We start from the raw sequence: 115,552 nt of genomic DNA on the forward strand, positions 1-115,552 counted from the left end.
TTTATTTGCCAGGTGTGCACAAACACACAAGGAATTTGTTGTGGTTTTAAGGTGCTCCTGTTACATACATGCATACATACATATCTGACATGAGAACAGAAAAAACATTTTAAATAAAAACTTAAAATAAGTAATAATGTGTATGAATCTGGAACATAGATTTCTATACAGATTTGTGCATTATTCTATGTACAGCTGTATAAATAAAGAGATGTGCATATGTATTTACATAATAATACTAGAGAAAGAGGCAATAATTAGAGATTGCAGAACACAGGCAATGATTCATGTTTTAGCTGTCTGAGTTGGAGATGGCATGGGGGAATTGCATTTAAATGCAAGTAATGTTTATACAGAGCTTAATTTACACATTTTGAGTTTTGGTACTTTGCACTTTAGAATAAACTGTAAATGTCAGTTCTGTAGTCCCTAAAAGACAACACAATTTAATTGTGGTGCTTCTAAGAAGGTGATAAAAAGTAGTTGCAAATGTTTATTAGCATACACATTTCCATCTCTGCACCAATAAAATGTGCAACACTTTACATTTTACAGCTGAATTTTATGTAAAAATGTACAGTAATACATTAAAATGATTATATGATCTCTACTGGCTTTTTTAGGGCGAGACATTGCAGGAAAATAGGGTAGAAGTTTAATTAATATATGTCACAGTGCTTTCTCAGTTGATAAATCACAGTACAGTCTTAAGTAGCACAGGTACATTTGTAGCAATAGCCAAAAATACATTGTATGGGTCAAAATAAGTTTTTCTTCTATGCCAAAAATCATTAGATATTAAGTAAAGATCATGTTCCATGAAGATATTTTGTACATTTTCTACCGTAAATATGTCAAATCTTAATTTTTGATTAGTAATATGCATTTCTAAGAACTTCATTTGAACAACTTTAAAGGCGATTTTCTTAACATTTTGCACCCTCAGATTTCAAATTTTCAAATAGTTGTATCTTGGCCAAATATTGTCCTATCCTAACAAACCATACATGATGATGATTTATTCAGCTTTCAGATGATGTATAAATCTCAATTTCGAAACATTCACTCTTAAGACTGGTTTCATGGTCCAGGTTTACAAATGTTGTTTAAAATTGTTTAAATGAGGCATTATCCAGTTAAAACTGCATGCAAATTTTGAAAAAGTCTGAACATTGGACAGTGTAAAGTTTAAAATTGTTGTTGTTGTTGTTGTTTTTGTTTCTGACATATTAGAATAACCAAAATAACCAAGCAAATATTATTTAAATAAACCCCCTCTTTCTTGTCTAAAACTTTCGGAATATAGACAGGAACCAAACCGCAAAGTCTGGTGATGATTTCTGATTTCATGAGAAAAAACACATTTTGAGAAATTAAGTATATGTTTGTATTTGAACAGGCACAAATAGATAAAGTGCAATAAAATAAACATTTTCTTTCTGGTCTGAAAGAGATTTTGAAAGCCAAATAGCCCAAAATTTCACATTTGAACAGCGCTTGAAAAACAATGGTTTTATCTGTAGTGTCTTGCCTAAAATGTTTTTTTTTGTCTTTTAGTCTGTCCAAACTGTTGTGTAGGTGGTTTATCTCATTCTCTCATCAGTTGACAGGGGCCCAGGGTTTGAATTATGGGGTTTGACCCACTTCATTAAGGCCTGAACCTTCACAAACTGTCAAAACGGTATGTGGGTAGTATACGCTTTTACATTTTTAATGTTTACATTTCAACAGTGTTTTCAAACGATGGACCACAAAGGTTAGATTGCAAGTTGATAAACATTAGCCTACATAGTATCTTGCAACTTGGTGCTAAGTAATGCTAACAAAAATGAATTTATGAAATAATAAAATGTAAAAAATTCTGCCTTCTGCCTATCCGGTGGTCACTTTTTGGATATATGGCTTGTTAGCCATCAAACACCTACTCGCAGCAGCTGTTGAGTTTTTGTTGAATTTGTGTTTTTACCTTGTTGGAGTTTATTGGTTTAAAGTTTTAAATCCAACAGCTAATTTTAAACAATTTGAACAACACTGTCACATCCTTCCTTATTATATATTTATATATATATATATATATATACACACACACACACACACACACATATATATATATAATGCCCTCTGTCCATTTAAGTACATCCTTCCCGTGTGGTCACTACAAATTGACACTTTTTTTCTAACACCCACAGTATCATTCTTGTTTTACATCACTAACTAAACAAGAAGTTCATGATTGTTCTCCTGAGGGCACAACATAGTAAAGAATAAAACCTCTCATAGGGTGAGTGACATTTGCAAAGGTTTTTGGTCATTTACCAGAACTCATGTTTACCAAAAATGTTGTCTGTAGTCATAGAAATCACAGTAGATATGTTGCCTATATTGGCTTTTTGCACATTTCAAGTGTATACTGTGTGTGTCCTAATTTATCTCCACTTCATTCTCACAATTAATGTATGTTTCACTTCAACATTTTGCTTTAACCTGACTCAAATGTACCTGAAACCCTGCAAAGGCTGCAACGTTTTAGTTCCTCCTTTTAGTTAATAGTGGGTCGAATAATGGCATTAATAGCAAGCTTGTAAATAATAAAAAAAAAGGTTACAGTGGTTTTGCTTTGTTTCTGTGTTTGCCCAAAGCAGCATACTCCCACTGTCATTTTAGGGCTCTAAATCATTTAGTGGAATAATAATATAACCTACACTTAAAAACGTAAAAAAAACAGCTGCGGCTGTCAAAACTTTAGCAACATTTCAGTGTTTACAGATTGTACTTACATTTATGGTAATAAAATATATATTTTATTAACTGAAATAATTTTAATATACCTAAATGCTAAAATCGTTTTATATCTTTAACATATGCTTATAAACACCATACCTACACAGGCGGTAAAGAGAAAGTCTTTATTACAAATAGCTTTTCCGCAGCTGAGGTAGATACAAATATATATAGAAGGTGCAAGGTATTATACACACAAATACAAAACACCATCATTGTAACACACAAAATAATAAATTAAACATTAATTAAACATTAATTAAACAATATAAGCTGTAACACAAAACCTGAATGTACATAACTGATAAGAAAAGTCTAAGACTTAATTATTTAAATGAAAAACCATTAAATGTAAAATTGCTTCCAAAAACTGTACATTTAACAGTATTTTACTGCAAACTTGAAATGACCCACAGTTTTTCACCGTATAGAGTAAGGAAACTTACTGTTATATAATAATATAGGAGTATATAATTTCAGACAGAAAAAGAAAAACCGCATTGAAATATTATGAATATTATGAATCATGAGAATGAATCAACTGGCAACTCTTTAAAGATGTGTAGAGTAGTTGCTATGCTGTGCACAACATTTGTAAATAGTCTGAGCTGTTTTACATATGCTGCATTATAATTTCACTTAACTTCTGTTTTATCTTGTCTGGGAAATTTTCTTTCTGTTTTACACAGTCACAGCAGCCTACAGCAGCTCTGTCTGTGTGAGTTAAGGCAGTTGCAGTGTATTTTAGGAAGTGACGCTACCACCCACCATCAGGAAATGGACTGTTTCTTTTAGTAGATGTAAGTCATGAGCAGAAGGCAAATCGGTTTTATACCACAGTCATATGCGCAACGTATTTTGATCAGAAGCTGTAGACTGAGAACGGAGGTAAACGGAAAGCCACTGTGGGAAGGTGCAGCCACTATACACCACCTGAAACAAGGTTTATTACAACCTGAGAGTCTTAGCACAAGAAACAAGGTGAGTCATTTTTAAAATAAAGATTATTGCTGTTAAAATGTAGTACAGTCTTCTTGATTTGATCTTTAGCTTGAGAACTGTAGTTTTGAATTCATTTTAGAATTTAAATAGATTACTTAGCATTCTTTATTTTTTGTTGCAAATGATGGAGATGACATGATGCAAAATAAAAATTTGGGGTGAAAGTGATAAGGAAGTTGAAAAAAAAACATCTTCCTGTATTTTTGCTTTAACATTCATCAGAATTACTACTAATAAAAGATAATTCTGCATATGATATAAAGTTGCTTAATCGTATCTCCTATCAGAGAATGAGTTTTTGTATACAGAATATCTACTTGAAGTGGCACTCAAACTCAATACAATCGATTGTGTTCAGGGGGGTACAGCTGACATACTGTGGAAACCTAACGTAGTTTCATGAAAAGTGAATTCTCCTCTGACAGGTTACATCACATACAGGGCAGTCACACAAATGTATAGATATCATAAAATTGTGAAATTTTTTGAGTGACATACTAAACAGGCTTTCCACTGAAATATAAAGTTTACCATATTTCATCACTTCGATTGTGTTGATGTGGGTCACAGTAGATGTTTCATGGTTAGCAAGCCTGATTCATAAAATTCCATTGGTAAATTCTTCATTCATATCATGTTTAACATTTTATTTGTCCACAGACAGACACTATGTCAGAGTGCCAATTTTAGAGCGTTTAAGGAGACATAACATGACTAATTACATTGTTGATGTATTTTTGGTTGACGAAACCACTACCAGTCAAAAGTTTTTGAACTGTACGATTTTTAATGCTTTTTAAAGAAGTCTCTTCTGCTGACCAGGCGTGCATTTATTTGATCCAGAATACAGAAAAACAGTACAATTTTGAAATATTTGTACTATTTAAAATAACTGTTTTCTATTTGAATGTATTTTAAAATGTAATTTAGGATCTTGTGACTAGATTAATTTTTAGAAATTAATAATTTTATTTAGTAAGGTTGCTTTTAATCAAAAGTGATGTGACGTTGATAATGTTACAAAAGATTTCTATTTTCAGAAAAAGTTATTTTAAATGGTAAAAATATTTCAATGTTTTACTGTTTTTGCTGTAGTTTGGATCAAATAAATGCAGGCTTGGTGAGCAGAAGAGAATTCTTTAAATAACGTTTAAAATCTTACTGTTCAAAAGCTTTCGACTGCTAGTTTATTTCTCAATCATCGAGTGTCTCACTTAATAACGTAGCCCCTGCAACATGGCTGGCATTCAGTTTTTCACTAATTCATTAATAAGCAAATAAACAAGATTTTCGGACTGTACTATTGGTTAGATTTGAATGCAAACATAGTTAATTTAAATTACACAGCTTTGCAGAAGAAAATTAATTCAAGTTTCCGTCACATTTACATAAACTATTAAAAAATGTGAAATGTGAATAAAGATTATTGGAGTAGATTTTCAAATTTCATGTTTAATTCAAGGTGTTTCTTGACTTTTCTTTGCAAATATTAGTTACATCTTTGAGTTTTGCGAAAATTTCTGAGTGAAAATGTTTTCAAAGTCATTTTTTTACAGTGTATTTTTTTAATTGTGGTAGTTGATAAACCAAGAAATGATTTTAAACTCTTAATGTTTTTCTCTTTGCATTTGTTGCAGAACAACCTGGATACTCCACAATGTGTGAGGTGTTAATTGTTTATGCCAGCGAGGCCATCGAATGGGCCGAGTATCTACTGCAAATCTTGGCGGCATCGGGTAACTTTCTGGAGGGCTCTGTCATTCTGTGTGATGTAAATGAACAGATTTGGATGAAAAACCATGAGCTGGTTGGCTCCAGCAAGTGCATCATGCTTTTGCTGTCTGCTGCGTTGCTGGACATGCAGCATGACCCAGAAGTGCAGGACACTTTCCGGGATCTTCTTCAGCCTCCATGCAAAATTGTTGCCTTTTTGTGTGGTATATCAGAATGGCAAGTGTCAACGGACTATTTTGAACACTGGGAGCATTGGAGAAAGCTCAATTCAGAAGACGAACCATCAGTATATGTGTCTACAGTCCTTGAGTGCATTAGAAGTGGTATGTACTCCTTATACTGTATGTACAGGCCTAAAAAGATGAACATAACTCCACTGCAGACAGACACACTGTTGTGTTAAATGTGTTGTATTTTTTTTTTAAATCTAAGATTTATATTTGTATAGTTGTATTATTATTTTCATTATTTATATTTTATATTTTTAATTTTTTTTTTTTACTTTGTTTTTAGTTCGGCGTGGTGAATCATAATAATTTTTACTAAATACCGAATGCATTATTTAATTTAATTTTATTTTATTTGGCATAAATAGTGTTGCATGGTGGATCATTCTTAATTTTACTAACCTAACTATAAGAAGTAATATAGTCTGTGCCATATTTTATTTTATTTTGTTTTATTTTATTTTGCCTAAATAATTTTTCATTGTGGATCATAATCAGTCTTACTAAACATGAAGAGGCTGGCCTGAGGTAAAGTTTATTATATATTTTTTCATTCTAGGATCTGTTAATGAAAACCATTGTGAGAATCCGTATGAAATTGAACTAGAGGAAGAAATGAATGAGTTTACATTATCAGAAATTCCCGAAACTTTACCCGATGAGACGGAACAGACTCAGGTGAATGGAGATAATGTTTGTCAAACTGAGCAAACTTCTTCAAATGTCATGGAACCACAAAACGACCAAATTTGCCTCACCGTCCAACCAGATAGAATACTTTGTGGGGTAAGTGCGTTGCACACAAAGCATGCAGAGCCTAAATAGAATCTTTTCTAAGAATATATAGTTGTTAATGTCAGCATGAAGCTCACATGGTTTTAGATCACACTTCTTCTTGCTTGCCAAATTAGACAGGAAGTCAGTGCAGGGCCCCCGTCTAACCAGCTAGATTTAGAAAATTTAGGCCATTCTTAATTCGGTGATGTGTTGCAAGAGCGATGATGTAGCAGCGATGGGTGATAACATGACTAAAATAATATCACAGCTGCCCATGCTGTTATTTTAAGTAATTTACTAGCGAATGAAGTTGCCTTGATAGACTGCTTTTGTTTAAAATAAATCAAGTTGTTTGTTTGAGAATATAGTAAAATGAATTGCCTATTTTACACCACAGTATGGGTCATGGTGTGGACATTTCAATATTTTAGCTTATATATGGCTTAAATAGTTTCAGTGTTGTTCATATTTTTTCAAATATGTCTGGACTCTTTATAAACATTTGTTACTTTTGAATTTTGGGAAATCATAGAAGTTTACACTTTAATAAACTAGCATTTCAGCACTTCGTTCAGTAGCATTTGCTGACATTTGCGGAATCAGCATGAATGGTCTTGCGTTACTCTATGTCGTTTACTGTATTAGACATTGTCTTATGGCCTTTTCACCATTTGTTTGTTCCCATAAAGACTCATGTGAATATTTATATAATCATGGCAAAGAAAATTGTGGATGAGGGCAGACTGGAGGTGGAGTTTCACTCTCAGTACTCGATACCTCAGCGGGTGCCTGGGACTCTTGTGAACGAGTACATTGTTACTGTACAGTCACCTGGTAAGACAAAAACACAGAAAGAGGAACTTTTCATATCAGTTCCTCCATGCTTTTTCAGTTTCAACTGAATTTACATATTGTTTCCTGTTAATGTGCTCATTTATTATAAGAGAAGCTTTGTCAAATTTGCATTTGGCTTTATTAGTGTTGTATTATTTCTCATAGATATGCCAGCTGGGAAAGTTTCATTGACTCTTTATAAAAATGAATCTGTGGTATATTCAGCAACTCTAACATATTACACAGAAATGGAGGAAATTTGCAGGTATCTAAAGAAAGCAATGGATCCAATGCAGTTCATGTGTCAGGTAATGATTAAACTATAAAACAGTCCATTGAAACAGAAAAACTGTATCACATAAACTCACTTGTCGTGTTTATTTGCATAGTGCTTTGCATAATATTTCTTGTTTCAAAGTAGCTTTACTGAAATGTATGTTTTGCATACATACACTACCAGTCAAAAATTTTTGAACAGTAAGATATTTAATGGCTCTCCAAGCCTGCATTTATTTGATCCAAAGTACAGCAAAAACAGTACAATTCTGAAATATTTTGACTATTTAAAATAACAGTTTTCTATTTGAATGTATTTTAAAATGCAATTTATTGCTGTGATTTCAAAGCTGAATTTTTAGCATCATTACTCCAGGCACATGATCCTTCAGAAATCATTCTAATATTCTGATTTGCTCCTCAAAACAAATTATTAGGATTAGTTTTTTTTTTTTTTTTTTTTGAAAACCGCTAAGTAGATTTTTTTTCAGGTTTCTTTGATGAATAAAACAGCATTTATCTGAAATTGAAGTCTTTTGTGACATTATAAATGTCTTTATCATCACTTTTGATCAATGTAAAGCATCTTTACTTAATAAAAGTATTAATTTCTATCATTTTTTTAATCTTTCTGTTCATCAAAGAATTCTGAAAAAATGTTTCAAACTGTTTTAAATACTGATAATAATAATAATAATAATAATAATAATAATAATAATAATAATAATAAAATAAAAATGTTTCTTGAACAGCAAATCAGCATATTAAAATGATTTCTGAAGGATCATGTGACAGTGAAGACTGGAGTAATGATGCTGAAAATTTAGCTTTGATCACAGGAATAAATTACATTTTAAAATATATTCAAATAGAAAACGATTATTTTAAATAGTAAAAATATTTTTAAAAATATTACTGTTTTTCCTGTACTTTGGATCAAATAAATGCAGGCTTGGTGAGCAGAAGAGACTTCTTTAAAAAACATTAAACATCTTACTGTTCAAAACCTTTTGACTGGTAGTGTACCTACGTAAAAAAAAAAAAAAAAAGATGCATATTGGTGGAACGTTATGGTGTTGTAAAAAATGTAATGTCTCCTAATTAACTAATATTTATTAGTACAATAAAATTATTAAATTAAATTATTTAATGTTATAACATTTTATGTCAAATATCTGACAGTGTGTCGGCCCCACAGGTGGTTTGATCTCGTACAGATGCCAGAATAGCAACACACGATCCTGAAATCAGTAATGCAGGATGCTTTATGTAATTTAGTCAGTAACAATAAAAAACTAAAGGTCATTATAGACCAAACAATTTTGTGAGGCAACAGGAGCAGAAGTAAACATTTCATTATCATTAATGAAATGTTGACATGGAGACCATAATGTCTGCCCCTTTTTAAAGTGGTTACAAAATGACCTTTAAAGACTAACAGTGGAAATTAATATTCATTTTTCAGGCATTTGATATCACATCAAAGGTGACAGAGTCATTGGATAATTTACTTGCCAATTCTCTGGAGGAACGGATGCCTCTAAATGGATTACAAGTATTTGGGATCAGTCAAATTGCAGATAACACCCCAGCCAGTAAGTGATTTCATTCATACGCACTTGCTTGGGTTATATATAAAAGTCTAGCTTATGATGAATATCATTTATGGTGGTAGATAACATAACACCAAGTTAAGGAACTGATGTGGATGGTTACTTTTTTTGAAGACAGGAAACTATTGAACAACAGTGAAAAGAGATCTCTTTGTTTTCAGATCACCGTAATGTGGAACTTCCAACGCTGCTTCACTTCTCAGCCAAGTATGGCTTAAAAAAGTTAACATCTTTATTAATGCGGTGCCCTGGAGCCATGCAGGCCTACAGCGTGATGAACAAAGATGGGGATTACCCGAACAATCTGGCCGAGAAGAGTGGCTTCTCTAACTTAAGACAGTTTATGGATGAATATGTGGTGAGAGAATTGCGTAAATGCTCTTGATGACTTCTGTAACTGTTGACAGATTATAGTAAACCAATTCCTGAAATACCGTGGGAACGCATACGTTTATGAATGCATGTGAACTAAATTTTAAAGCATTGTGCAGTTGTATTGCACAGAGCATTGGTAATGAAAATGCAATGAAGTTATTATGTTATAGGTCTGTTAATAATCAGTATACATTTATACAGCAGTATTTCTGTTTATCCCCATTAGTGATAATGCCAGTTATTTATGCAAGCTCTTTTTTCATAAAACAAAACAGGAGACGGTAGATTTAGGGAATATTGAAGAATCTCAGAACACCTCTGGCACCGAGGAAATCTATGAGGATATGTTTAAGGCTTCCCAAGATTTCATCACAAATTTCGAGAATGAGGACATTTACGAGTCTATGAGGCAACTAAATCCTGAGATAGGTTTGTGTATGACATTTTCTTTTAAAACTGCATACTGCATAAAATTAAAGGGATTATTTTTTCAAGGCATATATTGTCACTACTGCTAACCTATGAATATATGCTAATGAAAAGACATAGGTTATAGCCTATTGTAAGATGTTTAAGAAATGTACTCTAAACTATGTATACAAAATTCGTGTTTTTTTACAGATGATGACTTAGAAAATGCTCTGGAGGACTCTAACTCTGAGACAATACTGAGAAAGTTTTTTGAAGGTACATCGGCTACTAATGATGATTTTCACACAGCAGTTCTTTGTGTGACTTTTGTCACATTACCCGTGTGATAACGCCCTTTATTTTGCCTCTCTTTATACATATATACATCTCTTTTTACTTATTAAAAAGGCTAAAAACATATTACTTACAGTTATCAACATTTTTGCAAAGGCTTACAATATTTTCCTTGTGTTTGTAGCGTAACACACCAATAAACAGTTCAGTTAGCTTTGCCAACTTGGTTTTTGTCTGCTAGTTTGTATGTTTGAACCCTTTTGGCACAGGATGTAGCTTGTTTGCGTTGTGTGAAACGAGGGCAACTTGCTAATAAATGACATTTATAAAAATGTGAACTGGTATACAAATGGGTATAAACCATTCATGGATGCTGTATAATTGTTTTCATTTAGCACAACCCGACAAGAGTTTACAGTCCTTGGAACATACTTCAACCAATGGTCAATTACCTGAAATGGATGATGAAGACTACCATGACCTCCATGCAGATATCTATGGAGATATAGAAGAGGACCCATATAACCCATGCTCCCCTGATGAAATTTATGACACAGTGGAGCCACAATCCACCCCCGAAATAATCAACCGCCCACCTGCGCCGATTCCACGACCAGCCAACCTACCAGAGGCTGAAGAGAACACAACCTACATATCCAAAGGTGCAAACCAAAAGTTCATTACGCAAACACACCTAAACCACAGTGCAAACACAGATGCTCTAACATTAGCTTCTAAAATCAGAAACTGACGTATTTAAACTATCTTACATCATTCAAAGCCTGCATTACTTGATTTTTTTCTGTGGAACCCAAGAGAAGACATTTTGAAGAATGTTGGTAGATAAACAGTCCCTGTAAAAGTCAATGGGAATTAACATGGTTATCAACATTATTCAGAATATCTTCTTTTGTGTTTCACGGAAGAAAGAAAGTCAGTTTTGGAACGACATGAGTTATTATGAGAGAATTTTTATATTTGGGGCGAACTATCTGTCTGAAAATGTACTTTTTTGTTCTGTTTTACCTGTTTTACAGTGTTTTGTGTCAAGGAACCTGTATATTCACTCAGTCATCGGCCAGAAAGAGTTTCCTCTTTAGGTAGTGTATAAAAGTTTCTTAAGCCTATTTGTGAACCATATGAACAGAATATTGCTTTTTAAATTTAAAGTAAATCGAAATATTCATGCTTAAATGATCCATTCTTGCAGAACCTGTACGGCTGGTGAGGGACAGAGACATGAGCAGTAACCACGACCCCTTTGCAGGCATGAAGACCCCAGGTCAGAGGCAGCTCATCTCTCTACAGGAGAGGGTGAAGGTGGGTGAGCTGACTGTGGAAGAGGCGGTGCAGGAGTTCAAGGCTTGGCAGTTTGATCAAGATAAAAGATGGCGCTCTCTCCGCTTCCAGCAGGTAAGTAACTCCACATTACATTTTGAATATTTCTTTTTTGTTGAGTGTCATATTTGATACTTCAGGCTTGTGATGATATCTCAAGGAAAGAAAGCACCACCTCAATTCAGAAGCCCAAACTGAGTGAAAATATACAATTTGATGTAGATGTTGTTATTTAAATTCTGATAGCTTGTAATGTAAATCAGTGAGATCTTTATAACAGTATAGTGGACTACTTACATAAAACGCATATAAATATCAGTTGTCACTTTGTATTTTTTAGTAATATATCTTATTAAGGTTATACTTAAAGGAGTAGTTCACTTCCAGAACAAACATTTACAGATAATTTACTCACCTCCTTGTCATCCAAGATGTTCATGTCTTTCTTTCTTCAGCTGTAAAGAAATTATGTTTTTTGAGGAAAACATTTCAGGTTTTCTCTCCATATAGTGGACTTCTATGGTGCCTGTGAGTTTGAACTTCCAAAATGCAGATTAAAGGCAGCTTCAAAGGGTAACCAATCATTTGGCTAGATAGGACCCTTCTACCTCAGCTGGGATCATTTAGAGCCCTTTGAAGCTGCATTTAAACTGCATTTTGGAAGATCAAACTACATAGAAGTCCATTATATGGAGAAAAATCCTGAATGTTTTCCTCAAAAATCGTAATTTCTTTACGACTGAAGAGAGAAAGACATGAACATCTTGGATGATAAGCAGGTGAGTACTTTATCTGTACATTTTTGTTTGGAAAGTGAGAGATTAAAAAAAATGTTCCTCAAAAACCTGATGTATCATTTATTTAATATTTACATTTTAACAGTATTTTTCTGAAAAAAGTGCTGTATGGATAGTTAAATAAATTTTCTTCAGAGCAGTAGGTGTTCATCTTGAAACATGACTAACAATATAAAACGTATTCTTAAATTTAATTTATGAAAATCATTAATTTCATAGCTGAAGGACTACTGTACTACAACCTGTCTGAGGACATCTTTAAAATTATATTTAAAGACCTTTTACTTCCTTTAAAAATGTGAACTATTGTTTAATATTGTTTAAGTTATGTAATAGATTACATGCAACGGTTTTTTCAACAAAGATCAGATTATGTGGATAATTTCGAGGCCTTGCTTGTCAAATCTGATGTTAGCTTTCATTGGGGTTAACAACTAAAATAAGTGTCTCTGATGTTTCTGTGACTACCTCTCTATTTTAGGAAAATTTACAACGATTAAGAGACAGCATTACTCGACGCTGTAAAGGCAAAGGGACAAATGGTAAGGAAACGCAGGACACCTTTCGTTATACAATATACTCATATATGGTTAACATGGCATGCTATTAGAATATACAAGAAAGGGCTCAACAAAAAGTATGAATTATTGGCACATGGAAAGTGTAAAATGCCCCAGTCCATTTAAAATTAAGAATTTAGAAAGGTCATGGAGTTACTTAACTGTATAGTTTCCACCAATTATTGCAAAGAAAAATCCGAAACAAAAAAAATAAATTTATAAATGAAATCTATTTTATAAAATATTTTTGTTTGGCACATAAAAATGATGATAAAAAAAATGCATGTTTTTTGTGGTGGGATCATTGAAAATGATGTACATTTTGTGAAATAACATCAAACACAGAATATTTTATGTGTCTTCATGTGTTTTCAATAGTCTTTCTGTTTTCCATTAGAGCTTATGATTACAGCGCCAATGCAAACAAACGTTCAGTGGGGTTCTCAAATGAACGTGAATTGCTCAGTGTACGAGCCCACGCCTCGTTCGATTGCCCAACCCCCTCCTGTTAGTAGACCGCTGCAGAGAGGAAGCTGGCAGACAGGAAGTACCTCCAGCACTTCTAGTATGTAATAAATAACTTCTTTAATCTCACACAATAACATGTCATATCACTGTGACCAGAACCATGTTTACAATTATGGTGTGTCTACAATGTAATTGTAAAGGTTTGACCTGTGCAGGTAGTAGCAGTCACAGATTAAGCATTCAGAGCACTGTCAGCAACAGCAGTGGGGTGGAAGGTGAATGTGAGGTCAGTTTTTTCCTTCAATCATCATCAAAGATTCTTGAAAATACGTATCTTGGTTTCCACAAAAATGCTGTCTTCAGCATTAAGAAATGTTTCTTGAGCAACAAATCAGCCTATCAGAATGATTTCTGAAAGATCATGTGACATTGAAGACTGAAGTAAAAGAAAAAAGAAAGAAAGAAAATTCAGCTTTGCCATAACAGGAATAAATTACATTTTAAAGTAGATTCAAACAGATAACAGTTATTTTAAATTGTAATATTTCATAATATTATTGTATTTTTGAGCAAATAAATGCAGCCTTAAAGGAGAAGTCCACTTCCAAAACAAAGATTCACATATAATGTACTCACCTTCTTGTCATCCAAGATGTTCATGTCTTTCTTCCGTCAGTCGTAAAGAAATTATTGTTTTTTGAGGAAAACATTTCAGGATTTTTCTCCATATAATGGACTGATATGGTGCCCCGGTTTTGAACCTTCAAAACGCAGTTTAAATGCAGTTGTAAACAATCCACAAAGACTGGGTCGGTATTTCTGCAGCGATGTAGGATGATTTTGAAATGATTTTTGAAGGTTGAGGGAGAAAATACGATTGGATTTTTTTGACATACCCTAACTGTCTTGAGCCAGAATACAGAGTTCAACGAGAGCAAGACATAACGAGCGTTTGAGAATAAAAAGTATTTAAATTGTATCTTTTTAAATGAAAATAGCCGATCATTACACTAGATAAGACCCTTCTTCCTCAGCTGGAATCGTTTACAAATGCATTTGGGATCGTTCGAAGCCGCATTTAAACTGCATTTTGGAAGTTCAAAATTGGGGGGACCATATCAGTCCATTATATGAAGAAAAATGCTGAAATGTTTTCCTCAAAAAACATAATTTCTTTAAGACTGAAGAAAAAAACACATGAACATATTGGATGACAAGGCAGTGAGTACATAATATGTGAATCTTTGTTTTGGAAGTGGACTTCTCCTTTAATGTCCAAAATCTTAATGACTGCAAACTATAATATACTATACACTAATACATTATTGCATTATTGTATATTAAAATACACTGGCATAAAGTATTTAGCTTGCACTGTAAAAAATTACAAAAACAATTTGTTGAGTCAACTTAAAATAATTTGTTACCTGGCTGCCTTAAAATTTTAAGTTAATCAACTTGAAAAGTTAAGTTGTACTAAGTGACAACTTAGATATTTGAATTGATTCAACTTAAAATTTTAAGGCAGCTGGGTAACAAACCTAGCTTTTAAGTTAAACAAAGTTTTTAGTTTAGTCAGCTCAAATATCTAAGTTGTCACTTAGTACAACCTAACATTTCAAGTAAACTAACCTTATTTGAGTTGACTCAACCTAAAATTTTATGGCAGCAGAGTAACAAATTATTTTAAGTTGACTCAACAGATTGTGTTCTTTTGTTTTTTAGTGTAGGTTGTTATAGCTGAAATTTATATTTTGCATCAAAATATTTTCCTTAATGACAAATATTAAAACATCCAAACATCCATAACTTATTATACTCTTTCTTTTTTTGATCATATGTCTTCACTTTAATGGTTTAAGGAGCCTCCGGACATTCCACTTCCTCCACGGCCTCTCCGGCCTGTAGTGGATACTCCACCAGTACTCCCTCCACCCAGGGTCCCACCGCGTGTAATAGAGAGGTACGTGTTTAAAATGGCTTACACAATACCAGGTAAAACCAACAGAGTTGGAATCAAAAGACAAGTGTGTTTTCTGTCATAGCTTTATTGTGAAGTATATTTCAAATTGTAAGTAAAAATAAATGTAACTGAGGAGTTATTTTACACAGCGAGTTTAGATTCTAAGTGAAAATGTACATAGTATACATAAAGAGTTGTGGCTTCGACTAGTTTTATTTTTGAAAAGTTTCACTGCGAGAATGCACCAGATGACTGGATAAAAGTTTGTAGGTGAAGCGAAGGTGGTTCGTGTATGAAACTCTACACCTCCCCATGTGACAAACCACAGCATCAATCGCTGAACTCTTTTAACCACAACGTCGGGGTTTGTGAAGCTTAACTTTCCATCAGTAACTTGATGGTATGTAGAAGTATCAACCTTTAAATCTCACGAAGATGGAGTGTGGGTTCAGAACGTGCTACTTCTTTACAAGCTAATATACACAAACACAACATCAGAGGATTGGTGTTGTGTCAGAGAGGAGGTGAAAAACATCTGCACTCTAATGTGGGTGCCTCATATCCTCTGCTAATTTTTGCCTAGCTGATGGGAGCTATGATAATGATGAGAAGTTTTAAAAAACTTCAATGCAATCTGTGCACATCCAACCCAAGTTTAGAACTGTACCTTTTAAAGAGGCTGTAAATAGTTACACATTTGCAAAAATAACAAAACCAACCACAATTAAGTATGTGAATGTTAGGATGATGCAACATTGTGAATGCTGAACATTCTATCAGTGCAAGTCGAAGGGAGATTTTCAAATTGTAATTTTAAATTGCTTCAAAAAAACAAAGCTGAAATAGGTTTGAAATAAATAAAGAAAAAATTATACATTAATAGATAAATAAACAAATAATATAAAGGAAACTAAAATACATTTCTGAAGGAAGAAGACTGGAGTAATGTCTGCTGAATATTAGCTTTGCCACCACAGCAATAAATTGTGTTTACAAATATTTTCAAACAGAAAACTTTATTATAATTGTAATAACATTCAATATAACTGTTTAAAGGAGAAGTTCCCTTTCAGAACAAAAATTTGAAGATAATTTACTCACCTCCTTGTCATCCAAGATGTTAATGTGTTTCAGTCGTAAAGAAATTATGTTTTTTGAGGCAAACATTTTAGGATTTTTCTCCATATAGTAGACTTCAATGGTGCCGGTGAGTTTCAACTTCCAAAATGCAGTTTAAATGCAACTTCAAAAGGGCTCTAAACGATCCCAGCCAAGAAAGAAGGGTCTTATCTAGTGAAAGATTGGTTATTTTCTAAAAACAATTGACAATTTATATACTTTTTAACCTTAAACGTTCGTCTTGTCTAGCTCTGCGTGAACTCTGTGTATTCCGGTTCATGACAGTTAGGGTAGGTCAAAAAACTTTCATTCCTCCTACAATTTCAAAATCATCCTACATCGCTGCAGAAGTACCAACCCAGTGTTTACAAGGTGAATGTGCAAGGAGGGTCAAACACCCTTTACCAAAAAAGGTAAAACAGCGATGTAGGACAATTTTGAAGTTGGAGGAGAAAATGAGATGGGAGTTTTTCAACATACCCTAACTGTAATAAACCGGAATACACAGAGTTCACGCAAAGCTAGAGAAGACGAGCATTTGAGGTTAAAAAGTGTATAAATTGTCAAATTTTTTAGAAAATAACTGATCGTTTCGATAGATAAGACCCTTCTTCCTTGGCTATGGAGCTCTTTGAAGCTGCGTTTAAACTGCATTTTGGAAGTTCAAATTCGCAGGCACCGTTGAAATCCACTATATGGAGAAAAACATTCCAGGATTTTTCACGATATAGTGGACTTGAATGGTGGCCAATGGGTTGAGGGTCCAAACTGCAGCTTCGGTGCAGATTCAAAGGGCTCTACACGATCCCAGCTGAGGAATAAGTGTCTTTTCTACCAAAATGATTGGTCATTTTCTAAAAAAAAAAAAAAAACATATACTTTTTAACAACAAATGCTTGTCTTACACTAGCTCAACCTTATGCATTACATAGTCACTTTGGAAAGGTCACGCATGACATGGGCGGAAGTACTGACCCAGTGTTTACAAAACGAATGTGCAAAGAAAGTCAAACGCCCTTTACAAATAAAAAGTAAAGCATCGATGTTGGACGATTTTGAAGTTGGAGGGGGAAATGAGATGGAGTTATTTGCCCTACTCTACCTTTTTGAACCACAGTACACAGACCGCACATGACCTTTCCAACATGATTACGCAATGTGTGAAGTTGCAGCTGCACATCACAGAGCTAGTGCAAGATGACCATTTGTAGTAAAAAAATATATAAATTTGAACATTTTGCTAGATAGGAACCTTATTCCTCAGCTGGGATTGTGTAGAGCCCTTTGAAGATGCACTGAAACTGCAATTTGGACCTTCAACCCATTGTCCACCATTGAAGTCCACTATGCGGTGAAAAATCCTGGAATGTTATCAGGATTTTTCTCCATATAGTGGATTTCAGTGGTGCCCGCGAGTTTGAACTTCCAAAATGCAGTTTAAACGCAGCTTCAAAGAGCTCGATTAGGCAAGGAAGAAGGGTCTTATTTATCGAAACAATTGGTTATTTTCTAAAAAAAATGACAGTTTATACACTTTGTAACCTCAAATGGAAAATCCTGGAATGTTTTCCTCAAAAACCTTGACTGAAGAAAGAAAGACATGAACATTTTGGATGACATGGGAGTGAGTAAATCATCAGGAAACAACAGTTGTAACCTGGTTTGTCTGGAGCTTGGTTTGTATAATACTCATTTTAAATTTAACCTGCTGTCTCTTAGGACTCAGGAGATGTCAAATGAGCGATATGTACCGACTCCAGCCCGCCCTGTTCATCAGACGCCTGCGCAAAGGCCCATACCACCTCCACCTATACCGAGACGCACGTGGTGATGGCCTTCAACATGGCTTTCGTTCTGTTTGACTCTGCACTTTTAAGCCTTTGAGATCTGTAATTCTCTTCAAGGTGAAACAAAAGCTACTCTCTGTGTCTGACTTTGAAGACCCTGTCAGTCAATGACCTAACAGAGGTTTTGTGTGAAGGCGCCTTTTAAGGAAATTTGTTTGCCATTTATGTTTTTTACCAACTGCCATCTGGGTAGCAAACAGGATATTATGCAAACATCAGTTTCAGAAGCTATCTTATCTTTTCTATAAGACCTGTGGTTTCAGACACAAACATTGGATCACTATCCAGTGTTCGTTAAGTGTTTTGATCTAGACTCAACTTGCAATGCAAACAATCACTTTAGTTCATATGTATTAAATTATAAATCTTCAGCTGAAGATATGCAATATCTTTGAGGGGTTTTTCATATGGTCACTTGTTTGCAATATAGCCATTCGGTTTGTGCTTTCTGAGTGTCGTTAGTGGCAAATAGTAAATTCAAGAACTTGCCTACATATGTTTTAATCTGAACTTTTTTCTGTTTAAAATGTAGTTTGTGTTGGCTGTGTTTGTCATGAGATGATGAGATTTAAAGTTGAACAGTTTTCTGTATTTTACAAATATTTATTGGTGTATTCACTTTTTATTGCTGGCAATAATATACATCACCCAAAGAAAAGCAAAGAAATTATGTATTTAACAGCATAAAAGTGTGAGTGCACAGTGTGAAGAAAGCAGTTTGTGTGTATTTGTTTGAGTGTGTGTTCATGTTTGTTAGACCATGAAGATAAACCTGATTAAAGTTGTGATAAAATGAAAGTTGTCTTTTCTTCCATACTGTGTCGTCTTTTTTTTTTATTATTTATTTATAAAGTCTGCAAGGCTCCATTTGTGACCCCGGACCCTGGATATTTGTAGCAATAGCCAACAATACACTGTATAGGTCAAAATTATTGATTTTTCTTTTAGGGCAAAAATCATTAGAATATCAAGTAAAGATCATGTACCATAAATATAAATTGTGTGTAAATTTTCTACTGTAAATATAACAAAATGTAATTTTTGATTAGTAATATACACTACCGTTCAAAAGTTTGGGGTCAGTACATTTTTATTGTTTCTTTTTTTTAAGAAATTAATACTTTTATTCACCAAGGATGTATTAAGTTCATAATTAAAAGTTTATTAAAAGTTAATAATAAATAATTCACAATGTTATAAAATATTTATATTTTGAATAAACACTGTACTTTTTAAACTTGTTATTCATGAAAGAATCCTGAAAAAAAAAAAATCACAGGTTCCGAAAAATATTTGGCAGCACAACTGTTGATATTATCCAACATTGATCATTCTAATAATAAATCCGCATATTAGAATGATTTCTGAAGGATCACGTGACACTTAAGACTGGAGTAACAGCTGATAAAAATTCAGCTTTTCATCACAGGAATAAATTCTATTTTAAAGTGTGTTAAAATAAAAAACATTATTTTATATTGTAAAAACATTTTGCAATATTACTGTTTTTTTTTCTATATTTTTAATCAAATAAATGCAGCCTTGATGAGCATAAGAGACTTCTTTAAAGACTATTACAAGTCTTACTGACCCCAAACTTTTGAACGGTAGTGTACATTGCTAAGAACTTTGTTTGGACAATTTTAAAGGCAATTTTTTTGCATCTTCAGATTCCAGATTTTCAAATAGTTGTATCTCGGCTAGATATTGTCCTTTTATAACAAACCATACATCAATGGAAAGCTTATTTAATCAAAAACTGACCCTTACGGCTGGTTTTGTGGTCCAGGGTCATGTTTGTGTTTTTTAACATGTACATTATAATTAATTATATTAAAAGTATTTTCTTTGTTCTTTTAATTTAATTTAATGTAGTTACTTTCGTTCTTATTTTGTAGCTTAAATATAGACTAGTCACTAGTGATTCTCGACTAGGGGCCTTGGGACCACTAGAGGGCCTCAGCAGACTTCCAAGAGGGGTGCAAGATGACTTAAAAGGTTTTAAATAACTTGCATTAAACTATTCTAACTTGATTATAACCCAAAAACGCTAGAAATGAATATTTGCGACATCTAAACTAAAATGATTTTTATTGTTGCAGTTTAATATAGCTTAAACTATGAGTTTAAAAACGGAATGTAATGTGTATCACTTAAATGTTATTATTACTGTTAATTAAAATGTGGGCTGAAAATGTACTTTTATTAAAATATAAGTTTGATTAAACGTCTGTGCCTCTACGGAACGCCCCTCCCCTCCCACTCAGTGATATTGTGATGAGAGCGTGAGAGGCTCCATGCACGGGCGAGCGGCGTGCGGTGACCGTCACTGTTCAGCGTGCAGCAGCGTTATCAATACGGAAACCTGGACTGCTTCCTTAGAAAGGTGGGTATTACGCAACGCATGCTTCATTCTCAGTCATATTCCCTGTATTTGAATACCTCAGTGATATTTCACATCCAACTAAAACGGAAAGTTTGCTTGTTTACTTCGTTTGGGCACTATTATTTGGCCCGCGGTTTATTATAATAAACCGCAGCGGCCATCCATTGCAGACAAATGAGCGGTGCATAAGTGCGACAGTGTGGCTTAGTGTTTCAGTTACTTCAGCACCAGTGGTATTACCATTTTGTGATGATTTTATGGCTGTATTGACGGATGTAAAGGGTGAAACTATAAACTGCAGTGCTTAAGTGTCCGGTGAAGGAGATGGGATAGAGATTATTTGTATTCCGCAGGAAAAGAGATCTGACTTCGGCTGCACTTGACATCCAAATAAGGAATAGGATTCACTAAATATGCGAAGGGAGCAGAACAGTGAAACGAGACTTTCGAGTTCAATCCATGTCATTGTAGATAGATTAAAAAAATTAAACGGGACAATTTATTCAGATCCTTAGTGATATAACCGCCTGTATTCACGAAGATGCAGTGCGGTGTATGCGGCAGATGTACAGTAGTATGTTAGATAAACTGTGCAGAAGTGGGACAGTTTTTGGTGGATTCATCATGGAGAACTGATAAAGGTTTTCACTCTCACCCTAAGCTTTTTTTGATGCTATAACCCACCTCATTTAAATATATAAAATATTTGTATTAAATTTCTAAACACTTAGACACAATTAGGTAGTGTTTTAACTTTTTTTTTTTATAAAATGGGTTGTGGAACTTGTATAAGGTCTATCAGCTCCAGTGGTCTACCAGCCAGCTTTATCATGGTCTGCCAGGTCAACCTCAGTCTCACAGGCTGGTAGCTCATCTAATCATCATCTCTAGACCATAAATGAGAAGCACAATCAAGTTAGAAACCAGTTTTTCAAAAATATATATTGTTGGTAAACTAACCTTCCAGTTTACATATAAAAAATAACAGAAAAGTATAATGAGGGTGATTTATAGTCTTTATGCCTGACTTTTGCTGATGTAAACTTCCCCTAATTAACTGTTCACCACACAGTCAATACATTAAAATTCTAAAATTCCTGGAAGAGTTATTAAGAATGTTGATTGATTTAAATTGAAGACCTAAGCATTCTTAATATTCCTAAATTTAGAATTCTTACATTTTTAAAATCGAATGTTCCATGTGTTGTTCTTTTAAGATTAGTCAACCTGGTTGAACTACTTTTTAGAAATTTTTAGAAAAAAATTGCAAATTCTGTTTTTCAAAGGGTGTATAAACTTATTGACATAACTTTTAAATTGTACCTGCTTTTAAAAATAGTTAAGTGGCATTAGAGACTAAAGTGAAATAGGATTCTGTATTGCTTATTGCTTAGTTTTTATAAATGTTAAATAAATTGCATCGTTCACCAGCAGGTTTTTCTACAAAGGCAAAATGTTCTAACTATAAGTAGTACGTTCTGTTAAGTTCCTTATTATTATAATGTAGTTGTAATGCACTTGAGCACACTGACGAGGATTGTACGATGGCAGAGAAAAGAAAGAACACCTCACACCTTAAAACTCACACCCTGTGAAAATGTTCTATCTGTGTTTATAGATGTTTCAGCTCAACACCTGTACCAGATATACGTGATGTTATCATCGTCTTCTGGCACAGGAGATATATAGTATTTCAGCGAGAGGAAGTGAACAACATTAAAATCTTAAGTAGGTGAGAGACTGCAACATTTGTGAGAAGTTCCTGCCAGCGTCTTTGGAAGCCGTCTCCTTACAAAGATAATGAATAATTTGTGTTGGCTGCTTAATATTTGATAAGCTTTGTGTAGAATCATGTTACTGTCTAGTGTGGTGAACAGGCACCCAAAAGATTGGTTGTGAAACGCTGTTTAAATTAGTTGTTTTGCGAATGATTTGACAAACTTGAATACATTTGTTCTTATTGTATCATCAGGTTGTTACATATAGATCTACAGGCTATGATACTTCAGGATTTCTTTCAGTATTTTTACAGCTCTGTAAGCACTGATAATGCCATAGTTTTTACGCAGTTAGTAAAGCCTTTCTGTAGCACTGCAATTATGCCAAGACATGATTTGACTGCTAATAAGATGCTATTATTCTATTTCTCCTAGTGCCATTTGCTGCCACTTCACATTTCACTGCTATTGAGACACTTGTTAACTGAAAATTAAGCTTTTATGTTTGTCGTTGTATGCTCTTAGGCACGTTCTTTGTTTTGCATATCACTCAAATTGGATAAAAACAGCCCAGAATGGGTAAGAGAGCGAGGGCAGGCATATGACAGCAGATGAAGTGAAGCACTGGGCTCTGGTCGTGGACAGAGGAAGTGCTCGGAGTGGGATTAAAACCGCAGGCTTCCCATTCATGGTGGAGTGAGGAGCGCCTGAGTCACTCACATCCACCGGATTGAAGGGATTACCATATTAATAGTATACTCTGTTTTTTTAACAAGAGGTATGTAGTTTGGACTAATTTTGAGGTCATGTGTTATGTTGTCTGTATCAGTGACACAGGTGAATCTTAATGATTTAAAAAATGATTGGTTGCTTTACCTGTCAGTCATATGGCCTCTTGGGCTGTCCCTGGCCATTCAAAGCAGCCAAGGTTCCCAGACCTTCTGACGTCCTTCTGGTCTAACTACAAAGTTATATTGAATGTACTTTGCCTTTGTTTTGTTGTTAGGGGTTCAAGCGTGTAGCGCTGAAACCCTATTGTAATTGTTAGAATAGCAAAGGATCAACAATCTTCACATAAAACTGATTGTGCAGACCAAACCGTAAGTCATAGAGTCTTGAAACTTGGAGGGATGGTAGTACTCCCACCATCTACAGCATCATCAAGGCTTGCCACAATTGGCCTGACGGGGGCCCTGCAGTGGTCAAAAGTAAGAAATCGCTCATAACTCCAAACCCATCCTAAGTTTTTCGCCCAGTCGGAACCAAACCAGTGCATGAAGATTCTCTGAAGAGTGAATATCAGTAGTTATCAAAAAAAGTTGAACTTTCGACTCTCCATCGCAAAGAGACGCCAAAATGTTAGAAAGGGGCAGAGCTGCCTTTACTAAAATGGTTATAATTTTTGAACGGAATGAGATATATTTTGCCAAACTCACAATGCGTATGTAAGAGCTGAATCTGAGGTCACATGAAAAAAGTCACGGAGCTCGGCTACTTGGTGGCCCTAAAGGTCTGTGAGACTTGGAGGTGATATCCGTTTTTGAAGGACGTAAAAATATTGCATGGTTTTTCACACATATGTACAAAATTTGTTTCATACGATAGACCTCCTCATTTCAAACAACTTTGCCTCTAGAACCACTGCTGTCAATCAAACCGTTTGTTAAATGATTGAGAAAATGTAAAAATAACTACTTTTGCGAACTAGTCCTAGGTTTTCCGCTCAATCTGGAAAAAAACAATTTAGTTCAACTCTCTGGATTCTCTAGGTCAATAATTATCAAAAAAAGTGAAAAAAGTAAAAAAAAAGGAGCTATAACGGGGTCATATAGAAATATACCCAGAGCCTATAAAGCCTAAACGAAAACTCAAAATGCCATGAAACCTGCTGAGCACATGCGACAGGTGATTCTAAACAAGCATGCATAGTTTTAGGGAGACTGGATCACAGCTGGCACTGTAACAGTCGTAAACTTTACATTTCTATCGGAAATGTCGGAAACATTATATTTCTATGGTAAATTACCTGGATTTGCCAAAAATGCCTTTTAATCATTGATTTAGGTGGTTAAAGGCTTGCTAAATAGTATGTACTGTCTTTTTCATATGTGCTTAAATGCCTTAAAGCGCTTGAACCCTGGTAATCGCTGCTTGCAGCTATATTTGTTGTGGTACTTTATTGGATTTCCAAAAAAAAAAAAAGGTCAAATCTTTCCAAGGTTTACTTACATAAGTGCAACACCAAAATAAGTTAAACAGTATTTCTGTGTTTCTAAGTTCATCAAAGTACATTCAAAGTACTCCAATAATATAAGTAAAAGCAGACTAATAATTATAGAAATAAATGTAAAGTTCTGCACAAAGACAGTCTTTATGGCTTTTTTTCTGAATAAAGAATTGTCATCTTGATATATATTTTAATCACTTGTTCAAGAATCAAAAACAAGGGTTTGGTTTTACTGTATTTACATTTATGTATATGATAATTAGTAAAAATTAAATATAAGCGAAACAACTGTATCAATTGCATCTAAAAAAAAAACAGTTCAAATCCATATCCTTTCTAATTTTAACAGAAAAATAAAAAAAGGAAATTGCTTTGTTTGCCAGTAAATATTTGTATGCTGAAACTCGGTATTGTCTTCCAACACTGTATTTGCAAATTAACTTTTCTGCCAGTTGCTTCATTCAGTCAGTTATTTCATTTGAACATGCTGATTCATTCAGGAATGAAAAAAGTGAGTCAAAAAAGTCACTGAATTACTCACTTGACTGATTCTTTCCAAAATCACCACTAGTGTGTCGACTGACACGGGACAGTTAATATGCACAACATACACGAAGCAATTGGCATTACTGTGTCTAAAACAACCTGATCTCATGCGAAAATGTACCTGTGGGAACTTTTTCGCAAGATGCGAAGTACATACCACCATGTACGTTTCGTGACATATTCGATGTTGAAATGTCCACTGAGTGGAGCTAAAAGAGTGTTTTTTTTTCCCCCGGAACAGACAGACATACATATGGTATGTTTTATGTAAGTTGTACGGGTCACTGCAGTTCTGACCTGAAATGTCCATTGAGTGGCACTATAACTCTGCTCCGTAATGTTTTAAAATAATGTACCATCTGCACTACACCTAAACCTACCCGATAGTGTGAACAAAAGCGAATGTGATGTAAAAACACAATTGCAAGCATGCTGTTTTAGCTTGCTTTTTTGAGCTGTAATCATAACTGTGTACAAAAATGATTACAAGTGTTCGCTGTTTTACCGCCTCTAGTGTTCATTTCTGTTGGAAACTGCAGTGTTACAGTACAGACTTACTGGTATTTTGTGCCTTGCGAAAAAGTTCCCACAGGTAAGTTTTTGTCATGAGATCAGGTAGGTCTAAAATGTTTAAAATGTACAATGTTATTGTTTATTCAACTGTCGTATATCATGCTCATAATCGTGCTGTTGTTCTGAATATGAACGTGTTTTTGGTTCCCTGCCGCCTCACACAATGATTGAGGCGCCCTTGACAGATCATACATCACATCCACTCCCATCCAAACCATTTCAACGTTATACCATGTTGCTTAGCAACCTTCATCTAACCCCATACTTTCCTTCTGCCCAGTTGACTGCAGCGTAGCTTTGAGTGGCACTTGAAGTGTGCGCGAGTCTGTATGCTTTGTTAGTGCTACAAAATTCAAGGTCTGTGTGCACAAAGCAGCACGCTAATGCAAACAAGAAGTTGAACAGACCGTCTCTGCTTCAGTTTGTGTTGTGCTGACAGATTTTTCTTTTCACCTCTTGCTGCTTTGACAGATTGTGGACCAGCTGGCTTGAGGTCAGTGTTGGGATATTATCTGCCCCGATGAGAGTTCATAGTTTGAGTGCAGATCATATTTAGACAGAACGTGACTATGCTATGTCGGGGCTTAAACGTTATGCATTTAATTTGCTTGCCATGTAACACATAGCTGGGACGCTCAACATGATGGACCTTCAGATAATGTGTTAATATTGTGTTTTTCAGATCGCTGTGAACTATTCACCTCACAAGAGAGTGTGAAGTCCAAGTGTGTGTGTAAATGTGTATGGCTTGGCTTGCTTTATAAAGGCTGTGCCTGGTGGTGTTGCTCAACAATGAGATTTGGGATCCTCCATCATTAGGGAAGCACTTGAAATGTCTGGATTATCATAGAGCCGTTTTTAGGTGTGGTTGAATAGTCTACATCCCCTGACAAAATTATCAGGCACCAGTCACATAACTGAGAGGTCTGAAACAGTTGTCTCTGTCTGCATGGCAAGTGGGATGCCTACAATCTCTGTTGGTTAGAATAATATTGACAACTTGTTGGCTGGTGAGATTTTCAGTGCTAAATATCTTTATTGCAAGAATAAATCTGTAGAAAAACGACCAAAATACCTTTCCTATGATAACACATTTTCAGTAGTGACAGTAATGTTTTGGTAGCGACCACATATTACAGAATTTAAACCCACATACCAAAACACTGTTAAAACATACTAAAATACGAAAAATGTGCATAACTGTACTAAAATTTAGTTTATTTTGCCCCAGATGAAGATTTTGTGTTATGGTAGTGGCAGTTTTATGGGATAACGCCCAAAAAAACAAAGATGTCACTGTAAAACTTCGCCAAATGTTTCGGTTGTGACTGTTTCGGTAGTGGCACTTTTATGGGATAATGCCCAAAAAAACGAATTTGTCACTACCGAAACTTCGCCAGATGCTTTGGTCTTGACTGTTTCGGTAGTGGCAGTTTTATGGGATAACGCCCAAAAAAACAAAGATATATAACACTGTAAAACTTCGCCAAATGTTTCGGTCGTGACTGTTTCGGTAGTGGCAGTTTTATGGGATAATGCCCAAAATAACAAAGATGTCGCAGCTGAAACTTCGCCAAAACTTTTGTTCGTGACTGTTTCGGTAGTGGCAGTTTTATGGGATAACACCCAAAAAAACAAAGATGTCACTGTAAAACTTTGCCAAATGTTTCAGTCGTGACTGTTTCGGTAGTGGCAGTTTTATGGGATAATGCCCAAAATAACAAAGATGTCACTGCCGAAACTTCGCCAAAAGTTTCGTTTGTGACTGTTTCGGTAGTGGCACTTTTATGGGATAACGCCCAAAATAACAAAGATGTCACTACCAAAACTTCGCCAAATGCTTTGGTCGTGACTGTTTCGGTGGTGGCAGTTTTATGGGATAACGCCCCAAAAAACAAAGTTGTCACCACCGAAACTTCGCCAGATGCTTTGGTTATGACTGTTTCGGTAGTGACAGTTTTATGGGATAACGCCCCAAAAAACAAAGTTGTCACTGCCGAAACTTCGCCAAATGCTTCCGTTGTTACTGTTTCGATAGTGGCAGTTTCATGGGATAACACCCAGAAAACAAAGACAAAAAATGTCACTACTGAAATGCTTCAGTTATGCCTTTTTCGGTAGTGGCATACTTTTGAATCTAGCTCAAAGATGCTAATCAGCACATGATTAGCTAGCACAGTTGTTATGTTACTTATTAACTAAATGTTATGGAAAAACTCACAAAAAAGTGTTTTATTATAGAAAAATGTTTGGCAGTGACATTCTTTAAACTTATACAACATTTACAACAATGGAATGAAATGTAAAAATTATTTCAATATAATTTTCATTGTTGAAATTTAGGGGTTAGTATTGAAAGTACCCAATAAATGATGATTTTATATATATTAAGCTTACTGATATTTAAATATTGTTGTGGGTTTCAATAGATAATAAAGAATCTTAGTAAACATCTAAGATTTAAATACTTAACTGGTTTTTAAATGTGTTTTTTTGGTTGTGGGACAGCAGTTTGCACCAATTCTGTAGAATGGCCAATATATACAAAAACTTACACATGTTCTATGATTAACATGTTTCTTAAATTCTGAATTAAATTCATTTTGATACTTTTTAGGGTGTGAAGTCACATGTCAAGGTGAAACAATGGTATAAAACTCCTTAAAACAGAACTTTGTAAGTAAATTATTATAATATTTTGTTTTAAAACTACTTAAACTTCTCAGAACTTGGAACATGATTTTTAACATTTTTATGTTTATTATTATTTTATGTGTCACATCCTGAGCTGTTCGCTTAGGCGCCGAAATTCAGTATCCCCGATCTCAGTCTCAGTCTGGTCCATTTTTATTTTTATTACCTATGAAATAAATCCCTACATGCCTTATGAGCTTTGTCAGTCATTCGAAAAGCCACCCAGTTACACACTGCTTTGTATCCCAAGTGTGAAACTCATTATCATTGCCCCATCTGTCCTTCTAGAACATCCATGCTGCCCACAAAGGCTTTTTTTTCTCGCTTGGGCTGCGGTTGATGCTGTGCATGCCCCGCGTGCCGCACGCCCCTCCCTCTGTGGCTGCCTGTTGTCCAGGTCAGCAAATGCCGAGGCCTGTGAGGGCCAGACCCGGAGACTTTGACTCATCTATACACAGCTGTGCGCTAGAACATCTTCCAGACATAATGGGCTTCTGTATTCCATGATGTAACATCAGTTGTTATTCTAAATGTCACTCTATTATCAAATGGCATGAACACTGACTCTTTTACTGTTTGTAAAAATAGCTCTCAGTAGCCAGGCTAATAGTGTGCTATAAGTGTCCGGTAGTGGTACGGAAATGTTTAATTAGTAAAAAGGCCAGGCAATGGAATCTCTAATGGTTGATAATTTTAGTAATCGGTGGTCTTTGCTTAGGAACAGTTCGTTAATCATGGAAAATGCAAACTGTTCTTGTTTGTTTGTTTTTTTTTTTTGCTGTTTTATTGCTCTTACATAATAACGCTATAGCATTCCATAACAAGGTAGTTGTGTTGCTGTCTATGCAGAGTCAGAAAGGTCTCAAATTTAATAAAAAATATCTTAATTTGTGTTCTGAAGATGAACAAGGTTTGAAATGACATGAATTTTCATTTTTTGGTCAACTATCCCTTTAAACTGTTAAACACTTGTCATGAAAACCATTATATAAACACTCAGGAGACTGTCATGTTAATAGAGGATTCCACTCTTGATGTTGGAAGACAGCAAGTTACTAATCATAGGAACAGAAATGATGTACAGTAAATAAAACTGGCGAATGGTCAAGTAAAGCAACTATAATTATTCATATCCCTGTGCATGCAAATTGGAGTAAACCACTATGTATAGACCAGTTTGAAATGCATTAATTCAGAGTGTTTTATAATAGAAAAGCAGCTTTGATATGCATTTGTGTGTTCCATAGGAGTTCAGAATAGTGAATAAAACAAAATAAGCACACAAATCTTTGACTGTTAGCTTTAATAATCAGCATTACTGTTATCAACATCTGTATTTGTTGGAGTTATTAGCTCGCTTTTTAGTTGTTCATCATCTTTCCTGTTATTCCATAATATAGCTGAGAGGTTTCTCTGACATTAATGTCAGGCTTTGAAAAAAGACATGTGTGGATGAATGGTGGCTGAGGCAAATACCACGGTCGAATACATTTCCTTTTATGATGCCGTTGTTTAAATGTGTTGAGAATAGGACAGTCTAGGCCTCCGTCCAGTGTGTCTGCTGAAGATGTTTACGGTACTGATGGGCTATTCTCAATTAAACACCCGCGGTTGTTCTTCTACAGCGCTACTCTCAAACCATGTTTGGAGCTGTTTGCTGTGATCCTGGTGAGCTTTACTCTTTCTCTCTGCCCCCCCTCTGCCATTTGTTGACAAAGCAGAAGTCAAACTGTGTTATGTAAGAGCCCCCCTCCCCTTCGACCCCTCGTTCTGGCTACAGCAGACCCCTTGTAGATCTCTTTTGTGTATTAAAGCCGGACTCTTTAAAAGCTGTCATGGAAATAAAATGAGGCAATCCCCAGAGATTCTTGGGTGGAATATCATGGTACTTTTTCTTGTGTCGCCCCCTTTATTATTTTAATAGGACTGGCATAATGGAATGGAACGGAACACAGTGAGGGATGTACTGTATATGATGACCTTCAGCTGCGCTTTAGAATCAAATGCTGTGACTTATTAACTTTTCTGGAGATCTTGTTGGTTGGAGAGTTCTCACAGATTTTATTTAAAAAGTCTTTTATTGTGCCATCAAAATCCGGAATATCTGGCTGAATTTCACAGCGTTTTGCCAAGTTCTTAAAAGGCTTTCAGCAACATTATTGATATGCAGGAAATTTTAGATGTTCCCAAGACTGAGGTGTTGCTCACAGAAATGAGCTAGTGGAAAGAAGGGAATTCAGCAAACAATGTTCACCAAAGGAACCTTTTTTTTTCAAGTTGTCTACACTGAAAAACATTACACTGAACAAAACCAGGCTTAAGTAGCATGGGCATATTTGTAGCCAAAAATACATTGTATGGGTTAAAATGATAGATTTTTCTTATATGCCAAAAATCATTAGGATATTATGTAAAGATCATGTTCCATGAAGATATTTTGTAAATTTACTGCTGTAAATATAGGAAATAGTTATTTCCTATATTTATTTCCAAATAGTTATTGCTTTTTACAGTGGGTTATTGATAATATTCTGAATTAAAGACAGACTGGCTGAAAACTGGATGAGTAAATTACTACTTGATAATTGGAATTTAGTGGAAAAGCTCATAAATATGTGTTAGCAGCAAGAGGTATTTTATTTCATCATTATTTCATCTGTGGTTGCCAGATAATAAGATAAAATATTATATTTCACTATACATATTATAAAGGACTTGTTCTTTTTCACTTCTAAAAACTGTACATTTTAAAGGGATAGTTCACTCAAAAATGAAAATTCTGTCATTAATTGCTTATCCTCATGTCTTTCCAAACTTTTAAGACCTTTGTTCATCTTCAGAACACAAATGAAGATACTTTTGATGAATCCAAGAGCTTTCTGTTCCTGAATAGACAGCAACATGACTTGACACATTCAAGGCCCAGAAAGGTAGTAAGGACATCGATAAAATAGTCCATGTGACATCTGTGGTTCAACCGTAATGTTATGAAGCTATTAGAATACTTTTTGTGTGCAAAGAAAACCAAAATATCAACTTTATTCAACATTTTTTTTCTCTTCTGGGTCAGTCCAGGTTCTTGTTTTTTTTTTTCTTTGCACACAAAAATATTCTTGTAGCTTCATAAAATTGACCCACTGATGTCACATGGACTATTTTAACAATGTTTTTACTACCTTTCTGGGCCTTGAACGGGGCAGTTGTGTTGCTGTCTATGCAGGGTCGGAAAGCTTTTGGATTTCATCAAAAATATCTTAATTTGTGTTCTGAAGATGAACGAAGTGTCTTACAGGTTTGGAACGACATCAGGATGAGTAATAATGACAGAACTTTTAATTTTTGGATGAACTATCCCTTTAACAATATTCAGTTTTACTATAAAATTACATGAAATGGTCAGATCTATTACAGTTTTTCACCATAAATAGTGAGGAAGCTGTTAACCAAGTACCAGTTTTTTTGCCATAACATTTTAAAACTTTTTCTGTTTAAAAAGATTTATCTTGATATACAGAGGACACCATTTGAAATTTTGACTTTCATCAAAATTGTCCTAAAACCATAACAATACCTGTTCTTGTCTTAGGACAACTTTGATTAACTTTTTTTGATCCACTTCAAATGCTGACTACTGTGTATACTGTAAAGTTTGTCTTTATAAATAAAACATTAATGTTTTATATTGGATGTTCAGTGAGCTAAAATGTTCCAAAATGTAAGTGACTCCGTGGAGGAATTGATTTATTGAGCGACTAAGTGCCCCTGCAGGACGCCCCTTTTCCCGCCAGTAGCTACATGAGCCAAAACTGTGGACCTGAGAGTTACAGCCTGGCCTTGAGTGAGATTTGAGCCAGTGTTTTGGTTCAGAAACAAAGACTTGGACCCATGTCTGACATGAGCCTTTCCACTGTTGCTCTGTTTTACAGCTTTTCCTTGAGAAGGCCAGCTGGACCGAGTGCAACAGTTACCAGGCACAATGCAACAAGTTTTCAGCAATTTGTCTGTTCACACGATTTGTCTATTTGAACACAAAACTGTCACATGACATGATAAAAAATACAGGCGATTAAAGATACAGCTATGATTTTGTACTAGTGAGAGACCTTTTGTTGCGGCTGTTCGCTGGCTTGCACAAATAATAGGATTTAAGTTTTTATTGATTTTTTGTTTTGTTGTGTCATTCTTGGTTTCTAGAATGCCTTTTAAATCTATCTGAATGACTATATCGGATCTATTTTATTTTTAGCAGACTTGACAGAGACTGTAATCATCATAAGTGTTTTTAATACACTAGAGTGGCCTGAACTGTCAGTCTTCATGCCATCGACCTTGATATGACCACCCATGTCACCGTTTACTGTGCAAAAGATGTGTAGTCCAACTTGGCCCCTGCCCTATTCTGATACTGCTCAAATTAAACAGTCAACAGTCTGTGCTTCATCATATTAGTATGACAGATGTCCAGATTTCTAACATATTTGGTCTATTATCTTACAGTTATCTTAATATAGTTCATAGCCTCATGAGGTGCTTGGCATGCCAGACAGGGATGGAGAGGTGAATGGAAAGCAGGATGCTGTAATTCGTTCATCACATGCTAAGTAGGTGCCACATTCCCAGGTGGCAGGTGCTGACAGGTCCATCTTGGTAGCTGAATGAGGCAAAGCATTGTTAAGGTTCAGTTCTTTGAAGAGAACAGAACATGATAGTCAGGATTTGTATGATTGGCCACAACAAAGGACATTTAAAAGGACGCCCTCAATGTGTGGATGTTTCATAGGTCTATAAACCAAGTTAAGCTCGACTAAAGTTCTCTGAAGGTGAAGGTTCTCTATAGGTAAGATGAAATTAACGATTAATGTGCAGAAATAAATGTGTTTCATATGAGTATTGGCTATTATGGCCTCAAAGCTTAAGTTAAATCAGGATTATTAGCATATCTTCGACAAAGGCAGCATGTGGAGCAATTCAGAGTATTAAGGATCATCAAAACGTCTGACTCTTGAATGATGGATTGATGCATGCAGCTGTTATTGTTGGACCTGTTTTTAAATTTACAATGGAAAATGATTCTAATTCAGTACGGTATATAAACATTTAAAATAAACAGCATATTTGGGTATTATTGAGTTACATAATTGTTCAACAGCTCTTCCAAATTTAGGATGATATCCATTTTCAAGTGGATAAATCCAGTGCTAACAGCCTTTTCTGTAAACATCTATCTATCTATCTATATTTTTTTATATACCACATACTTTTGTTAAAGTAAGGGCTCTATTAAATGATCTATGTTTAATTATTAAAGGATTTTCTATAGACAGTAACTGTAGGCTATGAGACAGAACACATTGCATAGAGACAGATGGTTAATGTTTACATTGGGATCCATTAGAAATGTTACAGGAATATCTGCAATTATCCAGGACCGCTGTCATATTTCGTATGTCTATAGAAAGCTCTCGTTTAGCAAATGGTAATTAGTATCTAAAATACTAATCGTTATCTAATTTGGCAGACACTTGTATCCAAAGCAACTTGCTGATTTGTTACAGTGCTAGAGGGATATCCATTGGCAGCCACTGAAACATATACATTTTCATTGACCCATATTTTCTTACTCAGCCAATGTTCTGTAACAGGTCACTTTGTATCTTGTTTCAGTGTGAACCGCAGCCATAGGTGTGACACATTAGTTAGACGGATAGTCAGTCTCCTCATACATCAGCACCCTCATGCTTACCATATTAGTAGGATTGTTTATTAATGTTATTCCGGTCGAAATTTCACAATCCAGCCAATCAGATTGTTTTCAGAGTTTAAATATTTATATTAAGAGCCATTGAGATCAGGCCTAAATATATGAAGTAAATCAAGCAAGCAATTTCAATAAACTGAGCAGTTGTTTTTTTTTTTTTTTTTTTTGGAGTGATGACTGTTTATTTGATAATGCGTTTGATAATGACAGTAGGACGATATATTGTGATAACACGTGATATAATTTTGATTATATCGCCACCATATTTTTTTTTTTACCAGATTTTGGTCATTTTAAGACTGATTGTAAGCATGCTGAGGAACTAACTTTGAGGTGTTGTTGTTGAGTTGCTGAAATCTTGATTGCCAGCCACTCAATATTCTTTGTTCTCTTTCCTAATGGCCTGCTGAGCAACATTGTTCCCTGTCTCAGCGTCTCCCTTCATCTCTCCTTTCACCCATTTTCATTTGCAGGGCTCTCCAGCAGAGGGCACAGGGAAATTTGATGCAGCCCCTGGTAAGCGTGCCACACTTTCAGTATCTACATTCAGTTTCTTGAGGTTACACAAGCCTGGCTGGCCTTTATTTACAATTATATGGGCATGAATGAAACATGCAAAGCAAAACAATTGAAACACATATACAGTTGAGGTCAAAAGTTTACATACACCTTGGACAATGTGCAAAATGTTAATTATTTTACCAAAATAAGAGGGATCATACAAAATGCATATGATTTTTTTTATTTGGTACTGACCTGAATAAGACATTTCACATAAAAGACGTTTACATATAGTCCACAAGAGAAAATAATAGGTGAATTTATGAAATTGACTCTGTTCAAGTTTACATACACTTGATTCTTAATACTGTGTTGTTACCTGAATGATCCACAGCTGTTTTTTTAGCGACAGTTGTTCATGAGTTCTTTGTTTGTCCTGAACAGTTAAACTGCCCACTATTCTTCAGAAAAATCCTTCAGGTCCCACAAATTCTTTGGTTTTTCAGCATTTTTGTGTATTTGAACCCTTTCCAACAATGACTGTATGATTTTGAGATCCATCTTTTCACACTGAGGACAACTGAGGGAATCATATGCAACTATTACATAAGGTTCAAACGCTCACTGATGCTCTAGAAGAGCTGGGGGGTGAAAACTTTTTGAATTTGAAGATCAAGGTAAATGTAACTTTTTTTTGTTCTCTGGGAAACATGTAAGTGTCTTCTGTAGCTTCTGAAGGGCAGTACTAAATAAAAAGAATATGATATTTAGGCAAAATAAGAAAAATGTACACAACTTTCTGTTCAATTCTGTTCAAAATTTTTCAGCCCTGTCTCTTAATCCATTGTGTTTCCTTCTGAAGCATCAGTGAGTGTTTGAATCTTCTGTAATAGTTGCAGTCCCTCAGTTGTCCTCAGTGTGAAAAGATGGATCTCAGAATCACACAGTCATTGTTGAAAAAGGTTCAAATACACAAAAATGCTAAAAAACCAAAGAATTTGTGGAACCTGAAGGATTTTTCTGAAGAATAGCGAGCAGTTTCACTGTTTAGGACAAACAAGGGACTCATGAACAACTATCACTAAAAAAAAAAATAATAACATGCATTTTGTATGATCCCTCTTATTTTGGCAAAATAATTAATATTTTGCAGATTCTTTGTAAACTTTTGACCTCAACTGTATAAAAAATCAAAACAGAAACACCTGTTTTTTCAGCACACAAGTTTTAAGTCTCTGTGTATAGTCTCATATAGTGCACTATATGATATTGTTCAAGCCTATTTTAAAACACAGTAGTAAGTAATACCTAAAAGACAGTAGCAAGGAGTAATAGCTGTCTAATGTCTTGATGCAGGAGGCTCATGAGTAAGCAATCACAAACAGACTCTCTCTGTCTTTCTCTCTGGCTTGAGTCATTGTTGAATCAGTATTCTCACTGCCAGGCCCCCTATTTCCTTCCGTTCATCCATCTTTCCTTGATATTTGTGCCAGGCTTCAGAGAACACTGTGATTACAATCTTCCTAGAACTTAAAAAGCTCTCGGGTCTCTATACGCCCATTATTAGAGCTGTTGTTCTCAATAAAGTCTAACAATAACTCAGTAAAAGTAAGTTGTTACTCAACGGGTGGGTCACGACCCAAAATGCCACAGAGGAGGTTAAAAATAATGATAAATGCAATTATAATAGCTCTCTTCGGCCTGTCTTTATGTTCCACATCTCACTTATGGTTATATGCGTCTTGCAGCACATCCACCCTGTCGGCGCACTGTATCTGCTGTGCGAGTAACACCGTTGAGGATCATGAAGAGTTCCCCCGATCTCGTGCCTACTGGTAAGAGCAGCATTTGTAGGATTTGGGTATTAAAACTTCATTTAGTGCTCTGAAAATCAGTTTCTTTGCTTATGTTTTTGCAGAGCTGGACCCTACCCGTGTTTGCAAGGGCAAGGGTGCTGTTACTCTGAGGGCCACACTAGTGCACATCGATGATGAGGATGGCACAAGCCAAGAGCCATCCAAGAACTCTGCCAAAAGTGAGTCGGAAGTGCAGGATTTGTCAATAGGAGAGTGCTTTGAATATATTGCACAAAGCAGGACAGTGCCAGACTAATTGTTGTGTGCTAACATAATGTTACTTAGGATATGTTTGTAAATGCAGATAAAGTGCTTTTATTTTTTCTGCACCCCCATTAACTGGAAAGATCTCTTTTTACAGGAACAGTGCTTGCTTGAGCTTCCTCTTTTCCTGTTATGAAAGGATTTATGTTTTGAGAGTCTTTATGTTTTGAGAGTCAGTGGGCATGATGTGGTTAGTTGCTAAATTGCACAGTAAATTATACAGACAAATTTGTATTTTTTGTGGAACATATACAGCATTGTCTGAGAGTCAAATTCATTGCTCAAATAGCTTTCAGTGAATGTTCATATTTGCAGGGGATAATCAAAGACATCGTTTGTTCACACCCACTTTGAGCTGTGGAAACGAAGACCTTGAGCGTGGACGTTTTCACCATCTCCATGTTGGGACAATCCTGGCTAACTGCCAGCACTTGGGAGAGATGCCTTAATTGTTGTTGTGCCTGAATAAAAAGGCCATTGGAACAAACACTTCTTACAGTGGGTTCAATGGTCTCCTTGTTCTTCTGACAAAGTTCAGAGAATCGTTTTTTTCCAGTCATAAATTAGCGTCTCTGTGGATGAAGACTTTCTGTGGGGTTCAGTTCTGACAGATTCTGGGTGGTGATTCGTTTAATGGAGGAATAAGGAATTTGTTGTGGCATAAATTGTGGTTAGTTCTGAAAAACAAACAGGTTTGTTGCCAATTGGAGGCAGCTTTATTTCACATCTATGCCTTTTTGGGTCTTAAAAGGTGCCTTGGAGATTGCCTGATCCTTTGAGAATCCAAACTGTTTGGATTTGTTACAGGTGGATGGCTTGGTGCGGTCAATGGAGATGCCACAGAAACAAGTCCGGCTGAGAGAAGTGTAAACAACACCGGAGCTGATTTAAATTCAACTCGAGTCAGTGAGACACCAACAAAGGTGAGTCACCATGTCTGACTTTGTACTTTTCAGCAATGCTTCGCTTTCTTGCAAAAAATGCCATTTAGAGATTAAGATAAGTGCTAATTAAACTGCTCAATCCCAAGATCTCTGGAGACACAGAGGAACTCCTCAATCTTATAGTCATTTAAAATGAATACAGTGACTGAACGTTGTCAATATTTTACAAGGAAGATGACATTTCTATTTTTATTATTTGCATTATCATCTATAATAGTATAGATCCATGGTCTTCATTTATGTATCCCTGAGGTACACTAGGGAATTAATGGAGAAGTTACTTTCTGACTGTTAACTGCTTTTTAACTAATGATTTGTTAAGCAAGTGTTGTTATTGTTACATAAAATTATTATTTTTAAAATAAACTTGATATTGGAAATAAATCTGAAATAACATATAAATATTACATTAAAAACTTAGAAAAGCTTAGAAACAGAAAAAAGTTGAATAAGTTGAAGCACTAAAATTACTAAAACAAAATAAATAAATAAATAAATAAAATAAATTAAAGTATTAACACTTTACTATGAAGTTTTATTTGTTAACATTAGTTAATGCATTATCTAACAAGAAATAACAATGAACAATATATGTTTACAGCATTTATGAATCTATTTTAATGGTAATTTATTTATTTTTTTAAAATTGTTATTGTTAATTCACAGTACATTAACTAATGTTAACAGATACAATTTTAAATGTAAATAATGTATTAGTAATTTTTTAACTTTATATTAACTAACATGAATAAATGATATAATTATTGTTCATGTTAACTAATATGTGACTCTGAACCACAAAACCATAAGGGTCAATTTTTTAATTTTTTTTGATTTATACATTAAAAGATATTTGCAATATTTGGCTGAGATACAGCTATTTGAAAATCTGGAATCTGAGAGTGCAAAAAATCAAAACACTGAGAAAATCGCCTTTAAAGTTGTCCACATGAAGTTCTTAGCAATGCATATTGCTAATCAAAAATTAAGTTTTGATATATTTATGGTATGAAATTTACAAAATATGTTCATGGGACATGATCTTTACTTAATATCCTAATGATTTTTGGACTAAAAGAAAAATCAATATTTTGACCCATACAATGTATCTATTGCTACAAATATACCCATGCTACTTACGACTGGTCTTGTGGTCCAGGGTCACATATAATTAATTAATGTTAGCAAATGAAAACTTATTGTAGTTAAAACATCAAAGCTACAGATAAGGTCAAAAGTTTACATACACCTTACAGAATCTGCAATATGTTAATTATTTTACCAAAATAAGAGGGATCATACAAAATGCATGTTTTTTATATATTAATTCATGAAAGACGTTTACATATAGTCCACATGATAAAATAATAGTTGAATTTATAAAAATGACCTCGTTCAAATACTGATACTGATTCTTAATACTGTGTTGTTACCTGTGTTTTTTTTGTTTAGTGATAGTAGAGTCCCCTGTTTGTCCTGATCACTTAAACTGCCTGCTGTTCTTCAGAAAAATCCTTCAGGTCCCACTAATTTTTTGGTTTTTCAGCATTTTTTTGTATTTGAACCCTTTCCAACAATGTGATCCATCTTTTTAACCTGAGGACAACTGAGGGACTCATATGCAACTATTACAGAAGGTTCAAACAATCACTGATGCTTCAGGAAGAAACACAATGCATTAAGAGCTGGGTGTTGAATAAATAAAAAATAAATAAAATAATAAATAATAAAATAATCAATAAAAAATAACATGCATTTTGTATGATCTTTCTTATTTTGGTAAAATAATTAACATTTTGCAGATTCTGCAAGATAAATGTAAACTTTTGACCTCAACTGTAAGTTGAACATTGTAAACTAATTTAAAAAACTTACTCACCCTCATGTTGTTCCGAAACTGTATGAATTTCTTTCTTCTGTTAAACACACAAAAAATAGTGAGAAGAATGCTGGTAACCAAACAGTTGCTTACATAGCATTTTTCAGTTAGTGTCAGTGGCTACCACCAACTTACTGGTGAACTATCCCATTAAAATGAAAACTGACTATATAAATTATATTAATATTAGTAATTTAGTAAATTAGTAAATATTAGTAATTGTATGTAAATTATATAAGTACTATAATATCATAAAAATAATACTGGCTAAGCATTATATAAATCTTAATGAAAGTTATTAAAAAGTTGAATATTCCTGGTGTTGATGACCTTCTCAAGACAGAAGACAAATAATTAGAAGTAACCAAATAAGTGCTATTCTATGTTATTTGTCATTGTCTTATTCAGCAGCTTTGCAGAGGAATCTTTGCAACAATTGTTTGCTTGCGAAAGAAGCTTAGTGAAGCAAATTTCATGTAAAATCCCTCTGTAAGGACTTCTGGGAAATTCAAAGTTGTTTGTAGTTCACAACCAGTATATGTGACACTAGAGCGTCTGCTTTTGTGTGTTCTCCTCAGGTGGACTCACCTGTAAGTGAGAGTCAGTCTCAGCTCACGTTCTGCCTTGATCAGCCGAGTGCTATTACCTCATCAGCCAAAGTGTCCTCATCATATCCCCCCACGAGCAGCGTCAACCCAACAATCGTCTTGCTGCAGCACAGCAGAGGTAAATAACAGCCTCTCAATACTTCAGGAAGGATCAAAAGTAAAGTATCAAGTGCATTAAAAAGCTAAAAGCTTTCATGATATAGAAAGAAAAATGATATGACTTGTTCTGTCCCTTGTGATTAGTTTCCAAAGACATAAGATGTCTGTGGTTTCATGTACTTGATGGATTCTTTTATTAGTTGGGAGATTAAAAAAGTTGTGTAAAACTACAGTTCAAATGTTTAGGCTCAGTATGATTCTTAAAAAAAGAGAATGCTTTTTTTTTTAGCACAACTGCTACCACAATAAACATTCTCAGCAGTTTCTGTCATCGGACTTCTTATATCGATTTTCTTTTAATGTCAGATAGGATGCCAGCAATGCTTGAAGCATCAATTGTCATTTTACCCAGAAAGTTGGCAAAAAGGTCTAAATCCATAAGAAAGGTGCATCAGTCAGTGCCACGAGAAATGTAGCTTTAGTTACGGTATTCAACATTCGTTAAATTAATGAGGAAAAGCGTTTAGAGAATAACAGAAACCTGTTTGATTCCAGCAGGACTAAAATCACAAAAATCAAAAAGTTTGTCTGTGAAATGCAAATGTATCAGGCCTTCCTAAGAAAAACGAATCCTGTTCAAATAGGGCTGTAGCCAATGATTTATTCATTTAAAAATTCAATCATTCAGTGATCCTTTTGATGATTGTCCTATATTAGTATCAGCTGAAAGTTCTAGGCCAGTGTGTATTTTATCTTTGGTCTGGACGTTTATGATCTGAGTTTGTGTTTCAGAAGCTGCGGCGGAGCAGGGCAGTGGCCCTAATCGGAGCCCTGCCGTCAGCCAGAATAAATCTTCCTTTGAGACTCCGGCAGACATGGAAGGAAAGAGAATGAGACTGTCTGAACATTCAGCCGTCCAGGCACCCAGAGTCCCAGTACGGGTAGGAAATGTCCACTTCTAGTTCACAAGACACGCCTGTGCAGACTTTGACTACGTAACTATATCTAAAATCTTATATAAATAAAACACCATGTGTACAATTTTCTCTTCTAGAACACAGAGCTGTCAAAGGACTGGTACAGAAACATGTTCAAACAGATTCACAAAGTCCCAGGTAAAGATGCACCTTGCGAATCAACACTTGTGTGTCCAAAATCTGAATATGTCCAGGTCACATTTCAGTCATGTATCTATGTGGGTATTCATCTTTGTCAGTGTGTGTTTTGTCTTTCACTCACCTTACTCAGAGACTGTCGAAGAAAATCCATATCGTCCCACCTACATATTTCCAGAGAGCAATGACAGGCCACTGAAAACCAGAGGTACTTTAGTAATAGTTGTAATCAGACATTTATTAACATTCCTCCATGCCACTCTTTTCTGTTTGTCATTTAGCAACACATTTATCCCTATGTATGTGCTGGGTAATTTTATATGCAGTACAGTTCATGAAAAACAAAATAAAAAGGATATACACTGCTGCTCAAAAGTTTGGAGCTGGTAAGATTTTTAAATATTTTTGAAAGAAGTCTTCCCAAAGCTGCATTTATTTGATCAAAAATACAGTAAAAACAGTATTATTGTGAAATATTATTATTACAATTTACTGTTTTCTTTTTTAATGTATTTAAAATGTAATTTATACCTTTGAAAGTTGAATTTTCAGCATAATTACTCCAGTCTTCAGTGTCACATGATCCTTCAGAAGTAATGCTAATATGCTGATTAATGCTCACAAAACTATGGAAGCCCGTTTCTGCCACTGAATAAAAAATAAAAAAGGTAATTGCAACTTTTTATCTCACAATTCTGACTTTTTTTCTCACAATTGTGAGTTTACTCACAGTTCTGTGAAATAAAGTCAGAATTGCGAGATACAAACTCACAATTCAGACATTTTTCTCAGAATTGCAAGTTTATGTCTCACAGTTGACTTTTTTTCACAGAATTGCAAGTTTTTCTCACAGTTGTGAGATATAAACTTGCAGTTCTAAGAAATGAAGTCAGAATTGTGATATAAACTTGCAATTGCGAGTTATAAAGTCAGAATTGCAAGACAAACTCGCGATTCTGAGAAATAAACTCGCAATTTTAAATTGCAATTTTTTCTCAGAATTGCAAGTTTATACCTCGCAGTTGTGACTTTTTTTCATAGAATTGTGAGTTTAGAGTCAATTATTAAGAATTTTGAAAATTGGACTTTATAACTTGCAATTCTGAGAAAAAAATCAAAATTACAAGCAATAAAGTCAGGATTGTGGGATATAAACTCACAATTGTGAGAAAGTCAGAATTGTGAGTTTAATTGTAAGTCAGTTTTTTTCCTATAAAATTGGACTTTATAACTCGTAATTGTGAGTTTATATCTCATAATTTTGAGAAAAATGTCAGAATTGCAATAAATAAAGTCATCATTGCGCAATATAACCTCGCAATTGTGAGAAAGTCAGAATTGTGAGTTTAGGGTCAATTATTAAGAATTGCGAGTTATTAAGTCAGAACTGTGAGATATAAACTTTTTTTTCCTATAAAAATGGGACTTTATAACTCACAATTGCAAGTTTATATCTCAGTTCTGAGAAAAAACGTCAGAATTGCAAGATAAAAAGTCACAATAACCTTTTTTTTAATTTAGTGGCAGAAACGGGGTTCCATCAGAAGCAGCGTTTGTTTGAAAAAGCATTTTTTGTAACATGTCTTCACTATAATTTTTAATCAATTTAGTGCATCCTTTCTGAATAAAAGTGTTAATTTAGCATTATATTCAATTAGCATTTCTTTCTAAAAAATCGTACTGACCCCAAACTTGCTGAGAATAGCCGCAGTATATATAATAAGGTGTTAAATGCGCCACTGGTTTGCTCCACCCAGTGTCCATTCTTTCACAATCCCAATGTGCATTAGACGCTGCTTTATATGTACACGGTGTCAACAAATTGATTGTCCTAAAGAGGCATCATAGCACTCAAGGTGAGCTGTGGTAATAGAGCTATTTTCAACACACTGAGAAAACCACATCACCATGTATTTAAAACTCACAGATTGATTACCTCCATTTTAAGAGCTTTCATACCTCTGTGATGTGTTTCGTGGATATGCTTTTAGAGAACCATTCTCCTGAATTATTAAAGCAGTCACAACACACCTAATGGGCTTTGTGTATTTATTGGATTCTTTAGAGAGCACAGTTAGCAGTGCCATTCCAATGCTGTTCTCAAGTATTTGTCAAATAATCATCATTGAAATGCCTCCTTTCAGTAGATTGCGGTGGAAATGTCTTGAATGTACTGTAACTTACCAGCTAATGGAATATTCCGGCATCAGAATGGTTATAGTGCCACCTACTGGTTTGTGGAAATGAAGTGGCCTTGCCTTGGAGCTGCTGTTTAGTTGATAATGGACTGCTATATATGTCACACTAATCCCAGTAATTTTCACCTAGTATATATTAGATGTTTAGAATACCTCTGGAGATGCTGCTTTAGAGCACAGGCTACACTAAATAGAGCACAATAAGAAAACAGGTTACAAACTACCCTAGGAATACATTTGAAATGTGAAGTAAATATATTGTAAGTTGCACAAAAATGTTTGTACCTAATAAGTATTTTCTGACTCTTTCAGATGACAGGACGTCATATTCTGTTGAGGATGGTAAGTGTTTTTAATCCTGTGAGAGGAAGTTAAAACTACACTATGAATACACTAAGGAAAACTGTGTTTCAGTGCGGGCAGTCCCTCGCTCCAAGAGTGCTGTAGACATGGGGAGCTCCAGAGGACAGCTGCCTGTGCCAACACGCACATCTTCCCTAAAACCTCAAAGGTGAGCTGTGACACTATGAAACAAATGTTATGATTTATGAAGGATATTCCAGCACATTTATTGACTGATGTCCTGAAACTTTCATATTAGAGTGTGAATTCTTGCACCATGCTAGTGTTGCTCAACATAGAGATGATGACATTTCTTCTTCACAAAACCTCAATAGGTGAAACAGTGTGTTTTCACATTTGTCATGCTGCCTAACAAGCATGTTTTGGCTTAGGAGATGTTAATGTTTGCTGTTAAAATTCATAATAGATTCCAGAATATTTCAGTAATCAGTATTCACTAGCAAAAAAAGTCATTACCATAAAGCGTCTTTACCTTGTGTTTTTGTAGATTTTATATATATGGTTTATTAGGGACACTTTTTTTGTTTGAAAACCTAAAAATGCACAAGATTTTATCTTTTTAAAAAATTAAAGACAAAGACATTTAATGAGATTAAATAAAAAAGACATTTTAAGATGTAGATCATCAAAATTTGCACAAATAAAGAAATTCTGAAATTGGTGTGGTTTTTTATACAGATTTTTACCTACAAAAGCTGTGATACTTTTTTAAGATTATTTGATGAATAGAAAGTCTAAAAGAACAGCATTTATTTTAAATGTAAATAATCTTTAATGCATTTAATGTATCGAAATAAAAGCATTGATGCTAAATAAAAGTATTAATTTCTTTTAAATACATCTTACTGAACCTTTTAAATTGCAGTGCACTGTAATGTTAAGTATAGCTTAATTATTATATTACTGGTATATTATTATTATTACTGTAATGATAATATAATTTGGACAAAATATATTGTAATCTATTGACAAAACTACTGTGCTTTTAAAGTGTGTATATATATATATATATATATATACATTTATTTAAATAAACTGTTGTTATACTGCTGTTGTACAATATTATTGTTATTATAGTCGTATAAATTTATGTAATTTATTTATATACAGTATTTTTTCCAAATTTCAAATTTGGAAATTCAAATTTTTCTGGATTCTGTTTTTTCAGTTTTAATTTTTGCATGTGTAATTAATGAGAATCATGAAACGTACACAATTTAACAGCAATTTATTCAAAGTTTAATAAAAATTGCTTTTTTAAAGCCATATATTTTTTTTTATTTCTAGTTTTATTTTATTTATTTTTTTTATCAAATTCAATTTTATTTTGACCAAATTCTGTGTTTTCCATTCATTTTTCGGATTCCATTTGGATGATTTCATTAAACTTTAATAATCAAAGCATTTCTAATGAATTATGTATAATACTGTGTTATGTATTTACATTTTTCTGATAAATAAATTCTGTTAAATAATTTTTCTGGTAAATATTCCTTAAAAATTAAGGAATTTTAATAATAATTTTATTAGTAGTAGTAGTAGTAGTACTATCATTACATTAAGTAATATATTTCTGTCACAGTTTCTTCAAGTTAAGTCAAACTTTTATTTTGACAGGTGCTGTGAAGACCTTTAAGTTTCTGTTTGTATATGGTATGACAATAGATTTTCTCACAAGAAACGGTAAAATGCTCATAAAGTGATTCTCAGAGCAGTTTTATTCATTCAAACAGACATGCAGAACATGCAGGATTCATATTTATATAGTATTTTTTTCGGCTTAATATTCACAGACATGCGTTAAGTGTATTAACCTAGTTTTGATTTATTTATCTTGGTACTCAGTACATAACTAAAGACAAAGATTTGATATGTATTGTAAAGTATGAATATTTTTAATAATTTATAATGAAAAATTGTGTTTAATGACAGTTATACAAAATAGGTAACTGAACACATGTTGGGGTAGGTTGGGGTAGATGATTGAAGTGCTTTTATTTAAGAGATTCATGCTGTGTTTTTAAAACATAAGCTGCATGTATAGGAACGTGCAGCCAAAACTTGCCCTTGTTGGTTGCCATGGCGACTCTCCACCTCCCTCGCTGTATCACTCCATCTCTCCCCCCATGCATCCCTGCAGGAATGAGTGGGAGCCCCCTGACAAGAAAGTAGACACCAGGAAGTACCGCGCCGAGCCCAAGAGCATATTTGACTACGAGCCAGGAAAGTCTTCAGTGCTGAAGCTGGAGAGACCGGTATGATGCTTTTTATACATGCATGTTTGGTTGCTGGTGTTGGTGGTGCAGACCTGTGCATGCCGTTTGATGCTGCAAGAGCTGTTTTTTGCCTGTTTCACTTACAAGAACAGCACTCTCACAGCTGTGTGTCTCTTGGTAGTCTTATTAAGTGACCTCGGTTGGTGACTTGTACTGGCGACCCTTTTCAATGTTGCGATACATAGCATATATCTTGTGTGTGTATCTTACACTAACGTTAGAATATAGGAAGTAGGAGGATGCTGTACTCAGCTATAAAAAGCGCATTAATAAGTGACACTTGTAGTGTCCATAACCAGAATCGAGGCTCCTGCGGGGGCTTGTATATGTCTGCAGTCTGGTCTTTTTGTTACTATGACATTCAATGATTCAATCCTGTTAACATGACTCACTCACTGGGAGCTGCTGCTATTACATAATGTCTTTCTGATGACATACCGCTGTAATAGGTTTATTGTAGAAGTAAAAGAAAGCATGTTGGAGCCTCGTCAATGAAACAACTGAAGCAGAGAAAGTGCGAGCTGCATTAGGTCTTTCGCTTTTTTTCTCATTGTTAGGGAAAGTAATTAAAATGGCTCTAGGTCAGGTCTTATCTAGGACAGAAGATAATGTGCTGCCTGTGTCTATTCATTTCATTTAGCTCTGCAGAAACAGTTCTTTATTATTGTGAAAATTCAGTGTTGTGAAATATTGTAATTGCATTTAAATGATATACACAGTACCATTCAAAAGTTTGGGGTTGGTACGAAGATTCTTATGCTCATATATTTGATTAAAAAAACTGTAAAACAGTAATATTCTGAAACATAATCGTATTTTTTGTTTTAATTTTTAGTTAATTAATTTTAAGATTTTTTGGTAACACTACAACAAGGTTCATTATTTAACATTAGTTCACTACATTAATTAACATGAACTAAGAATGAACAATAATTATACAGTATTTATTAATGTTGGTTAATGTTAATTTCAGAATTTACCAGTGCATTATTAAAATTATTAAAATAATTACAAGTTGTGTTTGTTAATTTGTAAATTAATATATATATGTGTGTGTCTGTGTGTGTGAGTGTGTGTATATATATATATATATATATATATATATACTCTTTCTGACCCCAAACTTTTGAACGGTAGTGTAACATAATGTAAAACTATTGTATTATAGATATTTTATGCATAATTTATGTATTATATGTATTACAGATATTTTATGTATAATTATTGTATTATAGATTTTTTAAAAATAATATAGCTAATATTTTGCAATATTTTAATAAACAAATATTAATGCAAAATATTTGTTTATAGCAGAAGTATAAAATGATGGATGAATATGAGTTGATTTTCTTTATTCACTTGTTATACAGTGTAAAAGATTTCGCCCTAGCACTAATGGATCCGTTTCCATCATAAGGACTTTGCCTTTATGAGATCTTTAATTCCTATTTCCTGTTCCTTTGGCTGCTGAGATCAACCAGATGTTTTTGCAATAAGTCATCGAGCTGGAAACAAATCCAATTCATGTTTCTTCCACTCTCTCAGCCTGGAGCCTTTCTTACCGCCTGAGATCATAAGATACTTCATGTAACATCATCATTTAGTCTCATTGTCTTTGTATTCTGAATCTTCCTCTCTCTCTCTCTTTCTTTCTCTCTCTCTCTTTTTGTCCTCCTTTCCTTGTTGCCATATTTCTGTAGACTCAGGACATAAGTCCAGAAGATGTAGATTTAGAGAATGAGCCTTGGTATAGGTTCTTTTCTGAGATGGAGTTTGGCAAAGCGGTAAGTTGGCAGTATTAAAAATGTCAAAAAATTGCATGTCATCCCTTTTTTTTCATACAGGACCCTATTTTATGTCTGTCTATTGGAATCATTCTTACATCATGTCCTGTCTGCACTGACCATTCATCTATATGTTCCTTATGCAGCCCATTTCAGCTGATTTCATAGCAATACAAAAACAATACAGAAAGCAGTAGTGAGAATTCCTCTGAATGTGCTTCAGAAGGTGCATCAGAGACAGAAACGGTAAACAGTTCAGTCGAACATGGCAAACACCACATCTCAGTTACTAAATCCATGATCTGCCTGAATGTTTTTCACCATCTTTTTCATTTATCTATTCTGACTGTAATTGAATCTCAGTATGTTATCTTTTGCAACTTAATATTTGATGTAATATAAGTCTCAGTTGTCCCCAGAATGTGTCTGTGAAGTTGCAGCTCAAATTACCCCATAGAACAATTATTATAACACTTTTAAAATGCCTATTTTGAATGAAAACAGAAACACTGTTTTCATGCATGTCTCTTTAAATGCAAATGAGCTGCTGCTCCCTGCCCCTTTTCCAGAATAGAGCTGTGGCTTTACAGCTCGTAACTCAGATACTCTGCCAAAAAACATCTGTTTGCTTTTAGTTTATCATGTCTATTGTGCTGAAATAATGTGTTTTAAAGCCATATTAGTTTAAACTTCTGATGTACAGTTTTCTGAGCGCACACATCCGAAGCACATGCACAGAAAGCGGCTGTCACACAACATGTGAGTACTAAACTAAGTTCTCTTTCATGTCTTAAACTCCGCTTAAACGGTCAAACGCACACAAGTTCATGTTAAAATCACATGAGTTACAAAAGTAAGTAAACAGCTGGGAAAGAAATTGCATGTTTATATTAGATCTGTGTGGCAGCAGCATAATATACAGTAAGTAAATCAATAAATTAATGTTTTCCTGTCTCCTCTGAGGCTGGGACTCTAAATAGTGTTCTGTTCTCATCTGTGCAGCCAACGACACAACAGTTAGCATGCTTTGTTTGAACTTTTGCCATGTTGTTAGATCTGGTACACGGTTGTCACTTGCGAAAACTAAACGTGGGTGGAAACGTGCAGGTTAAAGGGCGGTAATATTATAATAAGATCCTCTTAATACGTTACCAGGGGAGCAAAATCTGAGCGGCTTGTTTTTTTTTTTTTACATGTTTGCAAAAAAGGCCTGTCAAAAAAAATTACTTGGTTGTTCTTTTTCACATTTTCTGGGTTGGCAGATGCACCGGGAACCCCATTATAGCACTTAAACATGGTAAATTTATATTTTTATGATGTGTCATCTTTAAACTGGCATCTGATTTGCAGTTTGACAAAACACTATGCAGCCTGTGCCTCTAGGAAGCTCTCGTTTTTGAGACCCTGCTATTTAACTGGCAGTAATTCTGGTGTTGGCACAAATTACTTTGAGTAGGTTTTCAGTTTTATGGAGTGCCCAGACTGGAAGCAGACAGCAAGCTGTGATGTTGCAACTAGTTTGCTAAAGACGACAGACTCAACAGTAGCCAAACTGTTTCCCCTGTGCCTAACCCTGTTGCCTGTTTTTCAGCAGCGTTGCCTGGCAACATTGAGTGAAAAGTTGGCCTCTGCATCATCCACTTATTGGTTGTCAGATTTGCTCCATCCACCTTAACTAATGTGATAGTACATAACATCCTGCCGCAATCCATCCGCTCATGGCGATTATATTTTCGCAGTGTAAACTTTTTGTCTGACCTTGACACAGTAAGTAAGTAAAGCACTGTAAAGTAACGCTGACGTGCTGTCACTGGGTTCAGTGAGGGATAGGAAGGCCGTCGCTATGCTGTCAGTGGCACAGAGCCTGTGCAACGTTGTCATCAACTCAACACCTGGGAGTAAATAGCACATTCGTTCACACTTATTTGCTTGGAGACACGTACCATGATACACCCCAAGGTGATTGGGTTGTTCACTTTTTTTAAAAACTCACTATGATTGCTTTTGGAGCTGGGATATAACTGAGACGTTAGCTTTTAAAAATGTTTCAAAATTTAAGATTTTATTCAGCATGGACGCATTAAATTGATCAAAAGTGACAGTAAAGACTTGTACATTTTTAAAAAATGCATTTCTTTTTGAACGTCCTATACTGGAAAAAGCAACATTGATAATAATAATGATAAAAAACTGAACACCAAACCAGTATATTAGAATTACATAATAAAATAGAATTAGAATTTAATAAAAGTAATATCAGTAGGCTGCTGAAAATTCAGCTTTGCCGTCACAGGTGTAGATTATGATTTATAAAACCTATATTAAAATAGAAACAGCTATTTTAAATTGTAATAATCTTTCAGTATATTACTGTCCATGCATGCGTCCTATTTGAATGGCATGTGTGACATGTCTTTAGAATTGGTTCTTCTGACAGTGAAACCAAACCCTTGAGTCACAGGCTGCATTCCTGATGGATAGACTCATAAATCTGACTATCAGCGTCATGGCACAAGTTTAGAGAAGGTTCCTGTCTCTCTCCAGATTTCCTTGTTTAGAGACGAAAGTGAGGAGTCACTTCTCTTGAGAGCGGGTGTCTGAGAGTCTGCAGATGTAGCCCAGTCTCACTGTGTTCATGATGCAATGCTGAAATACTGAAATAGTCCTAGTTTCACAAGCCAGTGTGAAAATCTCATTGGTTTAGTAGGATACCCATAAAATGCAGCTGTAAAAATAAAATTAAGCACATTTCTAAAGCTTTGTAAACACTCTCATGAAATGTGTTGAGATATTTTGTTAGTATTAGAAATATTAACAACAGTATCCAACATATATACCAGCTTAAAGGTATAGTTCACTCAAAAATGAAAATTCTGTCATTAATTACTCACCCTCTTGTCGTTCTAAACCCGTAAGACCTTCGTTCATGACAAATTAAGATATTTTTGATGAAATCTGAGAGACTTTTTGATGAAACGCAGCAGAGACTGACACAGAAGAAAAGAAAATGTTGAATAAAGTGCTTGAATTTGACTTTTTAAAAGGTCTGGAAAACCCTTGAAAATAGCAATATTCCTGAAGAGGTACTTGAAAAGTGCTTGAGCTATTTAAGACATTGTATCTATGAAGTGTTTAATTTTTTCACTAAGCAGTGTCATAAAACTAGTGAGCTAAGCCTGTATTTGTACTGACAATTCGCAGAGTAAACTGTAAAACGTTTTCGTTGAAGACATGAAAAGAAGAACAGATGAACCAAATCAGTTGAGTCATTTATGCTGGAACCGCTTTGACTGATTCAAACTCTTGACTTCAATCATTTATTTCAAGCGATTCACTTGCAAAAGCCAGATTAAATTAAAAGAGCCATTCATTTTTGAATTTCAGCATCGCTTGTAATGATTTTAAAAAGCACAATGGGTGAAACTGAGGTTTTCGAAACTCCAAATTAGTTAAACCAATACATCGCAAAATGATTCACTGTTTTAAAGCGCTCTAATCGGATTGTGTATCGCAAATCATTTGTTTCAGATCAGGACTTCAAATCGCACATCGCAGTCTTATAGATCGGGAGTTCAGAGCGGTTTGTGAATCATTTGACATAGATCGGGACTCGAAGCGCATATAGCAAATCATTTGATTTAAATCAGAACAGATTTGTGAATCATTTCGCAAATTGAATGATTCAAATCAAATGTTTTGCGATATGTGATTTGAAGTCCTTATCTAAATCAAGTGATTTGCAATACACAAAGTTCCGATCTAAGACAAATGATTTGCGATCCCCGCTCCGAGTCATGATCTGAAATAATGGCTCGTGAATCATTATTCAGATCGGGACTTCTGAGCATGGATTGTAAATCATTTGAATTAGATCGGAACTTTGGAGCAGGTTTGTGAATCTTTTGCTTTAGATTGGATCTTTGGAGCGCAAATCACAAATCATTTGATTCAGATCAGAATGGGTTTGTGAATCATTTTGTGAACTGAATTATTCAAATCAAATGATTCATGATACGAGATTTGAAGTCCTGATCTTAAACCAATGATTTTGTTTTGTGAAGTTTCAATCTAAGTCGAATAATAATTGCGATCCGTGCTTCGAGTCCTGACCTGAAATGATGGTTCGCGAATCATTATTCAGATCGGGACTTCTGAGCATGGATCATGAATCAGTTGATTTAGATCAGAACATTGGAGCAGGTTTGTGAATCTTTGGCTTTAGATCAGAACTTCGGAGCGCAAATGGCGAATCATTTGATTCAGATTGGGACTTCGGAGTGCATATCGCAAATCATTTGATTTAGATCAGAATGGGTTTGTGAACCAATCAGATCAAATGATTTGTGATATACGATTTGAAATCTTAATCTAAAACAAATGATTTGCGTTTGCGAAGTTTTGATCTAAGTCGAATGATTTGCGATCCATGCTCAGAGTCCTGACCTGAAATGATGGTTTGCGAATCATTATTTGGATCAGGACTTCTGAGCGTGGATCGTGAATCATTTAATTTAGATTGGAACTTTAGAGCAGGTTTGTGAATCTTTTGCTTTAGATTGGAACTTCGGAGCACAAATCACAAATCATTTGATTCAGATCAGAACAGGTTTGTGAATCATTTTGTGAACTGAATTATTCAAATCAAATGATTCGCGATACGCAATTTGAAGTCCTGATCTAAAACAAATGATTTATGTTTTGTGAAGTTCCGATCTAAGTCGAATGATTTGCGATCCGTGCTCTGAGTCCTGACCTGAAATGATGGCTTGTGAATCATTATTCAGATTGCGACTTCTGAGCATGGATCATGAATCAGTTGATTTAGATCAGAACTTTGGAGCAGGTTTGTGAATCTTTTGCTTTAGATCGGAACTTCAGAGCACAAATCATAAATCGTGTGTTTCAGATCTGGACTTTGGTGACCGATCGCAAATTATTTGATTTAGTTCTAGACTTTGGAGCATGTATGGCGAATCATTTGTTTCAGATCTTAATTTAGGAGTGGTTTCGCAGATCCTTTTTTGTAATGCTTTCATAGTAATACATTGCATGTGCTTCACTTTATTTTTGCCATTTTGTTTTATTAGTATATTTTTATTTGTCTGCTTATCTTTTTTAGAATTTGAAAGAGAGGACAGTGTTTGATAAGTGAAATCTCTGATTAAAGTCCTTGAAAATCAAAAAGTAGTGCTTGAAAAATCCCTGAAAGTTCTGGAATTTCACTTTTTACAGTATTTGTACAAATCCTGATCTTAGCTTCATAACATTACGATTGAACCACTGATGTCACATGGACTATTTTAATGATGTCCTTACTAGCTTTCTGGGCCTTGAACACGGTAGTTGCGTTGCTATGTATGCTGGGTCAGAAAGCTCTTGGATTTCATCAAAAATCTCTTCATTTGTGTTCTGAAGATGAAAGTAGGTCTTATGGGTTTGGAACGACATAAGAGTGATTAATTAATGACAGAATTTTAATTTTTGGGTGAACTATCCCTTTAAGTCTTAAAGCTGTGAGACTGAGGTCACAGAAAGTCCCAGCAATAGACTTGTTGGGCTTGTTGACTCCTAACTGGGGGCAAGTTTAAGTATGAAGCTGCGTGTGTGTCTGTCTTTAAGTGGGTCGGAGGTTATTGGAGACTGCATGTGACCTGGCTTCCTCAGCGATTGACACGCCAAACTCTATGACAGTGACAAACACAGTCAGCCCGTCTCCTATAGATCCTGCGTCTGCCATCATATGGAATGACACATATGTACTGCACCAGTCCTTAGCCATTATATGCTAGTTCAATTAGAGAAAACATTCCTGTGTGGAAGATGTGCTTTGATAATAGCAGGAATAACGGAATGCGATAAAAAGGTTGCATATAAGGTTATACTTTCATAAATGGACACATAAGCCCCATTTGTTCGTGTGGTTAAGTTGCACGGCACCTCACTCACATTGTATGCTATTTATATAACAGAAAAGTTGTAAATTTTCTTGAGTCATCTCCTGCACCTGTTTGGAAACTAGCACATGAAAATGAACAAACATTACTAACACACTGTTCCACTGACTAGCCTTAACAATCAGGGGAAAGGAATTTACATCCTAGGAAATACTGTGGTAAACATCTCTTGATCTTTATTGCGACCTCTTTTGGAAAAACAGAGCTGTGAGGCATATAAGATGGAAATATATTATTTATTTTTTATATAGTTATATAGACACTGCCAAATTAAAAAAAAAAAAGAAAACATTAAGTTGCAGTGATAAATGCCTTTAGCACATTGTGGCATTGTGGAATATCAGCCAAAAATGAATATTCTGTTATCATTTACTCACCCTTATGTCATTCCAGACCCGTATGACCTGTTTATTTTATTTAATTTTTTAGTTAAAACAAAGTCACACAGATTTGGAACAACACATTGGTAAGTAAATAAAATGATGTCTTTCCAAACCTGTATGACCTGTATAATAAATTTAATTAAATTTAATTGTATTTAATTTAATTTAATTTAATTATTTTAAATCAAATAAATAAATAAATTCTTTTATTTTATTTATTTTATTATTTTATTTTATTTGTTAAAACAAAATTACACAGGTTTGGAACAATACGATGGTGAGTAAATAATGACAGAATTTTAATTTTTGGGTGAACTATGCCTAAGGAAATATTCATTGTACATAAAGGCCTACATACTGAAATTAGACCCTGTATACCCTCACATGACAAATGGACATGTCCTACCAGATAAGACGATGGGAAATTCTCAAGGAATACTATCTCAGCATTATGACTTCCTGAGGTGTCATTTCCTTTAAAGTTAAATCCCTTATATGACAAACGCTATTTCGGTTGGCATTTGAAATAACGTAAGGCTTTGAAACCATATCCTAAGTGACATACAGTGCACGTCACTTTCACCCACCGTCTCCGTAGGTCATGTCAAGAATGTCAAGTACTCAGCTTAAATCTCACATATATCAGCGTGTGGTTGTTTATGAGTCTGTTTCCTGTAAACTCAAGGGCCCTTTAGTCCTCCTCACAGTTAAGGATGAACAGAATCAGTCTTTTAGTCTGTTCACACAGTCCCATACAACTTTAAAACACTTACTTTCGCACGGTCAGATACAGTATACAAGGCCTCCTATACATTCTAATGCCTTCAGCAGTGTTTATATTATACGTAATTACATAATTTGACTTTTTTATCATCTGATCTCAACAGCTGCATCACACTAAGGTATTGTACTGGCTGTCACAAGTATTTAGATTAAGATGCGTGCCACTTCAGATAAGGCTTTCATGCATGCTTCCTGTTTGCTTATTCTTCGCATCTGTGCCAAGTCTCGTGCGAAAGCCTCTTGGGATGCTGTGCCGGCTGCATTTTAGAGAGAAGAAAAATTGGAAGAAAGGGACCAAAATACCAGAGGTCGCTTTGCACACGTAATAGCGGCTTGTTATGTCACTGGGTGTTCCTCAGGAAACAAAACTTCTAGAACATGACGCTGTATTAATAGAGCGATATTCTCACACAAGGCCTGTATTCATTGGCGAAGGTTATTCGTGATCCTATTTACCCCAGCAACCAATGAGGCGAGCATGTTGCGGTCAGGAGTTGAACTTTTCTTCTGTCGGTCACAAGAGGGGGTCGTGGGGTGCTGGCACGCATGTGGCATGCCTCTGAAGGGACAGCGGCAGGCTGGGATTGTGCAATCGTATTTGCAAACACCACTTGTGCTTTTTTTTTCTTCGGAGGTGTGCTGTCACGCTATTTTTACCATCTGTGACGTGCACTCGGGGAAAAGCAACAGAAACAGCAGCCTAAAATTAGACGCCTCCAAACCATTCAAAATGCAAGGGGGGGCCACAGGCCGTCCCAGCGAATGGCTCTCTCTGATCTGCCGTCGGGAGTTGCTGCCCGGCAATAACAGCCACTCTCCTTATTGGCTTGACGCACACAGTGCTGGGTAGATTACTTATAAATTGTAGTTGTGGTTGCTGATTACAAATTGCGTGATGGAAAGTGTACTCAGCAGTGTAATCCATTACATTACACATTTTTGGATTACTTTTAGATTACTTTTGTTGATCACATAGATTTGAAAAGTATTGTGTACCACATTACTTTTTTATTATCAACAGCATGAGGTGCATTTATTGTGGGGTTTGTAAATTTATGAAAATCATAAAAAAGTAGACTTATAGAAAAATAAATACTTTTAAAATAAAAACAGTACCTGAACACTAAAACTAGAAATATTTCATTTGTTTACCTGCATGCAATTAACTGACATCAGAGAACTGTGTAGAGTTTGGTATCAGTGCAATTTTTAATGTTTTTTTTTCTCATAAAAGTGTTTATTTGATCAAAAATACAGAACAAATGTAATATTGTGAAATATTATTATGATGTAAAATAACTTTCTGTTTTTTAATATACATTAAAATCTAATTTATTCCTGAGTTTTCAGCATCATTACTCCAGTCTTCAGTGTCACATGATCTTTCATAAATCATTCTAATATGCTGATTTGTTATCAGTGTATGAAACGGTTGCTTAATATTTGTATTTTTTTGGAAACTGTGATGCTTTTTTCAGAATCCTTTGGTGAGTAAAAAGTTAGAAAGAACAGCATTTATTTAAACTAGAATTTTAATTCTAACAATAAACACTACCGTTTGAAAGTTTGGGGTCAGTAAATTATTTTTCTTTATTTTTTGAAAGAATTTAATACTTTTATTCAGCAAGGATATGCTACATTGATAAAAACTGATAGCAAAGACTTAGCAAAGATATTTTGAATAAATTCTGCTCTTTTCAACTTTTTAATTCATCAAGGAATCCTAAAAAAAAAAATCACAGGTTTCAAAAAAAAACAATTGGCAGCAAAACTGTTGCCAACATTGATCATTCTAATAATAAATCAGCATATTAGAATGATTTCTGAAGGATCATGTGACACTTAAGAGTAGAGTAATGGCTCATAAAAATTCAGCTTTGCATCACAGGAATAAATTCTATTTTAAAGTATATCAAAACAGAAATCATTATTTTATATTGTGACCCTGGACCACAAAACCAAGTAGCATGGGTATATTTGTAGAAATAGCCAACAATACATTGTATGTGTCAAAATTATGGCAAAAATCATTAGGATATTAAATAAAGATCATGTTCCTTGAAGATATTTTGTAAATTTCCTACTGTAAATATATCAAAACTGAATTTTTGATTGGCAATATGCATGGCTAAGAACTTTTGGACAACTTTAAAGGCGATTTTCTCAATACTTAAATTTTTTTGCACCCTTAGGTTACAGATTTTTTTGACCCTTTGAAAATGTACCCTTATGACTGGTTTTGTGGTCCAGGGTCACATAATGAAAAATGAAATCTCACAGGGTATTCAGATAAATATTTTAGCTTGAAATAATATGTGAATATGTAATACAAAAAGTAACTGTAATCTGATTACAACCATTTTGAAATGTAATGTAATCTAATTACAAGTACTTAATTTTTGTAATCTGATTACGTGATGGGATTACATGTAATCAGTTACTACCCAGCACTGGATGCCCGTTATGTGAACTTCCTTTGATGTGTTATTAATATCGCCCCGTGATTTGTGTACAGCATGTTCGATCGGCCACTCGTGATATTCTTAATATACGTGTGTAAATCTGTTTGTGTGTGTATGTGTATGTCTGCGTCCGCCCATGTAATTTGGCCTGCTTCCCGCACCAGCTGGTTAATTGTCTCCCTGTCTGGCCGGCCAGTAATGAGAGTGACTCAATGGAAGACAAAAGAGAGCCTCGGTGAGAGACAGCAGCTGATTGGTGGAAGCACTGACAGCCCCCTCCCAAAATGGGCGCCCCTCACAGCCCCATCTAATCCCACCCCTCGCTCCCAGTCGCTTGTTTTCCCCCCCTAACTTGCATGCAGGCCAAAATACTCGCTTACTTCTCCACGCTCGGCTTCGTCCGGAGGACCTAAGAGTTTCAGAGCTTTGGACGCGGCAGACGTTCGCAAGCCTGACTGACTAATGCGCCTTCTCCCTTTCCAGCTGCCAGAGAGTCAAGCCTTTGGAGCTATCAATGACTTCTTTGTTTGGTTTGTTGCAGAGTGCCCCCTCTTTCAGCCCCTTGGAAACATCTTCCGACCTACAGCAATAGTAAGTCCATGATCCTTTTTTCCCTCACAAATGCTCCTCTCCACCATTTTCTGACGCCCTTCTTGTATGTGGGTGTGTGTTTGTGTGTCTGTCTTGCTCTCCAGCCATCTATTCTCAGGCAGAGCTGTCACGGGGCTCTGGAGATTTCCCTCGTTTCCTTTTTCTGTTTCCTGAACGACCATTTGCAATACAGGCTCTATGTGCTCTATGATGTATATTTGCGTGCGTGCGTGCGTGTGTGTGTGTGTGGAGGGGGCTTGTTGGAGGAGAGACCGTGGATAGTGGGATGATTTGTTTCGCGCTGAAACTAGTGTCTGAAAATAAAGCCTGGATGTCTTTTTAAGAGCGATAAGCAATCTTGTACCTCCGCCTATCCTGTTAGGAGAAATCCCCCAAATATTACCCTGCTGTGTGTGAAAGTGAAGTGTCATTCTTTATTATCTTTCCCAGAAATGGGGAATTTATGTGATAACACCTTCACAACAGCAATATTATGTCTTTGATTAATCGTGATTAATCGCAATTAATCTCATTGAAAATAAATGTTTTTGTTCGTATATGTGTGTGTATATATTATGTATATATAAAGACACACATACAGTATATAGTTTGAAAATATTTACATGCATTTACATGTATATATTTATATTCATATAACTTATATTATATATAAATATATTTAATATATAAACATAACATATTTTTCTTATATATATATATACTTGCATGTGTGTGTATTTATATATACATAATAAATATACACAGTACATTTTTAATATAAACATATTTTTTCATATAATATTTTTTAAACATATTTTTCTTAAATATATACATGCACATGTGTATATTTATATATACATAATAAATATACACAGTACACACATATTTTATGTAAACAAAAACTTATTTTGTCATGATTAATCATGATTCATCTTTTGACAGTATTCATTTTTTGTAAATTATATTTTATTTTAAAATGACATAATTAAAAACTAATGATTAAAGTTGTTATTTAAAAAATTTAGTGTTGGGCAATGATTAATTGAGATTAATCACATCCAAAATAAAGTTTTTTTGTGTACATAATATATGTGTGTACTGTGTATATTTATTATGTATATATAAATATACACATGTGCATGTATATATTTAAGAAAAATATGTTTAAAAAATATTATATGAAAAAATATGTTTATATTAAAAATATTTATATATAATAGCAATTATATGAACAGAAATATATACATGTAACTGCATGTGTGTGTATTTATATATACATAATAAATATACACAGTATACATACATATAATTTGTAAACAAAAACCTTTATTTTAGATGCGATTAATCGCGATTAATTGTTTGACAGCATTAATCTAGCAGACGTTGTTATTCAAAGCAACTTACTAATGAAGAATAAAAAAACGATTAATCTTGAGGCAAGTGCTAGCAATACAAAGCCTTAAAAAAATTTCCAAATATTTTTTATATTATAATGTTTTTATAATATAAAAATAGTGTAAACAGAAAATGACTTATTTTTTATTTTAAATTGATTTATTTATTTAGCTTATTTATTTCAATTTTTCTTTCCTTTTTTGTAGTATTTTGAAGCTTGAGTTCTCTAAATATTTTTATGTGCCTGTGGGTAGAACATTTTATTCTTAATGTGAATATTTGCGGCAAAAACATCTTAAGTATCACCTAAAGCATGTCCAAGAAAATTTAATCAATTTAATGTCATTCTATGAAAGCGTTCTTTTTAGGGATTTGACCAGTAAATACATTCATTAGTTAAACCAGTTTAACATTTTTCTATGCCTCCTTCGCCATAACTGTATCTGTAAAACGTACAAATGAATGAATGAATCTTTTGTGGTTTTCTCTTAAGCATCTCTGGCACATGGGTTTAGCCAAACAGTCTTCTCTTTGGTGTGTGGATCTTTTTGATGTGGAGTTTATTGTTTTATCAAAAGCCACATGGTTCAGTTATAAACCAGGAGGCCAACTAGTGTTCAGCCAAAACACTAAACCGAAAATATGCTCTCATGACTTAAGGAATGTGTATGAGACAAACCCGGTGTAAGTGTAACCCTGAGAGAAACACAGTTCTCCTTTATGGCTAACAGATCCTTGAAAAGGAGCCGAACAGCATGAAAATAGTTTACTCAGCTTTACTAATGGTCAGATAAATCTGGTAAGACCATCTCAGCTCCAGCAGTTGTCAGGCAGCTGCTCAGGTTCCTGAGTTTGGAGCCAGGGGCGTCTGGAATGACGTGTGTTCACCTCACACTCCTGCAGCGGAAAGCATCCCATACATCCCAGGAGTGATGTCATTCATGAGGACTTTATTATGTGTGCAGTGTGACAGAATAAATCATAAAGCTGGAGTCACAAGAACAGCGTTTTGTGCGCACAAACCTTTTTTGTTGAATAACTGGTATTTTATTGTTTCCAACTATGAAAAAGTAGGAAAGTATGCTAGGGCCCTTAGGATTTTATTGGCATGCTGAGTAGTAACCGTTCGGAGAATATGATTCTCTCCTAAACAGAGCTGCCGATGTGTCGGACCATTGTCTGTGCATTTAAAATCCTTGTCATGGTTAAAATTCCCTCTCAAATCACTTAGCATGTTGACCGTGTGAATATGTTGTGTTAACCCTGCTGAAGAAACAATTTAGGGTCTTTTTTTAGACTCTCTGGTCTGGTTTAAGGTTTTGAGCACTTGATCAGAATGTGAGACTAACTAGACCTATTTAAACCAATAGGATAGTCCTGTAAAACATAACAAGGCTTTACTGAATTCTAGACGGGCCATTTTATTACTTTATTGCATACAGCAAAGTGCCATATTTGATAAGTAAGTGTGATATACTAGTTTTTCCTATACCAATATGTAAAAATTATACAGAGCAACTGTAGCTCATTACATGGGAAGACCTGACACAAGGCAAGTTAACTTATTAAAGGTGCGCATACCTAAAAACTTCTGTATGGATTCCTGTAAGCACACACTGAAGGTTTCTATGACTAACTGCTACATATGGAAAGCTTCAAGCATGTTTTTTAAAGGATGCCACACAGGCCTCTGAGGAATGTTGTGATAAGGGCCAGAGCAGCTGGTGCTGTCTCATCTATATCAAAGAGCAAACACAAGCTGACTAAAAACTTTTCAGACTGTTTTAAACTGTTTGGCCTACATTAGAAGTAAACTGGTTATTCATATATTTTTTCAGTCAAGAATTCATTCTTTTTTATTTCTTTTTTTTATTTGTAAAATAATGTGAGTATTTATTTAACGCAAATAATATTATTATTAATAATAGTAATAAATAATAATTATTTTAATTGTTCAAGTATTTATTTCAAATATTAAGCATGAGTGAGTTTAGTTAGTGTTTTTAAAATAAATAAAATAAAATAAAAATGTATTAATTTACAGCATATAATAATATAAAATAAATAATAATAATAATAGGTTTTACAAATATTTGTTTCAAATATTAAGTATGAGCGGGTTTGGTTAGTGTTCTCAAATAAATGCTCAATCATGAATTAATTTTTTTCATATGTAAAATAATGTGAGTATTTATTTAACGCAAATAATATTATTAATAATAATAGTAATAAATAATAATTATTTTAATTATTCAAGTATTTATTTCAAATATTAAGCATGAGTGGGTTTAGTTAGTGTTTTTAAATCTTCAATCACAAATTAATTGTTTAACTTGTAAAATAATAGAATAAAATAAATAGAATAAAGAAATAAAATAAAAATGTATTATTTTACAGCATATAATAATATAAAATAAATAGTAATAATAATAATAATAATATGTTTTACAAAGATTTGTTTCAAATATTAAGTATGAGCGGGTTTGGTTAGTGTTCTCAAATAAATCCTCAATCATGAATTAATTATTTTAATTTGTAAAATAATGTGAATATTCATTTTAAAGCATATAATAATAATAATAATAATACATTTTTCAAATATTTGTTTCGAATATTAAGTATGAGCGGGTTTAGTTAGTAAATTAGTAAATTCATTTTTAAAAATGTGTTACATTTTAGCATATAATAATAATAATAAGAAGAATGATAATAATAATAATTATTATTATTACTATATTTTTTTGAAATATTTGTTTTAAATATTAAGTATGAGCAGGTTTGGTTAGTGTTCTCAAATAAATCTTCAATCATTTATTATTATTTTTTTATTTGTAAAATAATGTGAATATTTATTAATTTAAAGCATATAATAATAATAATAATAATAATAATCATTTTTGAAATATTTGTTTCAGATATTAAGTATGAGTGAGTTTAGTGTTCTCAAATAGATCTTCAATTATTTTTTAATTTGTAAAATAATGTGAATATTTGTTCATAAAAGCATATAATAATATATATATATATATTTTTCAAATATTTGTTTAAAATATTAAGCATGAGTAGGTTTAGTTATTGTTCCCAAATAAATCTTCAATCATACATTTATTTTTTTATTTGTTTAATGTGAATATTTATTCATTTAAACTAATAATAATAATAATATTTTTCAAATTTGTTTCAAATATTAAGTATGAGCAGGTTTGGTTAGTGTTCTTAAATAAATCTTCAATTATAATTTTTTTTTTTTTAATTTATAAAATGTGAAACAGTGTTCAAATATAATCCATGACAAAGGATTTTTGTTAAATTTTATGGTATTGTTATTTCTGTAGTGTAGTATTTCTATGGTTTCTATTTTATTCTATGTCTTCTTTTAATAGAAAGCATTTTTTTTCACATACAGTAAACGTGGCACTAGCATTGTGTTCTATGCATGTCGCATGAAGATGATGATTTATGTGAGTCACAGCTTCATATCTCTATTTGTGCCCAGCTCAGCCTGTAAAGCAGGCAACGGTGAAGTGGAGAAGAAGGACAGCTTGTCTGCCGGTGGGCAGGCAGGTCCGGAATGTGATCGGCACATTTACAAGAGTGTCCTGGAGGGCGGCGACATCCCACTGCAGGGCTTGAGAGCGCTTAACAAGCGCCACCCCAGCACTTCTTCTAAAGGTAAGCTTCCAGTTTGTTTCATGTACGTTTATTGAGATTCAAATGTTGTTCAGGTTTGATTTAAGGTTTTGTAATCACACCGTGTTATTGTAAAGCCGATCCATTTGTTGACCGCTGAGCCCCTTTTCATCAGCATTTTCCACTTCCTTCACAATACCACACAGATAACACAGCTCATTTGTCTTTCTGTGTTTTGTTAAAGCTGGCCTTTTTCACAGTTGAAACATAACAGATGTCCAGTCTGACCTTTAGTCATTCTCTCCACGTCGGTCTGTTAGACAGAATGAGCTCAGGAGGTTTGGCTCAGTTGGGTGTCCAACTGCTTTAGAAGTGGGCCACGGTGTGCACAGTAAGAAAAGAGGATGGCCGTAGAGAGATTAATAGGCGGATCTGATGGTAGACACTCATATAGCGTGTTCAGGGGTGGTCAGGTATGAGGGGTCAGCTGTCAGACTGAGGTCATGAATGGAATGCTAGCACATCTGACCCGGAGGATGGGCCGCTCGGGTCGGCAGGGGGGCGGAAGGCAGAACGCACAAGGGTTGAAGATGACGACTGTATCCGTGAATAGTTAACGTGACCCACATGTTTAGACAGGGGCTTTGTTGACCACTGTGTGAAGGTCTTTTTTTAACTCATTTGTGTCTGCTTTGAATTTCCAAGACAACATGTTTTGAATACAGAACATACAATGCAGTCGTGAATCTTGTGTGAGACTTCATAAAGATATGTCTCTAACTCATAACTGAGTATAAAGAAATCAAGACAAAAATGAATTACACTATCAAGCTGTGGGGTTAATCCATGTAATGTGAGTTTGAATCTGGCTTGCAACGTTTCCTTGTTTCCCTCCTGCTTTAAAGTAATCATTACTGTCAGTTCCCCTCTATCCCTGCTGTATTTTTTGGCAATGTACTGTAAATATCTATTAACATTCTGGCTGTAATTCCTGTGGATAGCAGTTGGTAACTTCACAGCACACTTGAGGTTTCTTTGGTGAGAAATCCCAAGACTTGTTGAGTACTCAAGTAGCGCTTATATGCATTTATGACCACATTGGGAGTAAGTGCCTGTCTTGGAGTGGTTTGGGGGAGAGTTTGGGAGGTCAAAGGGAAAATTAGCACATTGGGACAAACCTTGACAAGAGAAAAGAAATGATGCATTCGGTTGGACGGAGCAGCTTTTTTAAGACACCTTGTATGTCTCTAAAACAGGTTTTAAACATAAAAGAGTTATAAGCAAGTGAAGTTCCGGTTGGCAGTTTTGTGGTATTTCAATTCATTGGCAATTGTGAATTAAGACAAATAACTACTTTAATTTTTCTATAACAGCAGTTATTAGTGAAATGTAAACTCTGATACACTGGAGTCTTTCTCCATCGTTTTATACATATTTTGGTTTTGTTTTGCAGTTTGCAAGAAGTCACATCTCTAGTTAGATGATTTATTAATGCCTTTAAAAGTCCCCCATGCTTAATTGTCAAAGACATGTTTTGTAAGTACCAGATGTACTGGCGTGATTTTTTCCCCAGAGCTGTTAAACTGAACCCGGGGTATTAAGACTTGTAAGGCTTAATGTAACGTGAATGATGTCTCTTACTGAAATAGGTAGTAGAAAACCCATGAAAAATTTACATTATTTTAAAAATTCTGCATCGTTATATGCATATTTTGGACTAAGGGGACATGAAATGGTTGGCGCCTGTTGCTATTTTTACTGCAGCACAACTGAAAATAAAATACTGATACGATGGACAGAGCTACTGAAAGGTGGCGATGATCAGGTGGCGATGGCTTGGTGATGGCGTAGCCTTAAACCAAATGCTGTACCGTCACAATTTTCCCCACAAGGAGTCTAAATGTCCCCGCTGAGAAACTCCTTCAGTGGCTGCAGCGTCACGACATGCATCAGCATGTTTACATCCTGCCAGGATGGCATCTAGTGTTTCTTGTCTCTGCCATTTGTAAACTCTTTCAGTAGCTGTGGTCTACTAAAAGCCTCAAAGGCATCAGGGTTAAAGTGGAGAGAACAAAGATGTGGATCTTTAGGAAGTTTTATTTGTCCACAGGCATCTTCCCATTCTTTTCTCCTCTTCTTATCACTAGGAAAGCAGGAACGCCTCTTGTTGCGACTGAAAAAGCCGCTCAGTTTGGCACTGTATCATTATTTTATTTGAGTTGTGTTGTGGTAAAAATAGCAACAGGTAGCACCAGTAGCTCAACCATTTGACATAATTTTACATAACGGCACACCCATAGTCAAAAATATGTATAAAATGATTTTTTAAGAGCTCCAAAACGATTAGTCGCGATTAATCGGTTTAAAATAAAAGTCTATGTTTACATACTATATGTGTGTGGCCTACTGTGTATAGTTATTATGTATATATAAATACACATACATACATGTTGTATATATTAAGGAAAAATATGTTTTATATGTGATTTATGTCAAATATTTTATTTATACATAATATAAATAATATACAAGTACATACAATACAAATATTTTTTAAAAGATATACATATGTGTGTGTTTATATATACATAATAAATATACACAGTACACACACATATAGTATGTAAACAAACTTTTATTTAGATTTCTTTTTTGAATAACGTGCATCTTTCATGGGTTTTCTACTACATATTTCAGTACCCAGGGTTCCCTTTAATGCAAGCCACACCCAACAGTCGATTTCATTGGTCCATCATGTAGTCACCTGTCAAGAAAAGTTCAAACTTCATGGATTTAGAATTTTAAACAATTACATATAGATCCAGTTGTGAGAATAATGCTTTTTATCTGTTATTTCTCACCAAACGTCCTAACAGGTTAGGGTATAGGTTAGAGTTGGGGTTTAGTATTTGTCAGCCCTGTGATTGATAGGACTATTGAAATCTTTATAATCGGTTATGGGGCGAAATGGGGAAAAAAACATGCAATGTACTACCCTCAGGCTTTACATATTTAAATTCTAAATAGAACCTTCTTAAATGCTTTAAATAAGTTTAAGTACTGACTAAATATACTAGAAATGAATGTGACATTTCTTTCATTATTCTGTGGTACTATTGTGTCTTTGCTTGTTGCAAGTGTAATCTAATTCACTGTTTGTTCTGTTACCCTGCATGCCTGCCAGTGGATTATAAAGGTGGGAATGGCTGTATGATTTCACCCTGCTCTTCTGTAAATACTCACTCAGTTCTTGCCACTAATGCACTAGCTTCTCAATATAAGACTAAAAATTCCTTGTCCGCTGCCAAAGCCTGCATCCCTCAAATCCTTCCCTCCAAGTTTAAGCCCAAGCTATCGCCCTCTACTGATGAGAGCCTGGAAAGACGGACCGAGCCGACGCACCAGCGGCCTAAAGCACACAGCTGCGAGGATCTGCATCAGGGGCCTTATAGCTCACGTGATGGAGATACGACAGACGCCGATCACAGGTTAAATTCAGCTTGCAAGGGCGACGGTTCACCCGAGAGCAGGAACCTGCATAAAAATGGACCTGTGAGGAGCACAGCCGAGTTCTCTACCCTCTATCGGAACATGCACAACATTCAGAGGCCGAGCTCCGTGGGCTCCAGCCCCCACGGTAGTGTCCGTTGCCTGGCTTCCTTTTTTGAGAAGCCAGGGGACGACATTACCCTGGAGAGGACTGAGATCATCCCCCGGGATGCTGTCACATTTCGGGTGATGGAGTTTGAGCGTATCATTCAGCGTTCGAACTCTGTGCCCACTCGCTCCGCCTCGATGCCCATACTCCCTAGCGACCCAAGTCCTTCCCACAGCCCTGGACCGACCTGCTTCCTCCAGTCCGCTCTGTCAGCGGAGACTCTAGTCATGCCAGAGCCTGCAAACACAGAGGACATGAATTCAGAGGCCCAGATCCACAAAGAGGACGCTTCTGTATCGGACGAGTGCCCGAACACCTCAAGAACTGACTTCCCTTTGGATCTAAACGAGGGCAGATTGGAAGAGAAAAACAGTTGCGTTCATGATCCTGCCAAAGAGTCGCCCTCCGGCGAACCCACAGGTCACCATCACCACGATCACTTCCCCTTCCACACCAAACAGAGCAAGTGCAAAGGCACCTGCCCAGCTTCCTACACCCGTTTTACCACAATCCTCAGGCACGAGCGCCAACAGGCCAACACCCAGCAGGAGAAGAAGTGCACTCCTCCAAGGAACTTGCTTCTGATGGGACCAGCACCGTTCTCCCTACGGAGGTCCCTACACAGTCAACAGGCCAAAAAGACTTGCGCTCTCTCTGCCATGAAACCCGTGACCGGAGATCTCATCTCGGCCAAGCTGAAGCCTTTGATTCCCCAGCGCCTGTCCTCTTTGGAGGTGCTGGAGAGGCTCAGTAATGGAGAGAGCTCTCCCTGTGAGGGGTGCAACTCGGATGACCTCATGGATGTGGAGGGCTCTGAAGCCAGTAAAGATCACTCTGAAGGTGGCTATATTGAGAGTGTCATGAGTGTCAGATTGTCCACACTCATGTTCGGGCATGACTATGTCTGTGATCACTCATCTTCCTCCAGCCTTTCTTTCTCCTGTCCGCTCCTCTGTCATCACTGAGTGACTTTACTTTTTCCATTTCTGCTGTGTGCCAACTTTGTGTGGTTTGTAACCAGATTGGCATATTATCCATTTCTGTTTTGTAGTGTAAAAGTGTGTCATGCCACTTTTTTTTATTCTCAGACTTTCACTTTTTCATTATGTTTTTAGTGTATTGTACAGAATTAGCAACAAACCAAGACCGGACTTAAAAAAGAGCCCATCATAGAGTAAACTCTCCAAAAGTACCATCCTAGAGCACTTTTTGTTTTTTCAGAACAGATTTCAAAGCATTCTTTAAGTTTAAGCTAAATCTTTATTTATACATGAGTCACTTGTTTGTCCTGAACAGTTAAACCGCCTGCTGTTCTTCAGAAAAATCCTTCAGGTCCCACAATTTCTTTGATTTTTCAGCATTTTTGTGTATTTGATCCCTTTCCAACATTGAGTGTATGATTTTGAGATCCATCTTTTCACACTGAGGGACTCAAATACAACTATTACAGAAGGTTCAAACGTTCACTGATGCTTCAGAAGGAAACAGAGCATTAAGAGAAGAATTTGAAGATCAGGGTAAGTTTAACTTATTTAGTCTTCTGGGAAATGTGGAAATACCTTCTGTAGCTTCTGAAGGGCAGTACTAAATGAAAAAAATATGATATTAAGGCAAAATAAGAAAAAATATTGTTCAAAAGTTTTACCCCTGGCTGTTAATGCATCGTGTTTCCTTCTGAAGCATCAGTGAGTGTTTGAACCTTCTGTAATAAGTTGCACATGTGTGAAAAGATGGATCTCAAAATCATACATCATTGTTGGAAAGGATTCAAATACACAAAAATGCTAAAAAAACCAATGAATTTGTGGGACCTGAAGGATTTTTCTGAAGAACAGCAGGCAGTTTAACAGTTCAGGACAAAAAGGGACTCACAAACAACTATCACTAAACAAATAAATCAAGTGTATGTAAACTTCTGAGCGGGGTCATTTTTATAAATTCAACTATTATTTTCTCTTGTGGACTATATGTAAACATCTTCTATGTGAAATATCTTATTCAGGTCAGTACTAAAAAAAATAACGTATTTTGTATGATCCCTCTAATTTTGGTAAAATAATTACTATATTGCAGATTCTGCAAGGTGTATGTAAATTTTTTATTTCAGCTGTATATTATGTAAACAAAAACTAATCACGATTAATCGTTTGACAGCATTAATTAGAATTATGTAATCGAATCATAAACAGTAGTGTAATATAAAGGTTTGATTTATAGATTATAGATTACATACTATGTTTTAGGTTTATTGTAAAATATTCTAGGTAATAATTCATGTTAATGTTCTCTATGAGCAAGATGAATTTAATTTTTACTTTTGTAGAATGATTGTTCCACTGTATTATCCAGTCAGATTACAGCGATACAGTCTGCATCAGTCCCTATATGGCCATAGTTTTTTATAAGTCACAGAATATTTTTATGTGCCTTGCTATAATCCACTATTGTGTATTACTACATACCAGAAGCTCTGTTTTCATCCTTTCATAAAATAATAAGAGTTCGAAACTGCAAGGAACTTTGGCACAGGATACACCCACTTCTCATTTAACTTCCTGTTGGCTTGAGAAAATATTCAGGCCTCCCATTTTATTCTTGAACAGATGCATATGTACATCAAACAAACATTTAACAGTGTTTCTGTAATTTACAAGGCACAATTGTGCCTTGTAAATTACAGCTCAGATCTGATCTGAAATTAAAAAAGCCTGTTCACCTTGTTTAAGGGTCAGGAGCAGTGCACTCGTTGTGTTTTGTGTGTTTTTTATTTATTCATTTTTTTGTCTCACATAATTTTCAATTTTCAACTGCTTTATACATGTTTCACTAGACATTTTTATAAAAGAATGTCAGAATGTTGTGTATTTTTACCATATATTTTTTTTAATGCATGCATTCTTTTATTTTGGTGGACCATGGCTTATGCTTATCCTGCAGATCTTAAAATACATAATGAATATTGTAATTTTAAACTGTAAGATGTGTAAGCCATTGTATGTTCATGTAATTTGGATATATATATGTATATTTTATTTAATTTCTTTTGTTGTATTTGTATTCTTTCCAGAGTGTCTATATCATCCCCATCGACTCGTTCAGTGCTGTGTATAAATGGACATTTCAGAGATATGACGTGTTGTGCAATGCTTGAACCAAGACTGATCTGAATCATGGCATATACTCTTTTTGTTATGTAATTTTTCATGGCAACAGAAAGTGATTCTTGTGTTTTTTCAAACAGACTCAGATTCCTCACATCCATTAAGCCAAGGAGATCATGGAGAAAACTCCGACGAGGCAGTCCGGAAACGCTACGGAGATAAAGAGGTGCCATTTGTTTTGACATTATCTTCCCACCACAAACAAATCTTTTTTTCTTAATCAGCATGTTTATGTTATTTTCCATGAACAACATGTAAACATCCTTAAAACAAGATTATTTTGTTTGTGAAGGAAAATGGATAACATGACTTGTTTTTAAGGAGTATATCCTGAACCTCAGTAGAATTTCCTGCCCCACTGACAAAATTAAACAGCAAAATGAAGCTGGTTTAAAACATGTTCTCTGAAAAAAAAATCCCCACTATTTTTACACAATTTTCTAAATGTATCTTGTTTTAAGGGTATATTAAGGGTGTTATTTTTACATGAAAAATAGGAGAAAAATAAATGATAAAGAAAACTTTCTTTTTTAAACTTTTATCTGTTACATTCAAGATTTTAAAAAGTTTAGGAATACATACTACTGTGTATATATTGATAATGACGAACATATGACAATAGGCATAAACCCCTCTCTTTCTGAATTGAATGCCTGTTTCTTTTTAAAGAAAATTCTGGAAGAGCAGAGACGGTTAAAGCGAGAGCAGGAAGAGGCTGATACAGCTGCTCGGAGACATGCTGGGCTGGTTGTGACTCATCAACAGTTCATTACTAATGACCGCTTCGGTGACCTGTTGGTTATTAATGAGAAAGAAAAGAGAAAAACCCTAGAGGTAACATATCTTCTATTTATGCTTTAAAGGATATTGTTTGATGCGTCCTGCCTTTTTGTGTGAGTTGCTGTGAAATAATGCTAATGATCACTTATTTTCTGCAGAGGACTCCTGCTCTGGCACGATTTGACTTCAGAGCAGAAAGTTTAAAGTGAGTGTCTCACAATTCAAGATCTAAGGATGTTAACAGCAGCATGTCAGGTTTAATACTACATCACAAATCTAACAACATTTCGCTTTCAGGACAAAAAGGGACTCACAAACAACTATCACTAAACAAATAAATCAAGTGTATGTAAACTTCTGAGCGGGGTCATTTTTATAAATTCAACTATTATTTTCTCTTGTGGACTATATGTAAACATCTTCTATGTGAAATATCTTATTCAGGTCAGTACTAAAAAAAATAACATGTATTTTGTATGATCCCTCTAATTTTGGTAAAATAATTACTATATTGCAGATTCTGCAAGGTGTATGTAAATTTTTTATTTCAGCTGTATATTATGTAAACAAAAACTAATCACGATTAATCGTTTGACAGCATTAATTAGAATTATGTAATCGAATCATAAACAGTAGTGTAATATAAAGGTTTGATTTATAGATTATAGATTACATACTATGTTTTAGGTTTATTGTAAAATATTCTAGGTAATAATTCATGTTAATGTTCTCTATGAGCAAGATGAATTTAATTTTTACTTTTGTAGAATGATTGTTCCACTGTATTATCCAGTCAGATTACAGCGATACAGTCTGCATCAGTCCCTATATGGCCATAGTTTTTTATAAGTCACAGAATATTTTTATGTGCCTTGCTATAATCCAATATTGTGTATTACTACATACCAGAAGCTCTGTTTTCATCCTTTCATAAAATAATAAGAGTTCGAAACTGCAAGGAACTTTGGCACAGGATACACCCACTTCTCATTTAACTTCCTGTCGGCTTGAGAAAATATTTCGCTTTCTCTTTATCAGGGAACTACCATTTCAAAAGGGAGATATTGTATACATCTACCGCCAGGTTGATCAGAATTGGTTTGAGGGAGAGCATCATGGGAGAGTTGGGATTTTCCCACGCAGCTATGTTGAGGTATTTTTTCTATATCCGTTAGTATTATGTTTTTTATTTATAGTGTTTTCGAGTGTGCAGTAACCTCTCTTCTGTTATGCTGTTTGTCCAGCTCCTGCCCCCTACAGAAAAGGCTCAGCCCAAAAAGAGTGTTCCGGTCCAGGTTTTGGAATATGGAGAGGCTATTGCTCGATTCAATTTCACTGGTGACACTGCTGTTGAAATGTCTTTTAGAAAGGTAACAAACACTGTTTCAGCAATTTAACGAAGCCTGCACTTTACTCTAAGGGTTGGCAAACTTAAAGAGGTCATGAACTGTGTTTTTGTAATTAATTTTTACTGTTCTCTGAGGTCCACTTAAGATTTTTAAATAAAAAACATCAGAATGTAGAAGTAATAGGCTATTTTCTGTCCTTGTTTTGACCTCCCTCATCAGAACAGGTTTGGCAGATTGTAGATTCGGAAGTAAACGCTCACTTTTATGATTGGCTAATAGTTGTGTATGTTTGACAGCCTACATTCCTCATAGATGGACGCTGCTGTGATTTTAGGTTAAAAACACATAAGTAACAGACAAAGCAGTAGTGACCACATAATAAAAACAGTTACTCACATTTGTGATTGGGATCAGAAGGAAGGCAATAAAAGACTGTTTTTCAACAGCTTGGCACTGCACAGCATCTTGTTTTCTTCCTAGCCATCTTTATTATTTGGTTTCTGCCTCTCCTTATTTACACTGTGTGCGCATCAGTGGGCGGGGCTAAACAGCTAGTGATGTAGAAGTAGGCGTTGATCTTCTTCTGCGGAGGCGGGGTTTAGTCACTATTACAGTTTTACACTACTAGAGTCGTTTTGGCAGATTGGCTTCAATATAAGCTGTTTTTAGACTAACAAAAAAGTTTTGAGTACTGAAACTTACAAGATGTTTTTAAAGTACAATGACCTCTTATATGTCAAGAGATCAAGGGATAATGGATTTCTCAGTTCATGGCCTCTTTAAACGTCAATTTTTTTTTGTTGTTTAGAAATACTGAAGTACCTCTTGGAGTAGTTCTTCAACATCATGCATTCCATTATTATTATTATGTATACGCGCTGAATGTGAAGCCAAACACATTTAAAGTTTGATGAAACAAGAAAGAAAAATTTTATAGAAAAGGAAAAAATAAAGAAAGAAAGAAAATGTTTCATTTTTCCAAAAAGGCATTGTTTTTCACACTGCAAATAAAACCCAACATTCACAACAGATTTGTCACCAGCCAGCTAAATAAACTGTGCTATACAGAGACTGCAGTGAATGTAAGCAATTCAGCAGCAAGATGATTATATGTGACCTTGGATCACAAAACCAGTCATAAGTAGCGCAGGTATACAGTAGTCAACATTTGAAGTGGATCAAAACCTTTCATCAAAGTTGTCCTAAAACTAAAACAATACCCCTTCTTGTCTTAGGACAACATTAATTAACTTTTTTGGTCCACTTCAAATGTTGACTACTGTGTTTACAGCAATAGCCAACAACACATTGTATGGGTCAAAATTATCAGTTTTTCTTTTATGCCAAAAATCATTACGATATTTCATGTTCCATGAAGATATTTTGTAAATTTCCTACCATAAATATATCAAAACTTAATTTATAATTAGTAATATGAACTGCTTAGAACTTCATTTGGACAACTTCAAAGGTGATTTTCTCAGTATTTAGATTTTTTTGCACCCTCAGATTTCAGATTTGTACAAGTTGTATCTTGGCCAATTATTGGCCATATCCTAACAAACCATGCATCAATGGAAAGCTTATTTGTTCAGCTTTCAGATGATGTATAAATCTCAGTTTAAAACAAATTACCCTTATGACTGGTTTTATGGTCCATGGTCACATATATGAATGTTGAGTCACATCTGGACATGTAAGCAGACTTTATTAGAGGCAAATTATTCAGAAATGTCAAAAAATGCCAAAGAACACTGCACTCACACCATTTCAAGCGTGTGTGTGTGAGTGTTAATTGATGATGGTTTATTTACATATACAGTACTGTTACTCTAAAGTTTGGGGTCTGTGAGATTTTTTTAATGTTTTTGAAAAAAGTGCTCAAGAAACATTTCTTCTTATTATCAATGTTGTAAACAGTTGTGCTGCTTTATATTTTTTTAAGATACATTTTCCAAATTATGTGATGAATAGAAAGTTTAAAAGAACAGTCATAAATGTCTTTACAGTCAATTTTGATCAATTTAATGCAACTTTGCAGAATAAAAGTATTACTTTCTTAGTGACCCCAAACTTTTGCACAATAAAAAAATATATAGAAGAATAATTAAATAAGTGTGTATGTGTAGGTGTGTGTTGTCTGCAGAAGCTAATTAAAAATCTTTTGTGTGCCTGCAGGGGGAGCGTATTACACTGATTCGCAGAGTAGATGAGAACTGGTATGAAGGCAAAATTTCTGGCACTAACCGGCAGGGCATCTTCCCCGTGACCTACATAGAGGTGCACAAGAGACCCCGAGTGAAAAATGGAGTGGACTATCCTGATCCCCCTATCAGCCATTCACCTCACCGGAGCACTAATGCCTCCCCACAGGTAAACCCCTGACAAAACTTTTGGATAATTTTCTCTCAACTCACGTGAATAGTTTTCTTTTTCCCATTCGTTTTTATTTATTGTCTCGTACAGTTGTTCTCACTGTTTCACTTCTCCATTTCCTCCTCCCTCTTTATTGTTTCCTCTCATTCCTCCTGACACCTGGCCTTGCCCTCCAAAAGCCCATTCGTAATCGGCTCACCACCTCCCCTCTCCCTCTCCCGCGGTCTCCCCGCCGCTCCATCTCCCCCGAAGTCCACGCCATCTCCAATGAGTGGATCTCGCTCACTGTGGGCGGAGTCAGCAGCAGCCCCCCTGCCGCACCCACTCCACCCCTCCCCCCTCTGCCAAGCACTTTATACCGCTTGGGCGAATATCTGCCCCCTTCAATGTCAGCCAGTCCTGTGCCTCCCATCAGCGGCAGCCCTTACGGCATCTCCCCCATGGCTTCTCCCTCCACATCTCCTTTACCCCCACCCTATCCACCCCGGCCCTGCTCGGCCACCCCGTTCCTCACCTTCACTCCACCTCAAGGCGAGGATTTCCTTCTTTCTCCTCCCTCTCCCCGCCTGTCCCGCAGCCTGAGTCCCTGTGGGGGTGCTGGGCTCGAGGGTTGGCTTACTGGGGGCAACAGGCTGGATCAGGAGTTTCAGGAAGGGGATGGGGCTGAAATAGACAGGGCTGGCAGCCTCCGCAAGGCTCCTTACAGCAGGAACAATAGCCCAGCAGAGGTATCTTCTGCATGGTGTGGTGTGTTTATTAAAGGTGCCCATCATACGGTGCCTGAGCTCAAGAGAGGTCACTGTTTCCATTCGCACGAGTTGTAGATCTAACATGCTGAAGTAGGAAATGATATCTGACCCATCTGGTTATGCTAGTGAGTTTCAATCACACTTTTGTGGCTTCCACGCTATTGAGAGAAACACAGATGAAAAGGAACTGATGCATGAACTTCTAACATGATTAGCATGAAGCTTGGGTGTTGATGTTTTTAATGTTGTCTATTATGAAATCATGCATGTCAAATACAAATCTAAAGATAAAATATTTAGACTGTGAAATGGATTTCTGTGGACTGTAGGCCAGAGAAAGATAAAAGCTGCATGATTAATTGTTAAAAGATCACAATCTCGATTCAAACACCCACGTGATCTTATTTCTAAATGTCTATAAACCATTGACAAAGTCATATTGGAACAGTCAGATCTGTGTTTGTGCTGCCACTGACAAATTATTACACTGGCAATTAATATTTTGTCACAGTCTTTAGTAAATTACAGGTTATTTTGCTTAGTTCAGAAATGTGGGAGAATCGTGATCTCTACTTGACACAAAAAAATCATGAATTTGTCATGAATCGTGCAGCTCTGTTGAAAGAATTAAATTCTTTAATAACGAATAATATTTTGACATCTGAAGGCACTTTCTGTGTTTGTCTATTTAATGACTTATTTGAAGGGTTTTTTGTTTTGTTTTTTAGCAAATATTGATATATATGATTGTGATTGATTTCATTTGATTATACGTATAATGTAATTATTCAGACAAAAATACTGACTGACAGCCCTAATTTTTTTTATAATAATAGTAGTTGGTTAATTTTGTGTAATTGTTTGAAGAATTGTTGTATTTTGTATCTGCGTTCAAATGACAAATACACTACCAGTCAAACGTTTTTGAACAGTAAGATTTTTAATGTTTTATTTTAAGTCTCTTCTGCTCACCAAGCCTGCATTTATTTGATGCAAAGTACAGCAAAAACAGTAAAATTCTGAAATATTTGTGACCCTGGACCACAAAACCAGTCTTAAGTCTCTGGGGTATATTTGTAGCAATAGCCAAAAATACATTGTATGGGTCAGAATTATTGATTTTTCTTTTATGCCAAAAACATTAGGAAATTAAGTAAAGATCATGTTCCATGGAGATATTTAGTAAAATTCCTACTGTAAATATCAAAAAATACCATCAAAAATTGACCCTTATGCCTGGTTTTGTGGTCCTGGGTCACATTTGTACTATTTAAAATAACTGTTTTCTATTTGAATATATTTTAAAATTTAATTTATTCCTGTGATTTCAACATTTTTACCATCATTACTCCAGTCACATGATCTTTCAGAAATCATTCTGATTTGTTGCTCAAAAAACATTTATTATTATTATGTTAAAAACAGCTGAGTAGAATTTTTTCAGGTTTCTTTGATGAATAGAAAGTTCAGAAGAACAGCATTTATCTGAAATAGAAATCTTTTGTAACATTATAAATGTCTTTATCATCACTTCTGATCAATTTAAAGCATCCTTGCTAAATAAAAGTATTAATTTCTATAATTTCTTTTAAAAAAATAAACTTACTCCAGGCTTTTGAATGGTATACTGTATAATGTTACAAAAGCTTTCTATTTCAGATAAATGCTGATCTTTGGATCTTTCTATTCATCAAAAAATCCTTAAAAAAGTACTCAACTGTTTTAAATATTAATAATAATAATAATAATAATAATAAAAAATGTTTCTTGAACAGCAAATCAGCATATGATTTGAGAAGAATCATGTGACACTGAGGACTGGAGTAATGTTGCTGAAAATTTAGCTTCGATCACAGAAATAAATTACATTTTAAAATACATTTTAAAATACATTTAAAAACGTTAAAAAAACCCCATATTGGTAGTGTATGTATTTGGTTATAAAAAGTACAGCTGTACAGTTTGTGCTCAGTAAGATATTTATAATTTTTACATTTATTTTACTTTTATTGAGCAAGGCATTAAGTTGTTACTGTAACAGTGATTGTTACAAAAGATTTCTATTTTAAATAAATGCTGTTTTGCCATCACAGGAATGAATTACATTTTAAAAGATATTAAAACAGAAATATATTTTTTTAAATTGTAATATATTTAACAATATTACTATTTACTGCATTTATGATCAAATAAATGCAGCCTTGGTGAGCATAATAGACTTTTAAAAAAAAAAAAAAAAAAAAAAGTCTTACCTACTTGTGAACATTAGTGTGTGAGCTACATACGCTAGAATTATAGACAATCCTAAGAACTGTTTCCACTAGAGGGCAGCATGATGTCACGCCGTTTTCAATGTTTTAAGTTTTACAGGAAATGTGGTGACTGGTACTAACTCACAGTCTTATTCCAGTCCCTTATGTGTTCAATGTACTGTAAGGTTGTACTGCACACCTGTGCAAATAATAATGGACTGATCAAATGACAACCTCATGGATGAACATGAACCTTTGTGCACAGACATATGGTATACGTTTAAAAAAAGGCAGATAATTTGATTCATGTTCTTTTTTTCACAGCCATTAAGAAATGATGTAGAATATTACGGGCGATCTTCAAGAAGTCCTGTCATGCTGTTTGACATCCAAGACAACAACATGAATGCCAATTCATTCACGGTAAATTAACTTTCATGAAGTCATAATTACTCTTACATGCACATACTGCTCCATACTTCTTCCTTTATGTCATTTGTATTGATTGAATATGAATGTTTCATATTCAGTTCGATTGATCCTTATGAGACACATCACAGTCAATCACAAAGCTCATCTCAATGTTTTATTTTCTGTGATATCTAATCCTGAAACTCACCCATGTAATGCATGACAGATCTCTGTACCCTGCAAGTAAGCCTGTCCTATATGATTGTTTGGCTCCTTTCACATGCACTCACTCTGTTGTCTTACTCTTCCATGCTTATCCTCCGGACACTACCATCCTTTCCGGCTTTCCTGGTATTAATGGACATTCCCTTCTTTCTGCCCTGTTACTATCTTCTCTAACCACACCGCCCCTTCCTCAAACTCAATTTTTCATCTGAATGACTGACCCCACTTCCTGGTTTGTGGCCACCTCTTGGGCCGACCCTCTTCCACCAATAGGAGGCAGTGTGTAATGAGATCATGAATATTGCAGAGACCTCAGTGAGGTACTGCAGCACTTTGTCACGCCCTATAGACTCCGCCCACCGACTCCTGCCTCCTCCCAGTAAACACTCTCTCATCATTTCCCAGCAACCCCTGTCCCAGAGCAGCAGTCCTGAGCCTGGACGCATGAGCTGTGGGATGTAAGTATGATCTGCCTCTGTGTGTTTCTGTGTTGATGCACCTGTAGTTTTCACTGATCTGCACCTTAAAAATGTAGGAATTCTCAAAAGCACGGTTAAATTTTTGCTAAGTGCTCAGTATTAAATTTATAGTCTTCAACTCATACTTGACCACAAAATCAATTTTTTTTTACTAGCTTTTTAGATCACATAAGTAGTAACAGGTCAAAGAACAGTGTGTAATAAAAACTGAAGTCAAGTCATTTTTTTAACAACAGTTAAATTCAAGATATTATGTTATTACGTTAAATTATATACAGTACTGTTATAAAGTTTTTTTTAAAGATGTCTCTTATGTACACATCCCCTAAGGGCACATGATAATGGAAAAAAGCATGTATTAATGCTTTTGCGTACACTCGCAAAACCACTGAAATATAGTGTTTCCTACCACCTCATATTATTTCCATCACAAATGTTTTACATGCAAATGTAATATTCCTCAAGGGAATCCAAACATTTTGTGAGAAAATGCAAAAGCAATCAAATATAATTTTCCTCACCATGTCCCTGGATTTATTTAATCAAAATCAGTAATGAACAGTAAGACTGTGAAATATTACTTTTTTCAATTTTAACATACAGTACATTGCCATTCATGCTCAACAAGGCTGCATTTATTTGATTACAAATACAGAAAAAACAGTAATATTGTGAAATATTATTGCAATTTAAAATAATGGTCTTCTATTTTAATATACTTTAAAATAGAATTTATTCCTGTGAAGTAAAGCTGAATTTTCTGCATCATTACTCCAGTCTTCAGTGTCACATGATCCTTCAGAAATCATTCTAATATGCTGATTTGTTAATGTTGTAAACAGTTGGAAACAGTGCTGCTTAATATTTTTGGAACCTGTGATATTTTTTTTTCAGGATTCTTTGATGAATAAAATGTTTAAAAAAACATTTTTTTAAAAAAGAAATTTTTCGTAACAATATACACTACCGTTCAAAGTTTGGGGTCAGTACTTTTTTTTTCTTTTTTTGAAATAAATACTTTTGTTCAGCAAGGATGTGTAAAATTGACAACAAGTGATACTAAAGACTTATATTGTTAGAATAGATTTCTATTTTGAATAAATGCCGTTCTTTTAAACTTTTTATTCATTAAAGAATTCTAAAAAAAGTATCACAGGTTCCAAAAGAATATTAAGCATCAAAACTGTCCAACACTGATATTAAATCAGCATATTAGAATGATTTCTGAAGGATCATGTGACACTGAAGACTGGAGTAATGGCTGATGAAAATTTAGCTTTGCATCACAGAAATAAATAATATTTTAAAGTATAATTAAAATAGAAAACTGTTATTTTAAATAGCAATAATATTTCGTAATATTTTTCTTTTTTTTTTTTTCCTTTGATGAGCATACGAGACTTGTAGTGTAGTGTACTTACAAATGTAATTTATTCCTGTGATTTCAAAGCTGAATTTCCAGCAGCCATTACTCCAGTCTTCAGTGTCACATGATCCTTCAAAAAGCATTTCAGTGTTTATTTGGTGCTCACAAAACATTCTGTATTATTACTAATGTTGAAAACAATTGTGCGGTTTAATATTGTGTCGAAAACTGCGATAATTTTTTTCTCCCAGGATTTGTTAATGTTGAAAGTTCAACAGAACAGCATTTATTTGAAATTGATTTTTTTTGCAACATTATAAATATTAAATAAATAGTAATAAATATGAAAAACTAGTGACATGATACATTTATTTAGCCTTGTTCTAGTTACATATGCATCAACTTTTTATGAGCTGTCTGACTGCAGGCACAGTGAACCCTATAGTGCTCTGCCAAGTGTGCACTGTGACATATTATAAAACCAACTGTGCCAGACAGACAAAATTGTGTGCAGTGCTTAAGCCAATTAACTTTCTTTTTCAACTTAACTTAAAAGACTAAACAAGCCTTTACATTGGTCAATACTGTGTGATTTGTGCAGTGTTCTGCACCCTCCCTTTCCATGTGTAACACTGTGTTGTGTTCTCCTGTAGATTTCAGGCTCTGTACAATTACATGCCACAGAATGATGATGAGTTGGAGCTGCAGGAAGGAGACCTGGTCAATGTCATGGAGAAATGTGATGATGGCTGGTTTGTGGGTATGTGTTATTCATCATTGTATTGATTCTCCATAAAGTCACCTCTCTCGTACTAAATCTATATATACGAAACCAATATTATCCACCTTATTCTTCAATGCGGAAGTAAGCCTATGGGCGAGACTTCTGATTTACTAGACACTATAGGAAAATAACGAGAAGAATAATATGCACTACAAACCATTGTGCTCATAATTAAGATAATACATCAAAATAATATGGTAAGACACGCCAGTTTGTAATTTCAAACAACAAAAGAAGCTGTTTTGCACAGCTAAAAATAGCTGGACGTGGATGACACCGGAAGCCAGACCCATACAATTTACAAATGGCTGCATCTGCTCTTACGTGAAAAATAGGGTGTATAGAGCTCTATTGTTCTGGAGTTGTATGTTTTCCTTTTATTTGTACCCAAACTCTTATGTATGTATTGGTTTCCCTGTACAGGTACATCCAAGAGGACAAAACAGTTCGGCACTTTCCCAGGAAATTACGTAAAAGCTGTCAATTTGTGACATGTTACATTTGAAGAAATCATGGTTTGTATGAAGAGATTCTAGCACTATGCTTAAGCAGCCTGATCCGTTTGGGACACTCTACCTGTTGACGTCAAATGAAGACTTTCCCCCCCTCTAAAATTTGGTCTTTCCCAGATGAATGTCCAGGTATGTGATCAGTAAGGTGTGCGGCATGTCAGCGAAGAACATGCAGTTCAACTGTACTACAGTGGCAGCATTTGTTGAAGGATTTAGAAGAATACGTTTTTGAAAACGCTCAGACTCAGCTAAAAGCCATTCATATAAAATATATCAGACTTGGAAAAGGTGTTTAAGTTTACAGCTGCGAATTGTACTGAAGTACAACTTCATCACATACCTGACATTACTGAAAAACATGAAATTCGACAATTTATTTTTGCTATGAACGTTTGATGGACTTTGAGTGTGACCGTTAGAGATGACAGTGTATTGAAAGCGTGTTTGTATTAAGGGTTACAGGTCAGAGAAGCCGTGAAAGTATCACAGAAGTTAGGTTTAGCCATTTTAAAAAGTGTTTAAATTTTAATTTACACTCCCACTGTGTAATATTTATGAAGCTTTTTTTTTTTTTTTTTATCATTCTCTCATAAAGGGTATGATGTAAATTTCTATTCCAATGAGGGCTCAAAGGATGAGACAACAACATTAGTATTTGCAAATCCAAGCAAAGCCATTTGTAAACATCAAAATGATGTAAATCAGTGTTGGTCATGTTAAGAAGGGATAATGTCACAGCACTTACTGTACTCTCAAATTTTGTTGACATACAAAATTTTGGAAACACTTTACAGTAAGGTCTGATTTGTTAATTGGAACTATGAGCAACTATTGTCAACAAATAAAACATTATTGTAAAGTGCTGCCAAATTTCTGTTCATAAGATTACGATGGAGTGACCAACTCATGAAACTCCAGATCTAACAAGCTTTTTAATTGGTAACAATAAAGAATCGAGCTTTAAGCGCTATGTAATGTAGTGAGGTGAAGGGCTACAACTAAACCCCACTAAACATGCTTTGCCTCTAAACATACTATTTATTTGCCCGCGTGGTGCATATTTTGCTCTTTCAGTCATCTGTTTTTGAATCGATTGTTCTGAAGAGTGTATTACGAGTCTGAGGCGCAGTATTTACCTCTGTTAACAAGCCTTGATAACATCTTAACCCAGGTACCATTTGACAGTGTCATTTACATAGTGTTATGACTGGTAATACGGTTGCATGTTGGGAGTCGCTGATCCATATAAGATTGCCGTACCTCATTTTTAAAGTGCCATTCACAGTAGAGGATGCTACACGTGGACCGTTGTGTTCATTTAGTTCGGTAGTCTCCATTGATTAGCTTGTGGTCTTCCTTAACTGAATGTAGTTCACATCTACTCCAGGTTGTAGATTTGCTTTTGCTTCCTTTTAAGAAGTAGAATTGCAGATTTGAAGATATGTTTTGAAATTGTGTCTTTTTGAATCCCCACTTTAGTTTTATACGGTCCATTCCATATAATGCCAGAGAACGTGCTGCTAGAGAGCATGAGGATCGTCTGAGACTCTTACGCTTACCAGCCTTCCGTCCAATTAAAAGCAAGAATTAGGATCACTTGGACAGTTATTTAAAGTATCTAGATGATATATTTTTCATTTTTTAAAAACGGTGGTTGTTACTAAAACCTGTCAAGAAGTAATCACATAGAAGATCAACAAGGAATTAAAATATGTTTATGTGATCTCTATTGAATATGAACTTGAAAATGTGTTTTGGCCTTTTGAACCGTTATAAGATAGCGTAGCATATTTGAATGTAGTGCTCTGAGAAACTTTTAACTTGGATGTGAACACAGTTGAAATTCACAATTTTCCTATTCTGTCAGAGTTGTAAATATGTAAAGTAAAATGAATGAAAGTGATGGGAGTTACAGCAACCTCTATGAATATTACAGTTTATATTAAATGAAGAATATTAGGAAAGCACAGAGATTTGCGTAACACAGGCCGTCTCATATGACTGAACGAGTGATTCTGACACTGTGTTGGGATTGAAATGCCTTTCTGTCTCATGGCTTCATTGAACTGTGCCTCGTTTTATTTTATTTTCAATTTTTGTTTTTTTGTTTTGCCTTGAGGTAAACGCGTTACTTTTTAAGAACTTTTAAAAGTACGTTTTAGTGTGTCACAGAAGACAATTACAGAGTTTGTTACCGCAATCACATGAGTTATTCAAGAGTGTGCAATGACACCCCAGATGTTTAATGTATAATTATTACTTTGTGGTCTGTATGCAGAGGCGAATTTTGCATTTTTTTGTTTGTTTTATGTTTATTTGCAGTGCTGTTACAATTACAATGAATTTAAAACAATATTTACTGCTGTGATTGCCTCATTATGCAATATTTAATAAACAATATTACAGCTTTTGACTGACTCTGTTTGTTGTTTGTTTAATATGGTACACGATCGGTTTAAGTAACAGTGAAATATTTCAGTTTAAACCCCATATTTCTCACCAGTTCTAATTAATAGAAGCAGGAAAAGCTGATGTTTTTGTCCTAAAGCAACTGTATGTTTGTTTTCTGTATTTTTGCGACTTTGGAGCTCGCAGCAGGTAAAAGATTATTTCACTTCCAGAATACAAAATTTTCTTTCTTTCTTTCTTCAGTTGAAAAGAAATTAAGGCTTTTGAGGAAAACATCTCAGCACTTCTCTCCATATAGAGGGTTTGCTCTTATGTCACTGTTTAGTCAGTTAATGGATGTGTGGCCATAGGATGTAAACAACAGCATGGTTTGCACAGTTAATGTACTACTGAATATGTTTTTCTGCTAATTTATGCTCTCTAAACCATGGAAAAAATGTGTGGAAGCTACTAAATAATATAGAGCAGGACTTATTAATCAGGGAAGAGCAAGATATTTTGCAGAACTAAAGTTAATAGGTGGTACAGATAAGTTTGAGCAGTATTAATTAAGATATTAGCCTAATATTTCACCTACCTGACCGGAAATGATAAAAACAAACATGAATGTTGTCAAGATTCTTGCTCTGGAAATCCCACAACTGTCTTTTTTCCTCAGACAGTTTTTTGGACTCTTCGCCTTGATTTGTTATAACTTTTGACAGTTCATAGTGCTCCAAATGTTTTTCCTGGTCCGACAGATTAATACAGCCCAAAACATGACAATAATCGACCATTTTCAGCAGCAATAATCAGAAAAAATTGCTTGTTCCGTTCGGTTCAGTGGCGTTGTTTACGTTCTGTGCTGCCAATATGGCGGATTGACGACGCGTCTTGAAAGTTGACTTCAAAAGGAGACAACGGGTTTAAGGTCCAAATTGCAGTTTCAGTGCAGCTTCAAAGGGCTCTAAACGATCCCAGCCGAGGAATAAAGGTCTTATCTGGTGAAATAATTGGTTATTTTCTTAAAAATAAAAATGTATATACATTTTAACCAGAATGCTCGTTTTGCATTTAGCTAACAAACTTCCGCCACACTCTGCCTAATTTAATATATCCGTTGCAATACCACGTAATACCACTAAGAGGCAGCACAGACAAAGGAATATATTTCTGTGTTAAAAACAACCTCATCTGACTGCGTCTGTCATGAAGTGCAAACTTAGTAAAGAAAAACACAAATTAGGACCTAACAGAAATAACACTTTCAGAAAGCGATGATACATTAACGCTGCAAGGTGCAACACGATCACAGTATAGCAAAAACACAAGGTAAGTGTGATCCTGTCAGTCCCAGATGTGTGCCATTAACGTACTGTTGAAAAGGTAAATTTAAATGAGGGGTAAACACTCAGTAGGACGCTGATTATGTGACACGGAAACACTAGCATCTAATTTTCCCCAACCATAGGTGGTAAATTCTGTTTGTTTAATTTAGTCATTTAACACCAATTGTGTTTCTATTAGATCAGTGAGAATTCTGTTGAAACAGTAGAGAACAACCTGTATAAATGATATGTATAAACTGAGTAAATATGTTAACTGTATGTAAATATTTAACAGGATTCACAAACAGTAGTCAAAGCTTACTTCTCTATTTTCACTTACTTGCAAAAAGAAAAAAAGGAATTTCTATATTCAGAAGCCAGTGGTGTTTTCAGAAAGGGCAAGACTATATTTTGTGGTGTTCTATGCCCTATACATACTCAGCATTTTATTTCAAATAATAATTAAATGTAATATATATTTTAACATAAAGCTTAATTTCAAGTTAACAGGAGATTGGAATGTCTCAGCAGCTCAGCAAAATGTTGACTTAAGTTTTAACAAGGAATCCCAAATACTGACCTACTTCAGCTCTGCTGGAGTCAGAATTGTTCATTTAAAGCTCAGAGGGGTTGCTCTCTGCATAATGTTTATCTTTTTCAGTTGAGGAAGCACACTTTTGTTTCATGGTGCTGGGTAGATGTTGTAATGTCGGCTCTCCGTACTTTGTGCAATGCTTTGATCTAACAGCACTGCACTGATCAAATACACTGAATGCATACAGGCTAATAATCTTTACTTAATTATTTATTTTTTTCTTTTGTAGTCTGAGTGATTGATCAAACATGTCAACATGTTAATTGCTGTAGAGGTGCTGCGCTCAGCAGGGGTTCAGGAATCACTAAAGTATAGTCAGCTCCCTCTGCAATAAAAAGAAGAGAGATATTTTTGCCTTTTTGGAGAAGCAGAGAATTATCAGATTCCTCCACACCTTTTCTCTGCTGCATGGTTTTAACTACAATGGGTTTTATAAAGAAGAAGAAATATGATAATATTATAAGGACACACATCTTAGAAGCTTTTGACAAGTTTTAATTGTTTAAAGTGTGTGAACTACTGAATATTTGTCTTTATATATACACAGCTTGTCCTTAATTTGAAACAAAATTAAATTAGCAATGAGTGAGGAGGGCAACTAAGGAGACACTAACTAGGAGCAGTTGCAAAAACTTTTACTAATAAAGACTTTTTCTTTCAGGACATAATTATTCATCCGTCAATTCCCATGGCTGGAATATTTTAACAGCATTCCCTCATTTCCATTTTATAATATCGTCACTGCTCTGTTCTTATACCAAAGATGCAAACAAAAATTCAAGGGTATTTTTCACAAATCAGCAGGAAAACTGTGATCTTTTTGAAGGAAACATAAATATCATTTTATCCTCCAGATCCAGCAGTTAGCCCCCTGATAAAAACCTGAAACGAAGTGACTAAAGACATGAATGGGTAAGATTCATCTTTAATAAACTTAAATTTCACAAATGTAGTGAAAACAGCTGTATGTGGTTAAATTAATATGTTGATTTTGCCATTATACAGTATACTTCTGTCAATGTTTTCCTATTTTATGACACATTCAGACGGTTACTTATTCAGTCATACTATATGACATATTCAGTTACTTAAAGGAGTAGTTCACTTCCAGAACAAAAGTTTACAGATCATGTACTCAATTGTCCTTTATAGGGCTGGGTATCGAGTTCGACACTTTTTAGGTACCGACCGAAATGCCTCGATACCATCGAGTATCGACAAACCTCTTGTTGTTCGGTACCAAACTTAGATACCTAAGGGGTTAATCTCGTCAACATCAGTGTGCCAATAAGCCTGCAGCACTAAAATTTAATTAAAAAATTAAAACAATCCTCATCCATACTGGCATTTCAGAAAAGGTATCTGTTCATGCTACATGACCGAAAGTGAGTGTTACGTGATCATTCACGAACACTGTAGCATGATGCTACATAAGACAATAAATAAGATTTATATTCCCGCTTTTACTCAAAATTCATTTTAAACCACCAGTGAGTGTTTGTAATAACTTCCGTTTGCCGTTGAATGTGTTTTTTGGCCATGTAATGTTGTTGAAATGATTGCAGAAGAGAGAAGGCATATAATGTTATACATACCAGCAGACAGTGCTATAAGGTGCTAGTGCTTGTCAGTAAATTAGTGGAAAATGAATAGAAATTATGATTCTGTCTGAGGTATGCATTTTAAAACGAACATGCACTAGTGTGAATGTAGCCTTTTTGAGCTTTATTAAAATTATTTTCACAGATTTATTGTGTTGGATATATTTTATTATTATTTTGAAATAATGTAATCTTGTTAAAATTGATTTCATAAAATTGGTATTGGAAAAAAAAAAAGTATCGTTCAGGAACCGGTATCGAAGTCAAGGTATCAGTATCGGTATCGTTATTGAAAATTTTTGAACGATACCCAGCCCTAGTCCTACATCGCTGCAGAAGTAACGACCCAGTGTTTACAAAGTGAACGTGCAAAGAAAGTCAAAAAACTTTACAAAAAAAAAAGATACAACGTCAATGTAGGATGATCTTGAAGTTGGAGGAGAAAATGAGATGGGAGTTTTTTGACATACCCTAACTGTCATGAACCGAGTGCACAGAATACGTATACGTGTGTATGTGCATGGCAGAGCTAGACAAGATGAGCATTTGAGGTTAAAAAGTATATAAATGTTTATTTATTTACGTATTTTTTTTAAATGACCAATTGTTTCGCTAGATAAGACCCTTATTCCTTGGCTGGGGTCGTTTAGAGCCCTTTGAAGTTGCATTGAAACTGCAATTTGGAAGTTCAAACTCACGGGCACCACAGAAGTCCCCCATATGGAGGTAATTCCTGAAATGTTTTCCTCAAAAAACACAATTTCTATACGACTGAGGAAAGAAAGACATGAACATCATGGATGACAAGGGGGTGAATTATCTGTACATTTTTGTTCTGGAAGTGAACTTCTCCTTTAAAACCATATTGTTTCTATTGTTTGTTCACTGATGAAACACTATAGGGATAACCTGCAAAAATGTTATTATGTAGTGTGTGTACAGTAATGTAAAATGTTTTCTTAACAACCTTCTTAACATTTTTTGAATCAATTAATCATTATTGATTAACAGTATTTGTTTTCTTTCTTGATATGTGAAACAACTCATTACTTCTAATGTAAAATTTGTATAAAGGATGCAATTAATCATAATTGTATACTCCAACTAATTAAATGAGTGAACTAGGTGAAAATCTCAATAAATTCACAATTAGATACATGAAAACCTACTTCAAATATAATGTTATCATTTCAGCTTCTCTGTAAAATCTTCTTTGGGATTTAACCCATAGTGCATGATGTCCTCTTTAATGGAGGCCCAAGCCATACGTTGTGTGGTGAAGTTGGCGGCCCAGTCCCCTGCGGAGGACACAACAATAGCTCCTCCGCATCCCTTCACTCTCTCCCCCATGTACTGAAGTGAGGCATCAGCGGCAGCTGTGGCTGATTTCCCTGCATTTCATAAAAAAAACACTCAGGTATGAGACAGTGTCAGCATCAGCTCAACATGTATTTTTGCTGTACTTGGGCACGTTACTTTAAAAAAGTAATTACTTACAGTTACTAGTTACTTCTCACAAATAGTAACTGGGTCACATCATTATAAAACTAACTAATTAATAGGGAAAGTAACTATTGTATTACTCAATTTTTTTTTATTTAAATAACTTGGATAAAGGCATTGCTATTGCTGTAACTGAATAAAAACAAGATATAACATTAAACATTTTGAATGATGAAATGTAAGAAAAGTAAACACTCGTCTGCAATAATATATGGTTTATCTGTGTTCTTCAAGCCATCTCTGGTATTTTCATAATGATTAAGTAGCCTGTATTTGTAAGCCATTGCTAATCGACATACGCTATAGAATATATTGTCTGCCTCATTCCATGATAAGCCACATCAGATCACAAAAGGAAGTTATTTCAAATACTCAGCTGGTGCTGTGAAGTAAAAATAAGTTATAATGCTCTCTTTTGTTGAACAACAAGTTTAGAAAAGCTTATCATTTGAAGGGAAAATACTCTGCATGTGTTGCTTTTTTAGAAATAAACGGGGAGGCGTTTCCTCATTTCAGCACGTGAAATCATTGGCACACACAAAGCAAATTTCGAGAGAAATAAAACAAGGAAATTATTTAAATGCAAAACCGAAAAACCGCAATTCACAATTGCGTATTGAACCGTGGATGTCGTACCGAGCGGTTTAATATTATATTGAGTATTGTGACATCCCTACTGTCTACGCTTTCGGATTTTATCAAAAATATCTTAATTTGTGTTCTCAAGATAAAAGGTCTTATGTGTTTTGGAACGATTTGAGGGTGAGTCATTAATGACAGAATTTTGATTTTGGGTGATTTATCCCTTTAACTAAGACAGTAAACATCTGTTAATCTGGCAACACCTGTTACTATCATTGTCTGCCCTTAATCCGTTTATTTAGCAAGGATGCAATAGATTGCTCAGAAGTGACAGTATTTTACATTGTTGCAAAAAGATCTATTTTAAATAGAGTTATATAAGAGTTTAAATAAGTGTTTTTTTGAATTTTCTATTCATCAGAATTTTTAACAAAATTTTTAAGCAGCACAAATGAAGCAGCGGATCAGCGTTTCAGAATGATTCCTGAAGGACTGTGTGACACTGAAGAATGGAGTAATGACTGCTGAAATTTCAGCTTTCCCATCACAAATTACATTTTTTAACTGTAGAAAACCGTTACTTTAAATTGTAATGATATTTCACAATATTGCTCTTTTAATGTATTTTTGATTGGTGAGCATCAAAAAGATAAAAACAAAACTTACAGACCCCAAACTATTGTGCTTTTATTTTTCTGATATTTTCCAGCACAAAAGAAAAAAAAAAAATCAAGAGCATTTGATCTCTGTGTGCTGTATGATGAAACACTGCACCGACAGTGTATGTGTCCTTCGCGACCCTGTCCAGGTCACACAGTGAACAATATATGTTGCTCTCATGGTTTTCTCATTCCATCAGTCTTAGTATTGCAGTCTTAGTAGTCCAACATAGAAAACATCAGTTTTGCAACAAATAAACACTAACAATATTAAAGTAATTCAATTTTTTAATAGCATTACAATTTTTATTATTAATAAAAATATTTGCATTGTGAGTTAGCTTTTATATATAGACATACTGTATTAGCTACAGTGTAATGTCTATTTTTAGTTCCCTTTCATCCATCTCTTTGTGTTGTGTTCATTGTTCTTTAGAGCAGTGAATTAATTTTCTTGCTTTAAGCGGGGACTCGTGGACCTCTAGCCAATTATTAAAGCTTTTATGCTTTCATATTTGTTATTATAAGTAATGGTTATGAGTGCCAATGGTACCACTAAGCAGTGTTATTTAAAATATTTTTAAAAATCTGAATGAATTGATCACATTAATTAACTACACAAATGCTAAACAAATAGTTGAAGCCAAAGGCAAGCTCAATAACTGATAAAATAATGAACTGGTATATAAAACAGAGTGGTTGTGCTTGCAGCATCATTACAACAGAATGCCAAAGCAAACAATAGCCTGCTGACCCTTCACACTCTTTCCTCAGACAAACACACCTCATTATCATCTGCCTACTGTGGCAGCACATCCGATCCTTCCTGCCTCTCTCTCTCTCTCTCTCTCACATACACACACACCAATTAAAATGACTGGCAACAGCCGCATCCAATTTTTGTGCGGTTTGACATTCATTCTGCTTGGTTATACAGAATCTGATAATAATAGCAACATGTGGGTGAGGGTAAAGGGGAAGGGATGATCGAGACCTTGCAAGCCGAAACAGTATGAACACAAATTGCATAAGAGTAAAAACATAAACAAAGGGGAAGACACAAAGCAGAGGGAAAACAAATGGATTTTAAATTTTGCATTCAAAATATACAATAAAATACTGAAAATGAAATCTTATTTAATCAATAATTATCTTTTTATGTAATTTTATGTAATTTGTAATTCTGTAATATTGATTAAGCTGGTATCTGACTGGATTTTGACAAATAAGTATTATTTTTACTGTACACCTGTTTTAATTTTTATAATTTTTAAAAATATTTTATTTAAAGCTTTTTACATTTTACAGAAGAAACAACACCACTCCCCCAATTAAAATTTTATAATTCTCATAAAAGTATAACGCACACAGCTTTTTATGTCTTGATATTGGGATATTTATATTGTAAATTCATTTTTCACACTTAAGGACCAATTACAATATGGTTAGATTGTGAAACAGTTAAGACAAGGACTTAAAATATACAAGTTTTCTTACGCATCAATTTAATTTAACTAGAGCTGTCAAAAAATTAATCGCGATTAATTGCATACAAAATAAAAGTCTGAGTTTGCTGTAAACGTGTGTACTGGGTGTAATTATTATGTATATATAAATACACACAAATTAATGTATATATTTAAGAGAAATATGTTATGTACAAAATGTTTTTATTTATATATAATATAAATTACCTAAAGTTTATAATAAATGCATATACTTGTAAATATTTCTTAAATATATACATGAATGTGTTTGTATTTATATGTATAATAATTACACACAGTAAATTCACATATATTAGGCACACTCAAACTTTTATTTTGTATGTTAATTGCGATTAATCGTTTGACAGCCCTAAATTTAACATAAAATCTACAGAAAACAGACATGTTATGCATTAAATAACATACTACCATTCTGGGATTTTTCTGGAGTTTTTTTTTTAAGTCTCTTATGCTCACCAAGGCTGCAATTATTTAATCAACAAGAAAATAAAAATATATTATTGTGAAATATTATTACAATTTAAAATAACTGTTTTCTATTCTAATATATTTTGAAAATGTAATTTGTTGCTGTAATTACACAACTAATTTTTCAGCATCATTACTCAGTCTTCAGTGTCACATGATCCTTAAGAAATCATTCTAATATGCTGATTTGCTGCTCAAGTTAACATTCCTTATTATTATCAATGTTGAAAATAGTTGTGCTGCTTAAAGGGTTTTATCATTAATTATTACCCCCATGTCGTTCCAAACCCGTAAAAGCTTTGTTCATCTTAGGAAAACAAATTAAGATATGTTTTAAGCATATTCAAAAATTAATCTCCTCGCATCTCCCTATCACCATTTTGGAACGTATCCACGCGGATACGCTGTTTACATTGTTTACGCTTTGATTTGAACGAAAACAGCGCACCTGCATGACGCAGCTGACACAGAATTGCGTACGCTATTTGCGTTCAATGGATACGCTCCAAAATGGCGCTAGAGTGATGCGGAGGAGACGAATTGTTTAACGAAGTCGTGCATGCACACTCACACCCTCATCAGGATTAGTGTAAAAATCTCATACCTTGCTCCATATGAAAGAGGATTAATCTGGCTAAGGTGACTTTGAGAATAGACTCTCCGTGGCCAGTACAGGAGACCGCGCCACTTCTGTTGTCTGCATATCCACCAGATCCTTATCGCACAGGAAAAGACAGCAGCACAGACAGAGTCGGACGTTAATGTGTGTTACCTCGGGAGAAAACGCTCTGACAATTGAGTATTGATCAGAGCTGACACCTTCAAACCGAAATGGCTCATTCAACCGAGGCACTGCTTCAAAATTAATGTTGGTGTGACACTAAGATTATCTCTGTCCTCTATCTCTGATCCCACTCACCTATAATAGGAGTATCTCCGACTCTTCCCACCATTTTGTTCCTGATTCCCCCCGGTGGACGTAGCGCATGCCACATTACCCAAAGAGTCCAGAGCCACCGCTCCAACGGTATCATGGCCCCTATAATTATATATATAAAAAATGCTTTATAACCTTGAATAATAAAGATTTTTTTCCTCAGATCTATAATTTTATGGTCTCAGACATGGTATTTTCAAAAGGTGCTTTGAAGAGACAGCATTATTATTCATCACACTCAGAGATGTGCCTCTAGCTTAGTTCCTCTTCATCAGACAGACTTTTGTCCCAGAATTCAACTTAATACGCTGCAGTCATAATCTACTGGATAAAAGCCTCAAACTCCCTTCCAAATATAGCCTCTGTGCAATTACTTTTGTTTCCTATGTGATTTTCAGTCCAAAAAAATGCATGTTGTACTGTTCTGGTGAGGTTTGAAAGGGATCGTGCTAATGACAACCTCACAGATGCTTTTAAGAGTGCCAGCACACCCGAAATTGACTCATCATCATCTGCCTGTCAACAAAGGAAGAGCGCGAGAATAAGTGCCCTTCACCACTCTGAATCACAGCCGCTAGTCTGGCAAAGTACACTCAGAGAGATTGCAGGGAAAGTGTTGTATCAGTTGTGATATTTCTGTAGACACACATGAAAAAGTATGGATTGTTCTTCGAAAAAACGCAAAACAAAACACAATTCTTATGATGTGCACATCAGTCTTCTCTGCCAGTTCACTTGAAAGGAAATAAAATAGAGAGCAGAATGTGGGATGAACAGAGACCCCAGTATTTCACAGGCTTCATATCCCATGAAACCCTGATTAAGGCAGCAGTGCTGTGGAAAACAAGCGTGCGTTATGAGTTTGAAGCCGCGTGGAGGACAATGGTTCAAGGTGAAATTAAAGAAAACAGCCTCCGTGTCGTTCCCCCCCAGAAATGGGAGAGCAAACATGGTCCTCGTGGAGAATATTTGTCTGAAGCAGCTGGCGAAGAATCACTTGTCAGGTTCCAGATTTGAGGCATCAATCATTTTTGGCAGGCGCTTGATTGCTCTTTTAAATCACCGCCGATGCCTGGATCTTGCTCATCGGTTTAGGTGAAAACAGCTTTTAAAAGCAGCTTGACGGTGGACTGTATTTCACACTTCAAAGTGATCGCAGGGTTTTGCAGTAAATCTGCACACATCCATAAACAGCCTAATGAAGTGTGCAGATATTGGAATACAAGTTTAGAATTCTCATTAAGAAGAACCGGTGGTTGTCTAAACTATTTTGGAAAAGTATTTTCTACATGCTAATCACTAACACTAATCACAAAACTAAATGACACAATGCATTTAAAGCAGATGTATATGGAAGCTTGTTTCCACCGGAGAGTAAAAATAGAAATGGTAATTGTGAGATTTAAAATAAGAAATAGTCACACTGTTAAGTTTTAGTCACATTGTGATATAAAGTCAAAAATCACAGTTTGAATATTCAAGAAGACATTTAGCAAAATACAGTACTGTGCAAAAGTCTTAGGCCACTAGTATTTTCATCAGCTAAAAATGGTTTAAAGTCAGTTAAAGTCAGTCTGTTGCTGTAGTGTGTCAGTAGGAAATATCAGTTTACATTTCTAAACATTCATTTTGCCATTAATTATAATAATCCAGTGGAATTTTTGTATGGAGCACAGGCTGTTGTCAGACTCCTTGTGCAAACAGAGATGTGATCTCTACATCATTCAATCCAGTCTGTTTTAAGAAACAGAAAAAACTGAGACAGACTAAATCTAGAAGAACTGTGGCAACATCTCCAAGATGCTTTAAGAGACCTATACCTACAAAGCTACAGTACTGTTAAAATTTTTAGGCAGTTAGGCACATAAAATGAGGATGCTGTCAAAAACAATGTCATAAATAGATGTTCTTTATCAATGAACTTCTATTAACTAAAATAAATCAGCATTTGATGTGACCAGTAGCTTTTGCCCTAGGTGCACTTGTGCAGAGTTTTTCAGGTAGCTTTGCAGGTAGGTTACTTGAAACATCTTGGAGATGTTGAAACAGTTCTTCTGGATTTAGTCTGTCTCAGTTTTTCTGTTTCTTCATGTCATTCCAGAGACAGACTGGATGATGGTGAGATCAGATCTCAGTGTGGAGCACTGGCTGTTGTCAGACTCCTTGTGCAAACAAAAATCTCACTAGATTATTACAATTAATGGCAAACAGAATGTTTAGAAATGTAAACTGATGTTTCCTACTGACACACTACAGCAAAAGATAGAAATAACTTACTTTAAACCATTTTTTAGCTGGTGAAAATACTAGTGTCCTAAAACTTTTGCACAGTACTGTATGTCATATTGTGAAATATGAGAAACAAAGTTGCAAATTAAAGTCACACTGCATGAAATATACAAAGTTACAGTTACAAATTCTGAGATACTGTAGAAAACAGCTTCCATAAATTAGTGCCAGTTTTTAAATATTAAAATTTGTTTCCTATCCCATCCATCTTGATATTCAGAGACAGGATTTGTAGGTTACTTCTGCCGAAAAGTGTACTTCTTAAACTGTGGTGTTTGAGAATACTGACAAGCACAGCATAGAAATACTGGCTCAGACAATGGCATGAGTTTAGGGCAGGGCTATTCATTTGCATGACCAATTGACCCTTCGCAAAGAGCCTGACTGACAGGCGATGTGACCAATCATATCTGCCATTTTGTCCAACAAACAAATCAGGCAGGAGAGTAGATTAACTTTGGTGGACTTGAACATGAAAAATTGATGCCTTACCACGGTTGAAATAAAATATGTTTTGACGTTCATTTATGTTTTCCGTGCTTTAAGTAAAGAAGAAAAGACGCTCGGTTCACGTGTCGATTGATCTAAAAAGGAAAAACACTGATGTGTCACAACACATTAAAGAGCCACAGAATGGTATTTATTGTTTGAATTTCTTAAAAAATTACAACATTTTTAAGCTGAGACTTTGTTTTATACTAGAAGTAACCTGCTCTGTCTTGTCTGTCGGCGTGTTGTCAGAACAAGATGGGTAGTGTGATAGTGGCATTGTTTGTCAGACATAGCAACAGTTACTAAGGAGTGTGGGTTTTTGCAAAGGGTCAGCTGCAGATGGAAATTGTTTGAAAACAATCATTATTTTTGCAAGAGAGTGCAACAATGGCCAGCGACGTTTTTAGCGGCCTTGGTACTGGAGTAATTTTTCCTAGTCATTTTTCCAATGGGTTTTTTAAAAAGACTGTTGAAGAGTTAGAAACCATGAACCAGCAAAGAGGTCAATCAAAAAATTACGAACTTTGATGAGGAGTTTTGGACCAAAAAAAAGGTACAAGAGTGTGTACTTAGAGCTTACTTCAATAAGAAAAAAAAAACAATCCCATGAAACACTGCAAATGATTTCAAATAAAAATGATAGATATAACTACTGATTTAAAGATGTTGATTGTGTATGCTGAAGCAACTTTACATTTATTGCAAAATATGCTAATACATACAAATATATAAGTATTTAAAAGCGTAGGGAGACTGACACTATTATGTCATTCTCAGTACTTTATGTAAGTGGGCGGGCGTTAAAGAAGAAATCCACTTCCAGAACAACAATTTACATATAATGCACTCACCCCCTTGTCATCCAATGTGTTCATTTCAAAAATCATTTCAAAATCATCCTACATTGCTGCAGAAGTTCTGACCCGGTCTTTGCAGAGTGAACATGCAAAGAAGATCAAACACCCTTAACAAAAAAGGTAAAACAGCGATATAGGACGTTTGTTGAGGGAGAAAATATGATCAGAGTTTTTCGACATACCCTAACTGTCTTGAGGCAGAATACACAGAGTTTAGGGAGAGCAAGACAAGACGAGCATTTGACATTAAAAAGTATATAAATTGTTTTTTTTTTTTAATGAAAGTAACCAATCGTTTAGCTATCCTCGGGTGGGATTGTTTACAACCGCATTTGGGATTGTTTGAAACTGCATTTTGGAAGTTCAAACTCGGGGCACCATATCAGTCCATCATATGGAGAAAAATCCTGAAATGTTTTCCTGAAAAAAAAAAACATAATTTCTTTACGACTGAAGAAAGAAAGACATGAACATCTTGGATGACAAGGGGGGTGAGTACATTATCTGTAAATTGTTGCTCTGGAAGTGGACTTCTCCTTTAAAGAACTCTTCCAGGACAATTTGCTTGTTTTAATTATCTTTCTGCTGCTGGCCATTTTTTTGCAGAATCATGGGTAATGTAGTTTTAACCAGGAATTCCGCTGTTATTTAAATAAATAAATGAATCATTTTAAATAATGCTGATGGCTTCAACAAAAGCATTTCTGTCAGGACCACTATTATCAAAGATGATTGACAGTTACCATACAGTTTGGATTGGCAGTATGGTTTTGTTCTGGGCAAAACTTCCCTGCCCATCCATGCATCCATCCAGCACCAAAACCCCATTAGGGTAAACAGAACAGAGCCAATGCAAATGTAGCAGATATCATTAATATTCTTAATGACAATTTAATGTAACAACATACTCAATGACTCAATGAGGAATATCAAATAAGTCATAACTGTTGACAAAAGGAGGAGCTGGGGATGGAGGAGGGTAATTAGCTCCTGGGCAAAGTGATACGCTGCTGAATAATAATGAATGAACCTTATAAGGAAGTAGCGATAGGCGTTGTATTCCTATAGGTAGACAAGGATCAGCTGAAATCAGCTGATGCAAGCCTGACTGATAAGACCTGCCAGAACTAAAGCTTGATATATTTAATTTATATAATTGATCATATTGAAGGATAGTTCACCCAAAAATGAAAATTTTAACAATGTCCTTACTACCTTTCTGGGGCTTGAACATGCCAGTTGTGTTGCTGTCTATTCAGGGTCAGAAAGATTTCATCAAAAACATCTTAATTTCTGTTCCAAAGATGAACAAAGGTCTTAGGGGTTTAGAACGAGTACATAACTTGTACGAACGAGTGAGTAATTAATGACAGAATTGTTTCCTTTTTGGGTGAACTAGTGAAGTCTAGGTTAGGAAAGTTATCCTTGAAATTGAAAACGTGAATGGAAATTTCATTTTTGGAACTCTCCCCATTGCTCTCTATTCTATACTTTTTTTCATACATATTTTTCAAACTGTATTTTGATCTTGAATAGTGGTACCCCTATTTATTACATGAGTGAGTTTTATCCAATACTTAAATCTGATTTGATCAATACGCTGTGAATAGGAAATATTCTGGCACACTGGTGACTGTTGTATTATAAAAGCATGGTCAAACCAGCAGGGCAGAGGTAGGCCATGTAATCACCTAAATAAAGGTGGAGGGTAATTGAGTTCTAGGGCCTCTGTGTAAAAAAGCCCAGTGATGGTAGTACATGGTGAGCCGAGGGAGGCTATCAATAATGAAGCCACAGTGGGGCGGGATGAAAGGCAGTAGCTCAGCCAACTGTCACTTAGCACCTCCACAGCACTATTTTTACAGACTCCCTCAGGGGCTGAGGTTACACCCCGCCATGGCCCTGACTCCACTACTACTCAGCACTCAGCCTGGGGAAGTGGAGGTGGCAGGTAAGGCTGCTTTGCTGGAGCCCACACAGCTCTAACTGCACTGCCTGGAGGCCTCAGGGAATGACCTGAGTTCTGTGCAGGCCAGAATGTCAATATGCTGCCATTCTTAACCCATGGCCTCAGTGCAGAGAAGAACCACCTTTTAAGACTATACGACTCTAGTTTTAAAACTCTATATATTATATATTTATATACTTTCTATACTATTGTAAAGATGTCTTTATATATGAACATTATATACTGTAAAAAATAAACAGACTAGATAATGATTTACACAGTGTACAGTCCACAATGTATTTTAATATATATTTACCCTATGATTTCTGCAATGTGGAAAACACGGACGGAATCATGGAATCCAGTCATAAAAATGGAATTTACTGTCTAAAGCGGAATGTCACGAATTTGTCAAAATTTGGATGAATTAATCAAAAGTAGATCATTACATTTGATATGGACTAGTATCTCTATAAATTAAGCAAAAAGACTATTTAAATATGTATCGTTCATGTCCTGCATGTCTCTGTGTGTGTGAATGGCGCAGATGTACGGTTTCTTTCACTACATACAGACTGAGGAGCGTGACACTTGGGGTGATTTTAAGTGTTTGCAGTCTCTCCAAATGAAGATATAAATACATGAACATTTCTAGAACTGCTCCGAAGTTTCTTCATGAGCATTTTAACATTTCTTTTGAGAGAAACTATCGTCATATCCTATACACGCAGAAATGTATTCAAAGCAACCCATCAAAATAAAAGTTTGGTTTAACTTGAAGACATGTATTACTATTGTTTAGTAGAGGGTACCTAATTGTCTTGTCTTAACCTTAAGATCAGCCAACAAACACTGAACTGAATACAACTTATATAGAGGTACTAATGATAGGACAGGTGTGGGTGATTAACCAATAAGGACTTAACAAGGCCAGGAACAGGAAAGACCATATATGGGCACAGAAGGGAGAAACCAACATAAACAGTCCACAGGGGTGTGACATTAATACTACTACCATTACTAAAATTGTTAAAACTTTATTTTATTAAAACTTAATCACACAATATTTCTTTCATGTTTTAATTTTAATAATAACTTTGCCAAAAAATAAAGTTTGTTTAATTTTGATATGATTAAAAGATAAATTAAAAATAAAATATTTTTTATATATATTTATATATATAAATTATTTAATGCCTTAATTTGATAACCATAAAAATGTAAATATTGTAAAAATACACTTTAATAAATTAAGTTGTTTTTATGCATTCAAATAATTAGACATGCTTAAACAGAATTTGGTAACAATAAAAAAGAAGATGATAAAAAAATAAAACGTAGGGCCCTAAACATGTAATTTTTGTTAAACTTTTAAAAATTGATGTTAAATTGTATAAATTTTATAATTCTAATTAATAAGACTTGCTTTTTGATTAATAAAATGTAATTTAACCATTAAAAAATGAAAATGGAAAAAAACGGAATCCAGAAAAAAACTGAATTTGGAAAAAATAAAATGGAGTTTGGGAAAAAAATAAAACTTCATAGGATTTCATAGGGCCTTATATATTGATGAAAAGAGGTCACAAAATACATTTTTCATCATTTTGTCCCTGATAGTCGAAAGAGGAATTATTCAAGCAAAACCAATTGCTTTCTCTGCAAGCACACAAAACGTATCTTTTCAAAGATGCTGTACTGTCATCAAAATGCATGTCTGGAATTAAATGTGTCAAGAAATCAGGAACTATTAAAAATATTTTAGAACAAAAAATTTCCCACCACTGTGTGTTGAATAACGTTTTGACTCCAACTTTATAGGTGTTGCTTTTTTCCCAGTCTTCACGTTCCAGCTCAGTCACCAAATCATCAGCTGCTGGAATACCAATGTGCTCCGCAAACATGCTCGCTCCTCTGTCTGTCAACATAACATGATCTGTCTGAGTAAAAACCACAAAACAGGGTTTAAAGAGATTATTAGTAGTCTAAATGTTTACTTTATCCAGTCTGGCTGTTAAGTCTGATGTCACATGTCACAGTTTCTGGATCCAAACGTTTTTTCAGATTGCAAAAGCAAACAACAAACTGTGCTAATATACACTTGCGGTGTTTTCTACTGAAAAATTATGATCTTAACCTTCGTGCTGAAATCTCAGTTGGACAGACAGTGATTCATTTTTTATCAGTTGCTAAAATATTGGTGTCTTGGATGCCATGAGCTAAGAGACTGTAGTGTACATCTTCAGTTTCTACAAGTTGAGACAGTATTCTCACTTGAAACAGAGTAGAGGTTTGAACCCGGAAATAGCATTTGATACGTTATGACCTAGCAAGCAGATTACATTCTAGCTTGTTTCATGCTATTTAAAATTTCATGTTTGAAGTATGACTGTGTGTCATTTGTTACAGAACAGAACATAAAAGTTTTATCATGTAATGTCAACCACAGACCTCACTCCTAAATCAAAAATTCAGTCGACTACAGTATAATTGAGAGTAAAAATCCATTTGATATTCCAGAGGGAACCCAAGGCGAATTACCCTCAGGGTTGGTCTACAAAACATCTCTATAGCAAATGTACAGCAGAGTCCTTAGGCCTTGTTTGACAGGTTTACAGCCTTAAATTGTTAAATGTCTTACATGGTTAGTTTTTTATGCTGACTTAATCAGTACTAGTCTTATCTGCTGCATTCTGATTCCCTTGGATGTGAAATGTTATATTTAAATATCTCCCACATAAACACCTCAACAAAAAGATTACACCACAACTTATGTATACCCTTTCACTTTATTTTCATATTTACTGCTCACACATCTCCAAGTGGACCTGCTATTATTTATTGATACAATACCCTTCTGTTTCTAATAATGCAGTTTTATTTCTCTGTGTAACTTTCTGTACAACATCACAATGGATTAAACCATAACTCTGGTTTAGGAAACTTTTAAATATTAACGTGGTTATTAATGTCATGTTTCTTTGTCAAATACTGTGCATTTTAGATTGCAAAGCAATAGCATGAGGTCAGTGAAGCTTGATCGCAGCATTGATCAAGACTTGATGAATTTTTAATACTGGCTATTAAAGAGATCTGCCAATCCACTGTAAGGCCAAGGTCTTTTGGGGCAGTCAAGACAGGTGCTGCATCTAATCAATTATCATGTATTCTTGGGGTTTTGTTTCCTCCATGTCCAATGCCTTGCAAGGTGAACTTTGGTGAAAAGGAAAATGTTAATGTCTTTGACATATCTTATATATCTACTACTGCATTAATATAACAGTATCTGAGAGATTATGACCAAAGATAAGTGGAAATTAATAATTATTCTGAGTGTGGTCATTTTTAATGCTGTTAGTTAATGGTGTAATGGTATGCAGAAAATAAGTGGATGTGGTAAAGTTTTTTGTTTAGATAATCAGATGTGCCAATTCTGCCAAATGTTTTGCATGTTCACACCCAGTTTTATTGTAGATTTGGCTCCACTTGGCGGCAAAAGTAATACATTTTGCATTATTTAATCGGTCACAACACACTTCGGCTGCGCTGCACTGTTAAATTGAGCAGCGCCGATTTCACTGGTGTGTTTGGGATTCACATTTGAAGAGACCAGACAGCTACAGGACCAAAAAAGAAGATGGGATGGGAAACATTTACATAACTAAACATTACATCGGCTGATGGTGTAGATGCTTGTTATCGTTACTGACAGATATGTATAGTTTTCAGTTTTGGTTGTGAATGGGCCTTAAAGGTTCATGAAACCCCAGACTACTTTTTCTGAGATTTTAGCAGAGGTGTTTGTGTTGCACATCATAGATGAAAATGTTAAAAATGCTAAAAGTGTTAAAAGTTGATAGATGTGCAACAGCGCGTTCATATATATGTTTTCAATGCAGAGTTCAAATGGCTGTGCATTTATTTATGGTGTTAACTCATTAAGAGCAAAATGAAACTGTCTGAACCCGATGTTGACTCTCCCCCTCGGCTCCGCAGCGCACCATGCCCACTTTTGCAACATTGTGGTGAGAGCTAACCAGTGCTGAAACAGGGGGGTTTCATGACCCTTTAAACGGATAGTTCACCCAAAAATGAAAATTCTGTCATCAATTACTCACACTTATGTCATTCCAAACCCGTAAGACCTTTCTTCTGAATACAAATTAAGATATTTTTAATGAAATCCAAGAGCTTTGTGTCCCAGGATAGACAGCAATGTTATTACCACGTTCAAGGGCTAAAAAGGTAGTAAGGACATTGTTAAAATAGTCCATTTGACATCAATGGTTTAACCGTAATTTTATGAACAAAAAACTTTTTGTGTGCAAAGAAAACAAAAATAACAACTTTATTCAAGAATTTCTTCTCTTCCGTGCCAGTCAACGCGCATTCACAAGAGTATGTGCATGCTTTGAGGATTGGAATGACATGAGGGTGAGTAATTAATGACAGAATTTTCATTACTGGGTGAACTATTCCTATAATACGGCTAAATGTGACAAAAGGTACCTTTAACCTTTCTTTAAAATAAAGTGGATAAAGGTATTTTGAACAGATCTGTTTTAGGGTTGTAGTAGATTGATGTGGTCAGGATGGAATAATCAGTGTTGGGGGTAATGCATTACAAGTAACATGAGTTATGTAATCAGATTACTTTATTTCAATTAACTTGTAAATTAATGCATTACTTTTTAATTTAGAAGAAAATATCTGAGTTACTTTTTCAAATAAGTAACGCCAGTTACTTTGTTTTCCCATTTATGGACTGACTAGTCTCCTGTCCCCATGTTGAGAGAAATCGGAACTACAGAGGTGATGATACTGTAGTTCTAGACTAAATGTGAACATGCATTTACTCATCTCACTGGCAAAAAACAGATTCAGTCTTCATAAAAATAAATTAAAACAGTGAAAAATCAAAATATGATGCAAACCTGCAATAATTAAATGTTAAACAACGCAAATATCCTTTATGTATTTAATCCTATTTTAATAACCAATGTCTTTGCCTCTGACCTTGAGGATCCAGTTCAACAATATTATTAAGAAAAATGACTTTAGATAAATCAACATTTGTGCTTCATTGTTTTTTTTATTGCAGAAGAGTGTTGAACTTTCTTCTCCTGTGTTCTACTGTACAAACATGAATTTATTTTCCTTCAGCCTGAGGCTTTTTCACTTTGGCTTTTACATTTGCTAAAAATATAGCTTTTTATATTGAAAACAAACAAGCAAGCCCTGTCCAGATTTTAAAAGTGACAAAAAAGTAATGTAACACATTATTTTCCATAAAAAGTAACATAATTAGTTACTTTAGGAAGTAACACAATATTGTAATGCATTACCTTTAAAAGTAACTTTCCCCAACACTGACTGTGATATTGTAAGATTAAATGACTCTTGCCATTGTGAACTGATGCCACTGTGTTGCAGATTCACAAATTGTTTTGTGTTTGTATTATTTTACTTTTTTAATTGGACTGAAAAGCCTTTAATATATTGCTTAATGGCAGGTTTTGTTATGATAACAACATATTTAATCATATATTTTTAAAGCTAATATTTTAAGGTTTGTGCCTAAATGGAAATTAACTTTTCAAAATCTACCCTGAGAAATAAGTTGAAAATGCTGGCTATGGTTTTGTCTTTTAGACATGTGGAGATAAATCATCGTGTTAGACCTCTATCTATGTCATTACAAAGAGCACTGATTGAAATCAATCTGAAAATCAGCCAGCATTTATTTCCCTTTGAGCCTGTCATTACAAAGCTGCAGATAAAAAGACAAGGGAAGGGAAAATACTGAATCTAGGTGTCTCTTAATTTCACCTTTGAAGTCAATACCATGGCTTTTTTGGTCATTTAATCCATTATAAGAATATTAAAAAAATGGGTATATCCACCTAATTCTGGGTTTTACAATAAATCTTCAAAGTGATCCATATATAGACCTCCTTGATAAGCGCAGGCATTAAGAACTAGGTCTCTCCGCATTTCCTTATCTACGGTGAATGTCAAATTTACTTATAAATCTATACTGGACAACCATGTGATTTTCTCTTACAATTAAAATTGTATTGAGTCAGACAAGTCTTTATGGAAAAATAAAATGACCTTTATGATTGAGGAAAGGATGTTGAATATGAATTTATGTATTGCAGTGTCATATCTAAAATATACCGAATTTTGTCAGAAATTCAGTTTCTGTATCACATCCCTTATACTAAATATCTCCTTCAGAAAAACATTTGTTTAGAGAGAAATGTCTTAAATTAAATGGGTTACAAGTTCACCAGAGAGAACACTATACAAAAAAATTAAGTCACCCAAAATTTAAAGGGACAGTTCACCCAAAAATGACGATTCTGTCAATAATTACTCACCCTCATGTCATTCCAAACTCATAAGACCTTTGTTCATCTTCAGAACACAAATTAATTTTTTATTAATTTTATTAATATTTATTAATTTTTTTGATTAAATCTGAGAGCTTTTTGACTCTGCACAGAGTTACGGATGAACCACTGATGTCACATGGAATATTTCCTTACTACTTATGTCCTTACTACCTTCTGGGCCTGGGGACATTTCAGTTACTTTGCTGTTTATGCAGGGTCAGAAAGCTAATAATCTTAATTTGTGTAGTAATTGAGTAATGTGAGTAATTCATGACAGAATTTTCACTTTGGGTAAACTATCCCATTAAGTCAACAAATTAATTGGAAGCAATTTAAGAAGGAAAGTATACCTTTTCCATCACAGCACGGGCAAGACTAACAGGGTTAGCGATGTTTCTCACAGAGGCCACAGCTCCAGTGGCAAGTGTTTTCCCATCCATGATGATACTGTCCAGCTCCACCTCGCCAATAATATTCAGCACTGCACCATGACCTGCACAAGAAAGATGTCTACATGTTTACAAAGATAGTACATTTTATAATAGATTTCCTGTAAAAAGTGACAGATAGGTAGGTAGGTAGGTTCTACAACATTATCTCATTCTCACACATATATCTCATTCTTATCTCTCTCTCATGACATCCTGACATGCTCCAGACTGTTATCCACTCTGATGTCTACCTCTTAATACTTAAACAGGATTGCATTAGTCATCTATTGATCAGTCTGTGCCTCTGGCTACCCCAGTGTATAAAATGATCCTGATGAGCCACTGAATGTGCAGCTCTGATATGAGGAGGATTAGCCATTTCACTTATGGTGGCAGTTAGCCATCACAAATGAGATTGGCACCGACAGGCCGGGTGTGTTAATGAAGTGTCTTGTTTTACCCTGCTTTCCTCCTTGTAATCTGATAATTATTTGAGAACCTCTCACCTTACTCTCAAGATGGTCATTAACAAAGTGTCAAGGGTGTGTGCTGAAATACTGTCCCACTCAGAGCCTAGATGAAGTCTCTGAGAAAATACTGAATCTGCACTTCCTCTGCTTTAAGTCTTTAATAGAAAAGGTCAGGGTCAATGAGAAAAATATATATTAAATATAAATACTTTTAGTATGTACTGTACAGCTGAAGTCAAAAGTATATATACACCTTGCAGATTCTGCTAAATGTTAATTATTTTACCAAACTAAGAGGTAAATGCATGTTATTTTTATTTAGTACTGACCTGAATAAGGTATTTCACAAAAAAAAGACTTGTTTGTTTGTTTGTTGTTGTTTTGCTGTGTCCCATGTTTGTCCTGAACAGTTAAACTGCCTGCCGTTCTTCATAAAAATCCTTTAGGTCCCACAAATTCTTTGGTTTTTCTGCATTTTTGATTATTTGAACCCTTTACAACAATGACTGTATGATTTTGAGATCCATCTTTTCACACTGAGGACAACTGAGGGACTCATATACAACTATTACAAAAGGTTCAAATGCTCACTGATGGTTCAGAAGGAAACACAGTGCATTAACAGTGTGAAAACTTTTTGTATTTGAAAATCATAAATTATTATTTATTATTTTGTCTTCTGGGAAACATGCAAGTATCTTCTGTAGCTTCTTAAGGGCAATACTAAAAGAAAAAAGTATGATATTTAGGCAAAATAAGAAAAATGTACACATCTTCATTCTTTTCAAAAGTTTTCACCCCCCAGCTCTTAATGCATCATGTTTCCTTCTGGAGCATCAGTGAGCGTTTAAACCTTCTGTAATAGTTGCATATGAGTCCCTCAGTTGTCCTCGGTGTGAAAAGATGGATCTCAAAATCATACCGTCATTGTTGGAAAGGGTTCAAATACACAAAAATGCCGGAAAAAAACAAGGAACCTGTAGAACCTGTCCTGAAGGATTTTTCTGAAGAACAGCAGTTAGTTTAACTGTTCAGGACAAATAAGGAAATCATGAACAACTATCACTAAACAAACAAACAAACAAAAAAACAGCTGTGGATCATTCAGGTAACAACACAGTATTAAGAATCAAGGGTATGTAAACTTTTGAACGGGTCATTTTTCTCTTGTGGACTATATGTAAATGTCTTTTATGTGAGATATCTTATTCAGGTCAGTACTAAATAGAAAATAGCATGCACTTTGTATGATCCCTCTTATTTTGGTAAAATAATTAACATTTTGCAGATTCTCCAAGGTGTATGTAAATTTTTGACTTTAGCTTTGTGTTATATTATACCTGCATCAAACGTTGGGTCATCTTCCAGAGCCCTCACAGCTTTTTCCACAGCGTCAATTGCACTCCCACCATTCTTAAGAACAGCGTCACCTGCCTGCACAGCATTCTTAACTCCAGCCACGGATGCTTCGGCTAACATGTCCGGGATGGCCCACGCACCACCGTGCACAACAATCACTGTCTTCATCCTCGGTCTTCCTCTAGCCCTGAGGAAACAAATGTGCGTGTGCTGTCAGGAGGAGGAGGATATTACTGAGAGCTAGCACATTTTAATATATTGCCCTTGGACTGTACTGAGCTGTGTAATTTATTCAGATGAACACTGACAGAGTGGGTAAATGCAACTTTCACAGCTCATCTCAATGAGAAGGGTGTCTGGGGTTGTTTACAGGAAGCAGGTTTTCAGGCTCCTGTCATGTTTACTCAAGCTCCATTAAAGTGAGGGCTTGAGAGATGAAAGAAGCAATTCCATTTGGTTTACCTGAAACAACTTTCATATGTCATACTAACCAGAAGCACACCATGACTAAATGAAGACTGCTACAAAAATGTACCATGGTAACCAGGGTCTTGACCAAAATGCCACTGTTTTTGTAGTTTCTACAATAAAGCTGTGGCAACCATAACTGTCATTAAAAAAGAAAACAAAAATGCATAAAGATTCTTTTACAGTTTGAGGAAAACTCCATTTTCACTTACAATTATAGGGCAGAGTGGGGGAAAATGCCCCCCTACTGTTTTTCTCAAAATTACCACTTATGCTGAATGATGCTTACACTGAGAAAACACAGATTTCATAGTAAATTATCTCATTTTCAGCAATAAGAAAAAAAGCATTTTAAAGCTTGTTGTTCTGTACAATATCAAAGTTATATATGATATGAGAATAGTAAGGCCAGTAGTTATATTTTCAGAATGAAATTTTTTTCTCAAACCTAGTCTGTGGGATAAAACGCCCATGGGGGCATGGCTTAATTACTATAGTTACTCTGTTCTGAATATCAAATCCTTTGTTTTTTCATCAAATGTATTCTAACTAGTTGGTTAAATAAAAAAAGGACTTTATATTTCAGAATTACCTCAAGTTAGCATCAAGTAGCTAGTTAGCTAGCCAGTTAGCATCAGCTAACAATATTTTTCAAATAAGCTATAATTTTGTAATTCATAATTATTGATTATATTCTTATTAATTTTTAGCTAAAACAGCCTGTACTCTTATTTAGCTGTTTAAAGCAAATTTCTATGTCAGACTGGGGGGGCATTTAACCCCACCTGTGGGGCAAAACGCCCCCTGATTTTTTTTTATTTTTTTTCTAACATATGACAACTCGGGACATTTTTAATACTTCGTTTATAATTGATGCCATTGTCACTAAAACAATGAGAGCTATCCTGGACACATTCAACTTTTGTTCCACATACAAAAAACAAACAAACACACAGTCCTCATAATCAGGCTACTGCTACTTTTTAAGGATTGATTACCTAACGTTAATATAATGGCGGTAAATGATTCATAATTCATTGATTCATTCTTTTTTATCTTTTAGACTTCATAAAAATAACTATTCCTAATGTGTTTGAAAAGCAGACAGACCACCACTCCAGGCTAGAAACCCACTTAAAATGACAATATTTGTGTTCTTCGACATTGTAACGAAAAATGCTGGTAGGAAGTCACAAGATATTACAGTGTTGTCGACGTGCTAGATATGAGCTTATGTACGCCGGTGACCATATCTTGTCTTTAGTCCGACCAGTAAGTTTTACTTTTCTTAGACATATACACATTTGCCTGACATAACACCATGTAGACATATTTGCCATATGAAAAAGGACGAGCCGTAAAACGAAACTAAAAAGAATTGACCTGCTACGGCGTGTTTCCCGGTTATTAAAAAGAAATGAGAAGGATATGACATTGAAAAAATATCTGTGGACTTTGGTAAACGATAAGGACATATGTAACTGTGCTCCAGCCGTAAGAAATCCGGACTGTCAGAGTATTGTCAAAGGTTTAGAAACGGCACGTGCTTACCGTACAACGTCGTGCAAAGGTAAAGCGCTGGGTTGATAAAACAAGTTAAATTAGCTGTCTCACACAGTGTGACAGAGCGGATTTTCCTCAACTTTGTAAAAAAAATTATATCAAAAGAATTAAAAATCCCAGAATCACTTTTTCAGTTTAACTGTAGGCTGAGCAGTTTTGCTGTTCGCCTTCGTGGGGCAGTATACATGCACTACACTGTACTTCAGTTTAACTTAACACAAACAATGGGTCCATTCAATTCATTGGTTAGTGCGGCTGTAAGTCAATCAAATCTAGCTATGTAACTACACCAAACAACATAAAACAAACCTCAGTGTTCATTATTGCCATTACTTTAAAGTTCAACATGCATCTTTAAAACATTCAAAACAAATGTACAACAAGCCAGCAAATCGTTACATAACATTAGACCAGAACTGGGCAGTTCCAGTTAATATGCATGACCAATTAGAGCTTAGATCGGGCCCAAAAAATTAAACCCGATCCTACCCGAGCCCGTGCACCTTGTGTCCGAGCCCGACCCGGTCCGACACATTAACTGTAATTATGAGCCCGAGCCCATTTTAAACCCGACTATTTTTTAATAGGTGAGCCGTTATAACAGACGTTCTCAACTACAATTCTAAGTTGTTTGAACTACAGAAATTAGTTTAGATTTATCTTAATGAAAAAATGCAACAAGGACGAAGCATGTAAACTGCATTGTTTGTTTATTCAGAATGGATCGCAAATAGATCTGAATGAAAAAAAAAAAAAGCCTAAAAAAACGTGAACAATGATAAACACAGAAAATGAAAATGTTTCCGTACCTCCGACTTTCCTCCAAACTTGCTCAAAGTTAATTCCCCCGTTTTAATTTTTTTTTTCTGTACGTCTTCAAGCTCCATGTTGCACTTAGGCTATACACATACACAATACAGCACAGCTGGCCCGGTGTTATGTGTGCAAGTGGAGGAGACGCTGTCGCGGGAGCTAGAGCGTTGCTGCGCATGACACGCGTTGCAAATTGCGCAACTTTGTAGACCTACACGTGTTGCTCAGGCCGACTTTGCTAAAATATTCGTATAATATTTATAATTATGGCATAGCTCTCCACCCAATTAGGCTAATTAAGTAATGATTAAAAAAAAAACACACACACAAATGCTTGATCATGGCCCCGCCCAGCCCGGCCCGGCCCGGCCCGAAGATAGTGGCAGGAAATATCGGCCCGACCCGGCCCACGGGTCGGGTCGGGTCAAGTCTGGGCTCGGTCTCGGGCAGAGAATCTAAACTCTATGACCAATCTCTTTTTTCTTTCTCTAATTACTACAAATACTTAAATAAATGTGTACTCACTGGCTTAAGCAAGTCCTGCAAGTCAAATCCCTACGACGACCAAGAAGATTTTTTGTTTACTCTAGATCGTTATCTGCACGTCTTTTATTGTGTTGTGTTGCGTAATATTATGGACAAAATCCAAATTTGGTCTGAGACATCCGTTTAAGGGCTGATGTAAATTATTAATCTACTTACTATTCATGAATTTCTTTTTAGCACATAATTCTTTTATCAAGCAGGACACAAGTTTGAAAAGTTGGAAGGAACATATTTTAAAGTTATATAACACTGCAAGGAGGCAGGAAACCCAGATCTTAGATCTTAACATTATTACTGTAGTCTTAGCACTTCTTTCTGCTCTGAGGTCTAGCTAAACAGGAAATATACATTTTTAGGTGTGATATTCAAACAGGTCAAGTGAAGTCACCTTTAGTTTAATATGCACTTTCACGGTATCAAACAGGAAAGTAACTGAATCGACAATGCAAACTTTAAAAATGAGGTAGATCCAAATTTCTGCGAGACAATAATGTCATTATTCAACTCCAGTCAGTTCAATGTTGGTTCAGTTCAGTGTAATGGCTGTGTAAAGTCTGTTCATTATGAAACAAGTTGAGTTCAGCGATAAGACATTAGCGTCATTATTTAGGTCGAGTCAGGTCAGTGTTGATTAATTTCAGTTTAGTAACAGTGTTGATGTTGCAAAATTCATTAATTATTAACAAATTCATTTCAGCTATAAAGCAGAAGACTATAGAGTCATTATTCAGCTCAATTAAGTTCAAGTTTTGTTCACATCAGATAATGCCATTGCCGTCAAATTGATGATATTACTAAATATTAAGACACCAGAGACACCAACTAAGCAAACCAAAGGTGATGGTGGCAGAAATGGAGGGAAAAATAAAACCTTGGGAGAAACCAGGCTCAGTGTGGGGTCCTGCTCTCCTCTCACCTAAACGAACAAGCATGGTGTGATACTGATCAGGATGTATCACTTCAGCATTAGGTGGCAAGGTATATTGTAATGTTTAGCCATTTGCTAAAATCATTTAAGTTCATTTTTTTCCTCATTAATGTACACACAGCACCCCATATTGACAGAAAAACACAGAATTGACATTTTTGCAGATTTATTAAAAAGGAAAAACTAAAATATCACATGGTCCTAAGTATTCAGACCCTTTGCTCAGTATTTAGTAGAAGCACCCTTTTGATCTAATACAGCCATGAGTCTTTTTGGGAAAGATGCAACAAGTTTTTCACACCTGGATTTTGGGATCCTCTGCCATTCCTCCTTGCAGATCCTCTCCAGTTCTGTCAGGTTGGATAGTAAACGTTGGTGGACAGCCATTTTTAGGTCTCTCCAGACATGCTCAATTGGGTTTAAGTCACGGCTCTGGCTGGGCCATTTAAGAACAGTCACGGAGTTGTTGTGAAGCCACTCCTTCGTTATTTTAGCCGTGTGCTTAGGGTCATTGTCTTGTTGGAAGGTAAACCTTCGGCCCAGTCTGAGGTCCTGAGCACTCTGGAGAAGGTTTTCATCCAGGATATCCCTGTACTTGGCCGCATTCATCTTTCCCTCGATTGCAACCAGTCGTCCTGTCCCTGCAGCTGAAAAACACCCCCACAGCATGATGCTGCCACCACCATGCTTCACTGTTGGGACTGTATTGGACAGGTGATGAGCAGTGCCTGGTTTTCTCCACACATACCGCTTAGAATTAAGGCCAAAAAGTTCTATCTTGGTCTCATCAGACCAGAGAATCTTATTTCTCACCATCTTGGAGTCCTTCAGGTGTTTTTTAGCAAACTCCATGCGGGCTTTCATGTGTCTTGCACTGAGGAGAGGCTTCCGTCGGGCCACTCTGCCATAAAGCCCCGACTGGTGGAGGGCTGCAGTGATGGTTGACTTTCTACAACTTTCTCCCATCTCCCGACTGCATCTCTGGAGCTCAGCCACAGTGATCTTTGGGTTCTTCTTTACCTCTCTCACCAAGGCTCTTCTCCCCCGATAGCTCAGTTTGGCCGGACGGCCAGCTCTAGGAAGGGTTCTGGTCGTCCCAAACGTCTTCCATTTAAGGATTATGGAGGCCACTGTGCTCTTAGGAACCTTAAGTGCAGCAGAATTTTTTTTGTAACCTTGGCCAGATCTGTGCCTTGCCACAATTCTGTCTCTGAGCTCTTCAGGCAGTTCCTTTGACCTCATGATTCTCATTTGCTCTGACATGCACTGTGAGCTGTAAGGTCTTATATAGACAGGTGTGTGGCTTTCCTAATCAAGTCCAATCAGTATAATCAAACACAGCTGGACTCAAATGAAGGGGTAGAACCATCTCAAGGATGATCAGAAGAAATGGACAGCACCTGAGTTAAATATATGAGTGTCACAGCAAAGGGTCTGAATATTTAGGACCATGTGATATTTCAGTTTTTCTTTTTTAATAAATCTGCAAAAATGTCAACCATTCTGTGTTTTTCTGTCAATATGGGGTGCTGTGTGTACATTAATGGGGAAAAAAAAATGAACTTAAATGATTTTAGCAAATGGCTGCAATATAACAAAGAGTGAAAAATTTAAGGGGGTCTGAATACTTTCCGTACCCACTGTAAGTGTCCAGATTGCTTTAGAGCTTCTACTGATATCCATTTTCCCTAGTATGCAATATATCTTTAATCTTTTAACCAATACAAAATATACCATAAATCATTGATCTGTTAATTGATTGAAAATTCATCAAGAATCAAAGATTATGTGTGTATGATAACAAATGTAGGTGCCTGAGTTAAACAGATGTGTTCATTACCAGCAGTGGCATGAGGAAAACTAAAAGATTATTGTGATTTATGTTTCACGCCTGGAAGTGAATCATCTAGCAATTCACGTCTTTCAGACTGAGCTTGACAGATTTCCTTAGTGTACGAAAAAATGAAAGAAAATGCGTTTTAGAGCCAAAGGGCATGTATTAACCCAATCTCATTGGGTTAATGATGAATTAACGCATCATATTTCTCCTAGCGGGCCTTACGTATTGATCTGAGCATTGCTCATGCATTTAAGAAGACAACTGGGAGATCAAACACTTAAGCTATGGATTCTTTATTTAGATGTGGTTTGCGACTAATGAGTAGGGAAATACTAGCTGTTGTTTGTCCCTGAGAATGCTAGCAAGCTTATTTCCTTTCCTGCCACACTGCAAAACTAATGCCAGACACTCCCAATGACTTCCACTATGATGTATGGGGATGCATACACTGTGTGATGCATTGCTCTCCACTTACACATTCATTTGCACCTTAGAACCATTTGTTTCTTAAAATCAATGCCACATATTTCTACTAACATTCTGTAGGTTGTGCATTTGTGGCAATTAAATGTATTAGATTCCCCCAGCACAAGTGAATGAGAAAAATGGTTAGCTCTACCACTGAAGGGGTACACTGACTCCATTGGTTTAAGCTGCTGTGATTCTTGTAATGTCGCTGTATTGATTATGACCATTCATCATTTTTTCGACCTCTTCGTATAGTAAATTTCACTTTGGTTTTACAATATAGTTCATTTGTCATTGTCCTTGCCAGTAATCCATATGTAACACTCAGTATGCCACACACTATACTTATGACTAGTGGGATGCTGAAGCCTTTCTTCTCATTCATCTCACCTGGTATTGACATGAAACACATTTGCTTATCAGTTTGTATTTTCAGAACATATTTTCATAAGTGCTATACATAAGTGGCGCACGTGCGACCAAAATAAAAAATGTGCAGGATAAATAAGGTCTGACCACATATTTGAGTACCAACATGGTTGACAGCTTTTAATGCACAGTCACCTTAATAGATCGACTAAATGTAATACTGTATAATTTGGAAGGCCGTTTCTGAATAAAATTTTTTTAGAAGGTTATTGCAACTTTTTTTATCTAACAATTCCGACTTTTTTTATGAACTTACAATTCTCACTTTTTCCTTAGAATTGTGTGATGTAAACTCATTGCGAGAAATTAAGGCAGAAGTTTGCATCTCACAATTCCGATTTTTTTTCTCACAATTGCATCTATATCTCACAATTCTGAATTTTTTCTCCCAATTCTGACATTTTTTCTCAGAATGGTGAGATATAAACTTGCTACTGCAAGTTATAGTTTATATCTCGCAATTCTGACTAATAAACTCACAATTCCAAGCTTGTATCTCACAATTATGACTTTATTTCTCAGAATTGTGAGTTTATATCTTACAATTCTGACTTTTTTTTCTCAGAATGAGATATAAACTTGCTACTGTGAGTTCTAAAGTCCAGTTTTTATGTTCCAGAATTGCAAGTTTGTATCTCACAATTCTGACTTAACTCGCAATTGCGTGTTTTAAAGTCAGAACTGCGAGATATACACTCGCAATTTTGAGAGAAAAAGGTCAGAATTGTGAGTTTATATCTCGGAATTCTGAGAAATTATGTCAGAATTGTGGGTTATAAACTCAAAATTTTGAGTTATAAAGTCAGAATTGTGAGATATAAAAAGCAATTGTGATGAAAAATAGAATTGCGCGTTTATATCTCACAATTCTGACTTTATAACTGACAATAGTGAGTTTATATCTCACAATTCTAAAGAAAAAAATATAATTTATAAAGAAAAAAAGTTTAAAAAAGTGTCCCTGTCCCACATGGAACACTTCATGTGCACTTGTGGTCTTACGGACTTACAATGGGTTAGCATTTTCAGGCTAGGGTTAACATTTTCCAAGATATCCTATTGCATCTTTAATACTCATTCCTTATTATATTAATATTTTTTATTTTGAATTATATTAGTATTATGACATGATTAGGTCTCTTTAAAAAAAATAGGTTTCTTTTTATATACAGCGAACCC

At 35.1% G+C, this 115,552-nt stretch overlaps 3 protein-coding genes and 1 long non-coding RNA gene across 9 annotated transcripts; 3 read left to right on the forward strand and 1 right to left on the reverse strand.

Moving 5' to 3' along the window:
* The first annotated feature begins 3,551 nt into the window (after positions 1-3,551).
* pik3ap1 (phosphoinositide-3-kinase adaptor protein 1) lies at positions 3,552-19,214 on the forward strand. 2 transcript variants are annotated; one of them, XM_051126530.1, is made up of 17 exons: positions 3,552-3,762; positions 5,421-5,840; positions 6,304-6,530; positions 7,211-7,355; positions 7,521-7,663; positions 9,097-9,226; positions 9,406-9,602; positions 9,895-10,048; positions 10,241-10,306; positions 10,720-10,986; positions 11,362-11,424; positions 11,535-11,737; positions 12,941-13,001; positions 13,417-13,584; positions 13,688-13,773; positions 15,350-15,450; positions 18,289-19,214. In XM_051126530.1, the coding sequence occupies exons 2-17, from the start codon at positions 5,441-5,443 to the stop codon at positions 18,398-18,400; spliced, it is 2,523 nt and encodes an 840-aa protein (XP_050982487.1). In that variant the 5' UTR covers positions 3,552-3,762; positions 5,421-5,440; the 3' UTR covers positions 18,401-19,214. The 2 variants fall into 2 exon arrangements, with proteins under 2 accessions (XP_050982487.1, XP_050982488.1); XM_051126531.1 differs by having other exon boundaries at positions 3,553-3,762; positions 13,703-13,773.
* A 1,479-nt stretch (positions 19,215-20,693) lies between these two features.
* LOC127175663 (sorbin and SH3 domain-containing protein 1) lies at positions 20,694-83,915 on the forward strand. Of its 5 annotated transcripts, none has more exons than XM_051126864.1 (27): positions 20,694-20,802; positions 34,792-34,834; positions 36,568-36,654; positions 36,738-36,854; positions 37,747-37,862; positions 40,341-40,488; positions 41,262-41,410; positions 41,524-41,584; positions 41,718-41,792; positions 44,095-44,124; positions 44,197-44,293; positions 46,286-46,400; positions 48,122-48,205; positions 55,430-55,444; positions 58,329-58,378; positions 63,270-63,445; positions 70,303-70,388; positions 70,892-71,056; positions 71,161-71,207; positions 72,041-72,155; positions 72,247-72,372; positions 74,530-74,724; positions 74,907-75,455; positions 78,053-78,151; positions 78,638-78,822; positions 80,863-80,969; positions 81,417-83,915. In XM_051126864.1, exons 3-27 carry the CDS (start codon positions 36,624-36,626, stop codon positions 81,482-81,484), a joined length of 3,006 nt encoding a protein of 1,001 aa, XP_050982821.1. In that variant the 5' UTR covers positions 20,694-20,802; positions 34,792-34,834; positions 36,568-36,623; the 3' UTR covers positions 81,485-83,915. The 5 variants fall into 5 exon arrangements, with proteins under 5 accessions (XP_050982821.1, XP_050982824.1, XP_050982823.1 ...); XM_051126867.1 differs by lacking the exons at positions 20,694-20,802; positions 55,430-55,444 and adding exons at positions 33,254-33,397; positions 66,588-67,901; XM_051126866.1 differs by lacking the exon at positions 20,694-20,802 and adding an exon at positions 33,257-33,397 and having other exon boundaries at positions 78,770-78,822.
* Positions 83,916-85,103: 1,188 nt separating this feature from the next.
* LOC127174665 (uncharacterized) lies at positions 85,104-88,789 on the forward strand. The gene is made up of 3 exons (XR_007828892.1): positions 85,104-85,225; positions 86,671-86,728; positions 88,649-88,789. It is a non-coding gene; the product is annotated as an uncharacterized LOC127174665 (long non-coding RNA).
* On the reverse strand, positions 86,311-110,554 carry si:dkey-103j14.5 (isoaspartyl peptidase/L-asparaginase). Its single transcript, XM_051125159.1, is given in 8 exon segments — positions 86,311-88,808; positions 92,742-92,852; positions 93,057-93,108; positions 93,110-93,176; positions 100,443-100,600; positions 105,409-105,551; positions 107,300-107,505; positions 110,159-110,554. Coding segments are annotated over 7 exon segments (924 nt in total). The 5' UTR covers positions 107,487-107,505; positions 110,159-110,554; the 3' UTR covers positions 86,311-88,602.
* Positions 110,555-115,552: the final 4,998 nt, after the last annotated feature.

The sequence above is a fragment of the Labeo rohita genome, chromosome 13, assembly GCF_022985175.1.
Source record: "Labeo rohita strain BAU-BD-2019 chromosome 13, IGBB_LRoh.1.0, whole genome shotgun sequence".
Lineage (NCBI taxonomy): Eukaryota > Metazoa > Chordata > Actinopteri > Cypriniformes > Cyprinidae > Labeo > Labeo rohita.

Excerpts from the sequence above, each read along its gene's own strand:
- pik3ap1 (XM_051126530.1), top strand. The coding sequence starts at position 5,441 with ATGTGTGAGGTGTTAATTGTTTATGCCAGCGAGGCCATCGAATGGGCC. Across the intron at positions 7,356-7,520 it reads TGTTACTGTACAGTCACCTG|ATATGCCAGCTGGGAAAGTT; the intron begins GTAAGACAAAAA and ends TATTTCTCATAG. Across the intron at positions 9,603-9,894 it reads AGTTTATGGATGAATATGTG|GAGACGGTAGATTTAGGGAA; the intron begins GTGAGAGAATTG and ends AAAACAAAACAG.
- LOC127175663 (XM_051126867.1), top strand. The coding sequence starts at position 36,624 with ATGAAGAGTTCCCCCGATCTCGTGCCTACTG. Across the intron at positions 71,057-71,160 it reads AAAAGAGAAAAACCCTAGAG|AGGACTCCTGCTCTGGCACG; the intron begins GTAACATATCTT and ends TATTTTCTGCAG. Across the intron at positions 71,208-72,040 it reads TTCAGAGCAGAAAGTTTAAA|GGAACTACCATTTCAAAAGG; the intron begins GTGAGTGTCTCA and ends TCTCTTTATCAG.